This window comes from Ziziphus jujuba, chromosome 2, assembly GCF_031755915.1.
Source record: "Ziziphus jujuba cultivar Dongzao chromosome 2, ASM3175591v1".
Classification (NCBI taxonomy): domain Eukaryota; kingdom Viridiplantae; phylum Streptophyta; class Magnoliopsida; order Rosales; family Rhamnaceae; genus Ziziphus; species Ziziphus jujuba.
The window spans coordinates 4,415,810-4,552,473 of record NC_083380.1 but is presented as its reverse complement, the minus strand read 5'-3'; the positions used below and the strand labels follow the sequence as shown (position 1 = coordinate 4,552,473).

Genomic DNA, 136,664 nt, shown 5'->3' with positions numbered 1-136,664 from the left:
GTTGGTGGTAATCGAGGTGACGATCTTCTCTCAACAACTTCTTCCAAACCCAGGACATCTTTTTGTTCAACAATATATTCTAGTCTATCAAGAATCTCCACAAGTTTGGGTTCCACTACGTTGTTAAATCTAGTGAAGCAACAAGAGAAGAGATTCCGTACCTGACTTTTGCACAGTCCGTTTTTACCTTCCATCTTGCATCGCAAAGCTTCGGTTTTGATTTGATAGATCAGGTCCTCCGCATCATAGGAAGCTTCTCTGAGCTCAGAAAGCCATTGCTTGACAGATGGATTTCTGATTTGCTTCTCCTCAGCATCATTGATCACCTTATTAGCAGTCAACAACTTAATCTTTAACTTTCTGAGCAGCCCGTCATTCAGTTTCCCTCCCTTGATGAAGTCAACGACCTCCTGAGAAGCCAACTTCTCAAACAGCACCTGAAGTGAGGCCGAGAGCAAAGGTCCACCCACCAGATCCGCCATGTGTTGTGAGGAAATTAAATGTAGGAAAGATCTCAATAGCAGATTAACAGGAGTTCTGAGCATGCAATCTGAAACTCAGAGCAATTAGTTTTGGTGCAACATATATTAGTCTGCAACCGGTTTTGTTAATACCATCCGGGAATCTTTCCACTTGTTATCTTGTCGTTTTCTTTTCTTTTAACTGTGAATGTTTTGTCCTTCTCTTTATATTTTCAAACTTCAGACTGCCAACCCGTTGGAAGTTGTTGGCAAATTGGGTTTAGGCCCACACGGTATTAATGGCCGACACGGCATTATTGGTCCAGGAAAGGTAATCAAACACTTGGATGTCAAAAAAAAAAAAAGGTAGGGTGAATTTTGATGATATCATTGTTGTATATGATCATAGAAGTGAAAAGATGAACATGAGAAATCCCTGATACATCTGCCCATAAAAATGAGAGGAAAATAAAAATGGTCAAAAATTAATAGTTAAAAGGTTAACTGGCACCCTGCCAACCATTAAGGTAATGTTGTAAAATTAATATCATAACATACGAATATTTAATTCAAGGCTTCAAGCAAATTAATAAGAAACTAAAAAAATACCAACCTTTTTGTAATATTTCAAAAACAGTATATAAACTTGATTTTAGACACAAAATTTATTTTTATAAATAAACAAAACACTTGCCTTTTATTATATCAACTCTGATGATGAAGAAGAAGTACAAGAACCATCACGAGCATGCCAATGTGACTGATACCAGGTTTGCGCTCTCTATACTCTCTTTTTGCACCAAGTCTGAACGTCGTCATCTCTTTTTCATCCTTCCCACAATGAGTCGATTCTTTTTCTTTTCAACCCGGTTTGAAAGTATGAAAATACTGCTGGGCTACTAGAATAGCCCATGTGACACTAAAATTGAAAATAGGCCCAAGGCCCAAAATGAATTAAAACAGATTTTTTGGAACCTATTCAAGCCCATGCATTTTTTATTTTTATTTTTTATTTTTTCTGCTTCACCTTGGGAGAAAGGTCCTTGCCAAGTTGAAGATTAAAAACACCAGTTTAGAATATATTCTTTGTAATTGGTTTGACCTGTCAGTTAAATTTAAGTTTCCTAAGATTTGCTTCTTATACGGTGACAAAAACGAAGTTGTATTAAGGCATTTAGTTTTAGTTCAGAACAAAATTCTCTCTTTTTCTTCTTTTTGTTTTTTTTTGTTTTTTTTTTGGCTGGAAAGTTCAGAACAAAATTCTCATTCAAAGAATAAAGACATATTGGAATGGTACAATCCCTATACACTGGCTAAACAAAAACAATGTGCATTTTTAACAATTATAAATTTTATGACCAACTGTGAAAAAGAAAAAATGTTAGCCAAACTTCAAATCCCTTACAATTGTTATATAAGATTGTTCTTAACTACCAGAACAAATTAAAGATCAAAATTATTCAACCTAAACTAATCAAAGCATAAGTGTATTAGTGCAAGACAATAGCCACCATCTAAGTTACGGGCCATCTTTAAATTCTACTTGTACAACACCTTTTTCACCTTATTCAACACCAACTCCCAATGTAAGTCATTCTTATCCTCTGACATGTCACATGCTTTTAATAATGCTCAACAAACAGAGGTCATATCACATCCTAGCACCATGCCATCTACTTCATGAGAATCCAACCCATGTGATAGTGCTCCACGTACCAATTCCTGCAACTTCTAGAGAATCCAACCCATTTGATAGTGCTCCACGTACCAATTCCTGCAACTTCTAGCTTGCACTAGAGACATCCTGTGGACACCACAACCAGCATGCGAGAAACTCAACTGCTCCTTGATCCTCCCGTTGCTTTGTCAAAATCCACACATCCAATGGTCACCCGATCCAAACTCGGTATCTCCAAAAAGAAAACATTTACATGTTCCATAGAAAATTTTCTTCGCATTGAACCTGTCACTTTTGCTCAAGCCCTTCAGTCACCTCCATGGAAACGTGCAATGCAAAATGAACCTGATGCTTTAATTCAAGCCCATGTCAGCCATTAATAGTTGAAAGGTTAACTGGCACCATGTCAGCCATTAAGGTAATGTTGTAAAATTAATAATATATTATACAAATATTTAATTCAAGGCTTCAATCAAATTATTAAGAAACTAAAAAAACACCAACTTTGTAATAGTTTTTAAAACAAGATATATACTTGTTTTTAGACATGAAATTTATTGTTATAAATAAACAAAATATTTTTCTTTTATTATATCAACTTTGATGCTACAGAGCATGCTAATGTGATTGATACCAGGTTTGGGCTCTGTATGCTCGTTGCACCAAGCCTAAATGTCTTCTTATATCTTTCATCCCACGATGAGTCGCTTCTTTTTATTTTCAACGGGCTATTGAACTACTGCTGGGCTACTAGAATAGCCCATGATACACTCAAAATGAAAATGGGCCTATGGCCCAAAATGAAATTCAAACACTATGTTTAGAACCCATTCAAGCCCATACATTTTTTATTTTTTTATTTTTTTCCTTTTTCTGCTTCACCTTGCGAGAAAGGTCCTTGCCAAGTTCAAGATTAAAAACACCAAGTTAGAACATATTCTTTGCAATGAGTTTGACCTGTCAGTTAAATTTAAGTTTCCTAAAATTTGCTTATTATACGGTGACAAAAACGAAGTTGTATTAAGACATTTATTTTTAATTCAGAACAAAATTTTCATTCAAAAAAGAATGACATATTGGAACGGTATAACCCTTGTATGCCAAACAAAAACAATGTGCACTCTTAAGTATAGATTTTATAACTAACTGTGAAAAAGAAAAAATATTGGCCAGATTTCAAACCACTTGCAATCGTTACATAAGATTGTTTTCCGAGTACCAAACAAACTAGAGATCATAATTACTCAACCTAAACTAATCAAGGCATGTAATGAAGTTTTGTAAAAAATATGTAGTTAATATATAGCGTACTACTACCTCCAAAAAGTATAAATAAAGAAGTGGAATGATGAATCAGAATACTGAAAAAATCCTCTTACACACATTATAAAATTAAATCTCATAAACAAAATATAGAAAGAACAAAAAAAAAAAAATACAATTCTAAAATAATAACAACAACCTTTAAAAGGTTAAAATTACACCGAACCAATTTATAAATAAATGTATTTTGCAGAAGAATGACCACATTATTTTCATTCCAACCAAAAAATACAAATAAATTAATAAATCCAAATACTTTTCACCATCCAATATAGATTTTGGAAAAAAATTTTAAACACAAAATAACTTAGAAGCTTTTAATTATGCTTGTGCCTTCTGGGCACCCAGGAAGGAAGATTTGTTTGGCATAATTCCCAATTACCAAGTTGGGCACATACTCCAATTGCAACATCAACTAAAATAGTTCCTACATGACAACCAATGGATGTTTAAAATTACAATAAGTTTAAAACATTAAAAATAAAAATAAAAATAGCTGCATAATAAGCTTTTGTGAATGACTATATCACACATTATAGGAAGAAATGGAAAGGTTTGTCTCAGGAAGGAGCCAGAAAACAGTTGTAATTCAATAAGCATGCATAGGTGAAGGACAAACTGAACTGAGAAATGATAAGGATTATATATAGGAAATTATTTCAAGTGTAGAAGAGGTCCTTGTAAAATTGCTTTGATTAAGCTGTCAATAATGTTCATCAAAAGATAATAATTATACCAAGAAAAAGTAAAGGAATATATCTTCAGCCTTTCACAATGCTGATCAATAATTAGCAATCTTAGGTCAATCTTCCTTTGCTTATCTCTTGCATCAATGATCTAGCAATGTAGGCTGTCCTACTTCAGGCAATGCGGTGGATCTCATATCTAAACTAAAATTGTCATCATGCTCTAGAAACTTCAATTTGTATATTATAATTTCAAAAGGAACACAAAATTGTAATAGAGGACAAGAAAATCAGTAGGAAACAAGTAACAAGATCATTGCTAAATGATGCATATGAATCCGGACACTGAGAGAGGGATTTCTAATTTAAGGATTTCCAAATAAAACCCATCATTACGTGAAAATTAAGATCTAGCGACACCCATTTAACGACACTACGAAATAAATGCATCTAAAAAAATAAAATCGTGACTCTAAGGTTAATGCGTTAGTAAAAATTCAATAAATAGACGACGCATACGAAAAATATCGACGTCAAGAAGTCGCTAGAAACAACAATACACGACGCATCAATTAAGAGTCGCTGAATATTCAGCCCAACAGAGTCGCCTTTAATAGAGTGCGTATATTTTATATGAATTGTATTGTTTAAATGTTACACTAAAGAAAAACATTAATCAATCTGATTTTCTTTCAACTTTAAAAACAGGTGAAAATATTTAAAAAAAAATAACAGAGCTGGATTTTAATTTTTTTTCGTTCCCACATTATAATATCCGGCGACGCATAACAAATTCTATGTGTCGCCTGTTAACTTATTAATTTTTTTTTTTTTTAGTTTTTTGTAAATATTAATCAGTTGATTTTCTTTCAACTTTAAATAACAAGTGAAAATATTTAAGTAGTATCACAGAGATTTTTTTTTTTAACAAAAATATATACATCCGGCGACGCATAGGCCTATTGTGCATCGCTTGATGCCCTTATATTTATTTATTTTCCTTTTTCATAAAATATTAATCAATTTGATTTTTTTTCAACTTTAAAAACCAGTGATAATATTTAAGAAAAATAACAATGCTAGATTTTTAATTTTTTGCAACACACATTATTGATATCAAGCAACGCATAATCAACATTATGCATCGCCTATTAATTTATTAATTTTTTTTGGTTTTTTATAAATATTAAGTAGTTGATTTTCTTTCAACTTTAAATAACAAGTGAAAATATTTAAGCAGCATCATAGAGCTTTTTGTTTTGTTTTTTTACAAAAAATATTTGTATCAAGCGACGCATAGGTATATTTTGCGTCGCCTAATGCCCTTATATTTATTTATTTTCCATTTTCATAAAATATTAATCAATCTGATTTTCTTTCAATTTAAAAAACCAGTGAAAATATTTAAGAAAAATAACAAAGCTGAATTGTTATTTTTTTGGTCCGCATATTATTGATATAAGGCGACGCATAAACATCTCTATGCGTTGTCTGTTAACATATATATATATATATATATATATATATATTTTGTAAATATTAATCAATTAATTTTCTTTCAACTTTAAATAAATAAAAAAATTTAAGCAGCTTCACAAAGCTTGTTTTTGTTTTTTTTTTTTCAAAAATATGTTTATCAGGCAACACATATGCATATTGTATATCGCCTGTTCACTAAAAGTATATTTATTTTCCTTTTTCATAAAATATTAACCAATTTGATTTTCTTTCAACTTTAAAAACTAATGAAAATATTTTAAAAAAATAACAAAGTTGGATTGTTATTTTTTTTGTCTGCATATTATTGATATAAGGCGACGCATAAACATCTCTACGCGTCGCCTGTTAACATATATATATATATATATATATATTTTTTTTTTTTGTAAATATTAATCAATTAATTTTCTTTTAACTTTAAATAAAAAGAGAAAAATATTTAAGTAGCTTCACAAAGCTTGTTTTTGTTTTTTTTTTCAAAAATATGTTTATCATGCGACACATATGCATATTGTTCGTCACTTGTTCACTAAAAATTTATTTATTTTCCTTTTTCATAAAATATTAATCAATCTAATTTCCTTTCAACTTTAAATAACAAATGAAAATATTTAAACAGCATCAGAGAGCTTGATTTATTTATTTATTTTTTTGGTACAAAATATTTGTATTAGGCAACGCACAATCATATTGTGCGTCGCCTATTACCCTTTTATATTATTGGAATTTTTTTTTAAATATTAATCAATTTATTTTACTTTCAACTTTAAATAACTAGTAAAAATATTTAAGAAGCATAACTGTGATGGTTTTTTTTTTTTTTTTTGTATAAGGCAACGCACAATATGGTTGTGCGTCGCCTGTTACAATTTTATTTTATTTTATTTTATTTTTTTGGTTTTTAGAAATATTAATTAATTTGTTTCACTTTCAACTTCACATAACCAGTTAAAATATTTAAGAAGCATAATTGTTCTTGTTTTTGTTTTCTTTGCATTATTTGTATCAGGCAACGCATAATCGTATTATGCGTCGCCTGTTACCCTTTTATTTTTATTTTTATTTATTTTTTTTTTCTAAAAATATTAGTCAATTTGTTTTACTTTCAACTTCAAATAACCAGTTAAAATATTTAAGTACATAACTGTGATGGTTTTTTTTTTGTTTTTTATTTATTTATTTGTATCAGGCGACCCTCAAGCATTTTGTGCGTCGCCTGTTCACCTTTTATTGTATTTTATTTATTTTTTGGTTTTGTAAAAATATTAATCAATCTATTTTACTTTCAACATCAAATAACCATTTAAAATATTGAAGCACATAACTGTGATGATTTTTGTTTTTTTTTTTTATTTGTATCAGGCGATGCTAAAGCTTATTGTGCATCAACTGTTCACCTTTTATTTTATTTATTTATTTATTTTTGGTTTTCTAAAAATATAAATCAATCTGTTTTACTTTCAACTTCAAATAACCAGTTAAAATATTTAAGCACATAACTGTGATGATTTTTGTTTTTTTTTGCATTATTTGTATCAGGCGACTCTCAAGCATATTGTGCATCGCCTGTTCACTGTTTATTTTATTTTTATTTTTTATTTTTTATTTTTTGTCTAAAAATATTAATCAATCAGTTTTATTTTCTACTTCAAATAACCATTTAAAATTTTTAAGCAGTGTAACTGTGCTCTTTTTTTTTTTTCAATTTATTTTGCAATATTAGGCAACGCACAAGCATCTTTTCCATTTTTTGTTTCTACTCTTTTAATTATTTTTAATATTGTTTGAATTTTTGTAAAATTGGTATGTTTAAAACCAAAGTTCATGCAAAACAAATATTACCTTATGAGCGATTTTTATAAATTGGTCTACGATATTTTATATGTACAAACGAAAGCTATTAACAAAAGCTAGCTATTTCACTACCATGCATAGATATTCATTGGTTTGAGATACTTGTGATCATCGCTGTTGCCCATTCATCTCTAAATTCGTTGACATTTTCAGCTTGTAACCAAGTGACACCTTCATACTGAACATGAGAAACTTATGTTAATACATATACAAATAATCATAAATATTAATTATTACATAATAGAAGTATGATGAAATCATTAAATTAATAATAATTTACCATTCCTTTTAAGTCCCAGGGAGGAACTTTGCGCCTAATGATATATCGCATTATCATCATAATATAGTAACCGCATTCCGTACTCCCAGGCTGCATCGGTGTCTAAATTTGCAAACAGTAAATTATGTATAATATTAGATATGAATATATACAAGTATTTAAATTAACTAACAACTAATAATGCTAAGTTTATATATAATAATTACCTTAGTATTTTGCCACCAAAGTTTCTTTTCAGATGTCTTTCCTTGGTTCCATGCAAGGAAGGAACTATATAGAAATATAAATATTGTATAAGATTATATTGTAGCTTCAAAAGTACAAATCCAATATAAGAACAATTAATTAAAAAATTAGAGTTATTAACTTACTCGTCGATCAAAGTTTTTAGATCCTTATCAATTATATTCTTATGAGTCTTCAAAGAATCAAAAAACCATGCTACTGCTTTGTATAAATCAACAACATATAGCATCCAATGATTCCTAAAAACACCAATAAATATTTTAGTTAATATGATGTTTTTTGAAATTAATATTTTCACAACATAATTCAATTAAAACTAACACAATATTACCTTGCACAGTAGGGAAAGAACCATAGTTGATTATTTCTTGCATCTTGCCATCTACTTAATATGTTTATCATCCGTTCATGAGGGTTTGGATGACCAACCGAAGCAATAATATCCGGATGAGCAAAGCAATAATTCCCTTCAAAGGAGACCGTCAATCCCTCACATAAATGCCTACATAATCCGATTACAAGTAATTATAGTGTTTATAATTAATTAAATTGAAGAATTAGTTATAAACACATCCAAATTTAGTTTACCTTATGTAGAACAAGATGCATTCGGAACATAATACTTGCATAACAAAAATCGTTTATATCGCTCCTTGCTATGCCCAACTGTTGTTCTTCCCCAAAGATCTCTTTTTTCATATTAAAAAACCATAAATGATCACTATCGACGTCCTTGATCCGACATAACAACTCTCGAATCGTTGGGGTAATGACTAAAGGATCAACATTATCATCTTGATCATTCTCAACATTTGACCTGTTCGAGCTTCCCTACAGATATCAACAAACAACATTTAAAGTAGAACAAAAATGAAATTATTTTAAACTTCATTATTATATACAAAAACAAAATTATTTTAAACTTCATTATTATATATAGCTGCATCAAACAATACCTCCTCAGATGGCAAGATAACAAGATCTCTTGGCCATGCAACAAATGCACCTTCAGCATCACCGACACGTATGATGTCAAATGACGGAATAGGCAAAGGTGCAAATCCATCAATAACGTCATCAACAGTGACCTTATAATTTGCTGCACCTAGCTTCACACCATGGCACATATCCCTTGGCAGTGAAGGTACCAAAGTGCCACATGCTGCTATATGGCCAACATTGTCTTGTGCAAGATTGCATTTTACACCCTGCAAAGTTAAAAAATAAAATAAAATAATTAATATATGTTCACATGACAATATTCCTTCAACTTAAAGACTCGATCCCATGACCTCATGGCGGTAGGTAGGGCTCTTCAACCATGGGAGATATATAGATAATAATAACCCACTTAAACATATATATATATATATATATATATATATAATGAAATAATTACCTCACGATAGATCCGAGAATCATCAACCCTAGATGTAGATTGGGTCTTATGAGCAGCAACATCATCGACTTGGGTCCTAGGAGCATCAACATCATCAGCTGGGGGAGTCCCATGAGCAACAACATCATCAACTTGGGTCACAGGAGCATCAACATCATCGACTGGAGGGGTCCCTTGAGCAGCAACATCATCGACTTAGGTCCCAGGAGCAGCAATAGCATCGGCTGGATGAGTGAGTGACAGAATGTCAATACCACAGGCCGATATGAGCGCATCAACTAAGGCAGCGCTGCTGCTGCTTGAATTTCTAACGATCGCCACCAGACCTTTGAGCAGCATCTCATAGACTGCATTGTTTCCACTTCCCTTCAACTTGGTCTTTTTTTGTGAACTCGACTTAGTAGTATGGAAAAAGTTAGTCACCGTGTATCCTTTGCCTCGACCCCTAAGCCTACCTCCATACTCCTCTTTTCCCAAAGCTTGTGTGAGGATATCCACCGGAGGTGAAGGCCGAATTTCTCCTTCTGTTGCCTTCTTCTTTAAGTCATTCTACAATATATTGTTTAAATGATTAAATATATCAGTTTATACAATAATGAACGAAATAATAATATATGCAAGAAATATTCATAAAAAATACAATACTCACAATTTTTTTCCGCTACATGTTTAGTTTCTTCATTTGCATATTTTCCATCCTTCCCCATACGTGCTAGTATCCATAGGTCATCTCGGTCTACATAATCTTCGGTGCCTCTTTCAAGTTGCTTCAAAAGTTACAAATAAATTAATTTTAATAATTCAAGTGATCAAGTAACAATGACAAAATTAATATGGTTAAATGTAAATAAAAATAAATTGCATACAATGGCTCTTTCTAATCTCGCGTGGCCCATTGCACCCATCCTATGTGGATACTTGTTTAATTGCCGTTTTTCCGAATATTTTTTACTTAATGCCTACAAAAGTTATAAACATACATATTAGAAATGTAACACCCCGTCCCAAATCGCACCGGAATCCGTGCACGTTGACCGAGGTTGACTGTTGACCGTTGACCAAAGGGGTCAAAAGTTGACTTTTTGACTCGGTGGGAATTTCGAGATGACTAGGGTACCGTGGCGAAGTGCACGATGCCACGAGTTCGTAGACTGGTAGCACGTCGAAAACGGAGCTACGGTTTGAAAGTTATGAGCAAAACAAGTTGCGGTCCAAACTGTCCAAGGGGTGCCGGAGTTGACTTTTTGTTTATGGGGAATTGAGCTTTGACTCATGCATGGTTGTGAAGTGCTCGTCGATACGAATTCACAGACTAGCGGCACGCTCAAAACGGACATCCGGTTAAAAAGTTATGGACGTTTGAAGTTTACCGGATACCGTATTATTTTAATGTTTTTTTTGGTCAGTGAACAGTGAAATGCCACGTGTCAGCTTCTGATTGGTCCACGTGGCATGAACAGTGTCACGCAGGGTTTTAATTTTGAAAAACTCTCGGGGAAGAGAGAGAAGAGAGAGAAAGAGAGAGAGGAGAGAGAAAGAGAGAGAGAGAGCCACCGCCGGCCACCGGATTTTGCCACTGTTCCGCCGAGTTACTGTACACACGCCGGACAGAAAGCTTGCCCACCTCATTTCCGGCAAAACCTCCAAATTTCACGGCGAACGGCCGCCGGACGCGCCCGGATCGGACGTCCGAAGTTTGGCGGCGATTTTTCCCCTCCACCGCCGGCCACCGCGAATCGGCACTGTTCCGGCCACACGCGCCTGACAGCCTTGATCCTCTCCTCAAGTCCGGCCTACCCACCAAAAATCACGGCCATCGGACCACCGACGCGCCGGGATCGGAGCGTTTTCCGGCGAGGGGTCGAAAATCTTCAAACGGTGATTTCTCCGCCGTCCGACCTCCGTTTTGCTCACCGTCGGTCCCGTTGGATTGCTCTCCTCACGATCTACAAATCTGCAAAATTTCACAGCAAACGGCCACCGTCGGAAAATACTGTTCCGGTGACGGTTGCCGGTGACGTGGCGGCCCGCCGGAAATTACTGTTCCGGCGAGTACCCGAAAATTCCGGCCAGCTCCAGTCTGCAGTGTTTGACCTCCTGAACCCAAATCCGACTTCCGTTTCCGCCAATTCGCGACGGTTTGGGAGAATTGCGGAGCCGAAACTCGAAAAGCTTTCCGGCGAGATTCCGACCCCGTCGGGTTCGATCACCGGAAAGTAAGACCGAATCCGTGATCCTCATCACACGAGCTTCGATTCGGTATATAACTCGTAACCCTTAGATGTCGCTTGGTGTTCGCTCCCCGGGTATCCATTTGGGAATTACCCGAATAAAATATTAATATTTTTGGTTTGTGCACTGTGGTTGTTTAGGTGCACGCGCGAGTAGTGGAGTGGATCCCGAGGAGGATCTTAGTTGATTTGCGCTCTCCAGGTGAGTGACCCACCTTCAAAAATTATTTTGGGCAATTAATTAAATTTAATTGGTATTTAATTTCGTATTTAAATACGCTCATGTGGTGTGGTTTAATTATGGTTTTAATGCGGTTTAATTTAATTTATTTGTTATGCATGAGCAAGGTATGTTTCGGTATTAATTTTACGTGGTTTCAAATGTGATTTCTCGGGCATAATTGGGTTAAATATTTTGTGAAAATATTTGGTTAAATTTTATAAATTATGCCCGCGGTATTTTTATGGTTGCATTTCGTATTTCGAGAAATTGTGGTTTGTTGGTTATCAATTGATTCGTACCGGGTTATTAAATAAAAATATGTGGGATGGTGTTTGTGAAAAATTTGGTATACTTCCCACGGTGGTTTTTGAAAAAAAACGGTACGGTTGGTTGTTATTGTTTATTTTTAGACGCACTCATACAGTATTGGTGTTCTGGTGTATAGTGTATGGACACGTGGTTTAGCACGCGGTTATTATATGGTTTAGCGTGCGGTTATTACTTCACCCGTGAGTTGCCATTGGACCGTGGGCAGGCAAGGTTATTGTTGCGCACAGCCGCCCCCCTCCTTGGCCGGGTGATGGTTTTTAGCAGTCGGTACTGTCGGGACGCCGAAGTGACCACTGCAGGTTTCTCTCTTTAACCTCCCGCCAGTCGGTGCTCGGGACGCTGGGTATCGGAGGGCATCACCGGTATATGGTGTGGTGCGTCAGGTGTAATTGTCGGTGTAATTGCAAATAATGGTTTAAACCCCAAAGGTGTTCAAAATTTATTTATTATAATTTATTATATTTTTTATTATATATTTGGGGTATGTATTTATTTAATTGTTGTTGTTAAATTATTTAATCCCTTGGTTTTTGGGAGGTATGCACATTGGGTTTTGCGAAAAGGTTTTAAAAAGGGAACATTTCAAACGGAGCGATTGGTGAGAGTTTTGAGGGAAATCATTATTTTCCAAAGGTTATTATTATTTATTATTAATTGTTGGTATTTGTTCCACTCCTTAATTGTTATTATTTTATTATTATTATCAAAAGGTGTTCAGTAGTTCGGGTTACTCACGGAGATGATTAGCATCTCACACTCTTAAATTCCGTTCCCTTAGGTGCAAGTGGTGGTAGACGTTCTTTCGGAGCGAACCAAGTTTTCCGCTGCTGTTGTGTTTCGAGAAGTTTCTTTGTACTCTTTCATTTCAGTGTATTATTTCTTTTCAGCCTTGTTGTATTTCTGTTGTTTAGCACTTCTTAAAGCTCTGTATACTATTGGAATACTTCTGTTTTATTTATGCACTGGACTGTTGTTACTTTGAGAAGTGCTGGAATTTGTGGAATCAGTTTGTAGTTTGTGGGAGGAATAAGGGGATGTTTTTAGAACTGTGTTTTCAGTGCAGGTAATTTGTGGTAAGTAAATCCCTTAGGGGAGGCTCTGTCGGATTTTCCTTTGGAGGGTCCGGTAGGGTTTCCCTGGGATCAGGGCTATCTAGGGTTCTGGGGAAGGAATTCTGGACGGGTCCTGACAAGAAAACCCAAATAATTTAAGTCACCATAACAAATTTTAATTTTTATATAAATAATGACAGTGCAATTTAATACAACATTAACATGCATTAAATAAAATTATACCTGGAATTTATCCGACAACCTTTGTTGTACAAAATCATCCCACACCTCTTGGCTTATGAATTCATACATTGAGGGTCGATGCTTCAACTTTTCGGGTGTGTCAATATATGGTCGAACAAAATATCTATATAAGTAATTCTTGAGTTTTCTCCATTTGTCACAACAATCTTTTAAAGTTACCTTCCTAAAACTATCATCTTTACCCGTATATTGCTGCAAAATTAAAATATATATATATATATATATATATATATATATATATATATATTTAGTAACATTGATTGACAAGTAAATGTGGTAAGTTAGAAATGCAAGTAAAATGCATACAAGCTACAAATGCACTCCATACCTTTATTGATGCCCATAGGTTATCTTTTAACCTATCTGACATATCTCTCCAATTAGGTATATTAATTGGTAATGTGCTCCTAGCCAACGAGCCCTCCAAATTGTTCAGTCGAACGGCCTCAGAGTTAATAGCAACTCCAACCTCATTATATTGAGGTTCTAAGCTTTTGTTTCCCGCCAAATACTTCCTAAGGCCTTTCATTATTGTAGCCCCTCATTTTCTACGCCTTGGGGATGACGTATTCGGTCTTTCCATATCACTAGATGGTGATCCAGCACCATCCCCATCCGAGAGGACATGTTCATTAAAAAGATCCATAATTCTACATACAAAAAACATAAACACAAATTAATATTACTAACAATATGAACATAGGGTGTAGTATAATTAATAAACCATTAATAACAATAATAAATGATAAATTCATGTAAGTTATTTACCAAGTGATGCAGTAATAGTATCTTCTCGTAACATCTATCCCCTTTAACAGTCATTAACATTTTTAAACACAAAAGGCGACTAAATCACTAATGGCTTTTGAGCCGTACAAACATCATCGTTTTAAAACCCGCAACAGAGCACCATCTGTGATACCGTTGACATTTTCCATGCAATTTATAAAGGCTATATCTTGAATTTAAACATATAAACACATAATACAAGTATTAGCATATCATTTTGCTTTACATACAATCGAACCCCACTCAATAAATATAGCTATTTTTCCAAACAAAATTTACCTAACCCATTGTCGACAACAAGACATAATTTTGACAACATAAAACCCCACCAAAATTACAATAACGAACAAATATTTAAAAAAAAACAAAAAAACCAGCAAACAGAATATTTTTTTAAGCAACACATACACCACCGAACCCCAAAACGAATGAAAAATAGAACACCTTTACAAATCCAGCAATCAAAAGGAACTTCAAGCCACCACAGCAGGCGACGACGACGGCATAGCAAGAACCCAGCAACCCAATCCGGGTGATGAGACGGAAAAAATCACAACCACCCAACCCCGCGACAGCGAAGTACATGACCCACCCAACATGGCGACGGCGATGGCCACGGCAAAAGGGTGAAGTGCTTCCAACCCAAGCATCAGTAAGAAGAAGAAGCAGAGGAAGAAGGAACTTTGAAATTTAGGAACGAAACCCACAAAATCCTTCAAACCCTTGAAAGAAACACGAATGCCTAATGAGAGCATGATCCTTCAAACTCTTCTCATACTTCCTAGATTGCTTCCAACTCTCAAGTGTCTGTACTTGGAGTTAATTGTTGAAAAGAAAGCCCATCGAATAATGTGCCATTTTATTTTTAATATTTCCTGAATATTAGGGAATAAAAAATGGTTATTAAAGACATTTTAGGGGCAAATAAAAATATTTAAAGACACAAACAAAAGAAAAAATCGAAATACAAAAGAAAAAAAAAAGAAATTAGAACGGGCGACTCATAAAGAAGAAACTACGTCGCCTATCAAAAATTAAAAAGCATATAAATTTTAAGTGTTTTGAAAGTTTAAATAGAAAATAAAGTTTACTTGAAAGAAAATCAGATTGATTAAAAAAATAAAAACAAAAAACTCATTTATGTTATTTAAATATTTTCACTAGTGATTTGATGCTGAAAGAAAATCAGGTTGATTGAGAAAAAAAACAAAAAAAAAATTTTGCTAACCAGCGACGCGAAAATACGATTATGCGTCTCTTGTTACCATGCTTTTGTGGAAAAAAAAATGTTCAGTAAATAAGTTGCTTAAATATTTTCATATGATATTTGATGTTGTAAAGAAAATCAGATTGATTGAAAAAAAAAAACAAAAAAAAAAATTATTTTCTAATAGGCAACCCGGGAGCGTTATTATACACCGCCTATTACAGATATTTAAAAAAAAAAATACTAGTTTATGTTATTTAAATATTTTCACTGGTGATCTGTTGCTGAAAGAAAATCAGATTGAGTAAACAGAAATATCACACACCAAAAAAAAAAAAATATTTATTTGCTAACAAGCGACGCATAAATATTTTTCTGTGTCGCCTGTTACCATGATTTAAAAAAAAATATTAATTTAATAAGTTGCTTAAATATTTTCATAGGATATTTGATGTTGTAAATAAAATCAGATTGAGTTAAAAAAAAAAAAGAAATTATATTTGCTAACAGGCGACATGGAAACATTTTTATGCGTCGCTTATTACTGATACTTAAAAAAAAAAAACTCTAGTTTATATTGTTTAAATATTTTCACTGATGAGTTGATGCTGAAAGAAAATCAGATTGATTAAAAAAAACATCACACACAAAAAAAAAATTTATTTGCTAAAAGCGACGCATAAAATATTTATGCGTCGCCTGTTACAATGCTTTTAAAAAAATGTTAATTTAATAAGTTGCTTAATTATTTTCACAGGATATTTGATGTTGTAAAGAAAATCAAATTGAGTTAAAAAAAAATTATATTTGCTAACAAGCGATGTGGAAATATTTTTATGCGTCGCCTATTACTGATAATTAAAAAAAAAAAAACCATTTTATGTTGTTTAAATATTTTCACTGGTGATTTGATGCTAGAAGAAAATCAGATTAATTAAACAGAAAGATCACAAAAAAAAAATTTTATTTGCTAACAAGCGACGCATAAATATTTTTATGCGTTGCCTGTTACCATAATTTATTAATAAGTTGCTTAAATATTTTCATAGGATATTTGATGTTGTAAAGAAAATCAGATTGAGTTAAAAAAAAAAAATTGTATTTGCTGACAGGCGAAGCGGAAACATTTTTATGCGTCGCCTATTACTTATAATTAAAAAAAAATACTAGTTTATGTTGTTTAAATATTTTCACTAGTGATTTGATGCTGAAAGAAAATCAGATTGATTAAACAGAAAGATCATAAAAAAAAATATTATTTGGTAACAGGCGACGCATAAAAGTATTTATGTGTCGCCTGTTACCATGATTTAAAAAAAAAAAAAAAAACACTCATTTATGTTGTTTAAATATTTTTACCGGTGATTTGATGCTAAAAAAAAATCAGATTGATTAAACAGAAAGAGCACCCACCAAAACAAAAAAAAGATTTGCTAAGAAGTGATGCACAACTATTGTTATCTGTCGCCTGTTACCATGATTTAAAAAAAAAAATGTTCAATTAATAAATTGCTTAAATATTTTTACTGGATATTTGATGTTGAAAGAAAATCAGATTGATTGAAAATAAAAAAAACAAAAAAAAAATATTTGCTAACAGGCGACACGTAAATATTCTTATACGTCGCCTATTGTCTTTCGAAAGGGTTGCCTTAAATGATATGGCGACCCATGTATCATTTAATGCGTCGCTTGTTATTTCAAATGAAGAAACAAATGTAATCTATTATTTTATTTGACTTCAAATAAACTATCACTGATAGCCAAAAACATGAAAGTTCAACTCGCTGAACATACTTACTTCGAGCAATTGGACTATGGGTCTTTGCTTTAGATCAATTTACAATTGTTAAATCATATCTCAAATTATGTCATGAGATGTGTTTTTGTGTTTGTGCATACACATATATGTGAATAATTGAAAAGAACATTGATAAAACTGTTTTCTATTTTTAGATTAATTGAATTAATGTTCATTGGAATGCTATGTGGAAATATTTTTAGATGTAATTTAAAAAAAAAGTAACTAAAATTAAAAAATAAATTTTAATTACTATTGGATAAGGCGACCCTTTTATATGTAAATGTGTCGCCTATTTATTTCAATGAGTCGCTAGTTCATCTAGTTTTTTTAAACCAAAAATTACAATTTTAGAGTTATTGCCAAAAGTTTAAGAAGGAAATAAACAGTAGTTGGAGAAACTTTTTTGTTTTAAAAGAATTATAAAAAAAGGTGTCTATGAAACTGTTTATCCTTTGGCCTGCTATACATTATTCTTCAAGGTTCCAGATGGTTATTCTTCAAACTTCAGGAATCTTGTTTCAAGGGAGGACTTAAAGATGGTAGGATTGAAATCTCATGAGTGTCATACATTGATGCAACAACTCTTGCCTCTTGCAATTCGTGCAATCCTTCCTAAACATGTGAGACATGCAATTGCAAGACTTTGTTTTTTTTTCAATACAATTTGCAAGAAGTCTATCATTGTTGCTGAATTGGAAAAAATTCAAAATGATCTTGTTATAACTTTGTGCCTTCTAGAGAAATTCTTTCCACCATCGTTTTTTGATGTAATGGTTCATTTAACAGTACATTTGATTAAAGAGGTAAGATTATGTGGACCAATACATTTCAGGTGGATGTACCCGTTTCAGAGGTACATGAAAGTATTGAAAAGTTATGTTCGAAATAAAAATCAGCCAGAAGGTTGTATTGCCGAGGGTTACATATGTGAAGAAGTGATTGAGTTTTTTAGTCAATTTCAGAGAGGGTTAGATGCAATTGGAAACCCAATTGGTAGATATCAAAAGTTAAATGATAAGGATGATGTTGGTGCCCCCATTAAAGGTGGAAAAAATCAATCAATTAATCAATAACTTTGGGAGCAAGTCCATACATGCGTACTTTCGAATACACCAGAAGTGAAACCGTATGTCAGGTGCGTATATACATGTTAATGTATAAATTAGTTGATATTTTTAGTATATATATATATATTTCAACATGTATAATTTAGTTGATATTTTGAATATATTAATATGCATCAATAAGTTGATATGTTGGATATTTTTATTAATTACAACAACTTTTATTTGTTTTAGTATTCATTTTGAAGTCTTGAAGTCAAACAAAAAAAATTGAGAAAAAAAGCAAAATGGTTTCAAGACGAACACAAACATACATTTATGTACTGGTTACGTGATAAGGTATGGGAAAGTTAAATATTCAATATATAATATCATTGTTTCAGCTTTAATTTTTCATATTTTTTTCAATTGACTAGATTGCACAGGAGCGAAGTCAACTTAACCACACAATTTTTGAAACATTAAGATGGTTAGCCCATGGTCCACAATGGGTGGTAACGAAACATGAAGGATATGTCATTAGATGGGTTAGATTCAACACTATAAATATGGATAATAAAAGGGTCACCCAGAATAGTGGTGTCAAAGTTATTGCCAAAAGTGAGAATTTTGCTAGTGCTAAGGATAATAATCCAATTTTAGCTGAGATGGCATACTATGGGATCATAAGAGAGATTTGGGACGTCGATTACACTATATTTCGAATTCCAGTGTTCAAGTGTGATTAGGTTGACAGCAGTGATGTGAAAGTTGATGAGATGGGATTTACATGTATTAACTTTAGTAAAATTGTATATAAATCTGACCCATTCATCATGGCTTCACAAGTTCAATAAATATTTTATGTTGAAGATCAACTTGATTTGAGATGGTCTGTTGTTTTAACTCCACCACGACATTGTACTTTTGTTGAATAAGAATTGGTTGAAGAAGATGTTCTTGGCGACACTACAATGGCTCACAATCCATTTGCCATACAATTGCCAAGTGTTGATGAAATTGATCATGATGTTGAATGTGAGAGTGGCTATGTTCGTAATGACTGTGAAGTGATATGGATAAACAATATCTTCTAAATAAATTGGTACGTATATTTATTAACTTATGTTTTAAGTAATATTTATTTATTCATTAATTATTTTTTACTTATGTGGTTTCCACTTTTAATTAGGAGAAATGTGCCACACCAAATCTTAAGAAGGTAAATATTCATTAAATTTTTATTTACCAAATTACAAATTAATTTATTAATGATTAAGTTTTTATTAATTTATTTTGCATAAGTGTTAATAAATTTTTTTATTTTTCCATATGCAGTATGAGGGTGTAATATCATCAACACGAGAAAGTCAACTTCCATCTCAATGAGTATGCATATGTAAAAATATGTCAATGAGATGATATTTAATTATATTGATAATTGTTTTGTTATGAATAAGAATTTATTTTAAATTTTTATATTCTAATTATTTTGGACGAAGTTAGTTTGGGTTTTTTTGTATTATAATTACTTTTATATTTTAATATATTTTTAAAAATTAAAAAATATAAATATAAAAAAATATAAAAGAAATGGCGACTCATTAAAATACTAAAAAGTCGCTTAAAATATATAACGACATATAATAAGATAAATTTAGCGACTCATAAATTTTGCGACTCTACACAAAATGTCGCTAAAAGAATTTTTTCCCATTTTAGCAAGATAAATATATAGCGACCCTCAACAAAAATGTCGCTAATAACTTTTTAACGACTTTTTCATAAAGTGTCGCTAAATCAATGAGTCGCTTTAAGTTAATTGTTGAATATGTCGCTAAATGAGAAAATGAGTCGCTAAAAACACATAAATATGCGACTCTTATAATTTGTCGCTAAAACACAGATGCATTGCTAATTGGGACACTAAAAGAGAGTCGCTAAAAATATATGGGTCGCCGCTAAAAAGGAGACTCACATAATTCGTCGCTAAAACATCATGCGTCGCTAAATAGGCAACAAAAAAAATGCGTCGCTAACAATACATAAGTCGCTATTCAAAATCAATTTTTAGCGACAATATTTTAAAGAGTCACTATGTTATGCGTCGCTATGAGTTCGTTGTTGTATGCGTCGCTAAAAATTAAATGTGCATCGCTAAAAATGTGAATAGGCGACTGTTATAATACATCGTCCGTAGTCTTACATATTTAGCGACATGATATTTTGCGACTCCCTCGAATGCATCACTGTTTATTTAGTGCGACGCAGTACTTGCGTCGTGTATCAGCTCGATTCTAGTAATGCATGCAAAAAGAAATTAGTGTTCTATCTCAGCAACCAAATCAAATCATTCATCAAAAGCAATGGTGCCATATCTTGTGACAAGAGAGAGAATGTCAGCACGAGAAACCACAAAGAGGACAAACCCTTTCCAAAACACAAGAAAGCGATAGAATTATTACCCCAAAGAAAAAAAAAAAAAAAGAAATTAAGAGAGTGAGAGAATGCCCCTAAATAAATGATAAAGATTCATAACATGAATAAGAGACCGTTTGAAAAATGCAAAAATTAAATGGCTTCTAAAGAGTGAAGAAAAAGTATGAACCTTTCTAAGTCCATTTCTTATGGAGAAAAGATTAAAGTTACAGATTTTATTATGAAAAAAAAATTGATCAAGATGAATCCTAGGATAACTCCAATGAAACCAACCTCTTTTTTTGCAAACGTTATCTACAAATCATCAAGAAATCAATAAATATAATAAGTAGGAAAGGAAAAAGATCTTGATTCTACTTCTTCAGGGAAAAAAAGAAGAATGTATCTGGACTAAATTGGAGATGTTAGAGAGTAGAGATGATACATTTGCAGAATACTCATTATATATGTTCCTCATCATCGAGAATTATACCTGAAATGTAGAGCAATCTTGTGCCAACCTTCCCCTGTCTCTCTCAAGCATAGTTGATTTAGCAATGAACAATCTTCGATCTCCGAAAGAGAGAGAGAGAGAGAGAGAGAGAGGAGGTGGTAGAAATCTGTCAAGAAGTACCTTAAGGAAATCAGGAAAAAACAGAAACGTTCTTGCATAGTGCTCATCATATAGATTTACTAACCATCTAGAGGCACTTGAAGTTTCACTCACGCTCCTTGATGGCTTTGGTGCAGGAGATCCAGCACTGCTTTTGATATAATAATCTCCAAAGTTTCACCACACCTGCTTGAGGAAATCAGGAGCTATAGTTTAGTCCCGTTGTCTTGCTCCATTAAAGATTTTTCAGCTTTTTTTTTTTCCAACGAATTCCCTGCTGATGATCTTCCCCAATGTTGTTGTGCTCCTTCAGATGATGGAAAAACCAAATATAACACATCAAATAAATTCCTTCTCCTTTCAACTCCATACAACAAGGAAGAAGACCAAAAGCAAAGGAATCATACAAATTGCTAAACTGCATTTTTTTTCCACCCCTCTGGTAATTGCATCTCCTCTCTGTTTTGTTCAAGTTGTCTCTGCAGACAAAAAAGGGGAACAAAAGAATGTTTTCATTAATTTAAAAGAATGGAAGCATAGAAATTAAAAATAGAACATGAAATTGGATAGAGGACTGGAAAACCACTAAGGAACAAGAAAGAAGGGTTTTGGAAAATTAAATGATAAAGAGTCCATACATGAATAATTAACCGTTTTACAATGAAAAAAATTACATGACTTCTAAAAAGAGACGAAAATGTAAGCACCTTTCAAACAGAAGGAACGAAATTTCGGTTTTTATGAGAAACCAAACCCTACGAAAACAACATTTGTATGTGCCTTGAAAGTGGTTGCTAGGGGAGTGTGGCTGCTGTGCGATGTAGTTGTGATATAACCAGAGTGGACTTGTTCCTTATCCCTACCAGATCATTTAAAAAAGAAAAAAGAAAATTGTACCCGGATTAAATGGGAGATACTGGTAAACAAAGACTGACACATTTGCAGAATACTCATTATATATATTCTTGATCGTCGAGAACTATACGAGAAATGTGAGCAATCTTGGCCAATCTTCCTTTGTCTCTCTCTGGCACCGTTTATCTAACAATCGACTATTCTCGATCTTCAAAAAAGATAAAGAAGTGGGTAGGCCTTTTTCAATTAAATATACATATTATACTTCTTATTAAATTAATTTTGAATTTCTTGTATTTTGGACTGTACCCATTGTTGAAATGCCATTAACTTAATTTACCTAAAGTTATCATTTGAAAATTGAATACTATTTTGGACTGTAACCATTGTGGTGTTGCTGGACTTTTCAGACATTTAGAATCAACTTCTATATGTGCATTTCTCAGCACCTGAAGAACGAAGAATTCTTTGAAATAATACATAAATACTAAGAAAGACAGTGATCTTTTAATCTTCATTCAACAATGGACAGAATATATTGATTGAGGATTCAAAAGTTGCAAACTCTCCAAGTTATAGTGCATAGAATATGATTATAATTGGGGGCTGAATCATTATAGTTAAGCCGAAACCTCCACAAAAAAACTTGGAGAATAAAGTCAAAATATGATTGTTTTGTCTTTTTGATGGAGGTTTTGTCTTCTAAAGGGCTAAGCTTCTCTTATTTTCTATGTTCTTTTTTCGGGGTCTCGATCTCCCCTTTGAACTCTCAATGCTTGATACCTGCAAAAGGACAATAACCTTGGCACCTCGGGGGGTATTTGGTTATCATCTCTTCAACGATCAAGTTAATTAGAGTGGTTGGTAGATATGGATTTTCAGATGCAATGGAAAAGAAGAGAAGTTCCTCTACACAGTGAATGTTGCCCATATTTATACCTTGTGTCAATGTTCATGGTTTCTAGCATATTTTGGCTTTGCTTTAGCGTAGTCATGCTACTGGGTTTTAGAATCTGAATAAGATTGAGAAATCTACAGGAGGATTTTTGGCAAGATTGTATCCCTGTAATTGAGGGAATGTTCAGCGCCAAGGTAAACTATTGGGTGTCATTTTGGATGTTCTGCATGCGTTTTCATGCATGGTCTTTAACGTGGGTAAGTTTTATGTCTTTGGAGATAAACTTTCAGCTCTTTTATCTTGTGTCCTGATTTTACTGTTTATTTGGGCCACATCATATCTTAGACCGAGATTGTTTTCTTTATGAACAAGCTGTTAAAATAATTTTTATGTATATATAGAGGGGGAAGATTACTATGGAGTTTCATTAATGTATATCAGCTCTCATTATCTCTGGTAGGCATTGAAAACCAAAAGATATGTTGGCCGTCTTCTGAAGCTTGATTCCCTTAAAAAAAGGCTATATATGGAAGAAAATGTATGTGTTAAGCTTCAACACTTGGCTTTGGTGGTACCAGAGAGGACCTAGGCAACCGTATGATCATCTCTATAAACTCGAAAACGCAACATAGTTGATAGAGATAATTGAATATAACATGAAAAATGGCTGTGAACTCCTTTTTTAAATTGCACATAGGATTATGTTCAAGATTGTAACCCACCTCTCAATGACCCGAATCGAATGGCTGCTTTTCAAAAGGGCTCGACAACATGGGCTAAGTGGGTTGATTCAATTGTGAATCCAAGAAAAACTAAAGTCATCTCCAAGGAATTTCTCCTTCTCATTACCAATAAACCACACCTTTCTCAATTTTCTGTCTTTCTGTTCATTTTCAAACCCAACAAAGCAGTAACAGTTTTTTTCTGATACTCCTTTTTTTTTTTGTTTTTTTTCGTCGGGGTGGGTGGGTGGAATGAAACAGGAATGACAAACTAAGGAAAAGAGACACAAACCATAAGTAGATCAGTCTACCCATCAGGATTGCCAAGGGCATTATATGTGGTGAAAGATGTGCTAAGTGGAATAAGAAAACCAGTTCATTTGCTGGACTTAACAGCTCTCTCACAGCTCAGAAAAGGATGCACATCCTGGCAGTTATAATGGTTTCAAGGGCATGAATTTAACAGATTGGTGTGTTTCTGGTCTTTCAGACACTTGGAATCAAGTTCTATATGCATTTCTCACTACTACTTGAATGACAATGTAAATATTTGGAAAATTCACAAGTATAATGAAAAATAGTCAAAAATTCTAGTTAAGCCAAGTTAAGGATTTAATCTTGATTGTTCAATGCATATATTTAGTTAATATCAAGTAATACAAAATTTTGGAAAATTAGAAACATTTTGGGGAAATTTAGACCTTAAACTTTTATTTAACCTCCAATTGAAGCTCTAAATCTCAAAATGATTTTAAAAAAAAAAATGGATTAAAACAAAAATTTTGGGAAAATACAAACATTTTGCAAAATTATAAACATGGGAAAATATAAACATTTTGCTAGATTATAAACAGTTTGGGAGTTATCAAAGATTTTTGAAAAATTATAAGCATTTTGGAAAATTTTAACCATTAACTTTGAGATTACTTTATTTTGATCTTTAATTACAACTCTAAAATGACTTGGTAAAAATGATTAAAAATGCATTTATTTATTATTGTATTTCACCAACTGCATTAACCTCACTCATAGAAATTTAAGACTAGTTTTGACAACATTGAATCTTTGTAAATGTTATAGAGTTTAATTGCTTTTTATTTGCTGAAGAATTTATTTATAAAATTAGGCGTTAACTCAAACATGCTGCGGGTATCCAATCTAAAACAGAGCTCTCTCGTTAGCCCAAACGATTTCATCTCTATATATATGTACAGACGTCGAATTGGATGAAGTGTCTGGCCCAACAGTTCAAATGGGTCATGAATTGGATGGATATCCATAGGTTTATCTAGAAGATCCATAGCATCTTGTGGGTCCCAACCAGGATACAACCGAATCAAAGCCAATTATTTTGCAAAAATATGGTGTCTTAGTCAACCCTTCATAACAAAAAGTCGTTCAACTAAAATAAATCTACATCAGCGAAATTGCACTCATTTTTCCTTGAAAAGCATGCAAACTTTCATAAAAAAAAGTAGTTGAAAAAGCTAATCAATCTTTACTCTCAAAAAACAAAAAACAAATAATAATAATTTCACATCTAAGTAAAGATATTTAGGAAACCACAAGCATCTAAAATTAATTCCCTTTCACTCTAGGATGATATATTTATGTTATAGTCAAAAAAGTGACTACATTTTTTAAGGTTAAATCCAAAGGCCATTCGACCAAACGTTTAGCGGTAAAGTTACTGTTGTTTTTTTTTGTTTTTTTGACATAGGAAGTTTCCACCTCGAATTTAAAAAGAGATTAAAAAAGAAGAATCCAGAAGCCTAATGATAACAATGTTTCCTTGAAGATGCATCAACCCATGTGTGTTTGTCAAAAAGCCATCCCCACCTTTTCTCATTTTCTATTAATCGTACCAAACTTTAACTCTTATGCCCCTCTACCCACTCTATTATATCACCACCAAATTTCCAAATACTAAATCATATTCATACCTTTTGAGACTTTTGTATAGCCAATACTCTTTAACTTATTCTTTTCTCATTTTCTATTAATCATTACCAAACTTCAACTCTTTTGCTCCTCTACCAACTCTATTATATCACCACCAAATTTCCAAATACTAAATCATATTCATACCTTTTGAGTTCTCTTATGGCTATTACTTTTTCTCCGTGCATCCTCTTCAGCCTCTACTTCACCATTTTCTCAATCTTTTTGAGCAAATCCATTGATGGATTTCACACTAAGCGGTTTGTCCAAGAAACAAAAGCGACTGATAACACAAAAACCCTCCATTTCTACTTCCATGACATCCTTAGTGGCAAAAACCCAACTGCTGTGAATATTCTCAAACCCTCAGGTGGTTCAATTTCTAGCTTTGGTAGCACCATGATGATTGATGATGCACTAACTGATGAGCAAGATTCCAATTCAAATATCATTGGAAGAGCTCAAGGATTTTACTCTGTGGCATCACAAAGTGAATTGGCATTTCTTATGGTCATGACTTTTTCTTTCACGGAAGGTGAGTATAGTGGAAGTACCCTCAGCATTGTTGGCCGGAATCCGGTAATGAACGACGTGAGAGAAATGCCGGTGGTCGGAGGCACCGGAAAGTTCCGGTTTGCCCGTGGATATGCCTTGGCTCATACAGTTTGGTTTGATGCTTCTACAGGGGATGCCACTGTTGAGTACAATGTTCACTTGTTGCAAGATGGAGTTTCTTCAGTTTCAGTTTCAAGTCAGGGTTATACTAATACTTATTCATTTTTGTTTTCTCTTTTCCTTTTAATTATTAGTAATTCATGTGCTAGTTTCATTGAGCCTTTCTCATATTAAATTCTCCTTTTTTCTTTTTCTTTCTTTTCTGTTTTTTTTTTTTTTTTTTTGGGTATTCATTGTTCTTCTTCCATGGAAGTATTGTACATGAGCTATTGTTACCTCAATTTTAGATAAAGAGGGATTTCTTCATACATAAAATTTCCATCAAAAAGGCTTCCAAATGCATCAAATATCAGTGCATATGCAAAAACAAAAGAAAACAGAAAGTTCTTTGAATCTTTCTGAGTAACACTATGAATTTAAGGGGAACCAAAAGCAAAAAAGCATAATATCTTAATACAGAGAAGAAAAACAGATTACAAGAAGAAAAGAAAAATTAAAAGACACTCAATCACCATTTGATCAATAATATTTGTTATATATGAGAACAAACTGCAATTTCTTGAGACTTATTGTGCATTGTACACGAAATAAAAATAAGGTACAAATTTGCATTGCAGTGAAAGCTACTATGAGTAATGTGGATGTCAAGGTAACTAACTTGAATAATATAACAAATCAATTATCTAAATTTTGTTCTGATTATGTATCACAGAAAATGAAAGAATCAAAATTGTGTATATACACTAAGAAATGGTACATCCAGTATATTATATCAAGTATATTTACTTTTTACATCACACTTTCTGATAAACTTGCAACCCAACTTAACATCAACTTTTCGTCAGACTGATACAGGAATTGATGCTTTGTGAGTCAGTTTCCACAAAACGACTCAAATTCTCAAAGTAAAACACCTTTAGCCTAAATTAATAATATCCCATGCTCTTCCTTTTCCATAAGGTCTCAATCTAATGTTTCTTACAGCAAAAGCTATGATGAAAGCACAACAATTTTTTCCTTCAAAAGGATGAAAACTTTTATAATAAAAGTTGTTCAAAAGCTAATCACTTTTTCCCAGCAAAAAAAAGTTACTAAAGAACTCCAATAATTACGATTTTAACTGTAATGATAAAAATGTGTTCTTGAAGAAATAGCAGGTCAGCTTTTCAGAAAGTTTCTGCTTTTTCCCACTTTCTTTGATGCTAATTACATCAAACATCATTCTTCTTTGTTCCCCTGCAGAGTCTATTAAATCTCAACCGGTCCACCATAATTCTAATACTAACTAATTATTCCTTTGAGAATTTTCAACTTCCACTTGAAAATCTCATATGGCTTATTTTCTCCCTTACACCCTCTTCACCCTATACTTCACTATCTTCTTAACCATTTTTAACAAGTCCATTGATGGGTTTTCCATTAAGCAGTCTGTGCAACAGAAAAAAGTGACACAGACAGTCAATGCAAAGCACCTCCACTTTTATTTCCATGACATTCTTAGTGGCAAAAACCCAACTGCTGTGAACATAATTACTCCGCCTGATGGTTTAATTTCCAGCTTTGGAAGCACTCTGATGATTGATGATGCACTAACTGAAGGGCAAGATTCCAGCTCAAAAGTCATCGGAAGAGCACAAGGATTTTACTCTGTGGCCTCACAAAGTGACTTGGCATTTCTTATGGTCATGACTTTTTCTTTTGTGGAAGGTGAATATAGAGGAAGTTCCCTCAGCATTCTCGGGAGGAATCCGGTCTTAAACGACGTGAGAGAAATGCCAGTTGTTGGTGGCACCGGCAAGTTCAGGTTTGCACGTGGCTATGCCTTGGCTCATACAGTTTGGTTTGATGCTAGTACAGGGGATGCCACTGTTGAATACAATGTTCATGTATCAGGCTAATTATACTTGTTTGTTATATTTCTTTCCAATTTTTATGTTAGTTGTTTGTTATATTTCTTTCCAATTTTTATGTTAGTTGTTTATTACTAATTTTTATTGAGCTTTGCTCATCTGGTTTTTCCATTTTTGTTCAGCTTTTACATTTCTTCTATGACCTGAGTTTTGAACTAAAGCTATGGTTACCCCAAACTGTTAGGGGATCAGCACCAAGCTATTCAGTAATGGTGAATGATAATGGCCTAGCACCCTCTAGCAACCATGAACTGGTAGACAGAGAGAGGTATACATGGGAAGAGAGAGAAAGAGAAAGAGAGATTTGTTTTTATCCATAAATTTCCATAAAATAGGCTATCCGAAGATATAGAACATCAGTGTATATGTAAAACCAAAAAGAATTCGAAGAACAAAAGAACAAAGAAAGTTCTTCAAATCTTTCTGATAAACACTATGAATTTAAAGGGAAAAAAATGCATAAGATCTTTATACGGAGAAGAAAAAGAAGTTAAAAAATAGAAACGAAAAAATGAAAAAGCACTCGATCACCATATTGTCAATAAGCTTATTCATATCTCCTAAACCTCCAGGCTGAAATGGAAAAGAGGGGTCTGTCTTGCCAGCATATAACCAAACATCCATTCTCATCTTTAATCTTATAGCCATCATAAGCATAGCTATGTAACAACCTAGTTGCCTGCAACCTTCCATGATAGCTCAAAGGTACCCTCCCAAACCCAGCCAACTCAAGCCTTAAGATCCATTTTTCGAGTTTTTCATGCCTCTCCTTCCTCTCAGTTCCCTCACATGCTATGATGTTTTTAATTTCCTCTCCGAAAAGCATCTTCTCAAGTTTTAGCCGTTCCATTGATGCTCTTGATACTGTCGACTCCAAGCAATCAAAGAGTGCTGCATAGAAGTTCAATGCTTCTAGGACCCTCTCCATTAAAGTTAATCCATTGTGGTTTGATTCTTGCTCAGTTACCACCATCAGCTTCGGTGACAGGCCCCAGATACCAGTTAGAAAACTCCCCATCCTTGGCGAAGCACTTACAGAAAGAGGGGACAATGCAGAATCAGGACTCAAGTTGCAGGCATAGCTTGAATCTTTCTCAAGCCACTCTCCTAGAGTTCTCTGGTTAAGATGGAAGACTTTTTGTAAGTTTTTTGATGTTGATGGCGGACTCCTCTGGTTTTCTTCATCAGTTGCCAAAAGACAATGGAGCTGAAGTACAGAACTTACCGCAAGAGCTTCTCCAGTCTTGACACGCAAGCTTTCAATATCAAGATTCTCTAGTTTGCTAACTACAGGATTAAACTGAAAAGGGATGTCCAACTTTTCAGCTTCTTCCGTCAACCTAAGAGCCATTTGTTCTAATACCTCCTTCTGTTCATGAATGCCCGTAATTCTCAAATGAGGCGGGCCCTCAGGTCGTGCACTTAATGTCTGAAGAAGATTAATCCATTGAGCAGGCTCAGATGAGTTCAAATCAATAATGTGAACCATCTTCTCCCCTTCCATGGCTTCTATAATGGCCTGATTTGTGATCAGATATGAAAGCTTTAAGAAGGGACAGAGCTCGAAGAACAACCTCTTAACAAGGATTTCTTCAGAAACTGAAGATATTTTCGTAGAATTGAGGGCTTTGTGCAGACCAGGCCAACCTTTAAGCATTCTGTCAGCAAGTGCCTCTGTGAAGTAAGCAGCTATGCGCTGCATAGTGTCACCATCAGGAGAAGCAAGGTGAGAAATATGCTCCAGGCCAATATTTGCATTCTCAATGCTTCCAAGAGCAACCTGGTTAGCGCAGGCAATAAGAAGATGGATTAAATACAATCCCCTCTCTTCAGATTTCAGCTCCCTGAGCCATGGATATGGTGACCCTCCTACACCAGGAGACACTGGCATCCAAGGAAAGAACTGCAGAGGTGATGAAGTCACAGATGATGATCCCTCCTCTTGAACCATACTTTCAACTATCAATGAAGTACAGCTGGGGGTGCCAAAAATGGGAATCTGAGAATTTTCCAAAAACAGCAAGATTTTTAGATTAGATGGGTAACAAATTTGATATTAGTATCACAATAACAAAACCAACATTTCTTCTCTTCCCTCCCCCAGTCAAGAGGAGAAGAAAAAAGTAACTAAACTAATAATGAAAAGCAAAAAGATGAAAAAAGCTTTTCCAAAAAATAAATAAAAATCTTGACCAAGTCAAATTCTAGTGTAAGAAAAATCTTAGCTTAAGACCAATAATCACTCTTCTCCCCCATATTCTTTTCTTTCCTCAATAACCGAACCAAAAATGATGTTACTACAAAATCAGAGCCCCAAGATCAAGAAACATGACCTCTAGCTCTTAATACTTTTCAACATGGCCACAAAAATCAGACTTAAAAAGAACCATGAATCTAATAAATCTGAAGGAAAATGATTCAAGGATTTCTAAAAAACAGAGCAACAGAAAAAGAGAAGCAGCAAAATTTGATTTTCAAGCATCCTCCTTCAAACTTGTTTCCAGTATTTTAACTCATATATATAAAAGAAGTCTTCCGTTATAACAGAACCAAACGACTATATAAGACCTGTAAAGTAATAGTATGTTCATGGTGACTAAAGGAAGAAAATTTTAAAATTTAATAACTTCTTCCATTTCCGAACGAAATTTTCTTGACAACAAAGGAGAGCCAGAAGGAAAGTGAGGAAAATTTCGCCTCCTAAGGAAACATAAAGCATGATTCGCTGGATTCACAGCAGTTTCAGACAATTCAACAAAGCAATAGAACCAAAGCTATGAGACAGAGACAGGGAATTACCAGAGGAAGTTCGGAAGCCTCACCTTACAAATAACAAACCAAATACACCACCAAATTAAAAATTTCCAAACTGGGTTTTCAAATTGAAAGAAAACCCAGAAAAACCCCTGTGGAAATTTTCTCTCTAGGTTACTCAACCTTACACTACTGAATCAAAGTGGGTTCAGAGCTATGAAGGGTTTGTGGTGGTAAAAGGTTTTTGTCACAAAGTAGGTGACCTAGAGTTAAAGGTCTTGGTTTGAAGGACTTTTCCATGGCTGTGTTGGCGACAATACAAGAACTAGTTTTTGTCGTCATTAATTTTGTTCGTCTTTTAAGGGTTTCAGAAGAATATGGAATTTCCGAAATACGGGGCCTTTTCTTTCCTCCTTCACACTCTCTCTAGATTTTTTTTTCTCTATCTGAATTTGTTTGTTTGTTTGTTTATCTCTCTAAGGGCGTGTTTGTTACGCCGGACTGGGCAGGTCAGGACAGGACCCAGTCCCAGTCCGGTGTTTGGAAAGTGAAAATGGGAGGGGGACAGGTTTGTCCCGTAGATCATTTTATCCCAAATGAGGGGGATAAATCTGACCCATCTGGAGACTGGGTCACTTTTGTCCCACCGAGCTCTCTTCGAAGCATCTCTGGCCGCCCCCTTCGAAGCATTGTCGATCTCGCATCACCATCCCCTTCGAAGCATCTGGCCGGTGAGCATGTCTTCTTCTTCTGTTTCGGCAATCTTCCATCATCATCATCTTGTATTTTTCTTTGTTTTTTACCTTAATTTTTAGCTAAAAAATTATGAAATATTTTTGGGAAATGTCATTTATTGATCTGCGAAATAAGCTTTGATCTATTTATGTTAGGGCTTGATTTGATATTCAGGAGGAAGAAGCTTGATTTTGGAGGCAAACTACCCTTCGAAGCATTTCTGGCCGGTGAGTTTATCTTCTGCTGCATCCTTCCTCTGTTTCATCGATCTGCCATCATCACCTGGTAAATATGGTGTCTCGTTTACAGTCCAAAAACCTCCATAAATCTAGATATGAGAAATAAGTTTTTTGCTTTGTCATAGGCATTTTGTTCAATTTACATCGATATTGCTGGTCTTAGTCTCTTGTTAATCTGCTGCAAAAGTTCAAAAAGAAAACTTAAAAATGATTATAAAAGATTTTAACTTAGTCTTCGAACAAATTTGTATAAAGATTGCAACTTATTCATACTAAAAATACTAAAATGACATATGAACAAATTATGAATTTTCATAATAAAGAAAAGGACAAAAGACTGTAAAAAAGCTGAGAGCATGTGGCAGCTATAATCAAGCTATATGAGGGGACATAACGATAACTATATAATTGTGTAATTTTATATATTATTATTTCTCTACAGGTTATTTAAAGCTTGCATGTGCACTGTACTTTTCATAATTAAATTATACTCCCATTTTGATTAAAAGGAAGCAGCAGTATAGCTCAAAGGATTACGCAGAGGTTGGTGTGTTGACAATTTTAAGCAGCAGTATAGTACCTTATCTGATGCCAGGTAACTGTTCAGCTGCTAACTTCTAAAACTGGTTTCAGGTACAGCATTAAAACATCTAAAGTTTATGGGTTATCTAATTTTAACATGCTCATTTGTAGTTGTAATCCCTTTCAGAGAGTTTGAGCAGCAAAGGGAGCTCAGAGAGAGAGGTCTGCAGACTACATGTGATGAATCTGCTGGTAGAAAATTATTTTCTGACGATACCATCAATGCTCAGATGGACAAGGTCTATAACTATTTTTGTTTAATTTTCCAACTTTATGATATTGCTTATGAATTGATATTGGTTTTTTTATGAACTTTGTTTGCTAACATAAATTCTAACAAAAAAATAATGAACAACCTTTTTTTTTATAATTAATGCATGAACTGTTATTGAATTAATAATTTACAGCTGTATTCTTTTTGATTGAGAATAGATATATCAAAGTCTTTTTTCTAGGCTGCACTTTTTTTTTTGTATTGAAAGATTTATGTGTATTCTGATGCAAACAATGGTTGATCCTTTGTGGTACATATGCGAATTCTGATTGGAAGTATTTGAGTAAGTTCCCCTGAAAAATTTATTGGTTTCCTTTCTCTATAGAAAAATGATGCATCACTTTCTCTTATGCCTGACATGTCTCACATGTGACCTGACTTGTCTGGACCGTATATGAAGTATAAACTATTATATTACTGTTGTTGAGCTTAAATTGGAGGTGAGCTCGTTACAGAATCATGCTGATGAAATAGCATGATTTGGATTCTCTCAACAAGGATCTTGAAAGAAGGGCCGCTACTGCAGAAGCAGCACTGAAAAGGGCACGCTTGAATTACTCCATTGCTGTAGACCAGTTGCAGAAGGACCTCGAATTACTTTCTTCCCAGGTTCTGTCCATGTATGAAACTAATGAGAACCTTATTAAGCAAGCTTTTTCAGAATGTTCCCTGCCAAGCTTTCCGGAGTATGAAGAAATGGCTCAGAATCAGAAACTGGATTCAAAGGAAAGTCATGCTGCGAGACTGTTGCAGTGTCAGAATCAATTTCATGAGGAAAAGAAACAAAATTTAGATGCGGATATATTTTTGGAGGATTTGAAAAGATCTCTCTTCTTGCAGAAGGGACTTTACCAAAAGGTTGAAGAAGAAGTCTATGAAGTGCATTTATTAAATGTATATTTGGATGTTTTCTCAAAAACTCTACAGGAAACTTTGCTTGATGCAAGTGCTGACTTCAGGTTGATGAAAGATAAAATTAATAAGCTTACACAGCAGCTGGAGCTTTCAACTGAGTCCAAGGAATTACTGATGCTGAAGCTGCAGGATGCTACAATGAGGTTCACAATCTCAAGGAATACAAAAATGCCTGTGATACAAAATGCAACAGCCTGGCTCTGCATAATCAAGCTTTAGAAGCAAATTTACAAAATGTCACTCATGAAAATTGTCTTCTGGAAACAGCAGCATTGTCACAGGAAAAGGAAGCTCAAATCATGACCATAAAGGATAAAACTGAGGAATCTGCCAAGCTATCACTGGAGCTTAATGGTTTGAAATCAAGTTTGCAATCATTGCATGATGACTTACAAGCTGAAAGAAGTGTAAGAGATATGGCTCAAGTGTCCTTAAATGCAGCACAATCAGATAATCTTGTAATTAAACAGAAATTTGAAAATGATGTACAAAACATTATGGGTAAAATAGATATGTCTAGTGTCCTCGTGCAAAAGCTTCAGTCAGAAGTTAAGACTATTGCTAACAAACTCAAGATTAGCTTTGAAGCTGAAGAACATTATGCACAGCAGCACAGAGAACTTCTATCTGATTGGACAAAATCCAATATATATATACTGATGTCATATTTGTTAAAAGTGCAACTACATGTGACATTTATTTATATATCTATATATCTATATGTATGAATTGAAGATGGATATTTTTATGCTATTAACAAGTTCTTAATTAAATATTATGTCAATTTTTTTTATTTGTATTTAATTGTTATTCATGATTAGTAATTTTATTTTAATTGGTTTTGAAAACAATATTTTAAGTAGTTTATGGATGTTAAAAAAAAAATTACAAATGTGTCATAAATATCATTAAATTATTTTTATTATTAATTAATTGAACATATAAATATCTATACAAAACATATTAAATATAAGTAATAATAAAACTTTAATTAAATATAATATTTAATTTTTTTGTAAATATAAATATAATTTTAAATATTTTCATATATAACAAAAGAAATACTATAATTATAAAATAATCTAATCCAGTCCGATCCTGCACCAAACATGGGACAACTAGTCCAACATTCAGTCCAGAACTATACCAAACACAGTACTGCACTATTCGATCCCGTCCGATCCTGTCCGATCCGAACCTATCCTGTCCGATCCCGTCCGATCCGGATCTATCCTGCGTACCAAACGCCCCCTAAGTTGGTTTTTGTCAGCATATAGAATGGAAGGGAATAAGAGCTGGCCAAACTTGGTATTATGCTTCAACACAACACCAATCCAAATATGTCCTAACAAAACAAAACAACAACCTTTCTTGTAGCTTTGCGGGTAAGAGTGGGGGATTTGCGAGGAAGAGCTTTCCAAGTGCCTCCAAAACCACTACTTGGAGTCATTTTAAAGCCATAGACCATCCACTCGGTTCTTTCTTCTTACATTAGGACAAAGAGACAAGGAGGTTTCGGGAAAAGCCAAAAGTAGATAGAACATTTAACTTTTCATGTGGTCTTGGGTGTTTTCTTTGACTACTTACAAATTAATAAGTTTTGGGTTTTGGGTTTTTCAATTGTCACTTCCACAACAAGTTTTATTTTTTTATTTTTTTATTTTTTTTTTCCTTCAAACAGGTTTCATTCCCTAATATATACGGAACATTCAAGCTCAAATTATGCCATGTTTGAGGCTTAGTTGTGTCTGGTACTCCTTCACAGTTGTCTTAAAACTCTTTCCATGATTTTACTGTTTGATACCAATCTTTTTACTGTTATAAATTTGATAATGCTCTATCAGCTGTGACGTGTTAGAGAATTTCCATTACAAGTTACTTGGTAGCTGGTAGACTCTCCAAAATCTGAACTTTTTCAGCAGCTAACAGTGACTTTCAAAATTGTACTTTAGTACTAAGAATAATTTAGGAGATCCGTCGCCAGCATGTTAGAAAATTGTACTTAATAGTACTTGAAATAATGAGTAGATCTAGATCCATTCTCTAATAAATAGTTATGTAGATCAATATTTTCTGCCACCAAGTGAACGCTCAATTATTTAAAACCATGGCTTAGGCATAAAAGGGGGCTTGTAAAAATTACAAGACCATTGATAGACAAACTATATGCGCATAACCCTATCATATCATATATACATATGGTAATGTATATGTAACAATTAACAAGTTCTCAATTGTTGGGGGATTTCAAGGGAACCACATAAAAATAAAAATAAATGGAAAAGGGTTAAGGAAAAATGTTTTTACAGGCTGGTTCTGCATTTTAACAGAGCATAATATAGGATCTGCTGTTCTCCACCTTACAACCCTTATCATGAATCCCAAGCAATGTAGGGCTAAAGAGTCAGCTAATACACCATGTGTGTCTGCCAAACATGTATAGACAATTCCAGGCATCTGTCAGTGTTTTTCTCTGCATTTGCTGATCATCATGGTCCTGCTAAACAGTTCATTGCTTTGTAATATTGTATCTGTAGTTTATATGTTTTCATTTATATAGTTATATTTATATATATATATCTATATATATATCTTCAAAATATAAAGCAAGTCAAACTAGTTGTATTTTTTTTTTTTTCTCTCAAGACCCATTATATTTAAAAATTTTGAATTCTCACTGTTTCACTATCTGGGTTTTTCTTTAATATGCTAAAGAAGTGATACTTTGATGCCTCTTTATTAAAAAAAACACAAAATTGGCTATAACCATGGACTTTGGGATTGCAATTTTCAATAGGATATACTTATATACATCCATACATACATACATATTAATAAAATGCTGAGAGAAACTAGATGTTTTTGCTTTCACTTTCAATCCGTTTCTTCTTCAATATAGGATCAGAATCCTAGGGCCCTAATACTCATATAATATCATGACATAATTAAATCTTTCTTATTCTATGAGCAAAGTTTTGGAACTACTAATTACCAAACATGTGCATATATAAAACCTATTCTTTCACTTCCTAGAAAAAGCCAAACTGAATTCTAATTCTCACCAATGGCCAAACTTGGCCTTATTCTCTCATAGTTTAGTTTTCATCCATATAACTTGAGGCAGAGGCTTAGAATCTAACAAACCTCAATAAATAAATAAAAGGCTATACGAACTTGAGTTGGGTGCATATGCTTTGAAAATCTAGATATTATCTCCGAAAGAAAGAGCTTTGATGTTTTTTGGTACAGTAGAATAAGGTATTGTGAATTATTAAGAAAGACAAAATAAAAAAGGGTTTTTGACGGTGAAACTGAAAGATAGACAAAATAAAAAAGTGTTTTTGACGGTGAAACTGAAAGATACCGTCTTGTCTTAAATGGTGCTAATATCGGTCTTAACAATGTATAATGATTATGTTTGCCACGTAAAAGATTGTAGTTTTGTGGCCTGGCATTATTGCTAGGAATTTTTCCCTAAAATCATTGATTGGAATTTATACCATTAATGGTCCTCAAGATTTCAATCTAAGCAATCAGCAAAATATATATATATATATATATATATATATATATATATTTGTGGGTATATAAAGACAAAAACACAAGTATGAAAAACATGTGTGGTTTTTGTGAGACTTATGTGAGTGTGTCTATGTATATGTTTGTGTGTGTGCATATACTATACATGTATTGGTGTGTGTATGTATAAGAAAATAGTGAGAGAATTTGACAAGGGGAAAATGATATGTGGAGGTGACAAGCTGTGGGGAAACTAACGGGTTTACTGTACTTTTGGAGGTTAAGTCATCAATCTTGGAAATGTCAAAAACTTGAAGCTGATTTTGATGTTAATCTCTTTTTAGGGAATTGTCCTCCGCAACTGAAAAAGCTAGATTATTATTATTTTTTTTTTAAAATCGATTTGTTAAATAATATAAATTATCAAATTTTGGATTTAAATATAAGTTGGACTGGGCTTGAAGAAAAGGTTTATGCATGGTTTTTCATATTTTACTTTTAAAAATAAAACTCAGAATTTGAGAAGAAGAGAAAAAGAGGCACAGTGACACTGCAAGACTTTCTTCTTCTTTTTTGGTTGGGGCCATCGAACATTTAATGGTCCAACTTCACAGACTTTTTGGGCTTTTTGATGGGCTTCAAGCTCTGCTAGTTCATTTTATCCAAGTCTGCAAGATCCATATTGGCTGCACATGAACTATGAGCTTTAATCCTCTCGTGGACCTATCTGGGTCCATCAAGCCCAACTTTCTTCTTTTTTATTTTTATTCGTTTTTTTGGGGATTCTCCTTCATTATTATACAAATACATCATGATAATGGAACAGTGGTAGATATTACATAAATAAATAAATAAATCATTTTTTAATTAAATAACAAAATATTTGTTGATTTGTATACGTTTATTATATATATGGCATCCTTAACAATATAATTAATTTCAAAGACTACTTCTACTAATTAATTAATTTCCTCTCTCAAGTAATAGGAAAAAGGTACCCATCACTGATCACTGTTAACCCAAATCGGTTGCCAATTTGAAAACATATGCTTTGCTTTTTTATTTAAAAACATATGCAGTTTATGTCCCCCCCCCCCCCCCCCCCCCCAAAAAAAAAAAAAAAAAAAAAAAAACACATGCATGTTACTTGGGGGGAAATATTTCAAAGCAAAGGCCAACCTAATGTTTTGAGTTTAATTAAATTTCAAAGGCTTACAGCAACACCAGCACCTACACCTTTGCGTAGGGTTGGTACCCATGCCAACCCTGGCTCTATAGTTGCAGCTTCACCCTAATAACAAGTAGCCAATACCTAATTCATGTATTTACTAATTTGTGAATATACCATTCAATTAGTTTTATTTTTTTAACTTTTCTTTGAGACTCTCATGTAGTCCTATATATATCATGGCATTTGTCGGGCTAAGACTTAATTTGGTTCTCTTGGCCAATTTGAAAATCATACTATTACTATTTTTTAATTAAAATTATAAATAATTCATGAATTAAATTTCAATACTATGAAAGTTCTGTCACTATTTACACATATAATTGTATGTCATCCATATTTTGGGTACTTTTTATTAGGACTACATGTGTGCTTAAAAAGATGGGTACTTTTTATTTTCCTTATTATGTTCAGTTCCTTGTATAATTTGGAGAGTTGTTTTCATTTTCCAAATCAACAAAATATTTTTGCCTGCTTTCAAAAGAGATGGATTTGTTTTCAAAAAGATAAAAATCTCATGTTTTAAATTGAAAATTAATGAAAACTAAAATTAGTTATAAAGTTCCATACACAAACACACCCTTAAGAATCCATGATTTTAATGATTTGTAATTAATCATGAGAAGTCAAAACAAGGGCATCAACAGCAAAATCCAGAGAAAAGGTAGGAAAAGGACAGAAAAGTGAGAGTCATTAGCATCCACACCTCCTTAGCATATCCAACACAACTAGCTAGCAGTTATTGTTACGTGAAGGAACCAAAAATTTCAAACATAATTTTTTTTTAAAATTTATTTTTATTTTTATTTTTGTATGGATTTTAAACATTTTTTTGGATGAATCCATCCAAACAATAAATTTAATTTTCCCACATAATCAATTTAATTCCTTTATATATAAGCCTCATAAATTGTCCTACTTTTATTATCTGCCAAATTTCTCATCAAAATCTCCTCCCTTGATCATTTCACCATTCCATATTCCACAACTGCCGACAAAATAAATAAATACAATAAAATCCCCTCCAAAAAAATAATAATAATAAATTCCCATGTATTAAAACCTTGTTTTTCTCTCCCTTTTTAGTTACAATCACAATTTTCATTTGGAGAGATTTCTTATTTGTTGTTTGTAAATTTTCTTACTTTTTCCGTTTTTTTTTTTTTTTTGCTTCCTTTCTCTGAGTATGGGAAATTTTGCTTCGCGGGTTTTTCAGCTTTTCTTTATTCTATGGTTTCTGAGTTGTTCTTCATCTTCTTCTTCTTCATTGCACCCTTTGGTTATGGACTCGAAATCCATACACCAAAACTACACAGCAATATCGGAGTTTCGGGTACTCAATCGGAGAATTCTTGAGCAGTGTCCTGATCCGAATCCTTATCTGAAAGTAAATGTAACCTCCAAGAACTCCAAACTTGGAGATGAAGAATTTGTTACAGTCACTGTAAGCGGTGTCTTGCTTCCTTCTGAACGTCATTGGGTTGGCATGATATCACCTTCTCATTCCGAGTAAGAATTATATCATATATTTAATTTATAGCAAAATTATATTTTTTGTTTTAAAAAAAATTTGATTAATTTGAATTATTTATTTTGATGTAAACTTGCAGTGTGTCAAGTTGTCCTTGGAATGCTCTAATGTATGCACAAACTGGCGACTTTAGTAAACTTCCTCTTCTGTGTCATTATCCTGTTAAGGTAATTAGTATTAATTAATCTCTCGTATTTTATTTATTTACTTATTATTATTATTTGAAACAAATTAATACAGATTAATTTTTGATATATTAAATTTTTTTTTTTTCCATTTTGGGTATTATTTCCTTGTTTGTTTTCGATCTTCCAACCGAAAAATTAGTATTGACAGCATATGTTAAGGGTGTGAATAACCTATAAATAGATAGTTAGGTGGATCTTGCTGGCTATATTTATTGATATGTTTGAAGTATAAGGTTTGACTCTGACTATTTTAAATCCAGTCCAATTAAATTGGACAATTAGATTATGTTATCTTCGTGCAAAATTTTGGTTTTTTCCCTTCTTATTTAATTTATTTTATTTTTGGTCTAACTTTTTAATTATTATTATTTTTAAAATTGTGATTACCAAATTTTTTTTTTTTTCCTTTCCAATGATTAATGTATGATAAATAAGAGAGAATATATATGGCAGGGGTGAATAGCGAAAGAGAGTGGAAGAGATTGGATGATTAATATATGCAACGTAGAAGTCACGTCAATCGAGAAAAGCCATAACGTCTACGTAATAAGCAATGAATATATGATAATTCAATTCTCAAGCATTATTCCATTTACACTATGGTTTATTCCTTCTTGTTAAACTTATAATATATATATATATATATTTTTTTTTTTCATTGTATTTTCTTACTTTCAACCAATATATAACCTTATATATTCCACCATCCTCCTTTTTTTCCATATATATATATATATATATATATTAATTAAAAGAAGAGTTTACAGAATTAAACGTTTCTCTTTATTAGAATAGTTTTCAATTAATTTGATAAAATATCCCTAATGTTATTTATGCTAATTTATTTATATCAGAGGTTCGCCTGTATATATATATATATATATATTTTTTTTTTCATGGTGGCATGGATGATCTTAGAGGGTATAATTGATTCACGAGTACATCTTTAATCAAATATTAATCAAATTTCCATATAGAATAATGCATTGAGCAATATATTCTTGTTTTGTTGCCAAATTTCTCTTCTACCTTTTTTATTTTATCTCTTTAATTTGACTTGCAATTACATAAACTGACAATTTCATTTCATTTTCATTTTTAAAAACCCGATAACTAATACATATACATTATCTTTGGTAATAAACTGATACACATGTACATACAATTTGTTTATCGGTCAAGTCCATTATTTCTAAAGGTTAAATTTTGGGTCTTAATTTGGCGTCATTTAGTATAGAACATGATCGATTTCTTTTTTTTTCTTTTTTTCTTTTTTTATTTAATTGTATGTAATTTATTTAATTCAAATATTAATTAGTGGTAATTATAATTTATTAGAAATCTTAAACAACTATAAATTTAAAAAATCAAATCAAATCAAAATCAAAATTTGAATTTGACCACAAAAACCAATATTTGAAGTTGTGTTCAATTTGATATTTATGTTATTAGTTTTTTCGTTCTTAGTTTTATAGTTAGTTTATGAGCGTAACAACTCTAATTACCATTTATTAACACTTGAAGCAAACAAACAGTACACATTTAAGTAGAAAAAAGTTAAAACAAGTTAAAAATCAACCATGTTACCGATCCACAATTAATCATGCATACCTGACACCAAAACATATTGATACACATGCCTATTCATGGTTAATTTACTTCTCCAAGTCCAACAAATTAAGAATGATTAATGAATTTAGAATTACATACAAATTAATTTAGTGAATTTCTGTGCCAAAAAGACTGAATTCTCATATGATTATTTTATTATATGAATCATAAATAAAACTTGCAGGCAATTTACCTCAGCAAAGATCCAGGCTACCTGAATTGCACGAAGACTGAATGCAAAAAACACAACAAAGATGGCAAATGCGAGGTGAAAACATGCACTGGTTCATTACAATTTCATGTTATAAACATCCGAACCGACATCGAGTTCGTCTTCTTCGGTGGTGGTTTCGAAACTCCTTGCATCTTTTCCAGGACAAAACCTATCAACTTTGACAACCCAAATAAGCCATTGTATGGACATTTATCAAGCATCGATTCCACTGGAACATCTGTAAGCTATACATAGAAGACACTTCTTTTATAGTGTCAGTCTCAAAATTTGTTAAACAAATATTGGGTTTGAATTAGTTTATGTAAATCATGCAGATGAGATTGACATGGGTTAGTGGAGATAAGAAACCTCAGAAAGTGGAATATACAGATGGGAAATCAAAGCTTTCAGAAGTTTCAACATTTTCACAGCATAATATGTGCAGTGAGTTACTTGCTTTCTTATCCCTGCGACATTTTCTTTCTCATTTTCCTTCTCTCCAAACGGGTTGTTCTGTTTTTTAAAGATGAACTTTGTGGGTAATGTTGATCAAATAGGTTCATCTTTACTACCAAGTCCGGCAAAGGATTTTGGTTGGCATGACCCTGGATTCATTCATTCAGCATTGTTAACAGAACTTCGACCTTCAACCAATTTCTCTTACAGATATGGAAGGTCCGGAAATTCCTTCTCATAATTAAGTTCCTTCTTAATTCATTCTAAAGAAATTGAATTTACATGGAGTGATTTGAATGAAAACAATTGCAGTGATTCAGTTGGTTGGAGCAGTGAGATTCAATTCAAGACTCCTCCTGCGGGAGGATCAGAGGAGCTAAAATTCTTGGCATATGGTGATATGGGAAAAGCTCCTCGTGATGAATCTGCAGAGCACTACATTCAGGTAGATTAAATCCAAAAGATATGTATAATAGGAAAAAGAGTTTCAGGGTATACAAAAGTACTGAGTGTTTGAAGCATTTATATAGCCAGGGTCTCTCTCAGTGATAAAAGCTATGGCTGAAGAAGTAAAGTCTGGAAATGTGGATTCTATCTTCCATATTGGTGATATAAGCTATGCCACTGGCTTTTTGGTTGAATGGGACTTTTTTCTTAACCTCATCCACCCTTTGGCTTCTCGAGTTTCTTACATGACGGCTATCGGAAACCATGAAAGGTAGATGATCCCGAATTTGAAGACCATTCTAGTTTTGTTGAAGAATGAACTTAAAATCATGATTGGTTTGCTTGTTTCCAGGGATTATGTACATACTGGATCTGTTTACATTACTCCAGATTCGGGTGGAGAATGTGGAGTTCCTTATGAGACATATTTTCCAATGCCAACCCCGGCAAAGGATAAGCCATGGTATTCCATAGAGCAAGCAAGTGTTCACTTCACTGTGATTTCTACAGAGCATGACTGGTCAAAAGATTCTGAACAGGCAAGATAGATCAGGCACTTGATTACAATATTATTTATAAAACTGTATCTAATGTTTGAGTGTCTTAGTTCATCTAATTTCAGTGTTACTTTATGGGTGCTTTATATATTCTTACAGTATGAATGGATGAAAAAGGACATGGCTTCTGTTGATCGATCTAAAACTCCTTGGTTAATATTTATGGGGTAAGTTTGAAGTAGAAGCATATTAACTATAATATATATATATATATATTATAATTAAGTTTAATTAACCTTAGCAAACTAATTAATTGCATTGCAGGCACAGGCCTATGTACACATCTTCAAGTGGACTCACTAACGTTGATCAAAATTTCGTAGATGAAGTTGAACCATTACTTCTTGACAATAAAGTAAGACGTTTTGTCCTGCATTCTGTTTCTATTGTTTTCACTTACGGAATCTGGTTGTTTCTGGTTTACATGTTGGAATCTATGTTGTTGGGAAACTTGAAACAGGTCGATTTGGCTCTGTTCGGTCATGTTCATAACTATGAGCGAACTTGCTCAATTTATGATGGTGAATGTAAGGGAATGCCTACAAAAGATAAAACTGGGATTGATGTGTATGATCATAGCAACTATACTGCAACAGTGCAGGCAGTTATAGGCATGGCTGGCTTCAAACTGGACAAGTTCAATGTAAACTCTCTACTTCTGTTTATCTCTTTGCATATATAAAAGTATTTCATGTTTTGATACTGAGTAATTTCCAATTTGATTTTGCGTTATATTTCCAGCTTCAAAATAGTTGGAGTTTATCAAGGATTCCAGAGTTTGGATACTTTAGAGGACATGCAACAAAGGAAGAGTTAAAGTTAGAGGTTAGCATATTCAACCTTAATATATAAGTTCTTGGTTAACATATCGATTTGAAAATTTGGAGAGAAATTTGATTTTGGAGTAGGTTTCTTCAGTTCTCACTGGTATTTCCTCTGTTTTTTCAGTTTGTAAATGCAGGAACAAGAAAAGTTGAGGACAGCTTCCTAATCACTAAAAAGAAAAAGCCCTCCAATAGAAAAATAAACATGGGCAAATAGATGGACAACACACTCACAGAGGGAGCCTACAAGAATCTCTTTCACTACAGTTTTCTTCTTTGTAGACTAGATTTACATCTTGTTTTGTGCCAAATACATATATATTTTTTTTTCCATAAATCTCAATGAATTCTAGTTTTACTACCATTTCCTTTCGCTAACCCTTAAATATTCAGAGTTTTCTTCTTAATGCACCAGAATTGCAAAAATAAAGTTCATATTTATATATAATTGAGAGTGGTTACAAAATGGACCTACACTGGTTTCACAAGCGCAAGTGAAAAAGCAGAGTATAATAGGCAGAATGCTGCTTATATTTAAAATCTTTATAACTATGGTCTTCACATCTCATTTACATTCACACCCCAAAGGATTGAAGCATATATCTTTTACATTTTACAGAAATGATACCTAGTGCCAAAAACCCTCCTTTGAGATGAAGGAGCATATGTAGAAATCAATTGCCCCAAACTAACTGGAAAATGTTCCTACTAGCAACTCCATTGATAGCATTTCTACTTTGCTTCCTAAGCATGTCCTCTTGTGCAGCAACATCACCATCCTAGTCAAACAAATAATTTCAATTGTGAGCAAAAATAGGGTGAAAGTTTATCAAAGAAAAAGCTTTCTGATCACTGATTATCTGTCTTGACAGCAAGTACATGGAAGCGGAAACAGTAAACAACAAAAACATAATAGCAATAACTTGCTGAGGTGAAGCTTCAATCGAGGAAATAAGACTCACGAGTCGAGAGTATGCATGGGCAAGAGATAGAAGTGTTGGATATATATCCAGAACAGCTATGGCAATTTCCTCTGTCACCTGAGGTACCTACATTCATAAATTTAAAAGATAAAATAATGGCATTAGTTAAGTCCAGGACACAGTCCTCTTCTCCCCAGAACAGTTAAAAACAGTTTCTACCTGCATGAGCTGAATGGCAAACACATCGCTGACGGTCATTTTATCCAAGTCTTGGCACCTTTTGATAAATTCATCAAAAGGTGGACAGATCCCAGTATCTTTACACCGTTCCTCAGGAATCTGTGATTTGTAGTATTGAGTTATTGCTTGAGTTAGATAACCATATTTCTTCAGTGTGTCGCTCAAGCCACTGGTTCTCTGCACATCAAATCCCTCCAGAACTTCTGTTGTAAAACAGCTGCACATGATACAATAAGAGAAGCTGTAGAAGACAGACTTGGAAAAATGATGATTTACAACATTGAGAAGATTGATTTGTTAACATAAAAGGGAGGGATGGTGAAGACGTAAATTCAACTAGGAAAAAGAAAAATTAACAACAATGATAGACTGATAGTCATTCGGAGCTAAACATATCAAAATATATAGTCTACAAAAATGAAATTCCACTTGAAAAATATTTTTAACAGAGTACTTACGCTGTTTTTATGCTCTCTGCTGCTTCAGAGGAATTTGGGTCACCTTCCACAAGATATATCAGTTTCTTAAGTCCGCACCTCTTATAATATGCAAGTGAATGAGCCAAAATGTTAGGATAATAGAACAAGTTGAAACCCCAACTTAAAAGGTAAAAAATTATGGACCAAAGCCCCCAAAACCCTAAGGGTTCATGGTTCATGGAACATGGACAAAGTTTATGTCATTTGAACAAGTATCAATACCAAAAGCCTTAGTTTCTGATCCTTGTAGCGATTATCTCTGATTGAACAGCGTAAATCATCAATGTTCTTCCTTTCAACAATAAAATCAAGCACATATTCAGTGTAAAGATACTTGTGGCGAGCAATCCAGATTCCATCTCCAACTGGTAGTCGCCTAACCTATAGAAAAGGAAACCAGTGAATCACTCCATTGCATCTGTGAAGAGAAGGCACACATGAATATGCAGACAGGGGGTTACAGCAATTGTAAAAGGCTTAAAGAAATCACCTGTATTTGTATTTTGAATTGAGAACGAATATTCTCAATGATTCTTCTACACCGTGACCTAAAAAGCAGAGCATACAGAATCTTCTTCAGAATTATTACCAGCAATTAACCAAAAAGAGGAAGGGTGTAATAATAAAGCAAAGCATAATAAAAGTGATAAGATATATTTTTCCTTTTTCTTTTGCACGAAATAAATTCTAGAAGCATGAAAGCAATGGATGATTATTTAGTCATTTTACCAAGAAGAAGGTAGCAGTGGAAACTAAAATGACAAGTTACTGACCCCTGAGTGGCAAACTGCTCTCGATCATCCAATATTAAGATTACTTCATAGACATCTTCAAATCTCTCTCCAAAGGCCAGAGGTGGCATAGACAAAACACTCAGCCCTGCTTCCTTGTCATTTGAACTTGATCTTTGCACCTAAAAAATGCAGAGGATTCGAATTCAACAGGATAATGAGGAAGAAAGATTGACTTTTGAGACCCCAAAAATGAAAGCTTTACGAATGAAGGACAAAGGAAAGTCTTGTAGCAAGTATATGGTACAAACGGATGATGAGCAAGCTCTCATGGTAAAAGGCTTTGGCACAGAATCAGCAGAACTGAACTTCGCCGCCTGTGCAGCTTCATGGGATGATCCTGTTACTTGACCTGAATCAATTATAAAGCAATTTAGTAATTACACAGGGTGTTTCAGCCTATTTGGTAATGAGCACATAGGCTTAACATATGAACATATGAACATATGAAATGAGCGTTTACCATTTTTTTGGTAATCCAATGAGCTTTTAGTAGTTGTTTCCAAAGTGGTTGATGTTGTATGGAAATCTTCTCTTGCAGACTGAGACTTTGAATGACAACCATAAACCTCATCTTCACGAAGACGACATAAGACTGACGGCCAGAGTGAAGATATATTCCTCTTGGAAGGATCTGCAATTTCACTGAAAGCTTGAAGAATGCGTTCCCTAGGGTACCCCATGCGCATAAACTGCATGAAAGGAAAACAATAAATGTGAGAAATGTGTTTAAAACAGAAATAAAATTGAAGGAAAAAATAAAATAAAATAAAGGATCAAAATAATAAAGTGTTATGCCAACAAAGGATGATGGCTAAAATAAGAATGATATGTGAACAAATCAGGAAAGATGAAAACCAATATAAAAGCATAAGTTAATATGACAGACAGACAGTAATGGAAGATGAAAGAAGAAATGAGTAATAATAGCAGTAACAACACAATGTAACAATGCCGATTTCTTCTAAGTCTCGATTCTACAAGCAAACTATGGAGAGATGTGAAAGTACAAAGTTAGTTGGAAGTATACCCTCTCGATACATTCAGGAGGAATATCAGTTGGCTTCTGCCTATTCAAATCAACAGATGACGTTGTTGCCTCATCATCTGACTCAAGATTTACAAGCTGCAGATCACTAGATCCTTCAGAATCAGCAGCATTCTCTGAGGTATCAGGCAAACCAGATCTCATTTGACATTCACGTGCTGCTTCTTTACCTTCTTGAGTTAGCATGTATCTGCAGTTTGTTCATGCATATTACATTCTGCTGATTATATCTGCCAACTTCCAATTTTATGTCTACAATCATATTTTTACTCAAAACATGACTTGTAAGCATTTGGATCAGGCCAGTAAAAAATTATTGAAGCCACTAAACATGCTAGCGTACTTCTGCTAACATTATGAACTGGTAAACATATATTAGCTACAATCTTCTCATGTCATCCCGAAAAAATGAGCATGTATCTAATATAAGAACTGGAAACATAAATAGAAAATGAGGAGAAGCAATGTAGAAAAGCAGCCATACTTTGCAGGGCAACTTGATTTGACAACAAGCCCCTTGGTTATCAATGTCTTCATGCATGACCATCCACTATACCATTCTCGAGGAGAACTTCCAAACTGCGAAGGTTTTCCTTTTCCCTTTTCTGGCCTAAGGACATATGAACCCAGCAAAACATTAACCAAATCAAATTCAACAGAAATGAGAACTAACTTAGAAAACTAATAGGATTAATCAACATACGCAATTGGCACTCGGGAAAGTCCACTTGCTTCTGCTGCATCGATAAGCTCCTGTTTACGCATAAATTCATTCCCATTTGTAGTTCCCCTGCATAAAACTTACATTTAAATCTTGTAAATTTTTCCAAATTAAACCATCTGTGATATTATGTTCGCATACTTCAAGTAAGAAGAGATTGATTCCATTATACCTGTAAAGGGTAATTAGCAATGCATATGCTACAGAATTCTTCTGTGGCATATAGCGCCTGGCGCCTTTGGTTTTCTTACCTAAACGATCAAAAACGAAAACTAATCAGGAAGATAATCAATCTACCATGTGCCTGAAAAGCCATTGCATTTCAGAGTACCCTTCTTTTTGGCCAAGTCTTCAGGTTCAGAATTTCCCGAAACAGTCTCAAAGAACCCTTGCATAAGCCTCAGAATCCACTTTCCCACACCCCTACATCAAATTTTCACAAATCATTTTCAAGAATGGGAAAAAAATAATAATAATAATAATAACAACAACCATAACCACTCAACATCAATAATAATATAATCGAAAAAAAGAGCTACAAGTTCTATACTTCAACACATTTTTCAAAAGAACCAGGCGAATAGATAATCCAGACTAATTAGTAATTAAAAAATGGGCGAAAACAAGTGGTTGGGGAAAGGAAAAAAAAAAATGAAGAAGAAGAAGATTTTTAACAATTCCTGTACATAACTCCGATCAAAACAATACTTTTAGAAAACCCAACATTGCAATATAACCAAAAAGATCGAATTTTTCACGGAAAGCAAAAAGGGGAAGAGAAAACCAACTTGATCTGGGAAAATTCTTTGAGAGTTTGGATAGGGGTTTTGGAAGCGCAGAGATTGGAATAAGCCTTAGTGAGAGTCATTTCGACATTCTCGGTGATCCCTTTGGGCCGTTGGTTCGCCATCTCATCCCATTTCTTCAGCATATACGCCGCAAGCTCTTCGTTCTCGGCGCACACCACCACGCGCCTCTGTCTCTCCATTATCGGCGCGTCTCAATTCTACCTTCCAAAGCTGTTTATCCTTCTCCGTCTAAAACGACTGCGTTGGAAATTTAAAAGCGGTGGGGTTTTTGCAGAAGTGAAAGACGATGAGTGAAGTCCCGCCAGACCTTCCTGGGTGCGATGCGATTTTGAAATCGCAGACTCGTCCAATTGGTTGGGCCCGCCCGATTAAACCAAAAGGACGAACTTAGCTTGGGCCTGCAAATTGTTCTGGGACAAGTTCGTAGCCTTGAACCGGGTTTAAATACACTGTCGGTCATAAAAATCTGTATACACCCACGTTTATACGAAAACAAAGTAGAGTGCATGTGGAGATTAAATACAACAAAATTAATATCTAACGGACGATGAGTTGTAGGTTTCAGTTGCAGAATTTCGCATGCAATTGTGGGTTTTATTCCCAAGAAATATATATTAATTAATTAAACTACCCCCCAAAATAAGAAAAGGAAGGCAAAAGAAGCATGCATAGCGAGTGAGTGAGCTTCCACTTGTCTGAATTCTGAAATGTGAAAAAGTGATTCACATGGAAACTGCAAACAAACTGATATACACATTCATACGCCATCCAAAAACCATAACGTACGTTGTTCAACAAATGTACAAAATGCAGAGCCTCAAAATGCTAAAGTGTCACTCAAACCAATGCTTAATCTTTCCCCCCTATATAAAACCCCCATATCCAAAACCTAATCCAAACCCAACATACATTCTCAGTGGTAGATCAAAAATCAGAGAGAAATTAATTAAGTAATCATCCATCAATGGCGAGGTTTGGTTCTGGTTTGTTGGTTTGTTGCATGTTTGGAATCACAGTTGGAATGGTGTTATTTGGAGAAAAAATGATGGTTTCAGGGCAGGTTGGTTGCCAAGGTGACATGCAGGGACTGATAACAAACTGTGCAAGGTACGTGCAGAAGGGGACTCCAATGGTGGATCCGACGGAAGGGTGTTGCAGAGCGGTGAGGACGGTGGATATTCCGTGCGTTTGTCAGCGTCTTAGCAAAGAGGTCGAGCAGATGGTTGACATGGACAAGGTCTTCCATCTTGCTTCCTTCTGTGGCAAACCGCTTGCACATGGCACCAACTGTGGAAGTAAGTAATATTAATTCCTAATTTTTGGAAAATAATGCTTTATTAAAATAAAATAAAAAAAACTTTTTTCATATATTAATCTCTGGTTTCTTCCACAATGGTTTTTGTTGTGGTATATGTTTATACTTGATGCAGGTTCTATTGTCCCATGAAGTTGAGTGAGTTATAGAGAGAAGAGAGCACACTCAGAGCTATGAACCTACCTACCTACAACTAGAAGCTTACTATATCTAATATGCAATGCAATGTGTGCTGCTTCTTTTTATAGAAGAGAAAAAAAAAAAAAAATTAGATATGTCTCTTTAATTTTGCTTCTTTTCATATCATATTTTACGACTAATTTATTAAGAGCGTACAATATGAGTACTATGTTGTAAGATGACTTGAAGCAATTGCAATATATATGCATCTACATATTATATATATGAATTCATATTGTGCAGTGACCATATATCTATAACTATATAATGATGGTAATTTGGAATGTATACTATCACTGGATTTTAAACGAAATAAATTGTATATATATATATATATAAGCAAGAGGAATGTTAAAGATAGTAAATTAGTAATTAGTTGAGCAAAATGACATTTTAATTGGTGAAACATTGTTTACTAACTAGTTTACCAATTAGTCGTCATGTCATGTGACAAACTATTTTATAATTTTAATATTTTCAGGTGCAGTTAGTTAATTTAATTAGATTAATTATAGTTGAGAAAATAGCATAAAGAAACAGTTAGTTAATATATATATATATATATATATTCATTTAACACATATATACGGTGCCCCAAAAAAAAAAAGAAAAAAAGAAAAGAAAATATACATAGGGTGTCGGGGGGGGGGGGGGGGTGTGGGGGTGGTGGTGGAGGTAAATTACTTCAGAATTTTCAAAAGTGCTGTAAATATAAATAATTAATTCTGCCTCATGTGAATTAACTCCATCTCTTGTCCTTCAGTTCACCAAAGAGCTGTTATTTGCTTTCTTTTATTAGATGGATAGCCATATATACATATAGAGAGTTGCCTCTAGCGCATGCTTTGGAGTCAGCGGAAAAAATATCGAATTGAAAATATAATTTTTTAAAAATTATCGATGGAAATATCAATAAAGTTGAAAATTATAAATTTTTAATTTAAAATATAAATTTTAATATATAAAATAATTAATATAATAAAATAATATAAAAATATTATAATTAAAATATTATAATAATAAAATACAATAAAATACTCATCCAATTACATATATATATTAAAATTCTATATATTATATAACAAAAAAATTAACAGTATTATTTAATTTTTTTAAATAAATAAAATCAAATTAAATATTAAAACAAAAAAAATAAAACATATAAAAAATTGTATTGATATGCTATAATATAAAAAGCAAGGCATGTATCATTTCTTATACAATATAATATTATTATTATTATTTTTTTCTTTCTTTTTCCTTTTTCCCCCACGTGGAAGAAAGATTTCTTTCTTATCATTTCTTCATCTTCCTCTCTTCCCTTTGTCTTCTTCCTCCTTCTCTTTCTCTATCTAAACATACAGACATACAAATACACAAATACACAGAACGGATCACATTCACAAACACACAACACACAGACCATTTTCAGATTAGATCTTAAACACACACATGCCAACCGAGATCTCTTCGAAATTTCCACCGACAACCGACGACAAGCAGTCGATTTCTCCACCTTTTTTCCACCATTTCCACCCAAAAAAAGAAACTCCCACTGACACTTGGTGATTTAGGTGATACGCATCAACTCCGGCGACATTCCTCTAGTAACCATGACAGAAACTCCCCCCCCCCCCTCTTTCAGTGTCGACGGTGGACAACAACCGATAATATCGGTGACTTCTCGGCCGTATCGACGACATTTGTTTTCCTGCTTGGAGTGAACCATCAATTGCCGTTTCTTTTCTCTGTTAAGTGCGTTGGCACCTTTTTAAAAAAGGAAAAAAGAAAAAAAAGAAAAGCAAAACATTTACTAAACCTGCACCACCACGTGGCTTCACAAATTAAAAGCAGAACCCATTTTCTCACACAAATTTCTCTCTCTCTCTCTCTCCCGCCCATCATTCTATCATTTCAATTAAACGATGTGTTGTCACCGTTTTCAGAAAAAAAAAAAAAAAAATGTTTTCTCCTTCTTTCCGCCTAGTATTGTTCTTCTCTTTTTTCTTTCCTAAATCCCTAAACCAGAACCAACTCCAGCTCCAGCTTCTCTTCCTTTTTTTCCTTTCACCCACTTTCAGCTTCTCTTTCTCTCACCCACTTGCCGGTCAGCAGTTCATCGCAGTCACATAGCATTTTCCGGTTCTTTCTCTTCCTTTATCATTCTGCATTTTGATCTGCTTAGATTTTTTATTTTTCAATTTGTAATATGTGTTTGTTTCTTTTTTTTTTTTATATGCTTATTTTTTAGTGCGTTTGTTGCTTGCTTATTTTGAGTGCGTTCTTTGCTCTTTTGACATGATATTCTTCATCTATTAATTGGTTGATTTTTAATTGATTAACAATCAAATTTGGTCATGTATGATTCTTAACCATTGTGATCTTAGTTTTGTAGCCAACTCGAACTAAAATGACAGTGGTTAAGAGTCAAACAGGACCAAATTGGATTGTTAGTCAATTAACAGATGGGGAATATCATGTCAAAAAAGCAAAGAAAGCATTCAAAATAAGCAAGCAACAAACGCACTAAAAAAATAAGTATATATAAAAAAAAAAAAACAAACATATATTACAAATTGAAAAATAAAAAATCTAAACAGATCAAAATTCAGAATGAAAGAGGAAGAGATGGAACCTGAAAATGTTATGTGATTGTGGTAAACTGCTGGCTTAAAAGTGGATGAGAGGAAAGAAATGAAGAGAAGAACAATACTGGTCGGAGAGAAGGAGACAACATGTTTTTTTTTTTTTTTTTTTTTTCAAAAACGATGGCAACGCATCACTTAATTGAAATGGTAGAATGATGGATGGGAGAGAGAGAGAAATAGATGTGAGAAATTACCGTGAGAAAATGGATCCAAAGCTACGTGGTGATGCAGGTATAGTAAATGTTTTGCCTTTTTTTTTTTTTTGTTTTTTTTTGTTTTTTTTTGTTTTTTTTTGTTTTTTTCATTTTTGCAAAAAGAGGTGCCAACGCACCTAACAGAGAAAAGAAACGGCAGTTGATGCCGATCCTATCTGCAGCAACTCTCTGTCTCTCTCTCTCTCTCTATATATATTTTTTTTGTTTCAGGGATAATTATGCATTTAAACCAATAATTTTAATATATTTATGTAAATGTCATATCCGTACCTAACCGCCGTTATAGACTTTCAATTTCCAGATCCCATACATTACATTTTATGAAGCATGTGATAGTAATTAACAGTTATATACGATATTAATTTTATTAAGAAAAAATAACATCGTAATTTTTTTGTTCCATTTTCACAATTTCTTTCTTTTTTTTTTTTAATTTTAGTTTTTATTTTCTTAACTTATTTGAATAGAGAAGTAAGTAATTTTTTAAAGCAAAATTCCTATAAAAACAGTCACTTTATGATTCTAAAATAACCCATCCATATCAATCTCCATATTTAAGAATTTTCTCCTGCTGAAGTAAAGAAACTTCTGCAATGTATTTGGTCTTATAACCGTTTTAAGTGGGTTACAACCATAAATCCCAAACCCCTATAGAATCCCTGCACCCATTAGCCTCTTGCTCCATCCCAACGATTTTGGCAGTCTTTGTTGTTGCAGGATTAACTTTGTTTCCTAAAAGCAGCAACATGATTATGGGGCATGATTGCAAGGATTCCATAAATGGTTTAGGAAAATACTGTTATTAGGATGTGTTGCAGGGAATTAACATGGTATATATTCCATGTCTTTGTCAACATATGACTAATCAAATTTAGAAAAGAATTGATATGAACAAGTTGGTCCATGTTGCAGAGATCTGCGGCAGACCTCTTTCCCATGTCTCCAAGTATGAAAGCAAGAAAACTTTTCTGGTTATCTCTCATTTTCATTGTTTTTGCTTTCCAATTTGTTGAGTTTGAAATAATTTCATGGAGTAATTTGGTTTTCTGTTGCAGATTTCATAGCGCCCTGAGTTTGGTTTAAGAACGTGATCAGCCTACAGGGAGAGCTGTTACTTAATGCTCACTTATACCTAGTTTGAAAACAGAATTGGTCTATTCCCATAGATTTCAATCAAATGGTTGGAAAGATGATTATGCATATGGTGCATCCGTCTCCTATGTAGTGGAGGCAATCCTCAATAATTAAATAAATAATTTATTGACTAGTGCAATTTGCCTGTGAGGGAATGAACTTGAAAAGATCAATATATATATATATATATGCTTTTTTCTCTTCATTTAAAGGTATAAAAGAAACAGAATGACAAAATGGATGAACATATCAATTTTCAATTTGTACATAAAAGCTATAACAAATTTCCTAATATTTTCATTACACAAAAGTTACCAACATAATTATGCATTTGAATACTAAAATAAACGAAAAAAAAAAAAAATACAAATTGAGAACTTACCACAGCATAAGGAGTTACAGCCACCTGACAACAGAGTAGTTCTAAAGAGCAGAATGATTAGTAACTTGAAATGGACTAAGCACTTGAGGCCAGATTCGCCTGTGTTAATTCAAAATCTCCTCTGGCCTTCATTCTATGTTGCCACTATAGAAATATTAAAAGAATAAAAAGTATAAGATGAATTCTCAGGTAATTACAAAGTAAATTCTGAATATTAAAGGGAAGAAATGGAAATATTTTGCTTACCCTTATAATTTGTAACTCATTGCGATCTCGGGCGGCTAGTTTTGATTTTGCATCTTCACAATAAAGCAGAGCCACTTGAGTTCCTCGTTGCTTTAAAAAGGCAGACAAGGTATTGCTGTCAGAAGTGATGCCAAATTGGCAAACTAGGCTGATAAGAGGATGGCCAACGTGTCAACTTGGGGCATTGCCCAATTTGAAAGATCCAAACCGATGAGAGGCTGCATATTTCATCTGGCAATGATGCCAAATTGGGACATTCCGACAAATGAATAAGCTCAAGAGATGAGAGGTTGCATATTTCCTGTGGCAAGTGTTCTATATCCTCGATATTTGAAATGACCAAGTACTTCAACTTGGAGAGAGGAGAGGAGGAGGAGGAAGTGGCAGGTGAGGGAGAAACAGACGTAGAGATTGACATTGCGGGTGTTGAAGTTGCTGCTGCTTCTGTAATATCATTCATCATCATCATTGTCCTTAGAAAAGGCTTGGAGCTAGTATTTGTAAGACTCAGGCTTTCAAGATGTGGAAACAGTGGCAAGAAAGTTAGGTCTGGACAACTTTCTATGGTTAGATAAGAAAGACATGGGAAAGAAGTTATATTTTGATACTCAATCATTGATTCAAAATCTTCATCTAAGTCATCAATATCCCTCCACCATCCCCATAGATTAGGGCAATCCCTAATTTCTAGTTTTACTAGGGATGGGAAAAATGGTGTTGCCAAACATGGCGACGAAGGAAATAACTCCCCATGTGTACTTCCAGCCCCATCTCTGTCTGATACATACTGGAGAGAAGTCAATGATAACAGCTTAAGTTCCTTGAGAGAAGGTAACCGATCCAATGGAGGGAGATGTAGGCAATTTTTGCAACCAATTAAATACAACTTAACAAGATTAGCGAGCAAAGAAAGCCAACCTGCAACCCTCTGACCCATGAAGTATTCCACTTTAAGTGATTTTAGATTTGAATGTGGCTGCAGTCCATCTAATGATATTTCATCACCCTCCAAAATACCACTTGTATAACCGCAATCTTCGTTTTTCCATACCAGCCGCAAGCTATGAAGATGTTGTTTCTCCTTTAAGTTTGCATCCTTTGATTTCAACGCCGTGTATTTCCCATGTCCCAAGTTCTTGATGGACAACTCTCCTCTTAAGTTGTTAAGGAGGCTCAGCTCACCAAGCCCACCACTATCCCTTACCACAATAGAATTCTCAACTACAACAAACTGATCTAATGTTTGAAGAGCAGTCAATTCACCAAGTCCACGTGGCATATGAGTCAAACTCCAGCATTCATACATCTCAAGATGCCTCAAGCTTATCAATTTATTCATATCTATAGGCAGACTCAAAAGCTTTTTACAACCAGAGAGAATTAGTGTTTGTAAATTCTGCAATCTAGTTATAGAACTTGGAAGCAGCTCAATTTTGTTATATGAAAGATTAAGATATCTCAAATGTTTGAGTTTCCCCAAACTATTTGGCAATATCTTGATATGCAAACTATTCAAATCCAACATCCGCAAAAATTTAAAGTTGGACCACAGTTCATCAAAATTTGGCACGTTCAATCTTTCTTCATACCGTTGCTTGGGTAAAAGGAATGTCCTTATCTTGCTTTTCTCAATTGAAGATGCTGGAATTCGCAATGGTTTACTTAATTCAAAATCAAACGATACATGACGAGTGCTTTCATAAAAATTCTCCATACTTTCATTTAACCGGCAACTGCTGGTCCCTGCTACCCTAATTGCAAGATCATGCATTAGATCATGCATTTTACAGCTCCTTATAGCACCCCAATCATCCTTTTTCGCTTCTTGAAAGAAGGACCTCCAAAGTAGGTCCATAAAATACCCATAACCAACATCTTCTAAACATTGGTTTTGGTGCATGGACTTAATAAATCCTTGTGCCATCCAAAGTTTTATCAACATTTGAACATCAATATGAAAATCTTTTGGAAACAATGCACAATATCCAAAACAATGTTTCAAATGTGAGGGAAGATGCTTGTAACTCAGCTCGAGTGCCTGCAAGACATCACTTTCTAATTCACTTGTTTTGGCAAGTTCATTATTCTTAAAGGATAACCATTCAGTTTCTGGATTCTTGAGATACAGTGTACTCCCTATTGCCCTTATGGCAAGAGGAACTCCCCCGCACTTTTCCACAATCTCCATTCCCATTTCTATAATACTTGGATTCTGAGGCTCTTGTCCTTGCTCAAATGCCATTCTCTTAAACAAAGACCAAGACTTGTCTTTGTCCAAACCCATCAAATAATATGGTTGAGCATGCGTTATCTTAACAACCTTCTCACTCCTCGTAGTAACCAACACTTTACTACCTCCTGCACCACCCATTAACAAGCTGTTCAAATTAAGCCATTTTACTCGATCTTCATTCCACACATCATCTAGAACAAGTAGGTATCTCTTCCCCTCTAATTCTTCTCTAAGCTGATTTTGCAATTGATCCATCTCAAGATTATCAAGATTATTTGGACAATTATTCATCGCAGATTTAATAATCTTTTCGATGATCAATTTAAAATCAAACACATCAGACACACAAACCCAAATTTTCAGCTCAAAATGCTTTTGAACCATCTCATCATTGAAAACCAGTTGGGCAAGTGTAGTCTTTCCTAGTCCGCCCATTCCAACAATAGATATAATCGAAACATTCTCTTCAAATCCCAAATCCAACAAAAGCTTCAGTATTTCCACCTTATCTTCATCCCTCCCAATAACTTCTTCTTCCCTAGCAAACGAGTGAGTCTCTCTCCCACTATGAGACACAGTTTTCTCCTCCATATTCTCCATTAAGTAAAAGCTCCTATTAGCTCTAATCTCATCTAATATCTCTCCAATCACTTTAATCTTTTTAGCCATCTTTACCCGAAAAGCAAGCTGGTTTGAGCTGGAGAAGAAAACACGTACCTTCTTCGCCATTTGATTATTCCTAGACATCACTTTTCGCCGCAAAGCTTCGGTGTTTAATTCGTCAACCAAGTCATCTGCTTCGTACACGACGTCTTCAAGCTTCTGGAGCCAATCTCTGACTTGATGGTTGCTGAACCTTTTCTCCTCTGCGTCCAAAATTACAGCTTTAATAGCGGACATGGATTTTTGAAGCTTCCGAAGCTCATCTTTCACCCCCCAAATTGACCCCATTTCTTGAATCGCTCCCGAACCCAACTTCCCGAGGATTCTACCGATGATGTTGAAGAGAACCGCTTCCGCCATTGTTATCAAGCTCGAGATTTTCCGAACAAAGATGCCGAATTTCCAAGTCTTTGTTTTTGATTGTTGGTCGTCTCTGAGGACGATAAATGGTGGACTTTTGGTAATGGAGTTAACTCGACTCGAGATGATACACTAGTGCTGCAGCAAAGTAGAGTTGATAAATCACGCGACGTGGAGGAAAGTCATTTGTCTGTTATTTGTTAACCGCTAATATATCCTGTATTCATAGTAGCTCCCTTCACTTTTCTCGTACCTTCTTCTTAAAATATCTGTGAGAATCCAATAATCCAAATTTCACTCGAAAGCAAAAATATCTCCAAAAGGGTAACCCCGTTTGATCGTACGATCAGGATCTACTTCTCTAACTGACCGTTGATAAGTGATATTGCCACGTATACATACACCAAAGCTATCTCCGAGCCTTAGCTGTTAACTCCAAAGCAAAGTGCTTCGGTTATTCTCTCTCTCTCTCTCTCTCTCTCTCATTATCACCCTCATCTATTTTATATTATTGGAAATTTCAGACTTTGAAGCTCAAGGGATCTCTGAAACCTGCCCATTTCTTGCAAGATCGGAGAAGCTGTAGACTGTAAGTGATGCATCAATGCCTTTGTTTCTGTTTTTCTGTGATTTCTGTTTTCGTTTTTTGTTTCTCAATGTTTTGTTCAGACTTTGGATGATGTTGTTTTTTAAGTGTTCATGTTTCTGAAAAGTTTTAAAAGTTGATTTCTTGTGATGTTCATGAAAATCATTTTTAGATATTGAGTTAAAACACACCAAAAAAAAAAAAAAAAAAAAACAATGGGTCTTTTTTAGCATGCTATCTGAGAATGAAAGTTTGCTGCATTTTTGTATTCTCTTTCCTAGAAAGTGGTGATTGATCAGTGAGTCAAGTGGCTCAGAATTTCTGATCTGTATCTGAAAATTCAATTCTTTATATGATCACTTATGTTATATGTTTCTGGTAGAGTAAATCTCACTTGATCTTGAGTTTATGGGACTGAACAAGATTGCTTGCATTATGATCATACCCGTATTGATGGGAATATGGTGGGTTTTTGTGTGCTGAACTTTTGTTGGATACTTGACTGATTGACTCAAATCTTTTTCGGTCAATCGGTCGAGAAATTTCCATAGTAAAGTTTAAGGTTTTGTATGAGTTTTGTTTGTGTGCTAAACATTGATTGGATACTTGACTGAATGACTCAATCTTGTTTGGTTAATCAGTGTAACAATTTCCACAGTAAAGTAAAAGGTTTTCCGTTAGTTTTGTTCTAATAATGTAAATTTGTGCTAGTCATAGGCCGAGTGGATAATCGGTTGAGAAGAGAAATAGATCAGTTGCGGTATTGAAATGGCATTAGTAGCTGGAAGAAGTTCTTCACTGAATCCTAATGCGCCTCTCTTTGTTCCTGCTGCATTCCGTCAAGTGGAAGATTTCTCTTCTGAGTGGTGGGAATTAGTGAAAACCTCAGCTTGGTTTCATGAATACTGGTTGAGCCAACATCCCGAGGATGAGTTTGATGGCAGTGCTGATGCTGTTGATGTTGCTGATATGATTCCGGAGACTTTTGTTCAAGATGATGAAGTAGAGCTCGCTTACTTGGAAGTTGAGCTGGAAGAATTGGCCTTATCATCTGAAGCTAAAGGAAAAACTGATTTGGCAGATTCTGACAAGAAAAATGGAAGGATGCCTACTAATGGTGAGCTCTAAAATCTGTTTGCCATGTTTTATAGCTCTGCTTGATTTTTTATGCTGCTTATGTCACAGTGTTATATAGAAGATCACCAAGAAAAGATTGTAACATTTGCCATAATGAAAATGTGACAATAACAAAAATACTGATAACGAAATTGTGAGATAAATAGGAAAAGAACGTAAATGATACTGATCATAGGAGCTACCGTTAAAATCATTGGAGACATGAGCCCATATTCTGTTGTAGAGGCATGTTACTGCACAATTTGCTATTGTTATAATAGTTGTTAATGCCAAAATCTTCACCACTGTTCCTCCATCTAGAACGTCTGCTGCGCTGCTGATCATCGCACCTGACCTGCAAAGAAGGCCTTAATCAAATCTGCAACTCCGATTGAATTTCATATCTATAACTGTTTCGTTACTATAACAGGTCTTGAAATGGATGCTAGAACCATCTTGAAGGATCTGACAGTAACAAAATCACCAAAAGAAAGAGGTCCCAGGTCCCCACGAGGACCTGCAAAATACCGTGAGAAGGCAGTTCAGTATGTGAGCCCTAAATGCAGCCCCCGAAGGATTCAACAACCTCGTTGAAGGAATTAGTCAGAGATCTTGTATCTCTTGGAACCAGCTGCACTGACATGGATAGTTTAGTGTCTCCTTAAAAGGAGTTAGTGATTGTAAATATCATGGTTGCAACGTTTTCGATGCATAGTCTCTCATTAAGTTAGTGTTTTGTACATGTAAGGTTGCAGCTTTTGCCATCTTGTTAATCTTATCCTTTTCCCACAATGCTTAGTTTGAAGATTTAAGTTTAACCCATGCGGTTTGAACCGAACGGTCAAAACCTGATGAGTATTGTATGTATGTATTTACTTTCTGTGCTTCCATTTTTAAGTGGATGATATTCCTATCTGTCTCTTGGTTCACCTGGTGAGATTAAAACCTCTCCACCACACACCACACCACCCCCCCCCCCCCCCCCAAAAAAAAAAAAAAGGCAATAATAAAAAATGCAAAACATTCTAATGGTCTCATTCTAGACATCTATGAGGGAAGTTATAACTCAATGAGAATTGTGTTAAAAGGCGAAAAATAAGTGGTTCAGAGGCAGAGCACTGCAGATGTGGCTCTCCAAAAAACAAGCCGAGTATTAGTTCATATGGTACGCGGATTAGTTTAATCCTATCTTGAGTAGATCTTGCGTTCCAATTACCATCCATATGATTGGCTATCAATGTCATCAAACGTTTCAAATCTAACATTGCTTTAATATGAAAATATCTGCATAATTGAACAAAAAAGTTAATGCCTTGATCAAAATTATGACTAGATTGATTAGCCCAGTGAATTAAAGAGTTATTTTTTAGCAGCCAGCAGGGTTTATGAGCCACACTTCCATTCTATCCTTGGCTGCTAGTAAAAGTTCATAAACTCTCATCACTGTCATGCATTCTTCTCATCTTTTCTTCTTGTATTTGTTTTGGTCCTTATTTATTTAATGTGCTATGTTAAGTCGTTCTAGCTTAGCCCTTCGTGTCTCAGAAAAAGAACTTGGCAAATGTTGCATGCCTTGTTAAATACCAAACCAACCAAACCAAACGTGCCAACCAGAGCTACCAGCTATTATTACAACAAAATCCCAACAATTTCTTTTCAACCCATTTTCCTATCAACATCTTTAACGTTTATTTCATACCAAAAATAAAATTAAAAATTAAAAATCTTCGACGCTTTTAGTAAACTCACTTTCAATCCGCAAAGAAAAACGTCTAACAAAATATTCTAGCCAACAATCCATATGTTTTACGTACATGAGTTTTACATTGTTTTCAAGCAAAATCTTTGTGATTATGGATGTTATATTATTGGATGAGAAACATTAATTATGTTTACATCTATACTAACAAACTTTTATCCTCATGTCACCGACTTTGCAGCACAATCCGAGGATCCAAGTTAATTTTAATTGTTTTCAAGCAAAATCTTTGTGATTATGGATGTTATATTATTGGATAGGAAACATTAATTATGTTTACATCTATACTAACACACTTTTATCCTCATGTCACCGACTTTGCAGCACAGTCTGAGGATCCAAGTTAATTTTAAGGATATACTGTCTGTCTTTTCTTTCTATCTTTATTATTATAATTATTATTATTTTACTTTAATTTTCTCTGTTTTCTTCTGCCTGCACGTGGTCACGTTCAATTGTCCCTTTACTCTTTTACTTGTAAAATTATACATGTGGTTGAACCACGTTTTAACTTTTGGCTTAGATGGAATTTTTTGGAAGAAAGTCTAGGAACAATCTTCTGGAAGAAAGTCTAGAAACAAACCTGTGGAAGAAAGTCTAAGAACAAGATTTTGGAACAAAGTTTTGGGCCTAGTTCTTCATTAAAATGATAGAGGCCAAGAAGAATAATTTTGTTTGCAAGTAAGAAGGACTTTGACCTAAAAAAGGGAATTTTTAAGTCTAGGAACAAACTTTTGGAAGGAAGCCTAATTACAAGGTTTTGGAACAAAGTTTTGGGTCTAGTTTTTCATTAAAAGTTTAGACCAAAGAAGAATATTTTTGTTTGCTACAAGAATGACTTTCGGCCTAAAAGGGGAATTTAAAGACTAGAAACGATATTTTATTCACAAAATTTTGGGTCTAGTTCTTCAAAAATATTTTTGGTCTAAAAAATTTGGTTTTATGTTTTGAAGCCAAAAATATATTTAAGGCCAAGATGGAGTAGAGAAGTTTAAGACTAAAACATGGAAGAATGTTCTGTTCTGACCAACGAATTTTTGTTTGAAAAATTTCAAACCAAATTGGAGAAGAAGTATCGTTCTATTCACCCTTTGATGGAGGAATATCATTGGCTCAGCATTTTCGAGATGAGAAATGTGGATAGTTCTAAGTCTTATTTGGATTGATGATCATTAGAAGCTATATCAAAGGATAAGAAAATCAAATTTGCTCTCTCTACATAAACAAACACATATTCTTTTGACAGAAATCAACATTCAAGCATTCAAGTTATTTATTTATTTTTTATTTTCAATTTATTCATCATCATTTTATTTGGATTCTTTATAAAGTCCTTGTAATTGTTAAAACAAAAACCAAAAAAAAATTCTCATTGGAAATTAATTCTCTATTTTTAAGTACAATAGTTTATTTAAAAAATGGATTTTCACATTTTTATTTTTATTTTTTGAATTTCTGATAATTTGAAGGTGATATACTCATAGATGTTATGGCTTTTTTTATTTTATTTATTTTTACACTCACAAAAGTATGATTTGATTACCAACTTGATTGCCGTGAGGTACATAAGGAACTTGTCAAGGCACACTCGTAACCATTGTTAAGATTTTGGTGGTCGCAGTAGATTCAGTTCGGTCCTGCTGTTATTGTATAAATCGGAAGCAGATTTCAATGAAGGGAGAGGGTTAGGTCTAGAGTGTTCAATTTTTACAGTGTTCGATTTTTTAAGCCTTCCTCATTGTAGTAAATATGAGGGGGCAATCAATCAATATTTCTACAAAATTTTGTTGTTTATTAGCTCAGCCAAAGTTTTTGTGCGGTTTAATTTTGGACAGGTGCTAATTTAATGGGTATATTAAACTTACATGCTGGCTATGGGTTGAGTTTGAGTTCTTGATGGCAATTGGGAATTTATAGAAGTGAGTGTCCATCAGATATACAGGCATTGGACCCTGGTTTGGATTGAATATGCATTATATTTGGGTAATCAATGTTGTGCTGCGGTTTGCTTTAGGATTTTTGGCCATATGTAAAATTGGCTGAAAGCCATGCGTGAGAAGAATTGTTGGTTTTGTGGAATTGGAATTGGAACAATTGGCAAGGAAAAACTAAATTGGTTGATTCTGCCAAGAAAATTGGGAAGGATGCATATTGATAATAAGCTCAAAAATCTGTTTGCCATGACTTATAACCCTGCTTCGTTTTTCATGCTGCTTGCTCGTGTGTTATATAGAAGATCATCAAGAAAAAATTGTAACATCTACTATAATGAAATTGTTGACATACCAAAAATTATAAGACCAATAACAAAATTGTGGGATGGATAGGAAAAGAACATTGATGATCCTCATCATAGTATGATTATTAATATTTTTGGATACTGAAGCCACTATTCTAGTCTAAAGCCATGTTACTTGAGAAGATGCTATTTTGATATTCTACTTTTAATGTTGTAACACAATGGCTATTTTGCCATTCTAAAAGGAAATGGTTCTCAATTCAAGTCATTTTTGTTACTATAACATGTCTAAAAATGGATGCTGGAACTATCTTCAAGATAATACCAAAGTCACCAAAAGAAAGAGGTCCCAAATCTCCAGCAGGGCCTCATTGGTCTCACTTCTATTCTATCCTTAATTAGCTGCTAGTAAAAGCTCACAAACTCCAATCATTATCATGCCCTCCTTTTGTTTTTTTTGTTTTTTTTTTTTTTTTGGTTGGGTGGGTTCTTTTTACCTAATGAGATATGCCGAAGTCGGCCTAGCTTATCCTAGATGTCTCAGAAAAAAGAACTTGGCATAAACGTAAGACCTTAGTTCAATTGAAGTCTCAAATATTGCATGCCTTGTTAAGTACTAAACCCACCAAACCAAACTCACCAACCACATCTACCAGTTATTATTACAACGAAATCCCAACAATTCTTTTCAACCCATTTTCCTATCAACATGAAAAGAAAATCACTAAATAAATAAAATCTTTAACGCTTATAGTAAACTCACTTTCAATCGGCAAAGAAAAACATCAAACAAAATATTCTAACCAACAATCTATATGTTTACGTTTATGAGTTGTTACATTGCTTTCAAGCAAAATCTTTGTCTTCATGGATGTCTTATTATTGGATAAGAAACATTAATTATATTTACCAACATCTATACTTACAAACTTTAATCCTGATGTCACCGACTTTGCAGCACAATCTGCGAATCCCAAGTTAATTTTAAGGATGTACTGTCACAGTTTTCTTTACTTTTTTTTTTTAATTTTTTTTTTCTTTTTCCCTTTAATTTACTCTGTTTTCTTCTGCCTGCATGTGGTCAAGTTCAATGGCCCTTCTACTCTTGTAAAATTATACACGATACCTTTCTAATGACTTGCTGAACAATTTATGACTGATTGAAACCTTAAAATAATATTGCATTTTCAATAGGATTCCACCTTTTCTTTATTTGAAAACGTAATAATTAAGAACATGCACTTTTTCTTTTTCTTTTTTTAACTCTCCTATTTATTTATTTTTATTTTGTATCTTTTCATGGTAGCTTCTCTCCACCTTCCCCAATTTCTTGGGGAACACACTGTTTCATGCGGGGAAGTTTAGGCAGGTTATAATGAAAAAGCTCTCAAATGGGTTTGTGTTGCTTTCATGGGTCATTGTCTCACTAATTAAAAAAAATTAAAGAAAGAAATGCTTGTAGCCGACCATTATCAATAAAATTGGTTTAAAATTAGGAGCCAAATGAACAAAAAGATTAGTATAATATTGGCTTTCAAAAACTGGGGTTAATTATAGGAGCTGGTGGTACTTTATATTAAACCAAACCAAAAGCTATATAAATTATAATATTAATCATAAGCATCACTAGATTAATATATTTCTCAAGCTTTCTCTCATGGTTTTCAATTGGTCAGAAAAAATAGATAACTTTAAGGAGATTGAGGTCGCAATTGGTGTGTGAATGTGATTCATGTGAAGTTAATGATAATTGGTTAATTTATAACTATTTTGTAGCACGCCCTTTTGATTGCTTTTCTTCCTCCATTACCAACTATTTCGACTGGGATTTACTTGTCGCTAAGGCATTAGGCATAAAGTGACTCTTTATAACTAAAATATTAGAGCAAAATTCAATAAAATATCTAGTAGCATGAAGTGGAAACAAAGATTTGATTTTCCCTTGTTTTAAGGACAGAATGTTTTTAGATTTCAATGTTTTATGGTCATCCTGGTAGCACAAATCGTTTCCCGAATGTCAACTTCTGTGGATTTAGAAAAAGCTCCTCAAATTTTCAATTGACGTCCATTCCAAATTTGGCATTGCCATTCAAATGAAAAATTACCCAAAGTTAGTGACTAAAACAAACAAAATGAAGTGCTTAAAAAGTTACCAATTAAAACTATATTGGTCATTCAAAGAAACAACCTTAGTCTTTGTTGTTAGAGGAAGAGCCACTTTGGATCTTTCCCTTAGGTTCTTCAAGAATTTTGAAGACAAAATAGATAATCATAATCTGGCCTAGAAAAAGAAAAGAAAAAAAAAGGCTTTTAATGGAAATATCCCATATAGTTATGAATTTATGGAAATGTTTTTGCTTGAAAAGAAAATACCATTCCCATGAGCATACATGAGAAATAGGTGTCACAGCAATGTTTTGGCATGCTATGATTGGTCAAAAGACAAACCCTTCAATTAAGTTTAAGGAAAAAAGCTAAGCATCTCACAATTCTTCCATATATATAAAATCTAAAATAATAATAAAAAAAAAGTAATTGTGGACCATCTTACAACCTACTTTTATGAGTAAATACTATTTGTCAAAATAGCCGTTGTACCTCCCGCACTCTCTCTCTCTCTCTCTCTTCTACCATTTAAATATATCACACTAATTTACCAAAGCCTTCTTTCCAACAAGAAATCCGTGCCTTAGCCTCTTTTCTCTTTACAACTCTACGCTCCTCTTTTCTCTTCCTATATATCTCTCTCTCTTCTCTTTCACTCACTCTGCTTATTCAAATCCATTTTTACCAAAAAACAGAATCACAAAAATGAATCCAACTGTTATAGAAATCAAACCCTCTACCCCATTATTGGCTGCAGCATCAATAGCAAGTCCTAGTACTAGCAGTGTTAGCAGCACGAGCAGTGAAACCGATGAAACCCCACCAACATCTGGACGTTTTGAGCTCCAAGATGTTAAATATAATTTTCCTTGTATACCCATTTCCATGTCAAGCTCGTATAGATCATTGGCTGTTCTTTCAGGTCATATTGGCTCTGTTTCTTCTTTAGCTCTGTGCGGTGAATTCATTCTCAGTGCATCACAGGGGAAAGATATCATAGTTTGGCAACAGCCTGATTTGAAGCTTTTCACCAAGTTCGGACAAGGTGATGGATCGGTGAAAGCGCTTGTTTCTGTCGGGAACAAGGTTTTCACAGCCCACCAAGACAGCAGGATAAGAGTTTGGAAGGTTTCGAGGAGATCGGAGAATGTTTTCAGGCTTGTTGATACGCTTCCGACAACTAAGGACTATTTGGGGAAGTTCATGAAGCAGAGCAATTATGTCCAAACTCGAAGACACCACAAGCGTTTGTGGATTGAACATGCTGATAGCATATCTTGCTTGACAGTCTCTAATGGGTTGATTTATTCTGGGTCTTGGGATAAGACTCTGAAGGTATGGAGGATATCGGATTTGAAGTGTTTAGAATCGATTAAAGCTCATGATGATGCCATTAATGGTTTGGTGGCATGTAAAGGGATTGTGTATTCTGCTTCTGCTGATGGAAAGATTAAAGCTTGGGGTAAAGATGGTAAAATTTCACACTCTCTGAAGGGTATTTTGGAAGGTCACAAAGATGTTTCTTTTAATTCTGTGATAGTTTCTGAGGATAGTAAATGGGTTTATGGTGGTGGATCAGATGGGTTTGTGATGGGTTGGGAAGGGATTGGTGAATTTGTTAGTTGGAAGCTGGTTTGTGAGACAAAAGCACATCAAATGGCTGTTTTGTGTATGTGCTTGGTTGGGGAGTTTCTCTGCAGTGGATCTGCAGATAAAAGTATAAGGATATGGAAGAGAGAGCCTTTTGGTAAACTTCAGAAAGTTGGGGTTGTTTTTGGTCATGAAGGGCCAGTAAAATGTTTGCAAGCTTCATCATACAATGTTGGTGGTGGATTTTTGCTGTATAGTGGAGGCCTTGATAAGAGCTTGAGAGTTTGGTGGGTTCCAAAGGACTACTCCAAAGAAGAAGAGGATGTTTCTACAATAGCAACTTCAGATCCAAAGTCTATCATTTAGTATTAGGAAAAGTTTTCTACCTTGTGAGGAATGAAGCACTGCTTGTCTTTTTTTTTCCAAGTGATTGCAGTGCTTTTCCATTGTTGATCTTGCAGTTTTATCCTTTTTTTTTTTCCTCCACAGTTTTATTAGGATCTGAAAAAGTTTATGGGATTGGTATACAAGGGAGGCAGAGATGGGATAAAGTTGAAGCCTTTCTATGCCTTGGTTTTTTTGTTTTTCTTCTTTGTAAAATATTCAACTTACTTTTGGGTGTAAATTTTAAGACAGGTTAGAGGGAAGATTTTTTTGTTGTTGTTATTATTATTATTTTTTTCCCTTCTGGTGTGTTTTCATTTTTTTTATTTTTTTTTTTCAAATGTAGTCTTTGTATGTCAATTGTAATCAGGGCTTTAAGAGATTCAATCAATGGAATTAATAATGTTATTTGGTTCTTATCTTATTTATTTTGCAGTTTTTAATAACAATTTCTTTATGTTATCCTTCATTTGCTAAGGACAACTTCCAAAGCTAATCAAATGAACCTTGAGAAAGCCTTAGAACATGGTATTGTCTCCTTGAACATGACAATACTACCCCACTAAACATTAAGAAGAGAATACTAAGATGCTTTTTAAATCACAATAACCCAATGGAATGAAAAAGATTAAGAATATAAATAACAATTGGTTTTAGCTCTTAAACTATGGAATTGGAATCTTTTCTTTAATTATATTGGAGTTTCTCAAATGTCAATGTTTATACATTTTTAACAATAGGTTTTAGCGATAAACCATGGAATTGGAATCTTTTCTTTGATTAAGTATATATTTTTTTCCTCTATGTCTATGTTTTTAGTAAGTGGGGGCAGACCATATAATAGAGTTCATAACAAATAATTTCGTAGTTCTTCAATTAATTTGCCAGAAAAGATCAGCCATTTCAAGCAAAAAAAAAAAGAAACCAAAATGTACCAATAATTCACAAAGATGCTTAGGACAGAACTTTTGTCAAGCGTATGTCATTTTGGAAGGGTATAATTCCGATTGACAATGTTAGAGGTATATCAATCACCATCAATGTATTAGTCTCAGTTGATGCTCTTTTGATGAGCGATTATTCTGAAAAGCAAACAACAATTATTCTCCAAAACAAAGTAAGAAGATTTGTTTGGTTTGACAGAATTCAGACTAGGAATGTAAAGGAAAAAGTGATCTTCTTTGCTTTCTGTAGCACAAATTGATTTATAGATTTGACGGTGGCCATATATATATATATATATATATATGGGGTATTAGCTTCGTCTTTGATGGACATGAAAAGAACTGATTAAAAATTATAATTTCCTTGTGATTGGACCACAAAAAAGCCTCAAAAAGTTAGAGAACAATTCTTGAACTCTTCTTAAAGCATCCATATATGCTGCTTGTTTAAACCGCAAGCAGTGAGACACCAAATTTCTAGGTTCAACAACCAAAGTCTGGGCTTTTTATTTTTTGTTTCCTCTTTTGCTGCCACTGCTACAGTAATGGACCACAAAACAGGGTGTATAAAGAAGTAGGAGTTTGGGCAAGAGGTTGTTTGGTTAGTGGGAAAAGAAGCAACCGTTAAAAATGACTATGTTTTGCTTCTTGGCCGAACAATCTTTTAAGAAACTGTGTGTGGGTAACTAGTCTTAGAAACGCATTCTTTCCTATTGATCCACAGAAATTTATTAGAATTAATATATATAAAAAAACCTTTATATTTTTACAAGTTTATTAAGTGTTTTCATTATTGTTAACTTTGATAAAATTAGAATAAATTAGGTTAACAATAGAACTAATAAATAAATTTTATCAAACAAAGTAATACAGGAATTTCGGTCGAAGACACGTGGAACAATTTAAAGAAACCCTTTTTTTTTTCTTTTTTTCTTTTTTTCTTATTTAAAGAGAATTTTGATCAATGAAAATATTATAAACTTTTTTCCATCTTAACACATTTGTGTATTGAACAATTTTTTGCACAGAACTTACGTTTCTGAATAATGTTCATCTGCCAAGCATAAGTAACGATTTCAATGTGAACAAAAATATAATCTATATTCTTTTGTGTTCCAGTGTTTTTTAAATTAAATAAATAAAAGTTTCAGTATCCACAACTAATTGGAATTCATATTTCTCAACGACTTTTCTTATATACAATGAAGTCAGTTTGATCATCTCTAGGGAACAAGTTAAAAAATAAAATTAAAAAAAAAAAAAAGATTTATAAAAATCATAACTGCTGTAATCAAACTGGTGTTACCAAAACGACATCATATTCCAAAGAACAATCGAAAATAAACATGAAAATCTCAACCAAAAATGATATTATAAACAGTTTTACAAGGAAAACTAATATAACACCTTACATGGTATGTAGGAATACAGCAACCCAGACCAGATTTGGTCGTATAGACATGAAGCATTAGCTAAACTTGATTATACATCAATAACTTATATTACAAGGTTACAAAAATGGTGCATCAAATATTGAAGACAATGAATTGCTGAAGCCATTGCCACCATCAGATGGAATTAACAACGTTCAGAAAAAGGCTAGGGACCAGTGGTTGGCTTGACTAATAGTGTTAAACAGTTATGAGACAGCTCGTGGACAAGACTCCGTAGCTGACCTCCTATAATTGTTTATAGAAGAGGACATATGCTTGGTCATGTAACACCTTACTAGCGCTAATTGCAGTGACAGATGCATCATCAAACCGTAACCACTGGCCATTCTTATAGCGTGCATCAGCAGTATAATGCCCTTTTGAAGGCTCTCTCCCATGGTGAGTTATTGTAGCAACAAGTTCATATCTACGACCCTGTAGAAGCAAAATATGAAAAAGACCAATAAGCAAAGGTTCAAACTCAACTAAACTAAGGACGATCTATAGATTTTGAAATTACACAATTCGTTGACCATAATTTTTCTAACTCACACTATCATAACATTTTTAAACTACCTATGAACTCAGAAAGGGTTTCCTAGACCACTATAAAACCCAGCTTCGATACAGTAGAAAATGTCAAGTGGTAAAGAATATACTAAGAAATTGGTGGTGGTATCTGAAGGGCAGAATTTGAAATAATTCAGATTCTTACAGGTAGATTCAATTGAAGAGAAGACAAGTGAGAAGTATGTGGCAGAGATAACATTAATAGTACAATAAGTTTTAAGGATATAGCACAGAATTTACCTCAGCAGATGGAGAAACAAGCAACTCACGGCCCAGTACAAATTCAAGAGGAAAATGGACAGGCTTATGCAGCTTAGTGCTTCCTTGGCTTCCATAACTAAAACGCATCAAGTGCAGTATCATGATCTTCGAAAGGGACTGGATTTTGATTGATTTACTAGCTGCTACAATACCAGCCTGAAAACCATATATCAAAAAACACAATCAACGATAAACATGCATGTCCACTTACATGATGTTACATACAGATATCCAACACTTTGGGGTGCAGGGGAGTGAGAAGAGAGGATATGATACCTTCCCAGTTGCTGATGTCCGATACCCTTCAAGAGTCTCTGGTGCAGAAAACAACTTAAGTGCATCCTCTATGGTGCATACAGCTTGAGGGTAAATATCAAGATGGAGCAATAAAAATGGTTGAACAGTAGCAGAAGCCTTAGTTCCTACAGAGTGCACACAAAACAGAAACAGATTAAGTCAGACATACCACACAGCATAATTACCATGATAAGAGGGCATTTAAAGAAGACATCAGCACAGGATGGAGCTAATTCTGCTCAAAAAGTTATTAAGGAGTACACATTTCTACATATCGAATTCAGTAATCATATGCCTATGTCATGCAATCAAGAAATACACTACTGACATAACTGCAGAAATTTTTTTCTCAAATATCATAATTGACAAAAGACCATACTTGAAAAGTTGTTAAATAATCAATAACATAAAATCGTGTGGTTAATCAAGCAGGTTAATAATGAGGAACCAAGAGAGAAATTTAAGAACAAAGCAGGAACCACTAGCAAAGTTATTTTTCTTTCTTTTCATAATCCAAACTCCAAAGTAGAATGCCACCATTTCATGGATCCAAATGTAAATGTATTATGCAAGAAACTTAAGCTCACAAGTACATACATGCAATAAACCAAAAATTATAAGAACAAAATAGCAATACTAACAACACAAATGCCATACCTCTTGCCTTCACCAAACTTCTCAGTTGTCCTCCAAATATAGCACTTAGTTCTGAGGGAACAAAACTTTGTGTCCTTGTCACTGCAGATCTGTTCCTTCGACCAACTGTCTCCCATTCATCATCTTCTGCTGAAGAAACTAGAGATGATTTACTGCCACGAATGCTTGAGGATTGTCCTTCATGCTTAAGTAACTCATCATGCATTTGATCCATAATGAAGCTTAAAAACTCTTGAGCATCTTCCTGTCTGTATATGTTCAAAATGTCAGAGGGCAATTTCAAATCAGGATTATCGTAACCAAATACAATGTCACATAAGAAAGTTCTGCACTGTCTTCACAAACCTTGGCCTGCCTGAGATACTACTTGGAACGTCTGGAGTAAACTTTTTTAGAACTGCTTCAAACATGGCAGGGCGAAAAGGCATACCAACATCAAGAATATTGGTCTCTGTCTTCTTTGAGTTTCCACCAAGTGGCATTTCAAATTCAGAGACAAACTCCACAAATGCAGTCAAAGTCGGATAGCCAACCTGATAAATAAAGTTGTAACGAGCAACAGATAAAGGGAGGTAAGCTGATCATGTTCTAAAAGTATCAATGAGAAATGCACACAAGTTATCTATCAAGATTAATAGTAACACTAAACAAACAAACATCAATGCAATGGGATTAATATTAACACTAAACAAACAAACATAAATGCAATGGGATCTATATCCAAAAAAAACCTTGGGGATGTTCTGAGTTTGTATCTCCTGCAGAAGCTGCACAAAAGGAGAACAGGATAGCAGAGCCTGCAGAGTTGCATTGAGAAAGCACAAATTCCCCGAGTTTACTAATCCACGTGGTAGTAAGTTTTTACAAACTTTGACCGGCCCATTTGATGCCTTCCTCAGTTCTTCATCAGACAAAGATACCGATAAATTATCAACACTACCGTTTTGCTCTTCATGGTGTAATTCCAGATGAGAAAATTTATTCAACAATCCATCATTCTTCTGGAATTCTAAGGATGATGTTAGATCCACAGTATCTGTTACAGCCTCTTTCACACCATTACAACCAGGGGAGACATGGGTTGAGTCACTGACATATCCATTCTCTTTTGGAGATGCAAATGCACCAGATGAATTATCATCTGCTGTTTTCACACATTTCACTTCATTGTTCTTCGTCAGAAAATCTGAAGATTGAAATTGAGTCTTTCCTTCCAAATTATTCTGCTTTGTGCTTGATTGACCTTCAAAACTATCCAAAGATTTTTCAGCAACGAAATTTAAAGAGCCAAATTGCAATACTTTCTTCTCCGCAGGCTTCTTAGAATCCCTGGATGCATGCTTGACCAGCAATGACTTGGTCTCATCTTCAGTAAATGACCCAAATACAAACAACTGCAAGAGCAAGCAAATAATGAAAAATCCTAACAGGGATAAAAAAAAAGAAAAGGGAAATTTAAAAAAAAAAAAAAAAAAAAAAAAAAAAAAAAAAACAACAACAATTAAAAATATTAATGGGAAAAGTGTGCATCACCGCTAGAATTGAGGTGGGGAGGGAGGAGAAAGAATTCAATCTAAAAGAACTTTTATTATTTTCAGTAGCTGAGAAGGCCTCAAACTATTCTCTCTCAAATGTGGAAATTTTAGGTGTTGATTTTTGTATTGCATTGGTATGGTAGTATATGCTGTTTTTAAGAATGGAATATAAGTTTAGACCGGGCTATGCTGAAGTTGACATATAAGTCTTGTAATTTTCCATGTGAGCAACTCAACAATCCATTCACATATGAACCAATCCACAAAAAAAAGTTTGCAAATTTTCTCATCCAAAACTCCAAACCAGCCAAACAAATAAACGATAAGATACATTAACATTCAATCAAAATCAAATAACATAGAAATCCACCTAACTTACTAAAAACTCAGATACCCATCAACAAAAACCAGACAAAAAGAGCAACCTTTAGTTTAAAAAACACAAACCCACATCATTTCCCATAACTGAAAAGGCAAAAAATACAAAACCCACCTTAGAATCACTCATGTTGTGCGCAGAAACTAGCTTGAGAAAAGAAAGCAAAGCCGAAGCGAGAGTTATGAGTTGAAGAAAAGTGAGAAGGAAAAGGGCGTATGAGTAAGGAAAAAGAATGGAAAGCTAGGGTTTTTGGATACCCTGAAGGAGTAGAAGGAAAAAGAAATACAAAGAAAGAAGACATGAAAAAGAGAGAGAGAAATAGCGAATCGATATTTGGGGTGAAGATAGAGCGAAACAACGAAGAAACACTTTCCTAGTTCGTCTCCTAACTAGGTTTTTCTTCTATTACTTGGATTTGGATTTGCAATATATTTTTTTTTAATTTTCAAAAATAAATAAATAAATAAAATAAACTCGTTGATCTTTTTGTCCTTTTTATTGGGTTTGGATTTTGTTTTCCTTTTTGTTGGATGCAAATATTTCTCGGCTCAAACGTTTTGAAAATAACACGTTAAATTATTTTTTTTTCCAATAATAATTATTTTTCTTCATTCACAAGAAACATATTTTTTTATTTTCTATAAAAATAATTATAATTAAAACTCTTAATCTTAATTCTTAAAAATAAAAATATAATCTTTCATTTTTTAGAATTGAAAAATAGATAGATGAGGGAGAGAAGTGTGGGAAATAAATGATTCAATAATTTTGATAAATATTTAATTTGTTTAGTCAATTTAATGAATAATTAACTTGTAGATAAAAAAGAAATAAAAATAGAAAATTTGAAACAATTCCAACTTTGAAGTTAAAAAAAAAAAAAACAATTCCAATTTTCCGGCAATAACAGAAAATCATAAATAAAATCAGAAAAAAAGATATTTTCTTTTTTCTTTTGGGGAAAAAACACAATAACAAAAATAATAATAATAATAATAATGAGAACAAGGAAATAAAAAAGACAGCGAAACGGCTCTGATTGGGTGGCTTCGTCTCTCAGTTCGTATAGTTTTTTCACTTCAAAACTAAACTCAAAAACCAGTAGGACGAAACTTTCTTCTCTCTCTCTCTCTCTCTCTCTCTACACAACAAAACGAACATGCCGAACCACCACCTCCACGCGCCTCTCCGGCCATCCCAAACGCCGTCGTCTTCTTCTCAATCGTTCACAGCGAAGCTCCTTCTCCTCCTAACAATCCTTCCTCTCAGTCTCGCTGCCTTGGCCTTCGTCCTCCAATGGCGTGGCGGTGTCACCGATCCCACCACCCGGTGGGCCCCGCCTGGTTCCAACCAGTTGTTCCCCGGAATGGAGACCTCTCCCGTCTCCGCCGTCTCCCATTCTTCCTCCTCTGACTGCATCAATCTCGGCCGTAGCTCATCGCCTTCATTTCCGTACTACCATGATTGGAAGTTCGATTACGGGTCCAATCTCAGACCAAAGGTTTGTTTCTTTGTTTGTTGGAATTTATGGTTTCTGGGTTTGATTTAGTGGTTTCTATGATTGGTTTTGTAGGGGTTTTTTACAGATTATAAGTTCTGTGTGGGTGGTCAAATCTGGGATAGCTTTGTTTTTCCGAGTGTAATCGTTGAATATCGGATGGATCTGTTAGAGGATCACGCTTTTTGTTAATTGAATTTCACGGGGTCTGGACAAATTTCGTGTTTTGAAGTTTCAAAATGTAAACCTTGTTCTGATAGTGAAAAATTGAAGACGAATTGCAAAAATATATATAATTTATTTGGTATTTTATTAGTTAACGAGAAACTAATCTTAACCAAAACGCTGTGATTGGTTCGTGGATCTTTTTCGGTTTTGATGGTATGCTCTTGCTTGAAAGTTGGATTACACGAGGCAAGCTGAGGTTTTCTTGGTTCATATTTTTGGATAAACTTTCTCATTGTGATGTTGAAAAATTGGTTATTTGAGGCATTGAAAACTAAGGTTTGATCTTCAATTGAACTGTGGATCTCTGGGTGGGTTAGATATTGGGTTTTTCCATTTGGTGGCCGATAGAATCTGTTAGTATAGCTTGATTTGGTGATTTGGATCTTCTAGAAATGAGTTTTTCACTATAAGTTTGTTTACTAAGGAAATTGTGCATGATTGGGTTTATAATATCCTGTTTACTGTTATCATGATATCTTTTAAACTGGAGATCGAGGTCTAGCAGAAAATTATATATAAATTGAAAATCAATTGGTTTTAAAGACCTTGTGGAGTATCATTTCAAATATGATGGGAGGATGGTATGCTGCATTATATGAATTTTGTGTTCTACTGCTCACTAAAAATGTAGTGCAGCGCTTTAGTTTTCAATAAGGACATTTAAGCTTTACTAATAGAATATATAGGGCTTTTCTCGCTTGTTTGTAAATACATTGTTATTGTTTTTGTCACAATGAATTTTTGTTATTATAATTCAATCTTTAAAAGTGATCTTATATGGTTTTGAATCTGTACTTGCAGATATGTATTACAACAAGTACGTCAGCTGGCTTGGAGCAGATCCTACCTTGGATGTTTTATCATAAGGTTATTGGTGTGTCAACCTTTTTTCTTTTCGTTGAAGGGAAGGCTGCGTCTCCTAATGTAACTAAAGTTCTGGAGTCTATACCTGTGAGTTAAATTACACTCTGCTATTACTGCTTGATTTATAAACTTTCAAATGGAGCTTTAAATTCTATTTTCTATTGCTTTGAGCATTTATTCTAGCATTGCTTTTAGGGTGTAAAAGTGATATACAGAACAAAAGAGCTGGAGGAACAGCAGGCGAAAAGGTCAGTTAGCGTTGCCATTTGCTAATCCATGTCATTTTGATTTGAAGGCAGACTGAATGTACTGTTTTGTATCTAGTTCTTTCTTTTTCCTTATAATCATTTGACATTTAGATACTAGAAGCCTAAGGAGATGCTGTAGACAAGGCCACAAGGGATATGTAAAGATGCATTCTCCCTCGTCATGCTTATTGTAGGATCTTCTGTGTTTTGTTAGCCTTCAACCAGTTTTGTCATTAGCATTGTTGCTGTAACCGACTAAATGAATGTTCTCAACTCTTTTAAGCGTATCTGCTGCATCTATCTCAATAACTTTATCATATATAGTTTATTTACTCAGTTATTTATCTATTCTGTATATTGGTTTTGGTATTTTCAGCCGGATTTGGAACGAGACATGGCTGTCAAGTTTCTTTTACAAACCTTGCAATTATGAGCTATTTGTGAAGCAATCTCTCAACATGGAGATGGCTATTGTCATGGCAAGGGTATGAAAGCTAGTTTCTTATATTTGAATCACTATGCTTCTAATTATTTTTGAAGAAGTTGGTCTTGATGTCATTTTGCACCTTAAAATATTAGGATGCTGGCATGGACTGGATAATTCATCTTGACACTGATGAGTTAATACACCCAGCTGGTGCTCGGGAGTATTCTTTGAGGCAGTTGCTGCTTGATGTGCCTGGGAATGTAGACATGGTTATTTTTCCAAACTATGTAAGTGAAATTATTTACGTTTTTCAATATGTTTGAGAGGTGATAATAATAGTTGTCAGTCTTGTTGTTCTTTCCATGCTTTATGTTGCACCTATTTCTGCCATGAATGATCCAAATAAGATTTCTACTTTTGTAATGTTCTTAGGAAAGCAGTGTTGAACGGGATGATATTAAGGAACCTTTTACTGAGGTAAATCTCTTCTATTCTCAACCTCCCTTGATTACACTTGCCTATTTAAAGAAACTTGTCACATTTCATTTTGTTTTCATGTAAATGTGGATGTACACAATCCTTGACATTTATCTTGTACTTGTATCTGCTCAAACAGGTTTCAATGTTCAAGAGAAATTATGATCATCTCCCAAAGGATACATACTTTGGCATGTACAAAGAATCAACTCGTGGTAACCCTAATTACTTTTTGACTTATGGAAATGGGAAATCAGCTGCTCGAATTCAAGATCATCTACGTCCTAATGGTGCCCATAGATGGCACAATTATATGAAAAGCCCAAAGTATATTAGTTTTTACTATTTATAGTGAGCATTGAAGTGTTCTTTTGTTTGGCTTCTTGATTGCTTTAATAACTTTCGTGCAATTCCTTTTTAGTGAGATCAAATTAGAAGAGGCTGCTGTTCTGCACTACACATACGCCAAATTCTCAGACTTGACATCTAGACGTGATCGTTGTGGCTGCAAGCCTACGAGGGAAGATGTCAAAAGATGCTTTATGCTGGAATTTGATAGATCTGTATGTTTAATGCTTGCCACAGTTTTTTATTTTTTTATATTTTATCTTTTCCCCTTATCTTTTTCACTCTTGTTTAATGGTCAAAATGGGCCTGCATCCTTATATATGGTAGAACCGCTAACTCCATATTGGAGAGAATGACATCCTGATACAGTTTAAATGGAATGAATTGTTTTTGGAACTGTAAACTAGAATCACCTACCATCCTTTGTTTATTCCAAACCCACAGGCAGCCTAGTTTTGTACTTCTCTTTTTCTCTTATATCACTTCTTCTACAGTCACTGAAGGTTGTGGGTTATATATTGTGAAAAGCATCATGGATTCCAGCAATGAAGCTTGTTTTACATTGCATATCTTTCTGACAAGAATTTTGTCATACTAAGTGAACATATACCTTGCAGGCATTCATAATTGCATCAACTGCAACTGAGGAGGAGATGATGAATTGGTAAAACTTTTTCAGAACTTTCTTTTTTATAATTTCTCACGAATCCTCAGTGTAATGCAGATTTCTGAGGAATATGCTTCTTTTTCTACACAATTTCTGATAAAATGAAATATTTCTCATTTTGATCTAGGTACCGAGAGCATATTGTATGGGGTGACAAAGAACTGAAAATGAAATTGTTAAGAAAAGGCATTTTGACTCGCATATACGCTCCCATGGTAAGTGCACTTTTGTGAGGCATTTAATTATTTGGTTCCCTGCCACTTTTTTCTGTTATTTTTGCTTTGATCCTAAAGTTCCTTCTAATAAAGTTGCAAACTCCTATGTTCTTAGGCCATAATACAAGGTCTAAGGGAGTCTGATGTTTTCAGCTCGGTTATAGCATCTGCTCCATCAGCTCTTTCAAAGGAGAAATTTTTCTTATCCATTGATAGTAGTAACTCATCAAGAGCTGTTGCCTCTGAATCCCTCCCCTCAAGGAAATTAGGCAGAAACAGGAATCAGGCTACCGGCAGGAAGGTCTTAGATGCTGAAATCGATTCATTTCAAGAAGCAGCCATTCCACCATTGTCACCTCCGGGAAGGGATGATGACCACTCCATTGGAGAAGCACAATGAAAACTCAGCATGGTTGCTGCTTCTTCTTATTCTCCTTCCTGCATAAATGGTTTACTCGATGTTATCCAATGAATTTTTTGAAGGGAAGAATCTGCAGAGAAAAGAAAGAGCAAGCAGGCTTGTCGTGGGATTTCATTTTCGTTTGGTTCTTCCCGATCATTATCCAAGCGGTAGTGTAAAATTTAGTCACACAGAGCGAGAGAGAGATAGAGATACTGATCAAGCCCCTCCATATGGGGTTTGTTTAGAAATCTCGGTGTCTGTTTATTGTGTATAGAAACCACAGTATCAAGTGGAAGAGAGCTATTTTACCCTGTAAAAATATTGATTTATATTTTCGTTATCATTACTATATAAAATTTGATAAGCCAGAGAAAATATGTGATTGAACTCTTCATTGACAAGAATTCGTGTTCTTTTTTGGCCTTCCCCTCATTTGTACAAGTTGTTTCTTCACCATTACATTGCTAATAAGGAGAAATCTACAATTGCTTCTTTTTCTTTTTTTAAAGGAATTTATTTGTGGTTTTTGCATTTACAAACGCCAAGAAATAATTCCAAATATCATAGGGAATGATGCCAAAGAAGAATATTTCTCCAACAAAAGAAAAAATATTCAGGGGTAATCTGAAAATGAGAAGCAAAACTTTTGAGTCCTTTTGTTACTTTGCTCTTCAAATTGAGAAAGAAAATAATCTAATTGGGTTAGGATTAACCCATTTACATCTACGTCTGGTAACTTGAAGTTATGAGTTTAGGTATTATTGTAAATGCCCCAAAAAAGACAAAAAAAATGAGAAAGAAAATAAATAAATATTCAACCAAACAGATTTGTTTATAATATAAAACTAATTATTAGTTTCCCAAAAATGTCGGGTAAAAATTTTCATAAATATTGTAAAAATTATGTATAACACGTGGAGATAATAATATCCACTCTGTCGTGGCGACTGAAAACAGCCATGGCGGGGCTCCTCATCTCCAACCCATCCTCATTCACTCTCCCTCTACCCTCCCCACCACCAACACAACAGCCTTCAATCAAACCTCCACACTCGGTCTTCTTCCCGGTGGTTCGATTTTCCGGCGACCCAATATGCCGGAAAACCAGAGGAAGAGGACTAACAGTGGTGACACGTGCAGGTCCCGGCACCTCCAGCTACATATTCGCATTTGTTTTGCCTTTATCTCTCTTAGCTATCACTGTGTTTACCTCCATTAGAATCGCTGACAAGCTCGACGAAGATTTTCTCGAGGAGGTAAATTGAACTTGTCCCGGCTGGGGTTTCTGTGTGCTTTGTGTTTTAAGTGCTTATAAATAACTATTTTTCATGTGGGTTTTCTACTTAATATTTTATGTTATAGATGTTTTCTTTTCTGTGTCAATGGAAAAACAAAAGTTCTGTTTTTGACCTTTTTTTTAAAAAAAAAAAAAAAAAAAAAAAAAAACCCAAGTTGGTATACACCATAGATAATCTATTAAAGCCTTAATAAGTTTAACCAACCATTCATGGTAAAAGACATACTTTTCCTCTTAAGTCATTGATTGTATTTCGGGTTTTAAGAGGAATGGATTATATGTTATCATCTTACTACATCAAGAAGCGAGCAATATGTTTTATGGTGCCATTAGAAGCAAGAATTGTATTTATGTTTTATATGCAATTTCATGAAAAAAAGTATAAGCTTTACTCGTATATTGCTGTTAGATTTGAAATAGGATTCTTCTTATCCTAGTTATGTATTTAATGCATCATAGTGGTTGATTAGCAGAGCAAGTGGAGATTGATACTTGTATTAATGCCATATTACTATTGGTTACGAGGAAGGTTATAATTTTCTTAGATTCAGTCATGAGAGTTGATTAGCAGGTTAAAGGATACTTGGAAGATTGATTTTGACACCCGGATTTTTCTTTGCTTTTGAACCAGGTTGCAATTAACCAAGCAATCATGGAAGAAGATGAGGAGGCAAACGATATTGACCTGCCTTTAGAAGAACAACCGACCCGTTCTCGTGCTCGAAACCGGCCCAAAAGGGAAATTTAGACTCTCTTATTTTGTTTTTGCATATGTTAGATTTAGATTAAGGAGCACAATGGAGGAAAAATGAAAAAGAAAAAAAAAATTATATAGAAGAAGGAAGAAGAAAAGTATTCGAAGGTCACCTGTAGTTCCCGGTTGGCTTTCTATTTTGTAATGACAAATTTGGTAATAATTTGAAATGCATATCTATTGAGCTTCTTTTAAATACTTTTACATAATCCTTGAAATTGTTTGTGATTGGAAAGATAAGCATTTGTAGTCCCCTTCAGTTGAGTAAACTCTCAAATTCATTTATGTCATCTCAGCATTATTAAAAACTCTTTATGTTTTGGCAACTGAAAAAGTAATTTCTCCATTATACATGTATTTATGTTGTAATATATATAGCAGAAGTAATCAATAAACAATAATCAGCTCCTGCTTTATATTTTCAATTTGACAACAATGTACAACCCTTTGCTTTCAGCTTTGATTCTAGATTAAAAAACTTCAATCCTGACAGCACCAAATCTGCTGTCTTCTTCTTCATGTGTTCAATTAGTAATTCATCATAAACTATCACCTTGGCTTCTGATAAAAGTTTCCGCTCCCTCAAGTTCGAAAAAACCTTTCTCGCCTCCTCTATTGTGCCATGCATACACATTCCATGGATAACAGCAGAGCATATAACGTCATCTGGGGGACAACCTTGTTGCATCATTTCATTAAGCACTTCAATTACCTTATCTGCATTACTAGATTTGCAGGCATGGAGAATGCTAAGACTATATTTGAACTCCATTGGCCCGCTACTTACGCTCGCCAAGCAGTCACGAACTAGCATCATAGCTGCATCGAACTCTGCAGTTTTGCATAGTCCTCCAGCAAGATAACGATAAGCAGCAACTGAAGGAACACAAGACATCTCAATTATCGTATTATAACAATCACAAGCTTCTTTAATATCCCCCACTTCAGTATAACATGTAATTGCAACACTATAAGTAGTGGAGTCTGGTTGAAGATTCAGATCCTTCATTTCATGGAAGAGCGATAAGGCCTTTTTTACCATCCCAGCTTTATGGAGAGCCTCCATAAAGATATTGTAGATTGCAACACTATAATAAGCTTTAGATTTCAAGTCTTCAAACACTTCAAGAGCCATATTTGCTCCCTGCTTTTCTATGAGAAAAGTCAAGAATTCGGGAAGATCATCAATAACAGAAAAACCCAGTTTCTTCATCTGCCCGAGTAGCTCGTAAAAATCATCCATTTTTCTCATATTTGCATAAGTCACCAAAATGGGCTTCACAGTTTCAAAGTCTGGCCCCAAACCCTCTTGAACTGTCACTTTGAAAAGCTTGTAAGCCTTATCAACCCGCTTTACATCACACAAACCTTGAATTAGAGAACCATATATCTCCAGGTCTGCTCTATACCCTGAATCAACCAAATCCTTCAACAAATCACAGGCCAGCTTAACCTTCCCACCTGCCACAAACGCCTGTATCAATGATCCATAAATTGCTCTATCGATCATATATCCCTTCTCCTTCATCTCCTTAAACAACTCATATCCTTTCTCAACCCTCCCTCCTTTACACATTGCAGTGATCATGGAAGCATACGCCATCACGTCTGGCTGCACTTCGTCTCTACTCATTTCCTCCCAAACCTGTAAACACCCATCTAAGCTATCATTTGAAACCAGCACCCGGATCATCGCAGTATAAGCAAAGACATCAGGCTTGCACAGATTCACTCTCATTCTATCCAAAACCTCCAACATTTCATCAATTCTGTTGGATTTGCACAGACCCTTAATCAAGATCATGAAAGTGACACTCTCCTCAACCAACCCATCATCCCTGAAATCCTCATAAACAGACAATGCCAAATCTAAATGACCCGTTTTGACTAAAGCATCCATTATCTTGTTATACAGAAAAACTCTGGGTTTAACACCAAATTTCTTCATTTTCTCATAAACATAGAAAACTCTAAGACCCCTATTGGCATCAGCATGCATTCTGATAAGAATCTCAAACTGTTTCTCACTTGGTGGTTTTCCCTGCGAGTCCATCAACTCAGGGACCTGATCCGCCGACCGGAATCGATTAGTCCTGTTCAGGCAATAAGCGAAAGCATTGTAGGAAGCGAAGTTATGCTTATAACCCTTTTGCTTACCAGCCCAATGGAAGAACTTGGAGGCTAAGCCAGGGTCAGTCTGGACCTTGAGGACCTCAGACACAAGATTGGGTGTGACCCTTCTGAGCTTTTGTAGCTCGGAGACGACTGGTGGACCCCATTGACAGCGGTTCTTCCGGAAGGCGTCCACGATGAAACGAGCGATGGGAGAGAGGAAGGACAGTGTTGGAGTTGTGGGTTTGGACGGTGGTGATGTGGGGTGGTCAGGGTCCCATCTGGAGAGATCAAAGGGCTCAGATTGATGGGTTTGAGGTTTTTGAGAGCTCGGAAGGGAAAGGCGGTTGGAGAAGAGACCGCCACGGACGGTGGGCCGGTTCTGGGATGGCTTGCGGTGGCCATAGAAGAAGTAGAATTTCTGGGGTTTTGTTGGAGGGGACTGCGGAGGCATTTTGAGTTTCGTTGCTGCCCCTCTCTATCAGCAACTGTATTGCTCTGCTTCTTCTTCTTCGTTGCCTTTTTTTTTTTTTTTCCTGTTTTTTTTTTTTTTTTTTTTTTTTTTTTTTTTTGGCTTGGTGAGGTCTGGCGTGACCTGTGAGTGGGAAAACTTGCCTCTAAGAGTTGTCGTTTGAGGCACTACCATGTACTTATTTTTTATTTTTTATTTTTATTTATTGCTGTGAAAAATTAAGAACGGCATGACGATGATAAGTTGACTTTTCAATTAGAGTGCTAGATCAAGTGCGACCTCATTGAGGTTGCTATCGTATGATCCAATTCTATGAAGCAATGAAAGGTATCAGCTTTTCATTTTACCCATTTAAGGTTAAGGAAGCACATATACCACTGTCAAATAACTAATAAGAATAGAAAAGAACTTCATATAGTCCAAAATTTATGTGTTCATATATTCTCAAAATATCTCCTGAGTTGTACAACGTTTTGGGGGAATTGGGTTTGTGTCAAAAATCTCTTGAAAATGTATAAAAAATTCAAAAAGTTGGTTCATAGTAGAAGTTATGAATTATAGTGTCAGTAACAATGCAAAAGTTGCATTGGACTTGTAGTATCTGCCACCGAGCTTCTATGAACTCCTTTCTTAAACAGCTTCAAAAATCAAACCCATAATGTAATATTATCTTAACGAAGACACTGGATGTTCTCAATCACCGGCTACTCAGAGGGAAAACTGGCCTCTTTTTGTTGTTTCCCATCTGCCAATGATTACCCGTTTGATAATCATCTCCCTGAAACCTTGAGTTTCTGTAGCCCGACATACTGTGTTGAGATTCTTCCCTCTTCTGATTATTTTCATTCCAGGCTCCCCAACCACCTCTACATCTTTGAAATGCGTCGTTCTTTTTCTGGTTATTATGATGGTCCCACTGCTTCCAACGATATCCATTTCCACCATAATCTCTCCATCCTCCATCTTTTGGGGCTCTACTATCTTGACTGACATTGGGTTTCCAAGGATTGTTGTCCCTTTCGGTATTCTTAGATTCTTGCTGGTTCATTCCCCAAGACTTATCCAAAGAATTACCCCATCCACTGTTTCTACCTGAGGCAAAGCCCTGACAGTCACGGTCCCAACGATTATTATCATCACCCCAATCCCTTGGCCGGCTGACATGGTTTTGCGTCCAGTTGCATTCCCATGACATATTCCCACAATCACCCCAAGCGTTCTCCTTAGTGTTCCCACTGCTCTGAGCAGCATTACACTCCCATGGATTGTCATTATTATCTGAATTCTTCGAGCCGTTTATATCATTATTCCACTGGCTCCAGCCCATTAGCTTACCTTCCACATTTCCAAGAACTGGCGTATTGTTACATTCCCAAGGATTTATACCATCATCTACAATCTTGTTACTCTCAAATGAAGGAACATACGCAGAATTTCTTATCTTCTTATTTTTCCTCCATACCTTACCATTCTCTTCATCAACAGGAGCAAAATACTCTCGATCCAATTCCTTGATCAGCTCAGGATCGATGGTTGGGTTCCAATCTATTTTATCAATGTAAATATCTGGATCAGGTAGAGATATGTCACAATGGAAGCCATTGATCTCTGCCCAAAACCTCTTTTTTGCATTCTGAAATGCCTCTTCACTAGCAGCATCATCCCAGCTTAGAACATTACCATGGCAGTACAAAAACTTCTTTGCATCAACTACCTTTCTCCATGGTATTGATCCAACCATACTGCAGAATTTCTTTTCCCACAAAGGTACATTATCCTGTCCAAACCCTAAAATGATGAAACGAAAAAATCACTATAAGCATCCAAGGAGACCTGTTATCAGTTATCATTCTTGACAATGACACTAGTCTCTTCAACATAACAATGGATATAAATATCATATAAATAAGAAAGAAATTGAACTTAAAAGGACTAGAATATTTTCCTTCAACAATCAAGAATTGAATTTAAGTTGGGAAAAAAAAAAAAAAAGGCCATTCATTTCTGATATTTTATATTCCACATGCAAATAAAAGCGTTAGAAGCCTCATAACCAACTAGACGAGAGAAACCAGGAAAATCTAACAGCCAATTAAAGCAGCATCCATCCAATGCTGTGACTGAATTTGGGTTAGAGCAAAGGTGTTTGTCCAGCATTTACCATATCAAAAAAGAAAAAGAAAAATATCTCAATAAAATTAAATTTTTGATTTCCATTCTAAATTTAACAACACATGCAATTCCACAATGTCAAGCCAAGTTACTCTAGTTAACCAGTTTAAGCTTTTCACATACTGTCACAGGAGGCCTGCAGTTATAAAAACCATTACCAGCAACAATATTTTCAGTCAAATCAAATATTGTTCAAAAAGCACGTAATGAAAGGATCGCTAAAGGAAATTATAGCCATGACTTTCAGTTGCATAAGTGTATGGCTATGGAATTTCCAGATATAAATGTACTACTAATCTGGTCAGGTTTTGCATAGGGTACAGGTACCCATTTCCAAAAATTACCAAATGCTAGGATTGCTGCCAATGGCTCAAAAAACATAGCAATCACACAGTATTAGTAAACTTAGATGCCTATTGGCCATTAGCACTATACCAAATCAGATACAAAGCTATAATGACAGAAATCAACACAATGTAATTCATCTAAAAATCACTTTCATATATTCATCTGTCTTTTTCTTGTACCAGAAACTCTTTTTTTTTTTTTTTTTTTTTTTGTGTGTTTCTAACTTTAATTCTATTAGTGCCTTAATTAACAGCAAAAAGAAAAAGAAAAAGAAAAAACCCCCCACTGTAATTAGATATAAAGATTCAACTTCATTATTTTTCCCAACATTTCTCAGAACCAAACATTAGATAAATATAAATTCCAAAGAAAGATAATTTAAAGAAAACAAAATAGCCAATGAACCAAATAAATAAATCAGGAAAAAAAAAAATCCGGGAAGGAAATAGCATATAATAGCTATTCTACGGGGGAAAAAAAAAAAAAAAAAAAAAAAAAACCAACTTCTGTAAAGAAAGATAAAGAATTACCGGAATTGGGAAGAGGAGGATCTGGGTCGGACTGCAAAGGAAGGGACCTGGGAGGCCATTGTTGACGGTGAAGTCTACGAGGGGGGCGATGTCTCCAATTACCCATTTATCCCAACAATACCAGGAAGACCCAAGAAAAGAGAAATTTCAGAATCAAAGTTAAACTGATAAAACAGAGAGTTTCATGGAAAAAAAAAAAAAAAAAAAAAAAAAGCTTCCACTTTTTCACTATCTCTGAGTAACCGTACGGAGAAAAAGCGAACTGAAATCTGCAGGAGCTAGATAGATTATACAAAGAGTGATATGATAGTCTTTCAGCAAAAAAACGAAAAGAGAGAGAGATATGATAGTCGAAGAAAGAAGAGGATGTGGACGCAGATTCTCAGAACCAGCGGACTAGAACTTGGAATAGTTTGCCTGCCAAACGCGTCGTTTTGCAGTGTCTAACGTTTTTTTTTTAAACTCTTTTTCCTTCTTTTTTTTTTCCTTTTTTTTTAAACTCTTTTTAGATTTTTTTTCCCCATATAATTGTTGTTTAAAGAGTTTGAAAATTTGTAAATTTTTAACATTTTGTTATTTAAAAAAAAAAAACTATTTATCATCATCATTCACAAAAGTAAGTTGGCAATTTATTACTTTAGATTTTTAATATAAAAAATCAATATATAATTAAAACAATTAATATTTATCATCAATATTAGTCATAAATAGCAAAATCTTTTATAAAGTTTTTTGAAGTAAATGTTTCGTGTGTTTTTGTTGAATTTTATTTTAGTAACTCCTTACCATTTCAAAGATTAAAAAAATATTACAATTTTTTCTATAAAAAAAAAGGCTAAATATTACAATTTTTTCAAAAGAAGCATGATTTCAGATTTTATTATATCTTATTTTAAGCCAAAATTATGGTAATGGTGTTAAAATTTGAATAAGGCTAATAGACAATATACGTTAATAATAATATTATGGGAAATTTCCTAATATTATACATCTAGATTCAGTAATTTTTTTTTTTTAGAAAAAATAAATATTTTGGACTGAATTCAAATGAAGCCCCCCCAAACAAATTTGTGGGCTTGCTTGGTTTTCAATTAAGTGGAAAAATTGGTAATCTCTCAAAAGCAAAGGGGATGAGGAAAAAAAAATCACTAACATATCTTTTTTGTTATTAAAACAGATGAAGAAATACATATAAAATAGTTTACTATATTGTGATACTTTAAAATTATATAAATTTTATTAAAATAAATTTGTAAAGAAGAAGTAGATTCATAGGTAGTATATATAATAAAATTTGATAAAATCCATTGCAAAGTTTGCATCAACATCTAACCTTCGGCCATAAGAAATTGTTGTGGTAGGTAGTTGCTTTTGTGTATTTTCATTTTGTTTTAGGGTATTTGTATTTTCATTTTTTAGTCAATATGTTTTGTTATAAGAAAATCACTTGGAAACATAAACTTAATTAACAGAAATTTGAATTGTGCAAGGGACATTATAACCATTTATTGTAGCATTTAACTTTTACAACAATGTCAAATAAATCAAAATGAATAAGATTAATAGTTAACTAAACAATATTTATTATCCATAGGTCAGTATAAATATACTAAAATATTGAATTCCAAAAAAAAAAAAAAATTGCTGTTTTCTTTGTAGGTAGAACTTGGAAAAGCCAAAGGAACACCCCTCTTCCTAGTTCCTAACAAAAGGAAAAAATAAAATAAAAGATAAAAATATCGTGGTAGGCCCATGATATAAACTAATATATATTCCTAAGAATTATGATGCATAATTAAATTAATAAGTTTCTACATTCTTTATGCTTTTCATATTTTGGCCTCTTTCTATATCCTCTTGTGCATCACATGGAGTATCCACCCTTTTTTTTTTTTTTTGGTAATGCATGGACTATCCACCTAGTATACATGATGTTGGATTATTGCATTCCTTTAGATTCCAATATATAACAATAAAAAACAAAATATAAAGGAGGGGAAAAAAAAAAACCATTCATATATCACTTACCTGATAATTTAGTGAATAACCAATTACAAACTTAAAAATTCAGAGAAAGGATAGGAAAGAATTAGAGCTATGTGATCAAAAAGAAGGAAAGTGTGAGATATTTGGGTTCCTGGTTTCTGGCAGAGAAAGAAGGGTTTGAAATTATTCTTTTTCCAAAAGATGAGAATGTAATATGACAACTCCTACCTTTGGCCCCTCTCACAGCTGTCTTCCTATTTACAATCCAAAGAAGACCAAGACTGCTTTTCCTTTTATTTTTTAATTTTATTTATTTTTTGGGGTTTTCTTCTATTTTTTTCTTTATCTCTTGCACATTGAGAAACCTTCCCCCCACTAACCTCAATAATAGTTCTCTGTCTCTCTCAAGAGTATATGTGCAGAACAGCATTTCCCTGTACTTGTATAATAGTGGAACAGTCTACTTCTTTAGATAGATATAGTAATTGACTTTAAACCCTATAGGCAAATAATATCAAGGTACTTGTATCAAGGAAATAGCAAAATCAAAGGTCTCCATTTTAACAATTGGTTTCTTCTATGTCTTTACCCAAAAACAAACATCTACTAAATATGAAGTTGAATACCAAATAAGAACAATCTTCACCATCCATTCTATTCAACCAAGTTTTGATCAACCTAAATTTGTGGGTTTGATGGGAAATCAGGTTTTGGCAAGTCCAATCAGAGGGCAGAGAATCCAAGTATCCAACACATAAGATGGATTTGTGCTGCATGGTAGTAAAGCTGCGTGACGGGCAATTCAGTAATTTCATTCCCAACAGACATTTGAACATGTCTGCTGCAATGCAGAAAAAATTGAGAGTTGGCTATAAGATGGGAGGCCCCATGAAAGCTCAAAAGAATTTTATTTATGTATTTATTTATTTTTTTTCTCATAATTCATCAAAGAGCTTCCCTCCATGAATACAAGTAGCTCTGCTTTTTCCCATACATTTGCTCGCTTACAAGGCCCACAATTTTAACAGGGGAAAAACCCCATTATGAAGAAGATGGAAAAAAATGTGAAATAATTGCATTGACAACCTAAGGTACCACCTTAGATTATTCAAGAAAATTTTTATCAAAGCTTTTGGGTGTTTGTGATTCAAGTTTTTCCAAAGGAAAGAAAAAGGAAAAAAAAAAAATTCAACTATTGTTGCTCTTCCTGTATTCTTGGTAGCTTATCTTTTTATTTTTTTCCAAAAGCCTTTTTTGGGTTGTTGATATTATTATATACAATGAGTGAATTCAAAGCTATCTTCCTAAGTTTCATTAAATTCAACACCCACCTTCCTGATTCTCACAAAAGTAGTATTTCCAAGTTCCCAAGACCTCCACTTTTGGATGCGGTGATTGTTGTCTGATTCGAAAAGATCACAGTTTTTGGGAGATGGGTAAGATGGTGTCTAGATATCATACAATATCTGCATAGAATTTTGAGTTCTTCTTTTCTTTTTCTTTTTTTTTCTTTTTTTTTTAAAATCTGTTTTCAAGCTAATGTGTAGAATTGGCCTAATTCCACAATTTAAATCTTCTCTGCATCTGCTTTTCATGTTTTTCAGACTAAAAGTGTTTGAATCAGCTCTTTGTGCACTTTGTCAAGGACTTTGAATTTAGTTCATTTATTTCATCTCTCAACTAATGCAGTTAATACATTTACCAGGAACCAATCTTTCCAGCATAGTTTCAGTGTAATCAGAGTCTTCTCTCTGGTTTTTGAGATTCTCCTAACATGATATGAATTTGTTGGTTCTTCAATGGCTAAGAAGAAGAGCTGGTTCAATTTGATAAAGAGGTTCTTCATTTCAGATGCACAATCAAGACAAGAAAAGGTGAGCATTCCACTTGTTGTTTTATTTTCCTCACTATCATCTTTAGGTTCCATTGTTCATAAACTGAAGCTATATTTTTTACAATTATTTTTTTGTTTTATGAATTATACAACTGGTTTCTCAGAAGGAGAAGAGAAGGAAATGGGTATTTGGCAGGATTAAGATAAAAAGATTAGCCTCTCTGACTGCACCACCATCACCATTGAAAGAGAAGACAGCAAGTGAAGCAGGGGAAGAACAGAGCAACCATGCTTTGAATGTCGCCATTGCCACTGCTGCTGCTGCTGAGGCTGCTGTGGCAGCAGCACATGCTGCTGCTGCTGAGGTTGTCCGACTCACAGCCACCCCTTACTCCACCCATAACGCTAAGCAACACACAAAACAAGAACTGGACACCGAAACAACTCCGACAAAGGCTGCTCCTTTAGCATGCCAATATGATAAGCAAATCCAAGAATCTGCTGCTGTCAAAATCCAAACTGCCTTCAGGGGTTACCTAGTGAGTTTGTTCAAGCTGCTCCTCTTTATTTATTTATTTTATTAATATTATTTGCTTTTTTCAGCAATTAATGATGAACTTTTTTCAACTGGGATTGCATGAATGATTTTGGAAAAATCTAAAGAGTCAATCTTGTTTGGCATAATGCAATGAGTGTTAGCATGACCATGCTTTATTAACACAATATCATGATGCTTACAAATAAGAAGTAAAGAATTATAGGTTAATAAGTTAATTATTAATCACAGACAGATTATCATCTCTCTCATTTTTACTTCAAAATTCCTTATTCAATACAAGCTTTTGATAAAATATATATATATATATATATATATATATGTATATATCTCTATAATGTGAATGTGTACTGCAGGCTAAAAAGGCTTTGAGGGCATTGAAGGGAATAGTGAGGCTTCAAGCTATTATTCGTGGCCGAGCCGTGAGACGACAAGCAATGACTACCCTCAAATGCCTGCAGTCCATAATAAATATTCAGTCCCAGGTCTGTGCAAAGAGATTCCAAACCAGTGATGGTACTTTTCACTGTGACGAAAACAGTCACTTACAAAATTTGAGAGACCAGACATTAAGGGTAGGTTGGCCAATACAACACCTGGTCCCTTGTTAGTGTAAACAATTGTTTTATTAGAGACATAGACACATTAATTGAAGTTGCCAAATTTGATCAAAATTTTCTAGGTGGACACGAACAGTCAAAGAAGATGGGATGACAGCCTTCTATCGAAGGAAGACGCAGATGCTTCATTTCTAAGCAAGAAAGAGGCTTTGATCAAGAGAGAAAGGATCAAAGAATACTGGTATAGCCACCGGGTAAGTTCGAGTTCTTCTATAGCCTTTACATAATTTCCTCTATTAAAATAGCTTCAGCTACCTATGAAATTTTCTTTTTTCCAGAAATCAGCAGAAACAGAAAGAAACAAAGTAAATGGAAGATGGAGGTATTGGTTGGAGCAATGGGTAGATACCCAACTCAATAAAAGCAAAGAACTTGAAGATTTGGATACAACTTTTCCATCAACTGCAAGAAAAAACGATGAATTTGGAGGAAAACAGCTTAGGCTAAGAAAGATTCATAGCCACTATCAAAACCATGATCACAGAATGGATTCTCCAATATTTGTTCTAAGAAAATCAGCTCACCACAAAAAGCAATGTTCATTGGGAGATGAGAATTCATTTTCAGGCTCTCCTGTTGTTCCAACTTACATGGCTTCAACTGAATCTGCTAAAGCAAAAGCAAGATCTATTAGCTCCCCAAAACTAAGGCCAGGAGGGGGTTTTGACACTTGCTCTGAGAGCTATTCACCATGCAAGAACAGGCTCTCACTGATATCTTCAATAACCAGTGACATGCCTAGCAGTGGAAGGATTGGAAAGACTGGTGTTCATTGCCAGCAAAGATCTCCAAGCATGAAGGGCATTCAAGGTCCCATAAAATCGAACCGGATGGCAAAAGATCTAAGCTTTGACTCAGAATGCTCGCTATCATACTGGGATCGACGAAGTACCTTCAGATGATTTTTATAGTTGTACAAAATGATTTGCTAATCTGGTTAATTTCTTGTCTTGGATTTCAGAAGTTAATCAATAGTTCCAAGTAAAATTGAATTTGGTTAATAACAATGGATGTATATTTTGTTTCTCTCAAGAAAACAGGCCATTTTTTTTCAAAAATTAAAGCTTGCTTTGAATATTTCAATAACAACTTACATCTCAAGCATGTTGGGGTCAGAAAAGCCAGAATATTCCACTGATTGTTGTACTGGATATTTTCTAGAATTCAAATCATGGCTATAAACACGAATAACCACCAATGTGTGACTGATTACCCATAAATTGTCAATCTGATGGTTACAGTACAATTAAGGCATGCCCCACCAAAAGAGAAGGAAAAAAAAAAAAAAAAAAAAAAAAACTGTCACATTTAAGGAACACAAAAATCTTCTGCTACAGTACCTGAAGTAGATAAAGTAAACAGGGCTAATAAGTCATAAAATAGATAGAGAGGCTAATAAGTCATAAAAATAGATAGAAATATAAACACAATACTTTTATTACCAACTTTTTAGTCACAATCTACTTTAATATTATAGATAGGACTTTTTGGTAGAGAATGGTACATATACCCGAATTCCAAATTTAATTATTGATCATTAAAAACAGTCAGCCAATAAGAGAGGACACCACGAACCAAATATGGACGCCTGATATTAGTCTTCATCTCCATAATTAAAAACCAGACCATGCATGAATGGCGATAACCCCACCTCATATGACTATTTTGCATTTTATCAAACACCTCATATGACAATCACGTTTAACTAAAACTTATCCTATTTCCTTTGAAAATCACGTTTTACTAAACCTTTTGTACATTTCACCAACTTCTCTATTTAAGTTGTTTCCCTGTATTAAATGCATTTAATGATGGACCGTTTGCTTAAATATTTCCTATTTCCATTACCAACCCATTACGTTTTTACATATTTCTTCATGGTTAATTTTCACACAAGCACAATGATTTCTAGCATTTTTTTTCTTTTTTTTCCCTTTCTATTGTGTTTGTAGTTTTGATTGTAATAATTAAAGGGCTGGCCGATGAACACAATGATGGGACATTATCACTTTTAGCCCCCATTGAAGCTAGAAGCAGCTATATGTAGTGCCAATAAGTTGAAGGACTTTAAGCCTGTGGGGTTTGTTTGTACTAATTTAGAATGGGAATAATAAGTATTTGAAACAATCAAGAAAGATGATAGAGAAAGTGGATGGTTCACTTAGAGTGGTATATCTCTGAAGAAAAAAAAAAAGGTCCTTTAATTTGTTCAACTTGAAAATGTGCTTGGTCATATATCAGATTGATCTGCTAATATTGCTTTCAAAAACAGCAGCTTAACAATTTATCAGGATCCCAATTAATTACATGTTTAATGTTAGTTAATATGAAGTATAACATATATCTACTTTATAAGGCGCTTATAAAGACCCGATTGGTGCATCTCATAATGCAGGTGTATCTAATTGTGGGCTTTCTTGTAGAGACACAAAGTCCACCACATCTAACCAAATGTCCATTTATAATATGGGTTTTTATAATATATTCTTCAACAACATGATAAAGCCCAACATACTCTATAATGACAATCACTCATGGTGGACCTCAATGTCGTCCAATTTTTTCGGTTCCTAGCAAGATTCTAACATTACATACGAATTCAAAAAGTTTAGTCCATTAGGTACGTTTTTTACACTAAAAGTGCATTAATTGGATTTTTCTTAGTAGGAATTTTCGTGAAGCATTATTCCACAGTTTAAGAAATATGATCCTTTCCTCAATGTGAAACGAATGTATGACTCTGATACTTCCATTGTAAAGGTGTTTTATCCTTAATTCAAATATAGTCAATGTATATTGATTAATGTTATATGTATATTGGCCATTCAAAGATTTGCCATGGCCATTGAAGATTGAGTATGGATCTTGATAATTGACATATCAGAATGTAAAAAATTTACCATCTTCAATTGACTACCAATCATTATTCTTTTTGTGAGCACCTTCAATGATTTATCAGATAAGAGGGGAAAAAATGAAAAATACAACCAAGAAAATTCCAAAAGAGAAAAAACAGAAAGAGAAAGATAGTTTGGTGCGTGCAAACAAAGCCTATGAATATTACTGTATGTTTTCCAAAGTGCAAATCCACACCAGTAAGTCTACTGTAGTACATTAGAATTTGGAAAAGTTGGACAGGAAAAATAAATAAATAAACTGACAAGGCCTAGAATATGCTCATTTTCTTAGACCTTATTCAGAATCCTTGGTTACCAATTCAAACAATGTTATGCATGTGATATAATAGATTTGAAAATATTGAATATCTAACAGATTTGGAGAATAATATAATTAAGAAAAGTCAATTAATTTTTATTCATAAAAAAAAGGAGATGAAAAATTATTGGTTGCATTGATAACGTGTAGAATGAAGAAAACAGTGCCGTAAAGTTATTTGATTCACAAAAGCAATAAAATAAAGCTTTGGCAACCAAACTAGTTTGGCCAATTTCGATATCAAGGCTGTTGGTAAACTTTGTTCTTTTCAAATCTGATTCGATATTAAATAATAGCTAGATTTTTCAGTACTTATAGAGTCCCAAAAAAAGTCCATCATTAATTGGACATAGCAAATTTAAGACGCAAAAGTTTTGAATCGAATGTGGCATTTCAAATGATTTTTCTCATTTTTATGGTCACATTTAGATGATTAGTAGAGAGAATATAGTCAAGGGAACATATAATGTAAATTCCAAAACTAATTGATACCCTTTTTCGAGCAATAGAGTGTATATATGATAATTGAAACAAAGACTACTTTGAAAAGCAAATAATTGAATTCAAAATTGGGAGAGCACAATTTCCATGCTTGAAAGCGAAAATGTTTCTAGCAGCATATATGCCACCATAGGTGTAACTTTCAAGTACGTATAAGGGCACTCCAACTTCCAAATATTGGCCATTGGAATTAGACCTAACCAATCTTTGCACAGCACATGGGATTCTCAGTAACTATCACATAAATATATAAATATATATATATATATATATATATATATATATATATAGATATACATATTATATGCTGCCGACAAATAAAACACCAAAATATGCAAATTGACTAGCTATGGACACAAAGAGAAAGCGAGATATGCAGAGGAATAAGATATATTGCTTTAGGAATTAAATCAGTCAGTCAAAAAAAAATCATAGGAATCATTCTCAAAGAACATTCTGACTATGAATATGGTTTAGAGGGTTAGGACAATTTTCATTTTCTTGAAGTTGAGACTTGTGGGTTTCCTTCTTTTATTATATATATAAATATATAAAATGACATTTTCAAACCTTTGAAAAACAACGTTAATTATACATACATTTTTGTTGTTATATGGAGAATTGGGTCCACGGTTTTTATTAGTTTTGTTTCTTCTATTGTCCCATTCCCGCGTGCTAATTAAGTCAAGGAAAAATCAACTCGGTTTCCTTTACTTCTACTTTGGCTTGGGTTGTTAGGTGTGAAAGTAAAAGACAATTAGCATTTGGATCCGCACCCACTTCAGATAGCTATAGTCGATTAGGAAGAAGTAGAAGAACAATGCAATGAGAGAGGACTTTATATATATATATATATATATATAGAAATTATATGGTGAGAACGGTCTGCACGAGGATTTCAGTATTAGTGACGGTTTTTCATAGTATTAATAACGATTTTTTAGAAAATCATTACTAATACTATGAAAAATCGCTACCAATATTGTGGTCCGCATAAATACCGTCCGCACCATAGACGGACTGTATATATATATATCATATATTTGTTCTATACCACATACATATATAGTCTTCTTACCATACTCATCGATGCATATACATATGATGCGGGTCAATGTAAAATTACATGTAATTCATGTATTTTACTCCCAAAGTATATGTAATTTAGCATGAATCCACATCCACATACATAATGTATGTGTTGACATCTGTTATTAGCCAAATTTTATACATTTACATATTTGTGTAATTTATTTTGTCTCTCATTTTATACATATACATATTTGTGTAATTTATTTTGTCTCTCTCTCCTTGGTATTGCTATCAATTCCAAGCAAATCATGAGGCAAAATTGAATTCAGAATTCAGAGGACAAAAAGAGATAGCTAGGTTGGGCTAGCTTCTATGCATGAAATAGACTGAACATCGACCTGCATTAATAGTATGTAGAAACAGAATATTAATCAGAAAATTAGAGGGGGTGGGGGGGAAATTAGAGGTTCCAAAATCACAACATTCTTGACAAAGTTCAAGCAAAATAGTGACTTATATGGATATATGAGCACATGGAATAAAATTAAATTGCCTTTTTTTTTTTTTTTTTTTTTGGGTGGGGGGTTCAATTGAAGATTACATTTTTTGTTTTGTTTTGTTTTTTCATGGAGTGGGGTTCATATATAGATTGTCAAATGCACTCTCTTAATTTTCTTTTCTCCAAATATTTTTGCCACTTGATGTTTCCCCAATATAGACACATATGTAGGAATATCAATATACAGTCTTCTATAATTAATCGTTCAAAACTCTTTGCCTTAAAGCAATAAGGAACTTGGCCTAATTACCACTTTCAGAGTTTTTTTTTTTTTTTTTTTTTCCTTCAAAGACGATTACCATTGTTCTTGCAAAAATCTTTTCATATATTTTTTTTGTGGGTAAGTCTTTATTACATGGTGAAAGTAGTATTAATTCCTCTTATATATGGGCAGATTGAATGGAAAAGTACTGATCTAGTCCTATAGATGGGGCAGATTCATATAATTAGAACAAATGGATTAAATTCTCTGATATAAAGTAAATGCTTTTTTTAATTTTAAAACTCACAAACTGACTATTTTCGTAGCCAACTCACCAGGATATTTTTTCTGTAAATAAAACTATTTTGTCAATGGTTCAAAAATCATCGCTAGTGGCTATCATTTTTCTTAATTAGTGCCTCTCGATTTCAAATGTAAAAGCAACAAATTCATTAAACCTTATAAGATATGATCTAAATATTGCAGTAATTTTTTTATAAGTTACTTATGAGATAAATTTATCTTAATCATGAACCCTAAAGAAATTTTCGTTTTTATTACCTTGTATCAATGCCACACATCAATCTATATCTCCTTTCATTTCTTTCATTTCAAATCAAAATAAGCTATAGTATTCTTCTTCTTTTTTTTCCCCCCTTTTGTTGTACTTTTTTTTTTTTGTTTCTTTCCTCCCTTTAAACATATATATAAAAAACATGTGCATACCAGATGCCAGAAAATGATTAATTTTGGATATCATGGAAAAAAAGCTTGAGATAAAAAATAAAAAGATGCATGGTGAGGACAAAATGAGTAAGTAAAAGATTCTAGTTCTTGTATAATGTTTATCTTAAAGACCCAAAAAAATCCAAAAGTTAAGGGATTTTTATTTTATTTTAAATTTTATTATTATTATTATTATTATTTTTTTTTTCTCTCATGGAATTTAAGAAGAGGAAGGGACAAGAAAACATTGATTAAAGTGGAATAAAAGTGGGATAGGGAACATGATAAGAATAATTATATATAATCTCATAGGTTATTGAGCATCCTAAATCAATTTTGTATCCTACCAACCCCTCTTACCACATTTTTTTTTTTTTTTCTCTTTTTATCTTTCAAATAGCATGATAATGAGGATGTTTTGTGACCCTAGCTAACGTGGCAACCCCACACTAGATATCCTGCTTCCTAGTGGACAATGCACCCACTTGCCGCATTATGATTCGACGATCCTTGATTTCCGACTGACCAATGGAACACTCGAGAGGTGATGATGTGGCATTCGTCGTGTCAATATGCTAATAAATTCTACGTGTATTTCATGACCATGATATTGACCATGACCGTGGAAAATGCAAATGGAAATCCATCTCCTCCATTTTTGCTTTTTAGTTTCCCTTTTTTTTTTTTTTTTTTTTTAGCCGGCCCTTGGATCCCTAAAATGACACATATAATATTAGAGGGACGGCTTAAGGTTCAACATTTTTCACTGCTAAAAAGTGAATTTTGCACTGCATAATTGAGGCATGAGATGGACATAAGAGGTCCCATAGGTATTATGTGGTGCTTCCCACAATATCATTGCTGGACTAATGCAACTCAACTTTGTTTGATTTCTTTATTAGTGGTCGGTCTCCTTCTAGAAAACATGTTATAATCAGAGAAAAAAAAAAAAAAAAGAAAAAGAAAGATTAGGTAGTTTTTCACAACAAAAGGAGTGGACTAAATATGCTAATTAGCTAGAGTTCACACTTAATTGGGAGTCTTTGACTATATGTATATATATTATATTTATACTCTCTGCTATGTTCTGGAATAATAAAGAGTATAATTGATGTGAGCTAAATCTAATACAAAAAAATAAATATTATATTAATTCCCCTAAAAGAAATGACTTAGAATAAAACCAGACTAGTCACCCATGTCATCCAAAATGTGGTTTTTATCATGTTGCTGGCCCTTCATATTATAATTAGTAGTATGTCATTTTCATTCCAGTGGATCCTTTATCAGATTCTTTGCTTCTTTTTTTCTTTGGCTACCTCAAAACCCCTCTAGCTTCTCTCTCTCTCTCTTTCTCTCTCTCTCTCTCTCTCTCTATCTCACACACACCAACACACACATTTAAGTATTGCTTCATGGTTGACAAAAGAGAGGAATTAAAATTCTCAAATTGTCAAAAAAAAAAAGGGTATTTCATTGTAGGACTTGAACTGGATGAACAGTGATTAAGTGAACTTTTACTACCCTATAGATGTAGAGCAACAATCTTCTACTGTAGTACGAAGAATCAATACTAATGAGACTACAAATACCAGCCATCCATATATTCTCACTGTTTATCACCTTTCATATGCATAAGCAACACCCTTCCCACTTGATAAATATGAAAATATTTTCCCAGAATTATTATTATTATTTTTTTTTTTGGGGTGAAGAAAATTAGTATAGAAGATTATATCCGTGAATAAGGGGCATGTAGGCAACCATTATTATGAACTATTATTGTCTGATTACCACATAAACTATGCTGCCAGCTCATAGAGATTATCTTATTTCTCATTTCACACGGAGCAAATTTTGCTCAATATTGTATGAGACAAGCTATGACTACTGCCTCCATACAAATTAGAGACAGTGCCAAAAGCAAAATTATTTTATGAGGACCACAAAAGAAACTATTACATTACTTACTTTCAAGAAAAAGGATAATGGAGATCAGTAATATCAATCTATAGGAAGAGACATAATATCATTATAAATATATAAATATATATATATTATATAAAATGTATTTTGCTCACAAAAATAGCAAAAGGAGTGAAGATGCTTCTCCATGAATCTGCAGATTTTTCATTGGTTCTCATTCACAAGTTGCAATACAAAAGGAAAAAAAATGAAAAAGCCAATAATTGCAGCAAAGCGACTTAAATGTTTGCCTTTTTTTTTTTTTTTTTTTTCATAGGAAAAAAAAAGCATATAAACATGAGAATCATTCAAAACTTGTCTGATTGCTGGGAACTTAGGCTTCAAAGGCAGATAGATAGATAGAATAGATATCAGAAGATAAAGAGGCTAAGAGAGACTAGTTCTTTCAGTGCTTCATCTCCATGCTGTCGAACCCATGTTCACTCTTTAATCTCTTTGCTTTTCTCTTAGCTCATCAAAGGTAGGGGGGTATGGCACAAGGAGGGTCCCAGCAAAAACCAAAAACATGACCAATCATAGCACAAAGCCAGTTGAATATCACGTGCCACGTGGACCCATGCAGGACCCCACAAAGTGAATCAAAAGGACATGCAAGGCCGCCAGTCTTTCTCATCCGATCTGAAAGTAGATACGCAATGTCAGCATTCCGACAACAAATGGATTCAAATCAAAACAAACACAAAACGCAAACTCACACATATACACACTCACACTCACCCCTTTATGATTCATGTGAGTGAGACACGGGTTACGAAGAATTTCCTGTCATGGGATACGCATAGATACAAATATATATGATATGCATTTTGGCTAAGGCATTGGGAATTTATTTCTAAAAATGGACAAGAATTTCTAAACAGGGTTAATGAGAAAAAGAAAAGAAAATAAATATATATATAAGTTAGGAATTCGTTTGTCTTTGATGGAAAAGGTTTGTGGCTGCAACTGTTGGGAAAAGTGCAAAGATTTGTGAAATCTTCCTTTTTCCTGTGACTTTTTTCTTTAATTATTATTATTATTATTTTAATCCTTCTCAATCAACTTGGCATATATGTGTTTTGATGTCTTCCTATAAACAAAAGAGCCCAAAAAGAAGTAACTAAAAAGAAAATTCTAAAACTCTTCCACCAAAGTAGGCAGTCTTCATACGGATTCTCACGACTCAAGTTTGGTTGACTCAAGCCACCCAAAACGTTCTTCTCCCACCTTTAAATTCCATCCTCAAACTTTCATTTCCTTCGCTCTCTCTTCAATACCTCTCTTTCCTGCCTTTTCCTTACAAACAAACAACTAAAAAAATAAAAGAAGTAAGCTCCTTTCTCATCTTCATCCCCCAACCTTTTCTTTCTAACAGAAAAACAAAAAAATATGGGATACCCACCAGTTAACTTCTCTAAACAGAAGAACATTCTTTTCATCAGAAGCTTTATGATATTATTCCTCAGCTGCCTCACCATTAGAAATAACCATTGTTTCTCTAACATCCTTTCATTAAACACACTCCAGCTTGATGGACATTTCAATTATGATGATGTTCATCATGCAGCCAAGGATTTTGGGAATAGGTACCAATCCTTACCTATAGCAGTGCTACATCCAAAATCTGTTTCTGACATAGCCACTACTGTAAAGCATATTTGGGATATGGGTCCTACTTCAGAGCTCACGGTTGCAGCCAGAGGCCATGGTCACTCGCTCCAAGGACAGGCACAAGCCCACAGAGGAGTTGTCATCAACATGGAATCTCTCAAGGGCCATGAAATGAAGATTTACACAGGGAAATTCCCATATGTGGATGTCTCTGGTGGTGAGTTGTGGATAAATATCCTGCATGAGAGCTTGAAATATGGGTTAACGCCAAAATCGTGGACAGACTATCTACATCTAACCGTTGGAGGTACACTATCTAATGCTGGGATCAGCGGACAAGCATTTCGGCATGGCCCCCAAATAAGCAATGTCCATCAGCTGGAGGTTGTTACAGGTTTGTTAAAGAAGTATAGTTAAAAAGAAATCCTAAGTTACAAATATTGCATCATACAAGACGAGATCAGGGTCAAGGGTCAAACATGAAAAGACAAGGGAGATGTTATATTAACAATAACTTCTACTTTGTATTTTCTATTAATTTTCTTATTCAAATCGAACTGTGAGTAACACAGTTTTTTTCAATATGTGACGCAACTTGACCTTGGTCTTTTCGTAAGAAAGCTTGTTTATTGCATGCTTGCTTCAATGCTTACTAAAGAAAACTTGAAACTTGAGTGCAGGGAAAGGCAAGGTGGTTAACTGTTCAAGGGAACAGAATGAAGACCTATTTCACAGTGTTCTTGGAGGACTTGGTCAGTTTGGCATCATAACCCGCGCAAGAATATCGTTGGAAGCAGCACCTGCAATGGTAAAGCATATACTATTCGGTGTAACAAATTCAATATAAACTCTTAGGTATTTGAAAAAAACCACTTCTCATAACATGGTGTCTCCATTTTGAACAGGTAAAATGGATTAGAGTGCTGTACACAGATTTCGCAACATTTACCCGAGACCAGGAGCATTTAATATCTGCACAAAACAAATTTGATTATATCGAAGGGTTTGTGATAATAAACAGGACTGGCCTGCTAAATAACTGGAGGACATACTTCAATCCACAAGACCCAGCTCGGGCCAGCCAATTCAAGTCAGATGGAAAGACTCTCTTCTGCCTAGAGTTGGCCAAATACTACAACCTTGACAAGGCTGAAATGGTAAATGAGGTGAGAAACATGAACCATAAAATGGTCCAGGACCAGGGTACTTTTTCAAGATAATTAAAAAGTATCAATGGAGATACAGATACATACATGCAAATAACACAATAATTCATATATTTTTTCTCTGTCGTGCAGGAAGTCCAGAAGTTGTTGAGTGGATTAAGCTATATCCCTTCAACACTTTTCTTATCAGAAGTTACATATGTAGAGTTCCTTGACAGGGTTCATGTGTCTGAAGTCAAATTACGATCAAAAGGCTTGTGGGAAGTTCCACATCCATGGCTCAATCTTTTCATACCTAAGAGCAAAATACACACTTTTGCCGAAGGAGTCTTTGGCAATATCCTTACACAGACAAGCAATGGCCCCATCCTTATATATCCAGTTAACAAATCAAAGTAATAGTTTCATTCATATACGCGTTTGTAATTTTCTAGCATTCCCACAGGTTGAGCTAACTGATTGACTAATGATTTTTATTTCAGGTGGGACAATAGAACTTCTGTAGTTATCCCAGAGGAAGATATTTTCTACTTAGTTGCATTCCTGACCTCTGCAGTTCCTTCTTCAACAGGAACTGATGGCTTAGAACACATCTTAACTCAGAACAGAAGAATCCTAGAGTTCTGTGAAATAGCCACTCTCGGGGTGAAGCAATATCTACCCCATTACACCACTCAGGAAGAATGGAAAGCCCACTTTGGGCCACGCTGGGAAGTATTTGCACAGAGAAAATCTATTTATGACCCTTTGGCAATATTTGCTCCTGGCCAACGAATATTTCAAAAGGCAATACCCTTCTCGTGACAGTGATCACATGCTACTTTAGAAAAGAAGGGGCCCTTGAGGGCTCTGGCATGCAGGAGAAATTCCATAGCCGCAAATGCAGTAAACTAATAATGATTATTCACGTGCCTTCTCCTAAATCCTTATTGCCACAATGAAGCTGCAGCGGCTGGTTGAGATTCTTTTAAGGGGGTCAAATATTTCGGTTATGAATGATTAACTATTGGAAAAGGGACTGAAAACAGTAACCTCGAGAGAATGTATATATCATTTTTGTATACATCAGACCAAATACTTATCTGATGAATCTACTGTCAAAGAGATGTAATATCACTGTTGTGCTAAAATAAATGGTGAAAAATCAAATGCAGGGTTTTAAGAAACCAACAAGGATTCAGACCAAAGAACTAAAAGGACTTTTAACCTTGATAAAGTGAAATGCAAATTTAGTATGACCATGCCTCAGATCCAACAAGAAATTTTCAACTAACTGCCAGCAATATCCAAATGGCACCAACGTTTCTCCAATATATAATCATGCAAATATATATAATAGAATCAGTTTTTTTTCTAATCTAATGCACCATCAAATCGTACCATACTGTGGAAACAAGACACTGGAAAGAGCTGGCCACCGCAATGAATGTGAAACACTGCACAGGCTTGAATTTACAGCAGCATGAGTCCAGCTTGAAGTAGGAACCAGAACATGAGAATGTTGAGAAATAAACAGAAGATTAAGAATCCATACAATATGATTGCTAAGGACATAGAAAAAGCATAATATCAGAAAGCAAGGATTTGAGAACTTTACTGGAACTGGCAGCCTGGAACATTGATAATCAGTTCCTTTTTTTTTTCTTTTTCCTTTTTTTTTTTTTTGGTTCTAAATGTGGAATTTATGGCGTTGCTACATATTAATACCAACATAAATAAAATCAAGTCTTATTGAAGAATCTGAACAGACATACTTTGTAGAATTCATCAAGCTAAAAAGAAAGGGAAGCAGCCTAGTTTTTCTACCATTTTTGTTCTTCTTGTAAGACTTGAATAAGTGGTGTAATGGATAACCTAACTTTAAGTCCACACTAAATTTGATTTATTTTTGTATTACTTTTGCAGGAATTGTGTGAATTGGCGCTTCAACAGTGCTGCTAAACATTGTCCTGATTTAATTATCCCTGCCTTCTCAACAAGTTGTTAGTAGCCAAATGAGTCTTTCCCATTTTCATCCTACTTTATATACATCCAACGTCAGCATAAAGAAAATATCAATCAAGAAAGTGAACTCAAAAGGTGTAAATTTTTTCTCCATACAAGATATTCTGGCATCTCTGTTAGAACTGTTGGAGATAGGTATTCAGTTGTCAAACAGTTAATGTATTTTTTTCATCACTTTGCTATCTATCAAATATAAAGTTGCCTGACACAAGTGGCCACCTTAATGATTCCAAAATGCATTGGGGGGTAACATTGCCTCTGATTTTGAAACCACTTAAACTTCTACTGCCTCTTTGAGTACTATACTTGCCACTACATAAAGTAAAGCTCCAATTTTTCTTTGAACAATACGGACCTTTGCTTGAGAATATTCTCAAGAAAAGGGACCTACCTCAATTTGGGTATGCAATTAACAGGATTTAGAATGGTCCAAGCAAATTAGGTATATATTTACCAAAAAAGGAAAATTCCATATATGCTGCAACTTGCAATACCATTTAAACATAGCTAAATAACCAAGAAAGTTGACACAAAAATCATTTTTTCAGTGCTCATCTAATAACTTACAACGTCTTTCTGATAAGAGAAAAACATTTGGCAAAAATCCACTAAAAACATTCGATGATTTTATGCAAATGACCAGAGCCTCAAGCAAAAGCATGTCAAGTAATAACACTTACCGTAAGTAACATACAGCCATCCGACTTCAAATGTTGCTTTGGTGTTGCTCTTCTGGTGACAATAACAAAAGCTGTTGGAAAATCAGGCATCAACAAAAGTATCCATTTACTGACAAAAGCACCTCAAGTCAAACTTTCCACTGCTGCAAGATTGACTTGATGGTATTCACAACCATGGGAATCTAAGAAATATACACAGAACTTTTTAACTTCCCTCAGAACCCTAGCATTGAGGTCAAGGAGTAAAAATTGTCCATACAGGAAATTTCACATACACTGGTCGGTGGAATATGAGCAGCAAGTCTGCTGAGCATAGCAACTTGATTACACAGACTTATGATTGGATGACAACTTAACTGCTTCTTTTAGTTCAAAATCAATATGTTTGAGTAATTTGTCAAATGAATATAAACTTCAGACAAGAGAATTCATAAAAATTTAATCAAATAATTTTTAAACATCTTATCCATTAAATCATGCATCTAGTGAAATAAAATTACAAACCACCGAAACAATAATGTTGTTACATCAACTTTCTTTGAAGGAGGTCAACGGTGAAATCCAAGCAGTAGCATTAAAAGAGAACATGATTTACCATTTACTAGCATAGTTCAGAGATACAATAAGCCTCTAAATCCTTAACTAGTTGCTTTTGAAAATATCAATGCTTCTCAGAGATTCTCCCAACAGGAGTATAAGTTCAAATAACCAAGGAATCAATATTTCAAAAAGTTTTGAAAGTTTTGCTAACAGGCACTTCTACATCCGTTGCAATGGCCTTTGTTAGAGTAATTGTGACCGATGCAGCAATACTGTATCCTTTTCTTCTTCTTTACTGGCAGGAGAAACAAACACAACTTGTTTTAAACTGTTTCCTGAATGCATCTCTGGTTTTCAAAGCACAAAAGCAAAAGACAAAAAACCATACTAAGTAAACAGGGATAGGATAAGAGAGACAAACAGAAAAAACAGATAGTCAAAGAACATTTCTAGAAACATCTGTCCATGATGATTTTTATGTGTGCTTAACTTCTGGAGAATTGCAGACCATGATGGTTACATACTAAGCAAGCAATATTAAAGAATCTAAATTAGAAAGGGATGAGTAAAGAAATGGTATTGACGCAAAGTCCGTTGAACTGGGAATGGAAACTCCTTCGTAATAAAAAAAACATAATCAATAGGCAACACAACTTCCTGGTAATAAGGAATCCAAAAACAGAGCAGCAGCAAATAGTTGGTCCAACATGGAGAATAGAACAGGTGCAGTGGGACTCCACTATCAGCAAAAGATAACAATCATGAAAAAGAGCAGTTAGCACAGGATAGTAATCCAGAATATTGATACGTCAAGTTTAAATATTTTAAACAAGTTATATCACTTGATTTCTTCAGTTTTAATTCTCCGTATGCAGAGCCACCAAGTAGGATTAAACTATGCATGACAAAAGAAGATGCATAAACCTTAATTACAGAAAATATCAGAAGCAGAAACAAAGTTCTCTAAGCTTAGTCCTTATAAACTGGAATACATACAGATTAAACCATGCATGACAAAGGAAGATGCATAAAACTTAACTATAGAAAAAACCGAAACCAGAAACAAAGTTCTCTAAGCTAAGTCCTTACAAGTTTGAATACTTGTACAGCTTAAAGAAAAACAAAGGTATTTGTCCTAGAATCGACTAAGACTAAATGACCTTGTTGTGACAACCACTAATGCAACTCAAAGTGAAACAAACTCCCAAAGCTGGAGTTGCAGATCATGATAGTGCCAAAACCCAAGTCCAGATCAAGCAGATCATCATCAACGGATCCCTATTCCATGTTCTACATGCAGCATTACGGTGCATGTGAAACTAAAATCCGCCTCCATAAGGGACTCGAATATAAAAAATTTTAAATTCTTTTTTTCCACATTGTCCTCCCTAAAATAAAATTTTACAGTTTCCCTTTAGCCTTTACTTTTTCAACATTTGGGTAATTTTTTGCACTCTACAGGTCAATAACTCTAAAAGCACCCTCAATTTTCAGACATTAACAAGGTGTATAAATAAATTATCCAAAACCCATTGAAATAAAGAAGCAGAAAGTTGAGAAACTGACAGAGATAATGCTCCAGCAGCCTAGTTTCGCCATACCAATTACCACAAGAGGAAAAATGCATGCCATCCCATGTGCTTCACAGTATTTTAACCAAAGAGACAAAAAGCAAAAGAATATAAGTACCAGTAGAATGAACAGTTTATCGCGGATGCCAAACCACGTCCATAACCTTCAAATAGATGTATTAAAAAGCTCTGAAATTTTAAAAAAAGAAAAAATTGCAAATTTGTAGTTTTAGAAGAAGACCCACAATGACAAAAGCTGATAAAAAAACACATGGCATCGCTTTATACCAGAATTCAGGTACCAAATTGATTCCCACCCAAGAATCCAAATCCCATAGCACAAAAGAAAAAGCAAAACTTTAGGCGGTGGAACTTTTACTTGATTTGATTGAATTAAACTATTAAAGTACTCTTTAGTCTTTGTAAATCTCACTCCTCGTAACAAGTTTTTTATACAGTATATATTTGATTTGTACACGCTTTGGTAACTTTTTGTATTATTATTTACATTCTCAACCTTAATCTCAATTATTAATTGGCTTTTTTTCAATAAAAAATTTTTAAAAAGTACGAAACTTGGACACAAAATTGTGACTGCAAAGAGTTAGCTTTTCTCGTTTAGGAACAGGGGGGAAGATATTTTACAGGGTGGGGAAATATATTCTATAAATGAAGGAGTACGGTTGGGATTTTGAGCTTAATTAATTCCACTCTTGAATTAATTTGTGAAGTAAAACTTGCTTTAGCAAAAATAACACGAAAACAATTATATTTTTGCTAATATTCAACTTGATTCTAGTTTCCACCGACATAAAAAAGTTAAAAATCAAAGCAAAGCAAAGCAATTTTTTTTTTTTTTTTTTTTAAAAAATGAGGTAGAATTTTGATGGAAAAGCATAGTTCTTTCATTATCAGGGATAAAATAATATTAGAAATGGAACAGATGTTCCACTTCCTACATTACAAAAGGATGTCTCTTGTTTGGTTTAGTTTTTTTATAAAATTTTGGTTTCTTTTCCAAACAAAAATGGAACGGATGTATAAATAAATTATCTTTTCTTGTCACATATAAATAAATATCTTTAATATTATTTTTTTAGAATACTAGACTTTTGTTGATGTGGATAAACCATGATGATCCATTTGAAAGAACATTCATTTTCCAATTTATTAATGATCATGAAAGTAGTAAAATTGAGTTTTATAATAATAATTCATATTTTAATAATTTTCTCTTTTTTCAATTTCAATTTTGTTTTTGTATTATTATTCGAAGTATATTAAAAAATATATATCCATATAAAAAAGTGTATTAAATTTGGTTACCTTATTATATAGGCTCTCTAGTATTTACATTCAAAATTTTTAATAATTGATCTTTGAGGAACTTGGGTTTTTTTTTTTTTTTTTCTCCCTCCATTAGAACAAATTAACAAAATAATCGAATTTTTATATGACTGGTTTCTTGTATGAAAGTATTTTACGCCAACAAAATAATAATAATAATAATAATAATTCTTATATTTTTAACTTGGAATTCATTGTTGAAGTAAGAAATGTTAATAATAAATACTTTTCCAAAAAAAACTTTTTTAAAAAATGGATTGCCCACAAAACTATTTAAAAAAAAAAAAAAAAACAAAAAGTAAATTTTTTTACATCAGAACAGCTTCGAAGTTCTTAACAATGTTATACAGAGACGGAGACGCTGCCGCGTACACAAACACATACGAGTTTTACCAGTTTCTCACGACTTAAGAGGAGTGACGAACCTTCTTGTGACTTTCCAAATAAGGAAATTCAATTCCTCGTTAACTCCAATTTGTTTTGGGTTTTTTTTTTTTTTTTTTTTTTCTGTTCATTTCAACAATGTTTTGCTCAATATCAATGTGCGAAACCTCGAAGCTTTTGGTGTATATTTTGGAGAATATAAGCCTTTAAGCAGAAGAAAACAAAGGCCAAAATCCAAGTCATCGTCACCGCTTTGAGGAACTCGCCGACAAGTAGAGTTTGTTTTCGCTTTCTCTATTACTTTTTTTTTTTTTTTTTTTTTGCCCTTTAAATAAGCGCTTTCTTTATCGACTTGCTTTGGTGGGGTGGATAACCCAAGTTGTAGACTGAGCTTTCAACGCTTTTACATTGCATGTTTGATTAAATATCTGATGTGGGTTATTGGAAGGTGATTGATTAAGAACCGACTTTGGATCTTATATGATACTTCTAGAATTTGAAGATTGATTTTGGTGTCTGAGGTGGCTGGAAATTCAGTTAGAGAATTTGATTTTGATTTGGGTGGAAAAGCCCACCTAGAAATTCAAGCTCTCTTGAGCTTTTTGGGGTAATTCACTGATTTACGAGTCTGGTTCCTAGGCGTCGATCCCATATAAAAAACAGAAGTGGGGTTGTTGCAAATTATGTGGGAAATTTCTCACAGCCAGAGCTTTGAAGCCTAGAACTTTGTTTTTTTGGCTGTTTAGAGTAGATCTGCTTGGAAAGGTTTGTTTTTTTTTGCTGTCTAGAGTAGATCTGCTTGGAAAGGCTTGTGCTTTTGGTGAACTTTTATTGTCGGTACTGAATATTGTTTGCTGAAGAAAGGGAAGAAGATGGTTGGAACTACTGGTGGAGTAACCCAGAATGTTCACTCAAATGGATTGATGCAGAATTCAAATGGTTCAGTTGAGGAGAAGCTTGATGAAATCCGTCGACTTATGGGTAAAGGTGAAGGTGATCCACTCAAGATAGTTGGAGTAGGTGCAGGTGCTTGGGGCAGTGTTTTCACTGCCATGCTACAAGATAGTTATGGTCACTTGAGAGAAAAGGTTTTGATAAGAATATGGAGAAGACCTGGAAGATCTATTGATAAAGCCACCGCTGAACATTTATTTGAAGTGATTAATTCGAGGGAAGATGTGTTGAGGAGATTGATTAGGCGGTGTGCCTATCTGAAGTATGTTGAGGCAAGGCTAGGTGATCGAACACTCAATGCAGATGAGATATTGAAAGATGGATTCTGTTCGAATATGATTGACACCCCTCTTTGTCCTTTGAAGGTTGTGACCAACTTACAGGAGGCTGTGTGGGATGCTGATATTTTGATAAATGGATTGCCCTCAACAGAAACTCGTGTGGTGTTTGAGGAAATTAACAGGTATTGGAAAGAGAGAATAACAATGCCAGTCATAATTTCTCTGTCAAAAGGTGTAGAGGCTGAATTGGCGCCTGAACCACGGATAATTACTCCAACTCAATTGATCAATCGAGCAAGTAAGACTATTTTTTCATTTGTATCAAATTTTTGGTAACTGAAGTTTTAGGGTCTCTGCCTGTGTAATCTAAGGTTCTCATTGGTGATTTCTATTTTCTCATTGAAAAACTCCAGGTGTTGGCCTTCTCTTGTTTCTCTAGAGATCTGCAATGCTCTTTGGTGTTAGTTACTTTCCTCGTTATATAGATATGACGTTACTTTGATTTCTTTCCCCTGCTTATTTATTTTTGTTATTTTTTTTATGAAGTCTCTAGGTTGTTAAATGGGACCCTTGGTCTAGTCATCTTAATTAAGAAACTAATCATATGTTTTTGTATGTATCCTCTATAAAGTTCTTATCATACTGTGATTTGCAGCTGGAGTTCCAATGGAGAACATTCTGTACCTTGGAGGACCCAATATAGCTTCAGAGATTTACAACATGGAATATGCTAATGCTCGAATATGTGGAGCTGAAAAGTGGAGGAAACCATTGGCTAGGTTTTTGAGGCAGCCCCACTTTATAGTGTGGGACAATGGTGACCTAGTTACTCATGAAGTAATGGGTGGCTTGAAGAATGTCTATGCCATCGGTGCTGGTAAGCTACCATTTCAGTTGCCTGTTGCTTAAAACATTTTGGTAACAGCTGCAATAGTTTATTTAAGTTTGCAAGCTCTGTGAATTTCCTGCTTCTAATGTTATTATATAAAGCATATATCTTTTTAAGAAAATGAAGTAACAGCTGCAATAGTTTATTTAAGTTTGCAAGCTCCGTGAATTTCCTGCTTCTAATGTTATTATATAAACCATATATCTTTTCAAAAACTTCCATTTTCTTATGATTGGCTTCAAGCTTGATTAGATTTTGAGGTTTAGTTTAGGTCGATATATATCAACCGTTTTGCCTTGCTTAGCTTTGTCCTGCTTCTGCTCTCTTGATTTACTCTTTTATATGCTAGTTCACTGCTGTTATCCTGTGTGGAGAAAGTGATAGTTGATCAATCTAATATCAAATTCTATTGATATGTGGTATTCTTTTTATTCAGCTTTGTGAATTTTGTTTGCATAGGAATGGTAGCAGCGTTAACCAATGAGAGTGCCACCAGCAAATCAGTGTACTTTGCTCACTGTACATCAGAGATGATATTTATCACACATCTTTTGGCAGAAGAACCAGAAAAGCTTGCAGGACCATTGCTTGCTGACACATATGTTACCCTATTGAAAGGTCGTAATGCATGGTATGGGCAAAAGTTGGCCAAAGGAGAGTTGAGCCTTGAAATGGGTGACAGCATCAAGGGCAAGGGTATGATTCAGGTACAGAATCTTGATCACTTCAAGAGGGATGAAGCAAGGGGGGGCTCGAGTCCATTGATTATAAATATACTGAAAGTGTTTCAGTTCTAAATTAGAGTTTTTGGTTCTATGTTGTAACTTGTCTTGTGTACATTTTCCTCCATTTATGTTGTTAACCGAACCTTATATTTCCCAGGGGGTGTCTGCTGTGAAAGCATTTTTTGAGCTGCTAAGTCAATCATCATTGAGTGTTCTACATCCTGAAGAAAACAAGCCCGTTGCTCCAGTTGAGCTCTGTCCTATATTGAAGATGCTATATAGAATACTTATAACTAGGTAATTCATGAATTTCTGGTTTTTCTCATTTTCCCTATTGACATTAGCAGGTGAGTTAATTGCTTAGACCTCTCTCTTATGCCTTCCAATTATTTTGAATGTTTAGGGAGTTTTCATCACAAGCCATTCTTCAAGCATTGCGTGATGAAACGATGAATGACCCCCGAGATCGTATCGCGATTGCACAAACCCATGTTTTTTACAGGCCATCACTTCTTGGTCAGCAATCTTGATGCCATTGCCATTTGCCATTTTCCATTTGCCATCATCATCATCTCTCCCTGTTGCTTGTAATTATTTGTTCTTTTGACATTTTTACTTCAAATAGCTAGTTAGTGTAGCAGGTTCTTCAGTTAGTGCTAGCGGTTGTCTGGACACCTGATGGAGTTGATTCATGGAATAATGTTTTTTTTTTTTTTTTTTTTTAAAGATCCTTAAATTTTGTAAATGTGTTGTTTGTGAAAATGAAGTGTTGAAATTTTGCCTTTTTTTCTTTTCTTTTTTTGTTTTTTTTTTTTTTTTTTTTTTTTGTTTCCCTTTTTCTTTTGGACGCCAAGGTTGAACCCCTGTAATAAGGGAGATGATTCCTCTGCAACATTCTGGCAGTACAACTGAATTCAAGGCTCAAATATCAAAGAAAACACTGAATTAAAAGACATTGCACTTATTCTAAAACTCTTTATACTCAGTTTCTTTTTAGCCATTATATTTCTAAATAAAAATGATAATTTTAACATTATTAAAATTCAAATAATCTAGTTTTTAATCCACAAAATCACACGTACGAAACACACAACAAAAACATGTTACTTAAAAAATTTTGACAATGTCTCTCGAAGATAAACTTGGTAAATAAGCTTGGCTGAATGGAAAGAGAATTTAATTGTTATCGATCTGTTTTGCAAGTAGTATTCACTAAACTCATTTTAAAAATATAAATAAATAAACTCAAATCACATTTTTAGTGAAGTTTCTATGCTCTAGTTTCCAAAAAACAAAAACAAAAAAAAAAAAAAATTGTTTTATGCTCCATTATAAATTTTTTTTGCTTCGAGACCAGAAATTACTTTTAAAATACGAACTAAATAAGATAAAATAAGATTTTCCAAAAGGTTTTGATGCAATACATAGAAATCATCATTGATAAAAATAAATAAATAAATAAAATGCAAGCAAGGCCGGTCTGGGGTCGAACCGGAACAATCTTCTACTCTAATTTTCGCACCCAAAAAAACACTAGAATAAAAGGGAAACACAACCATAACTAAAACGGTGTAGGATTACAAGTAAAACGGCATAGAAATATTGCAGTTGTCCAAGGACGAGGGAGGAAGAAGGTAGAAGAAGAGAGAAAGAGAGTTTGTGGAGGAAAAGCTAAAATCCAGGGATGTCTTTGGTAGACTACACATCCTCGGACGAAGACGACGACGTTCCGGAGGATCTCCCAGAGAAACAAGAAAACGTCTCCGACCAACCTCCCACTCCTTCTCCTCCTCCTCCGCTTCCCAATCCTCTTCACAAGCAGTAATTTTTCTCTTTCAGCACAGATAAAAATCCGATCTTTATATATTGTTGTTTCAAATTCCATGTTTGGCTTGCGAGAAAATCAAAAAGAGGGTTCTTGAAATTATGATGGGTTATTGTTCTTTGCGTTCGATTTGATTGTTTTGTGCGATAAAGATTTATCCTTTGTGGGGTTTTTCGATGTTTCTCAGAATATTTTGTTCCTATTTTTTTTTTTTTTTTTTTTCTTTGTGTAGGAAACCCAGTTCTGAATCATATCAAAAGCCTGAAAGTTCCCATTCAAAAGAACCTCCAATTGAGAAACTCCCTGATGCTTCACTGCTGTTGAATTCTCCTGATTTCTCATCAAACATGGTGAGTGCGACCGACCACTCTTCCCTAGTTGCAGCTGCCATGGCGGAAAATGCTTCGCGGAAGAGAGATTCAAAGGGGTTGGCTTCCTCTCTTCCTCGAAGTAAAGTTCCAAAAGGGTCATTGCCCCATTCCAAGAATGTTCCTGATACTGTTGGTGGTATGCTAGTTCCACCCCAGCTTAGTGGAAGGTCAGTTATGCTTTGTTAGATATTGAAGGCTTTTCCAGCTTCAAGATACTATCTTTTGCCTTCTCATCCATTTCTCTATCAGTTTTAATTTGCGGGTTTTGAAGCTCTTTGAAATGCTGAATTCCATCTGATTCTAAAGTCTTGTTTTTCTTTCTATAATAACTAAAGGGCAGCTTTAGCAATCTCTACCTGAACATGTTTTTTGTGTTCTGATTCAAATTCTTGCTCTTATTTATATATTTCTACCAGTTTTAGTTGCTGTTTTTGACGGCCTAATGAAATATGGAGTAGAGGGATGACAGTGAATTTGATATTATGATGAATGGGCAAGCTTCAAAGAAAACCTAGTAAAAGTAGGCATTAAGAGCATAGAACAGGTTGATATATTGCAGAAATTGTAAAGAGGTCATATTTGAATGGAATGCCTGTTTCTGTAATGTAAATTGTATGATATGTAAAATAAGTCCAAATGTGCATCATAAGGTTTGGGAATATAAAATGCTGTCTGTTTGGTTACCACTGGGTCAATTAACTTCTTGGGTTTACGTTTAGACTCCAAAAATGATGAAAGATGAAATGGAATTGTCTGGTGATGGCTTAACGTTCATTTTTATTAGCAAAGTGGGCCATATTGGTACCAAATCCTTTCAGGAATTTTATTTTTTCTATTTAATCAATCGGATTTTATTCTTTCATCTTAATTTTGAAAACGCCTGTTTATCTAATTTACATGGAAGAAATACCATTGCTGATCTTATTTTGGGTATTATTTTGGCAGGAGCAATGTTGTGACTGAAGATATAAGCAAGCTGTTTGTCAATAAGCAAGCTGACCCCTCACAACAGTAACGGATCTCCAAATGTTTTGTACTTTGGATAATGACATTTTCTTGGGAAATTTACAAATGTAGAATTGAAAATTTACATTTGTAGAGTGTAGGGAATGTTAGCTTACTGTTAAGTTGTGTTTTAAGCCAGTTGGTTGGGAGCTAGGACTAATTTTGAGCCGCTAAAAGACATACTAAATGTATGCCTTGCAACTTCAAACAAGGTGTCTCTGAGTTGTAACATACCCAAGATGAGCTGCCACTGCCCTTTCTATCTAATTTGAGGACCTACTTTTTTTTTTCTTCATGACCACGAAACCTTACATAAAGAGAGGATTGGGATTCCTTAAACATCATAAAAAAAAAAGCAGAAGAACAACAGTAAGACGAATAGAGTAACTTGGTTTGCTTTAACATTTACTGGCGTTGGAGTTGTAATATTTTTCAGTAGCGAGAGATGAATGGAAGGTTAGATCAGAAAAAAAGCCCTATGTCAAGCTGAAAGTGGAAACAAGGAAAAGCAGAGAATCTCAGATTTTTTTTTTGTCTTTTTCTTTTTAGTTTGTGCATTCAATGGGTGAGAGAATCTGTGGACAACTGGACATGAGAATGTGGAATAAGAAGTCTGAATTAGGAAATTGTAATCCCATTGTTCTTGACAGGTAGGAATTTTGTAGTAGTTTGAGTTCATTCTAGGATCTACTTGGAACTCAATTTTCTTTTCTCATTTTCCATTTGTTTTCTTGTTCTCGACAAGGAACACTTTTTTCCTTCTATTTCTAGATTGAAATCTGAATTTTTTGCACGGAAGCCAGCACATCAGCCTCTTACCTTGTTCTATATGGTTGATTTGGAATATGCCATAAGATGCCATAAGAATAATAGACCATTGCTCTTAAGAAAATTTTGTTACTAATAAATTTCTTATCCATATAGCAATATACCATCCCCAGCATGAACCGTGCTAGGACAACCCAACAAATGAAAATCACCTGAAGGTAAACAGAGTTACTAGCCTTGACAAAAATTTCATTATAAAAAAAATAATAATAATAATAAAAAAAGGAAAAAAAATTGAATGTACAAAGAAAACAACAAAATTAGAAAGTTGGTTTGAGGAACCCAAAACAACCAAAAGAGCAAAAACTATTAAATCCCAAAATTCAAAAAGCCCCAGCTGTAAATCAAAGATCCTCCATGAGATACTGCAGGAGGTCCTCCATGAATATTCCATATTTATTCTTTCATACCACCTCTGGCCCACTTGGGAGTCTTTCATACCCGTCATGATGTCTCTTACTCTGCTCTGTCTTTGCAACTGGGATGCACTTCAATATAACAGCAATAACCAAACTTACGGCTCCAATCAACACGCTGACTAACCACAACTCCTTATTTAATGGCACAGTCTCAGCAAAAGTGCCCAAAAGCTCAACTATTATGATTTGGAAACCTACTGTGGACATCATAACCATCATGAAAGGCCAACTACTAAAAAGACCACTTAGAACATTAATCTTCTCCATGTCCCGGCTGTTAATCTCGTTGAATACCTATAAACGAAAAGTTCAACGAAAACGAAAGATGTTACATATTGTTTTGGGTTTTAAAATTCAGTTCTAAGATGTTTAGATAAGAAAGTAGTACCTGGCAAAACACAAAAGAGTTGAAAATGACTGTGTTGAGAGTCATAGTGGCATCTGAACCCTCGAGGTTCAGGAGCCTTTTGCCATTAAACTTGAGGACTAGAAGGACCAGAATCTGATAGATACTCTGACCAATGATATTTCTCCACATTGTCCCTGTGATGAAATTGACATTCCTACCAATTGGTGGCCTTTTCATTAACCCATCATTTGGTGGTTCTGTAGCAAGAGCCAGAGCACCAAGAGTGTCCATGATCAAATTGACCCAAAGCATCTGAACAGCAGTAAGTGGAGCAGCACCTGTTTAAGTCACTTTCACAAGGTCAAATGTAGACCCAATTTTTACACCCTAAAATAGCAATAGGAAGATAAAGTGTTATTGTCCAAGAATGAGCCAAACCTGTGAGGCATGCAGAGGTAAAGTTGAGCATAAGAGCAACAACATTGACTGTTAACTGAAACTGTACAAACTTTTGAATGTTGAGATAGACGGCTCGTCCCCATCTAGCAACATTCACTATGGTTGTGAAGTTATCATCCATTATGATAACATCTGCATTTTCTTTGGCAACCTGTTGGTAATATGAGGAAAAGAGGATGTTAGCTAATAATGAATATAAAAACTACCAAATGAATAGAAAGTTAAAAGTAATTTAAAGAAAGATGCATGTTTGTCTGTTCTACAACCTCTGTTCCTGCTATACCCATAGCAAGTCCAATGTCTGCCTCATGCAAAGCTGGAGCATCATTTGTCCCATCACCAGTCACTGCCACAACTTCTTTAAACACATTCCTTAATTGAGAAACCAAGGTGTGTTTGTCCAAAGGCAATGAACGAGCCATTACCTACACAGATTTGGTTCAATTAAAGCAAGTAAAAACAAAATTTTCCAATAAGAACTTCAAATCTCAGTAATGGGAATTGGTGAAAAACCTGTAGTTTTGGTATTATTTCCTCCATTTCCTGTGGAGTTTTGTTTCTGAAATCTGGCCCTTCTATTGCCAAACCACCTTCTGTCAAAATACCACATTCTTTGGCTATGGCTTTAGCAGTATTAATGTTATCACCAGTGACCATCCTCACTGTAATCCCAGCAGCCAAACAAGTCTCTACAGCTTCCCTAACTCCCGGACGAACAGGATCTTTAATTCCAACAACAGCTATTAGTATGTAACCGTCTTCAGGAATTGTATCTACATTAGAAGAATCTTCTATATCCTTGAAAGCAGTGCATAGAGTTCTCAAAGCTTCACAAGCAAACCCATTTATCACATCTGATATGCTTTTCCTATGTTCTTCAGATAGAGGCACAGCTTCCCCATCAGAATTGAGAACCTTGTCACACATGTTTAAGATTATTTCCGATGCTCCTTTGCAGAATGCTCGAACCCCACCATCACCGGGAATAGCCACAAGCACAGACATCTTTTTTCTCACTGAGTTGAAAGGTTCAACCTTCAGAATTTTATACTCCTTACTATAAGTTTTGAAATCACCTCCCATAAGCAAGCCAAACTCTGTTAAAGCAGTTTCTGTTGGAGTGCCGATGATTTTATTCCTTCCATCTTTTCCTTTGACTACTTCTGAGCCAGTATTCTGAAATATAGATTGCAGAAAAAGGTTTAGTACACTTTCAGAAACCAAGGACTTCAATAAGTTTTCATCGTCGTATCTTTTTAGTGTTTTAGTTTGTTCGCAGATCCATATTTTGTTCACCACCATATGATTTGTTGTCAAGGTTCCGGTTTTATCAGTGCAAATACAAGTAGCAGAACCCATTGTCTCACAGGCAGAGAGCTGCCTCACAAGTGCCTTATCAGCCATTAATTTCTTCATTGCAAAGGCAAGGCTTAGTGTCACCGCCAAAGGTAATCCCTCCGGGACTGCCACAACTATTATGATCACTGCAGTGGCAAAGTAATTTAGAAGCTCCGATGCATCCTGTGAAGACCAGTGAGTGATTTTATGGTGCACCGTCTTGTTTACCAAAAACCTTGCTGTCAAAACCAAAAATGTCAGCACGGCGAAAGCCAAACCAATCTTCCCAATAATGGTTGCAACCCCATTAAGCTTCACCTGTAAAGGAGTCTCATCGTTTCCACCTTCACTTAGAGTGACCATCAGTCTTCCCCATTCAGTCCTCATACCAACAGAAGTAACTAGCATTTTTCCAGACCCATCTTGAACTTTTGTCCCTGATAGAAGAAAAGGCTTATTTTTGTCAACATCAACCGGCTCACTCTCACCTGACAAACTAGATTCATCGATTGATAAGCTGTAGCCTGATATGAAAATTCCATCAGCAGGAACTTGATCTCCAATAGAGAGATGAACAACATCTCCAACCACTAAATCATAGATAGAAACTTTCTGTCTGCATCCATCTCTAGTAACTTGGACAATAATATTGTTCTTCTCTTTATCCAAATCTTTAAATTGCAAAGACTGCTTGTAGTCACTGATTGCAGTTATCATAACTACTAATAAAACACTGAGTATAATTCCTAAGCCATCATACATTCCTTGTGGCCAACCTTCTGTTGCAATTCCAACACCCATAGAAGCAGCAGCAGAAATCATGAGGATGATCAGTGTTAAATCTTGCAAAGCTTCCCAGACAAACATCCAAAAACCTTTAGGAGGTTTCTCAGCATAACGATTGAAACCATATATATTTTGCCTAAGAGGTATTTCGCTTGAGATAACACCATGATTCAAAGAAACGCAGATATCTCTTGCTAATCCTTCCACTCCTCCATGTTGTTCAACACCCTTTGCATCATGTGCTCGGATAATGGATGCAAGTTCATCAGGTTCAATGCTAAAACCAGCATCACTAACTTGTTTGGTTAGCTTATAGTGTCCGACTCGATTGCCAGCTTTATATACAAAATTCACCAAAAAAGAAACCATTAAAAAAAAAAAAAAAACACCCATGAGGAAAATAGAACTCTATAAGAAGTGAGATGCAAGGGTAATACTCCTGAAGATGTTATACCAGCTATGAATTGCAGTGCTGCTTTTTGCACGTATAGGGCTATTCGTATCTTTTCCTGGCAAAATCAATGAGAGCATAATGTAAACAGCTTTAAAAATAGTTGCAGAGAACAGATAATTTCTATGTTCAAGGTTAATTAGATATCTACTGCCTTACATCCAAGCAAAGAACTTTTTGATTCAGAGTTTAGAATCATCTATGAGAAGGTGTCAGATTGCTGCAGAGCACAGTTTTTTTTTTTTTTTTTTTTAATTTTTTCCCCCAAATTTGTGCAACTTGAGCCAAACTAATATATTATAGTTTTTTTTTTTGGGTGAATCTAATATAATTAAAATTAGTATGCTATGTCTAAGTAATTTCCAGATCAAGGAAACCTTAGTTTCTTCCTGTTGAAGCATGGAGTTGTGTTCAAAACATCACTAACAATGTCTTCTAAGAACTTAGTAATTATAAGTTAAAGTACCTTTTCTAAATAAAAAGCATGTAAAAGCTCAAGGAATTCATTCTCAACTATAACATTCATCTCTTCTGAACGTAGAATGGACTTGAAAGCTCAGGGATATCACCAACCAAGAAACTATGAAATATGCTTCACTATGATATGTCTCTTCCTATATGACCACAAAGAGTTAATGTGAATAAGTTCTAGACATGGGAAAAAACCAAGAAATTTACATTTTCTCTAGATATACAATTTACATAAATGGTCAGTACTCTGCCTATGATTTCCTTCCAGTAGCACTTTGGAAAAAACTCTAAAGAAAGGTCAAACAAGCTAATTGGATAAAGTGTTTGTATAAATTCCATTAGTCGGCCCCAGTGAAGAAATTCATCATCAAAAGGTAATAGAATGTGATCGGATAGGTCCATAAAGGATGACTTTTTTTCTGCAAAAGCAAATGAGAAAGCATCTTTAATGTCGCTTTGCTTGATGATTGAAAAGTAAACGTGGGGTTGCCGCTAAACTACGACAAGAGCAATGACATTTCAAAAAATGAATGAGTCACAATGAATAAACATACATAATGACAGAGACCATTTCTTTATTTTCGAGTCTCATTTGCAATATCCATGAAATTTACTCTATGTTCAAAATGCAAAATTCAAGATTTCTTAATCTCAAGCAAATCAATCTATACCAATCCATTTCTAAACTTTGATCAGGACCATTTCAAAATTCAAATAGGTGGGTTTTAAAATGATGAGTATGGAATTAAATGATATGAAATAATGGGGAAATCACAGCAAAGAGAAATAATAAAGTTTGAGAATGATTGGAAAGAATTGTTGGTAATATAGACTCAAGAAGTCTATCCTCCTTCATCTCCAAGTTATCTAAAGGTTGACCCAAAGTTATATTTACGTATAATAAACTCTATATTTATCTATACTAAACTCTCTTCATTGTTGATGGTCAGTTTTCTAATCTGGAGAAAGCTATAGATCCTAATAGCTTTAACATTTTAACTGTACTACCATTGCTGATAGTCTATAACTCATAACTTTTTAACTATTAACTTATAGACTCAAGAAGTCTACTCCTTCTTTTCCAAGTTATCTAAAAGTTGACCAAAATACTATCACTGTTGATAGTTGTTAATCTAGAGAGGGAAAATAACTCTTTTTTTTTTTTTTATAGATCCTCAATAGTTCTTAGCTTTGATTAATTCAGCTTATACTAATATTATCTCCCTCTGATTGTCAACTAACTATAGCAAATTATTAAACTCCGTACATAATAATTTATGTACTTAAAAATACATGTCAAGTAATAAAAGAAATATATATTAAACATTAATTTTTATCCAAAAAAATGAACTAATTCTCCTATCCAAACAAAGGAAGAGTGTTTAGGCAGAATTCATATACAAACTGATAGAGACGGGTAATCGATATCTATAAAATATTTCATATTTTACTGATCATGACACTACTAATAGTATACCCCTTGTTCCCTAGGAAATGTGAAAGAAAAAACGGCAAATATGAAACCGGGGAAAAAAAAAAAGGTTAAAGGAATGTCTACAATATGGGGCAAAAGAATCTTCTGTCTTCCAAATAACCGTGTTGAGAAAGCTGTCTTGGTTGAATTTTTTTTTTTTTTTCCACATTATCATTAGACTTAATCCTTTACAACCACACTTCTTCTTCTTCCTGCATGTGCGAGCTAATAGTGGTGATTAATGTCAGATTACATGTAATTCCGACAATATAATCCACATGAATATTTGTTGGACAACCTCACCATCCAACAGATTATTTATGTATGAACATGAAACACGTTAATAATAGCAATTGCTGCCCGGCTCATATATAACATCCAAAACAAATAAAAGTCAGAAATTTGACCGGCCGCCGCGGCAATCCTTGAATTTTTTTTTTTTTTCTAGTTTAGATTCAATACCATAACAAAATTTAACAGTTTGGTTAACTTTGATTGCATTTGTTGTTCTCAGTGATATTACTGGAAACACAATTAGAAGATATTGCAAATTGCTATGAACAAAAACAAATCTGATCCGTTTAGTTTTCACCAAAACTGGAATATTGACATTTTTAGTACAAGTAATTAAACTTTAAAAGAAAAATATTTTTTTTAAAAAATACGATGATTTACTTGGCAAAACTTGAATTTAAGATGTACCCAGAATCAGTTTTCACTCCCTCAACCACCACCAATCCATGTGCATGTTGGTGAAAGCATTAAAAAAATGGTGTTTTCATATATAATAATGGAATGCAAATATAAATGTAAAACCTGAAGTTTCAGGCGCTTTCTTTCGGCTTCGGCTCTTTTGGCAAGGTCTGCAACCATTCGGAATCTTCGGCGAGGATTCTTGACGACCGAGACCGCAGATCTCCATCTCATCAAAGCTTCTTCAGAGGGTCTTTTGGCATCTACCTCGAAGTTCCTTCTCAAGTATTCCTCCATTGATATAATCTCTCTGTTTTCTCTCTGTTTCTTCTCTGTGTGTTTTGGATCTGTTAGCTTTGCTATACTACGTGGGTGCAATATTTGGTTTAAGAGACTGATACAATCGTGGTGTCATTAAGATTTCATGGATTTGAAAGCTTCAAAACGATACCGCATATGGCGGGAATTTTATTATAAATGCAAACGGAGAAAGAAGCAATATATATATATATATATATATATATATCTGTGCATAAGCTATATGCATACAGGGCTACAATGAGTCTTCTTATGGTGCTGCCATGTTGCTCTTCTTGTAAAACTATCTTTTTTTTTTTTTTGGGGGGGGGGTAAAAGCAATCCTAGCATTTTAGATATTTGCTATTTATTCTCTTCTTATAAAATAAAATATTAATACAAACGGGTATATACAATAAATAAAGTAAAATAGACACACATAAAAAATTACTTGATTCTTGGACTATCTACCTCTATATGGTCCTTTTATTAAACTTTGACAGGTGACAAAAATGGTTGTTGTGGATTTTAAAATAGCCAAATCAAATTTTTCCAATTTAATATTTTGATTTTTTTTTCTATTTTTGCCATTTTAAAAATTCTTTTAACTTAAAAAATTTCCCCAGTTAAATGTTTGAATTTTTTTTCCTATTTTGTCGTGTCAAAATTCCATTTTTGTTTTCCTACTTTCTCATGTAAAATTTCCTCCCCGTTTAAATTTCTTTCCCCAATTTATTCTTGTAATTTTTTTTTTATTTTAACCATCTAAGAAATAAAAAATTTTCCCCGATTTAATATATTCTTTCCCCATACAATGACTTTTCTTGTTCTTTTTCTTTTTCTTTTTTTTTTGGGTTTTAATGATTTTTTTTATTTTAATTTAATTATTTTGCAAACCACATCAACCATTTTTGCCATTTATTAAAGTTTTCAATAAAAAACTCTCTGTACAAAGGTAGAAAATCTTTAATAAAACGGTCCTATGGGACCTCATAAGATTGTCCCACTAGAAATTTTTCCCTACAAGCGATGTGGGTACTACCTCAACAAACAAAAACTAATTTAAAAGGGAAAACAATATATATATATATATATATAGTGATTTTATGATTGAAACCATCCGGATAGAATTAAATGTGGATTAAGAGTAAAACCGACGCAAAATCAATGATATAAGAACATATTTTCTTTATCCATCCAGATACCGTGTAAAATTGGCACATGAGATGGTCAAGCCAGTGGACTAAGATGATTAATCGTATATTTCGGGCTTGATGTTGCTAATTTGATCTTTGATAAGCCTCATGAACTCCTCGTGTGCACACCAATATGCCAAAATCATTGTAATAGAAGAAGTTACGAATACTGAATATTGTTGATTTATACGTCCATGAAGATTTGTCAAAAAATAAACTGATGGTATGTTAATCCATATAGCTACTAGATGGATGATATTCAACAAATGGCCATTTTCCATTCACCCAATAAAAAAATAATAATAATTAAAAAAAAATAAAAAGATCTTGTATAGAACTGTATATAATCAATAAGAAAATTTAAGAGTATTATTTATATATGAGGTACTTTTTACATTTTATATCATTTCTTTATTGACAGTTGACATTAAAAAAAAAAAAAAAAAAAAAAAAAGATGACAATTGACTTTGGTTGGTATGGAACTCAATAGAAGACGGGTCCAATAACTATTAATCAGCATCGATGAATAAATTCTTATTAACAAGCCAAAAAAAAAAAAAAAAAACAAAATCTTCGAGGCCCATTGTAATGAAGATTCACAAGTTCCAAAAGCCCACGGTTTTGCTTCTCAGGATAAGCCCAGTTGAAGGCTCTGTTGGATCTAAGCCTAATTGCTCTTTTCTTTTGGACATTAGTGGACCCACAAGACTGATTCTCGACCCTTGATCACTTCGCCCACAAGCATATGCCACTCAGAGCAACATATAAAAAATAAAAAAATAAAAAATAAAAAATAAAAAAATAAAAAGAAGCAAATGACAGCAAAGTTTTGGGAACAATATTCTAATGTTCATATGGCCAAGACAGATCAGAAATATTAAAGTTTGGTTTGGTCCACACATAACTACTTTTGTCAATGATGTTCCCAGACCTTGCACATGATAGATCATATGATCAGATTTTGGTGTATAGTTAGAAATATCTGGATAATTTATCAAAAATTTTTTCTTTTTCTTTTTTTTTTTTTTTTTTGGGATGGATTTTTAGTAGGTGTTTAATTAAAGATAATAAGATCTAGCTTTTCTTTTTTCTTAAATAACAACCCATTTATTAATTTTTTTAATTAAATATAAAGATTCAAACTCATGATTATTAATTACAAAAAGAAAAAAAAAATAAAACTACCTTTTCACAACTTAATAAAACATACACCATTCTTATCCCAATAAAACTTGTAAGACCATGAACAAAATGGGAAACAAATAATGTACTAAAAAAACCAATCATATGATATATTTAAAAAATCCAAAGGTCACATGCAACTGAAGGTCCCAAAAAAAAAATTTTTATGTGGTTGGGAAAATATGATGAGATTTTCTTTTTCATTCTTTTTTGTTTTTTTGTTTTTTTTTTTTTTTTAAATAGAGATCCAGCTTTTAATTAGTTGCAGTCTGCTGCAGGCCTTTACTCCTGTTGGGCCTATGCAAGAGCAACAGCAAACAACCTTACACAAAAGGACATTTTTACACAATTTGCTGGTACAAATATTTCTGTGCCCTTTTACAAAACAGCAACAACTAATAACTTTGTCATCAAATTGACAATTGCATGTATATTTACTGGAAAAACAATCTCTCAAAAAAAAAAAAAATTGGTTTATTATTTTTACCCAGCCTTAACAATCATAGAAAACAATTAAAAATTATGTGAATGTAGGAGGGATCCAAACAATTTCTTATAATTAGTCAAAAAGGATATTAAGGAATCTTGGTGGTTCATAAGATTAGGCATCCCTTTTATATGCATGGTGGGGTTTAGCATTAGATGTTTGACACCTGTCCAAAACTAAAAGATATCCTCCAATGTTTTAAAGGCTTAGGATACTCTTCTAGTCCAATCATTCATTTGTAGGCCACCACCCTATAGGATCCTAGGATCACCGCCCATCTCATTTTTTCCTCAATATTTTTTATGGGTATGCACAATTTTTTTTTTTCAAATAAAAAAAATATCTCTCGTAATATTATAGATATCAAATTGTAATTTTATGTCATATGATATGATACCATTATATGGTATAATACCATTTGAAACAATAATAAAGTTTGTCATTCGAACTTCAACTCCCAAACCCCAAACCACAGTTATGATCGTTTTACTTTTATGTCTCTTTTCATTTCCAATAGCTCAAATGTTCAATAAAGAACAGTTCAGCAACAAAGTTATCATTTTTTCTACTGACTGATAATCTGAATTCAAATTTGAATTTACTATAGTACCCATGATTTCCTAGCAATTTTGATAAGCTATGATTAAAGTGAGACCCTTTTTGGAACTGTTAGATAGAAAATCAATGTGTCAAAAACCATCATTATCATAATCTATAATTGATTACCCAATCTAACATATATTCATTTCAAAAGCCCTACCCATAAGGTGTATTTTTAGCTTTTCTCCTGCCTCATCATATTCATAGAACCGTAAACCATTTTAATTCTTAAGATAAAAAAAACCTGTGGGGTCCAAAACGTCTTAATCAAATTAGACCACGAACGTCCCTAGTGTGGAAAATTGTTAGCCCATGATTGCCCAAAAACCCTAATCATATAAGTTTCCAGGAAGCCAAACCAAACAATACCCTTCTCTTCCCTCGCTTAATAATCAAAAGCAGTCTCTACTGTTGAGGAAACAGCAAATTTTGGCCCCTCTCACACCGATTGAAACCCAACGTGTCTAATAACAACAAAGTGACGGCTTGTAGTTATCCACAATTTTCAGTCACATTTTGACTACTACCCTTTTTTTTCTAACCTTTTGTTACAGACTCCAATGCCGCAGTAAAAAATAGCAAAATAGTAACAAAAAGTTCTTAAACAGTCAATTCTTTTTTTTTTTTTTTCCTTTCTTGTATTGGCCACGGAACCCCAAAGATTCCCTGCATCCGTGCACTTTTGTCATACGTGTGGGCATCAACATCTACTTTTAGATCTGTGCACGTCCTCTCCTATCAATGGAAGAAAGTAAAAGCAGAAACATATATGCATATATTATAGTGATCATATATATAATATTGCATATATGTTATATAGTGGCACCACTCACATGGGTGGGTTTTGGCATGTAGGGCCTACAAATAAAGCTGGCAATAGATAAATGAGTAGGACCCATTGAGCAGTGTCAGCAAACCCCATGTGACATTGTGCTCTTGTGGTCCATCAGAGCCTTTGCCTCCATGAATGGCAAAATTTAAAGACAGACCCCACCAATAATAAAGAGACAAAGTTTTCTCAAAATAAAGGCCAAAACCATAAACAGAGAGAGAGAGAGAGAGAGAGAGTGACAGAGATTAGAATAAAAACTTTTCTTTCTTCATATATTTTTTTTTTTGGTTGCTGATTTCCTTCCTAAATCTCTCTTCTGTTTGATAATCTAAATAAAGGGGTTCCATATTTCATACTGTGGTATAAATAACAACTACAAATAGCAGCAAACACATAATTGGTAAGAAAACTCCCCATATATGGTACTTTTAGCTAAAGCTTAATGTTTTTTTTTTTTTTTTTCCCTTTCTTTTCTTTTTTTCCTTTCAAAGCCAGGCTCTTCTTCAAATATAACCCATTATGGGTTATGAATCTGCCTTGGTAGTTATATCCTGCTTTTGCCTCTTTTTTAACTCTTTAGCTTTGCTTCTCTGCTTATACTGTACAAAGATTTGATTACACCCTAAAGAAAAATACCACAGAAAAACTAACAAACTAAAAACTAAATTTTGGCCATTTTGTTTCATTTAAGGGAACAATTGGGGAACGAGCTTGAAAATTACAGTGCCAGGAAGTTACAACTAAAAACATATTTAACCGTGTGATTCTTCTTTTTCTGTGTTCCTTTTTTTTTTTCTTTTCCTTTTCTTTCCTCTTTTTTTTTTTTTTTTAAACCTGTGGTTCAACTTCTTCAAACTACAGAAAATAAGAGAGAATTAAGATGATGATCGAAAATAGTACAACAAACAAAGAAAAGGAATTGGCTGACCCACTTCCTTTACTGCCTTTCACGTATGCATTTTGTATGGTAGTAAGTAGTATGGTATTGATGACCATGATGGCTGATGGATGGTGCTGGTAAGTAGCTGGTAAGTAGCTAGCGGTGGTGGTGATTCTCTACAAAGATTTTGTTTTGATTTGGAGGGGCTTTTTCTTCTTTTTTCTTTTTTCTTTTTCTTTTTTTTTTTTTTTGTTTCGATATACTTGCTGATCATCTTCCTGTGAAAAAAAAAAACAACGAAGAACAAAAGCAGCCAAATCAGAACTGAAAAACGAAAACCAACTTCATTAAAGAAATTAGAAAAACCATAAATCATTTAATTTATTCAGGTTGAAAAGAACAAAAATCAAGATCTCAAAATCTTGTAAAGAAAACTTACCTAAATGCTTAGGAAGCTAAATTCCAACCGGGCATTTTGGACCCCCGGTGCCGGCATACATCCCTATGGCTCCACCAGTGGAAAACCTGGAAAATTTTGATAACACCCACATATTACATAACCATATACCATAACACCTACATAAAAGTTGGATGGTTGGAATTTAATGTATAGGAAGTGAGATTGGGAGTTAACCTTGGCATTTGACAATTATAAGATTTGAAGGACCCCATGTCCAATGTTGAAGCATTAGGAAGCAGTGAAGAACCTAAACCAATGTTGGAAGAAGTAGCTAAGCCATCTGAATCATTAACCTCACTTGCCACATTGGAGAAGGCAGACATATAGTCACTTGCTCCTTTAGTGGGAGATGCAAATGGACTATCAGGAAGATTGTGCTCCAAACTGCAATCAAATTTTTCATCACCATCAACTTTTTAACAATAACCAAGAAATTGAAAAAAATAAATAAAAAACTTTAAAAAAAAAAAACCAAAATTGGAGAAACTTCAATTCCATACAAATTCAATGCAAAAAAGATCTCACCTTTCTAGCAAATCGCCAACTTCGTCACGCGGGCTTTCCTTGCCGTTACCATTTTCGCCGGCTGCGGTAGACTCTCTAGCAGTAGCCGCCACCGACTGTAGTTGGTCGGTAGACCCAGTCATAGAAGTAGGCGCCGGAGAAGAACAGTTCTCTGCAACTACAGAAATTATGTACATCAGCTTCAAAACCAGTCCTTGTGCAGAACTGAAGCCTTTTTTGATACATATTCAGTAAAAAAGTAATTACCTTGTTGAGCTTCTGAGCTACTGTGGATTGAAGAAAGGACAAGGTTTTGATTGAACATGTTGGGACTCTGAGTTGGTGACTGAATTGGACTTCCTGTAGAAATCGATCGGTTATGGTGCTTCTTGACGTCAAGAAGCTGCAGACCCATTAACCTTCTATTCTGAAGCTCAAGAGCTTGCTGCAACTCAGCTTGCTCTTCCAACTTCCTTCTCCACAACACGTCCTGAGAATTGTAAAACATCCTTGCTCCTATAACCATGAATATAGAAAACCACAAGTTCAAAAAAAAAAAAAAAAAAAAAAAAAAACACTTTCGAATGCTGTAAACAGAAAGAGGATTCAATTCTTTTTCTGGGTTTTTGCTTACCAAGTTGAAGATCATATGGGTCTCTAGAATCCAAACCAGTTGGGGTACCACAGGGTGAAAAATCTCCTCTTTCAACTTGTTGCTGTTGCTGTTTCCTGGAAAAATCAGCCGAGAAAAAACCCCAAAAAAAAAAAAAGAAAAAAAGAAATTAGCTTTTGCAACAAAAAAGTTTACTATTTTTGCTGACAACATAAAAGAGAAAAACAGATCAAAAGCTTTCAGAATCTGCCTGTACTTGTCCTGGACTTTGCCTTTCTCTTTGTAAGGCTTAACGAGAACTCTAGCATCACAAACGAAATGAGGGTTTCCTTTAGCCAGGATAAGCTTCACGGTTTCTGGGTAGACAAAAGTCACAAATCCAAACATTCTCTTTTGCTGGTATGGGATTCTCACATCTTGAACTGGTCCATAAATGCTTCAATCGAAAAAAAAAAAAAATTTCAGCATATTGAATAATAATCCATTGAAGCAAAAAAGAAAAAAGAACCCACAAATCCATTTCAAGATCATCGAACCTGAAATAATTTGAAACATCTTCTTCTCTGAAAGTGCTATCAGCTGGGAAAGTCAAATAAATTTGCCTAGAAGCTGGATTCACCATTCCAGCACCACCATTCATCGAAAAATCATTCCTTTCAAGGCGAGATCTCCCGAACTTGTGCAAATCGTCAGCACCCATCATCAAAGCTGCCGCAGCTCTACACATATAAACCAAAAAAAAATCAACAAAGTCCAGCAAAACTTTAAGCTTTGAATGCTAAGTAAAAAGAGTTTCCTTTTACCTTTGAGTTTCACTTTGTTGCTGTTGAAGAAGGAAATTCATGCACTTTGGTGAATAGGGAAAGGAATTAGCAGAAGCAGCCATGAGCTGTGAAGCTGCAGCTAATCTCTGTTGCTGAGCAGATTTAGATCTGAAAAGCTCATGGCACTGGTCCATCATGTCAAGCTTACTCGGCGAACCAACAACAGCTGAACAACCATCTGAACCAACCATGGCAGCTGTGGAAGAGTCTCCGAGACCTCCACCATGTAAGAACCTACAGCTAGTTCCATTCTTACAGTAACCTCTAGCATAGTAAAGGCAAGGTTTCCAACCAAGCCCAGAATTAGGATCCTCAGAGCCTAAACACACATCACTAACAGAGCAACTCCGGCGGTGAAGAGAGCCTCCCCAGTTAGCATAAGAAGAAAAACCCATGGAGTCTAGACCACCATTAGTAGGACTTGAAGATAAGTCCTGTTGAGGGTAGAATAAATCTGGGTTTTTCGGTCCAAGAGTTGGAGAACCATCGTTGAGAAACGAGAGCTGGTCTTGGAGCTGAAAATCATCCATAACATCATTGACTCCATTTCCATAGTAAGGTAAAGAGGCAGAGTTCATGGATGACGACGAAGAAGGACCAAGCGGCAAGTTGTTGGGGCTGATCAGGTCGGTTTGGTTTTGAAGCTCGGATAAAGCAGCCCAAGAAGCTGAACTTGAAGACGAAGATGGGTTTGGAATAGTGAGAGATGGGGGCAGATTAATATTAGCACCACCGTTGTTTGAAAGCCGTGAAGAAGAGGAAGAAGAATTCTGTCTTGAAATAGCGATTGGATTGCTGGAAAGGAAAGGAGAAGGAGATGATGGTGTTGAAGGTGTTGACGGAGAGTTTGAAGGCAAGCCCAAATCTTTTCTGGCTTTGAGAATCACTGAATGAACCAAAGCTTCAGGACCAAATGCTAGCCTAATCATTTCTTTCTCACCATGGTCTTGTATTAGAAGAAGACCCATGATTTTGGAAGCATTTTCAGGGTCTAAACTTTGGATCCTTGAGAAAACAATCCTTGTAGCTTCATAAGAATCCATGGCTATGAAGGGTTTTTTTCTTCTTTTTATCTTTTCTTGGGTTGGTGCTGAAAAAGTCACGCCCACCAACCCCTCCCAAAATCTTTATGTTACTAGTTGTTTGTTTCTTGGAAGAGAAAGAAGGAGAGAGAAAGAGAAAGAGAGCAAAGTGTTTGCTCTACTCTATCGAACACAAGTAAAATTTCTTTCTCAACCACACACAAGAACTTTTACCTACCAACTTGTGATGAGTGGAGACACAGTGTCTTTCTCTTTCTCTTATTCCTGCAAAACCCAAGAAAAAGAAAGGGTTAAAAAGAAAAAGAAAAAAAAAAGTTGGGAGTGTTAAAAGTAGTATTCTCGTGTGGTTGAGCAAAAGGAAGACCTGTATGTGGAGAGAAGAAGAAGATGATATACATGCTTGAATGAGATCTTTGCCTTTGTTAAAAGAAAATTAAAAAAAAAATTATATAAGTGGTTGAATTTCTTCATAAAGGAAGCATGAGAAGCAAAAGCAAAAGTTTGTTTGAAAAATAGTCATAACCAAAAAAAACAAACACATACAAAATACACCATCACTCTTTTTCATTTTTTTTTTTTTTGGATGATGATCTCCTTTTCTTTGCCAAATTAAAACTTGAAACCCAGAACTGAACTAAAAAGTACGACTTACCCATGAAAGATAAAAGATCTTAAATATCAGTCTCCTACTTCTTTTTCTCTAAATCCCCTCTTCTTATCTGTTTTCTCAAAACTAGCTATTATTATTATTATGGTCAAAAACTTGACTACAAAAGCCAAACCACCGCCTTCTTTTCTAGTCTGTTATCAGCAGCAGTAGTATAGCAGAAGAAGAACCATCAATTGCTACACTGCTGCTTTTCTGCTGCTAGTGCTGGGTTTTTTTTTTTTTTTTTTCTTTTGGGGTTCTGAGCAAAATAGACAGTGCAACCAGCCGAAGAGCTCACAGAGGCAAAAAATTAATAATAGTAAACATATAACTCTCTCTCTCTCTCTCTCTCTCTCTCAGACACACACACACAACTAGATATTTCTCTTTCTCTCTCCTTTGAAGTTTATAAAAATAAAACAAAGACTGGCTTAGCAGAGTTACTGCATAAGAGAGAGAATAGAGATAGACGGAGTGCGTTTGTGTTTGTGTTTGTGTAATTTTTGTTGTGGTAATTTGTGAGTGATTTTGAGTGGATCCAGATCTACGCTTTGAAAATACTGCACGTTCTCTTGCCCCGAACCTCTCTGACACACTCTCATTAACTCTCTTTTCTTTCATATTTCTCTTTCTATTTCCCGAGCCTATATTTTGGGCCTAAATTGAAAGACTGTTTGACCTCACGCTTTTGGTCTTCATGTTTGTATCATACGCGCCTGTTTGAAATCCTGATGGGATCCTGTGGGACCCCATTGGCAGTACACTGTCTGATTGGGATAGACTGTATTTTGCACGCTCCTTGGTTTTTGTTTGGTTTGATTGATTGAGTTACTCCAACGTGTGTGTTTTTGTGTGGCTTAGTCAATGCTTCCCCACATGACCATACAAGGGAAAATCACAAATAAAAATTAAAATAAGTCATTTTCAATGTGTATTTATATATTTGTACTAATGTATATGTTACTAATTTCAAAACATGATCATTTTACATACTTCACTACATGTTTTGCTTTATGATTGGATATATGATGAAATTGTTTGTTCAACTTGTGGATTATTGCGACTAGTATGATTAATGTATAATTAATTGTTTGTTAAACATTATCCTCCTATTGTGCCCCCTTTCTTTTTTCTTGTTCTTTTAGAACAAGAGGAACAATTTAATTGTCTGATGATTACTAATAATACTATAAACCCTCAAATTTTGGATTCAAGATTTGGTATTGATATCTTCATTCCAAGTTATGTAAAAAATTTAAAAAAAAAAAAAAAACAATGTATCATGTGTTTGTGTGTGTGTATATATAGCTGTCTAATTATTCATAAACAATATTATTTATCAGCGCTAAATAACATATGCAAATTTAATTGGTTAGCACAACCGAAAAAATAAATGGAACTAAGTAATTACTATTATAATTGTTACATTATAAATGGATTCTCTATTGAACATGGAAACAATTAGTTACTATAATTATTATTTCATTATTAATGGATTCACTATTCATCAATATCACTGGTAATGAATGGCAATAAAATTTTAGTTAAAAATTTTACTGGGAGCTGAAATAATATGAAAAATACCCTACCCTTCTAAAAGGGTTCTTTCTCACTCACTCACTCACTCACATTCCTCCATGCTAAATTTTTTCCCCTTTTCTTTTTCTTTTTTTTCATTTTGCTTTTTTTTCTTTTTGTCTTTTTTTTTTTCCTCCTCGTCTTCCAAACACATCATTAGGGGTCATTGGTGGGCATGTCCCACCTGGTTATGTTCCCCTCTCTTGGCTTTCCATGAGGCTTTTATTCATTCCCTTTAAAATAATTGTCATTATGATGATGGTTATGATACTATAATGCCTAAATATGTAAGAGAGAGAATGGGTTTGATTCTTTTGATGGTAGAAAATTACAAAAGGTATTTGGGGATTTGTATAAGGATAGAAGAGCATGGTTCTTGCAGCATTTTCTATTTCAATTTTTAATCTTTCTCATTTTTTATAAAAGATGCCCCCACAACAAATAAATGATGACTGAATCTTTCCCTTTTTTTCCCCATTTTTTTAATCTCTCTTTTTCATTTTCTTTCTGTCCAAACACCAAACTCAAAACCCCATTATATATCACTAGCACAGACCCCGATCACTTTTCTTTGAAACCTTTTTATGTTTATTACTCTAATATATGTACAAGATAGTGAAAAAAAAAAAAAAAAAAAAGGGATTTACCAAAAAAAAAAAAAAATAGTGAAAAAAGGAGAATGAATAGTTTTCTCTTGTTTGGTGAGTGAGAAAAAGTAGTTGGGGATTTAAAAAAAGAGAAAGTCTGGCTTTCATTGCAGAGAGGGATTTTTAGAGCTTCCCACATGGGGTGGTATGGCCAACCCTAATAATTCTGCTTTCAACCCAATCACCTATAAATATAGATAATAAATCTACATGAAGATGGTATAGCTATATGTAAATATACATGTAGTCTATCACATCAACTTTGTCTTTAAATCCAAGACAAATACTAAAGACTTAATGCCATTAAATTCCTAAGCATCCTAACATGCCTGTTTTTCTATATATCATGGTTTTGTATATATATATATATATATATGTATCTCTTAGCTTCATAATCTTTCCACATTCATTCAAACATGAACTAATAACTCATTGAACCGCCAACACCAACTTTGATTATAAATTGCATGTTTCAGCTGTCTAATTTGGAAACATTCTTAATTTGGTATCTTGCTCATTGAGCGCGTGTGATCACTCTCTGTTTTGAAGGGCGTGAGAGTTGGATAGACCTTTTTTATTTTTTTGCCTTTCTTTTTTTTTTTTTTTTTTTTTTAATTTTCCTGCATATGGTATTGGCCAATATATCCTTTATCCTTTATAGGGTGGTCGGATCACATATCAATTATCAAATTGTTCTTCTCTCTCTATCATAACCAGTTGTATAGCAGATAAAACTCAGGTGGTTAATCAAAGCCTGTTTGAAACTTTTTAATATATACATATATATATATATATATACTGTATGCTTTTGAATATTGAATTTTATATCATTACCCAAAAAAAACAAGAATATTGAATTTTATAGTGTCAACTTGGAAAAACCCTTTTGTTTTTGTTTACTTCTTCTTTTTTCCACACAAAAAACATCCTTAAATTTGGATATATATTGAACAGTGACATAAGCTTTTGGAGGTGAATTAGGTCAAATAAATCAGCTTTAAAATGAAAAGATAGTCTTTTAATTTCTTGTTATATACATTTTTTTTGTGGGATTTTTGTTAATATACGTGTATATATATATATATATATGTGTGTGTGTGGTAATAATATATATGTATATGAATATTTATGTGAAAGAGCACTTAAAGTGTGGATTCTTGATGGCTAAAGGAAGAAACCATCCACAAAGTTAAAGTACTTTATATCAATTCATGTCATAGTTGCTTCCTATCCCTCTCTCTATATATATGGTTTTGGATGATATTTATTAATTA

General features: G+C 34.1%; 22 protein-coding genes and 2 long non-coding RNA genes across 43 annotated transcripts in view; 13 read left to right on the top strand and 11 right to left on the bottom strand.

The window, feature by feature from the left end:
* The window catches only part of LOC107417772 (putative disease resistance RPP13-like protein 1), a 5,178-nt gene extending 4,301 nt beyond the window's left edge, over positions 1–877 (bottom strand). For both annotated transcript variants that reach the window (XM_060814467.1, XM_060814468.1), the window contains exon 1: positions 1–877. This exon is cut by the window's left edge and continues 2,964 nt beyond it. In XM_060814467.1, coding sequence (XP_060670450.1) covers positions 1–545 — 545 coding nt within the window. In that variant the 5' untranslated portion in view covers positions 546–877.
* A 24,864-nt stretch (positions 878–25,741) lies between these two features.
* LOC107417773 (dirigent protein 22-like) lies at positions 25,742–26,686 on the top strand. Its single transcript, XM_060814293.1, has one exon. It carries the CDS (start codon positions 25,980–25,982, stop codon positions 26,664–26,666), a length of 687 nt encoding a protein of 228 aa, XP_060670276.1. The 5' UTR covers positions 25,742–25,979; the 3' UTR covers positions 26,667–26,686.
* Positions 26,687–26,833: 147 nt separating this feature from the next.
* On the top strand, positions 26,834–28,513 carry LOC107417806 (dirigent protein 22-like). Its single transcript, XM_016026457.4, has one exon. The coding sequence runs from the start codon at positions 27,824–27,826 to the stop codon at positions 28,388–28,390; it is 567 nt and encodes a 188-aa protein (XP_015881943.1). The 5' UTR covers positions 26,834–27,823; the 3' UTR covers positions 28,391–28,513.
* Positions 28,514–28,689: 176 nt separating this feature from the next.
* LOC107417805 (scarecrow-like protein 3) lies at positions 28,690–31,365 on the bottom strand. 2 transcript variants are annotated; one of them, XM_016026456.4, is made up of 2 exons: positions 31,225–31,365; positions 28,690–30,401 (listed from the first exon to the last, which is right to left on the bottom strand). In XM_016026456.4, the coding sequence occupies exon 2, from the start codon at positions 30,351–30,353 to the stop codon at positions 28,950–28,952; it is 1,404 nt and encodes a 467-aa protein (XP_015881942.1). In that variant the 5' UTR covers positions 30,354–30,401; positions 31,225–31,365; the 3' UTR covers positions 28,690–28,949. The 2 variants fall into 2 exon arrangements, with proteins under 2 accessions (XP_015881942.1, XP_015881941.1); XM_016026455.4 differs by having other exon boundaries at positions 31,202–31,342.
* Positions 31,366–31,709: 344 nt separating this feature from the next.
* On the top strand, positions 31,710–34,654 carry LOC107426503 (uncharacterized). Of its 4 annotated transcripts, XM_060814292.1 has the most exons (6): positions 31,710–31,938; positions 32,047–32,176; positions 32,640–32,725; positions 32,824–32,951; positions 33,485–33,844; positions 33,946–34,099. In XM_060814292.1, exons 1-6 carry the CDS (start codon positions 31,710–31,712, stop codon positions 33,958–33,960), a joined length of 948 nt encoding a protein of 315 aa, XP_060670275.1. In that variant the 3' UTR covers positions 33,961–34,099. The 4 variants fall into 4 exon arrangements, with proteins under 4 accessions (XP_060670275.1, XP_060670274.1, XP_060670273.1 ...); XM_060814291.1 differs by having other exon boundaries at positions 31,710–31,887; positions 32,066–32,118; positions 32,647–32,725; positions 33,485–34,654; XM_060814290.1 differs by having other exon boundaries at positions 31,710–31,887; positions 33,485–34,654.
* Positions 34,655–39,493: 4,839 nt separating this feature from the next.
* LOC107417775 (probable inactive purple acid phosphatase 27) lies at positions 39,494–44,840 on the top strand. Its single transcript, XM_048474125.2, has 13 exons — positions 39,494–40,157; positions 40,259–40,346; positions 42,163–42,432; positions 42,528–42,636; positions 42,750–42,867; positions 42,961–43,093; positions 43,179–43,366; positions 43,448–43,634; positions 43,752–43,819; positions 43,917–44,007; positions 44,113–44,295; positions 44,394–44,477; positions 44,601–44,840. Exons 1-13 carry the CDS (start codon positions 39,835–39,837, stop codon positions 44,691–44,693), a joined length of 1,935 nt encoding a protein of 644 aa, XP_048330082.2. The 5' UTR covers positions 39,494–39,834; the 3' UTR covers positions 44,694–44,840.
* A 131-nt stretch (positions 44,841–44,971) lies between these two features.
* LOC107417792 (crossover junction endonuclease MUS81) lies at positions 44,972–49,892 on the bottom strand. Of its 6 annotated transcripts, none has more exons than XM_048474119.2 (15): positions 49,467–49,892; positions 49,010–49,101; positions 48,851–48,950; positions 48,661–48,747; positions 48,442–48,567; positions 47,940–48,147; positions 47,373–47,601; positions 47,161–47,261; positions 46,892–47,031; positions 46,609–46,666; positions 46,341–46,499; positions 46,098–46,177; positions 45,619–45,856; positions 45,439–45,525; positions 44,972–45,255 (listed from the first exon to the last, which is right to left on the bottom strand). In XM_048474119.2, exons 1-15 carry the CDS (start codon positions 49,664–49,666, stop codon positions 45,151–45,153), a joined length of 2,010 nt encoding a protein of 669 aa, XP_048330076.2. In that variant the 5' UTR covers positions 49,667–49,892; the 3' UTR covers positions 44,972–45,150. The 6 variants fall into 6 exon arrangements, with proteins under 6 accessions (XP_048330076.2, XP_048330077.2, XP_048330081.2 ...); XM_048474120.2 differs by having other exon boundaries at positions 48,851–48,929; positions 49,467–49,890; XM_048474124.2 differs by lacking the exon at positions 49,467–49,892 and having other exon boundaries at positions 48,661–48,757; positions 48,851–48,929; positions 49,010–49,071.
* Positions 49,893–50,355: 463 nt separating this feature from the next.
* Positions 50,356–51,211, top strand: LOC107417776 (uncharacterized). The gene is made up of 2 exons (XM_016026419.4): positions 50,356–50,782; positions 50,918–51,211. The coding sequence occupies exons 1-2, from the start codon at positions 50,452–50,454 to the stop codon at positions 50,932–50,934; spliced, it is 348 nt and encodes a 115-aa protein (XP_015881905.2). The 5' UTR covers positions 50,356–50,451; the 3' UTR covers positions 50,935–51,211.
* A 3,928-nt stretch (positions 51,212–55,139) lies between these two features.
* LOC107417751 (putative disease resistance protein RGA3) lies at positions 55,140–59,142 on the bottom strand. Of its 2 annotated transcripts, none has more exons than XM_016026388.4 (2): positions 55,608–59,142; positions 55,140–55,505 (listed from the first exon to the last, which is right to left on the bottom strand). In XM_016026388.4, the coding sequence occupies exon 1, from the start codon at positions 58,861–58,863 to the stop codon at positions 55,726–55,728; it is 3,138 nt and encodes a 1,045-aa protein (XP_015881874.3). In that variant the 5' UTR covers positions 58,864–59,142; the 3' UTR covers positions 55,140–55,505; positions 55,608–55,725. The 2 variants fall into 2 exon arrangements, with proteins under 2 accessions (XP_015881874.3, XP_024929301.3); XM_025073533.3 differs by having other exon boundaries at positions 55,140–55,494.
* A 164-nt stretch (positions 59,143–59,306) lies between these two features.
* On the top strand, positions 59,307–61,480 carry LOC107417785 (protein EARLY RESPONSIVE TO DEHYDRATION 15). Of its 2 annotated transcripts, none has more exons than XM_016026429.4 (3): positions 59,307–59,452; positions 60,161–60,566; positions 60,996–61,480. In XM_016026429.4, the coding sequence occupies exons 2-3, from the start codon at positions 60,218–60,220 to the stop codon at positions 61,157–61,159; spliced, it is 513 nt and encodes a 170-aa protein (XP_015881915.2). In that variant the 5' UTR covers positions 59,307–59,452; positions 60,161–60,217; the 3' UTR covers positions 61,160–61,480. The 2 variants fall into 2 exon arrangements, with proteins under 2 accessions (XP_015881915.2, XP_060670348.1); XM_060814365.1 differs by having other exon boundaries at positions 59,312–59,452; positions 60,167–60,566.
* Positions 61,481–67,222: 5,742 nt separating this feature from the next.
* Positions 67,223–69,048, top strand: LOC107417795 (protein JINGUBANG). The gene has a single exon (XM_016026441.4). The coding sequence runs from the start codon at positions 67,375–67,377 to the stop codon at positions 68,623–68,625; it is 1,251 nt and encodes a 416-aa protein (XP_015881927.3). The 5' UTR covers positions 67,223–67,374; the 3' UTR covers positions 68,626–69,048.
* A 1,880-nt stretch (positions 69,049–70,928) lies between these two features.
* Positions 70,929–75,245, bottom strand: LOC107417781 (ubiquitin carboxyl-terminal hydrolase 24). The gene is made up of 7 exons (XM_016026425.4): positions 74,834–75,245; positions 73,537–74,199; positions 73,151–73,338; positions 72,806–73,053; positions 72,128–72,273; positions 71,831–72,007; positions 70,929–71,455 (listed from the first exon to the last, which is right to left on the bottom strand). The coding sequence occupies exons 1-7, from the start codon at positions 74,846–74,848 to the stop codon at positions 71,267–71,269; spliced, it is 1,626 nt and encodes a 541-aa protein (XP_015881911.3). The 5' UTR covers positions 74,849–75,245; the 3' UTR covers positions 70,929–71,266.
* Positions 75,246–75,749: 504 nt separating this feature from the next.
* LOC107417801 (glycosyltransferase-like KOBITO 1) lies at positions 75,750–80,498 on the top strand. The gene is made up of 11 exons (XM_016026448.4): positions 75,750–76,220; positions 77,247–77,396; positions 77,505–77,557; positions 77,934–78,042; positions 78,137–78,271; positions 78,417–78,461; positions 78,601–78,788; positions 78,883–79,024; positions 79,427–79,473; positions 79,604–79,691; positions 79,807–80,498. The coding sequence occupies exons 1-11, from the start codon at positions 75,879–75,881 to the stop codon at positions 80,089–80,091; spliced, it is 1,584 nt and encodes a 527-aa protein (XP_015881934.3). The 5' UTR covers positions 75,750–75,878; the 3' UTR covers positions 80,092–80,498.
* Positions 80,499–81,000: 502 nt separating this feature from the next.
* Positions 81,001–82,341, top strand: LOC125422338 (uncharacterized). The gene is made up of 2 exons (XM_048473656.2): positions 81,001–81,350; positions 82,023–82,341. The coding sequence occupies exons 1-2, from the start codon at positions 81,054–81,056 to the stop codon at positions 82,137–82,139; spliced, it is 414 nt and encodes a 137-aa protein (XP_048329613.1). The 5' UTR covers positions 81,001–81,053; the 3' UTR covers positions 82,140–82,341.
* Positions 82,342–82,529: 188 nt separating this feature from the next.
* On the bottom strand, positions 82,530–84,856 carry LOC107417802 (pentatricopeptide repeat-containing protein At4g20740). Its single transcript, XM_016026449.4, has one exon. It carries the CDS (start codon positions 84,709–84,711, stop codon positions 82,567–82,569), a length of 2,145 nt encoding a protein of 714 aa, XP_015881935.1. The 5' UTR covers positions 84,712–84,856; the 3' UTR covers positions 82,530–82,566.
* A 258-nt stretch (positions 84,857–85,114) lies between these two features.
* LOC107417786 (uncharacterized) lies at positions 85,115–88,201 on the bottom strand. The gene is made up of 2 exons (XM_048473655.2): positions 87,780–88,201; positions 85,115–86,517 (listed from the first exon to the last, which is right to left on the bottom strand). The coding sequence occupies exons 1-2, from the start codon at positions 87,883–87,885 to the stop codon at positions 85,427–85,429; spliced, it is 1,197 nt and encodes a 398-aa protein (XP_048329612.1). The 5' UTR covers positions 87,886–88,201; the 3' UTR covers positions 85,115–85,426.
* Positions 88,202–90,657: 2,456 nt separating this feature from the next.
* On the top strand, positions 90,658–93,812 carry LOC107417789 (protein IQ-DOMAIN 11). 3 transcript variants are annotated; one of them, XM_016026435.4, is made up of 6 exons: positions 90,658–90,856; positions 91,471–91,639; positions 91,764–92,138; positions 92,512–92,730; positions 92,838–92,969; positions 93,054–93,812. In XM_016026435.4, exons 2-6 carry the CDS (start codon positions 91,565–91,567, stop codon positions 93,675–93,677), a joined length of 1,425 nt encoding a protein of 474 aa, XP_015881921.2. In that variant the 5' UTR covers positions 90,658–90,856; positions 91,471–91,564; the 3' UTR covers positions 93,678–93,812. The 3 variants fall into 3 exon arrangements, with proteins under 3 accessions (XP_015881921.2, XP_015881920.2, XP_060670012.1); XM_016026434.4 differs by having other exon boundaries at positions 90,658–91,201; XM_060814029.1 differs by lacking the exon at positions 90,658–90,856 and having other exon boundaries at positions 91,455–91,639.
* Positions 93,813–101,040: 7,228 nt separating this feature from the next.
* Positions 101,041–106,431, bottom strand: LOC125422393 (uncharacterized). Of its 2 annotated transcripts, none has more exons than XR_007240996.2 (2): positions 105,134–106,431; positions 101,041–101,615 (listed from the first exon to the last, which is right to left on the bottom strand). It is a non-coding gene; the product is annotated as an uncharacterized LOC125422393 (long non-coding RNA). The 2 variants fall into 2 exon arrangements; XR_007240995.2 differs by lacking the exon at positions 105,134–106,431 and adding an exon at positions 101,715–102,031.
* Positions 102,231–104,902, top strand: LOC107417809 (cytokinin dehydrogenase 6). The gene is made up of 5 exons (XM_016026461.4): positions 102,231–102,981; positions 103,268–103,395; positions 103,493–103,753; positions 103,886–104,148; positions 104,236–104,902. The coding sequence occupies exons 1-5, from the start codon at positions 102,366–102,368 to the stop codon at positions 104,555–104,557; spliced, it is 1,590 nt and encodes a 529-aa protein (XP_015881947.1). The 5' UTR covers positions 102,231–102,365; the 3' UTR covers positions 104,558–104,902.
* A 443-nt stretch (positions 106,432–106,874) lies between the features above and the next one.
* On the bottom strand, positions 106,875–110,108 carry LOC112491697 (uncharacterized). Its single transcript, XR_003056073.3, has 2 exons — positions 108,837–110,108; positions 106,875–108,737 (listed from the first exon to the last, which is right to left on the bottom strand). It is a non-coding gene; the product is annotated as an uncharacterized LOC112491697 (long non-coding RNA).
* Positions 110,109–110,630: 522 nt separating this feature from the next.
* LOC107417808 (probable glycerol-3-phosphate dehydrogenase [NAD(+)] 1, cytosolic) lies at positions 110,631–113,913 on the top strand. The gene is made up of 5 exons (XM_016026460.4): positions 110,631–111,812; positions 112,170–112,391; positions 112,863–113,110; positions 113,286–113,425; positions 113,532–113,913. The coding sequence occupies exons 1-5, from the start codon at positions 111,152–111,154 to the stop codon at positions 113,656–113,658; spliced, it is 1,398 nt and encodes a 465-aa protein (XP_015881946.1). The 5' UTR covers positions 110,631–111,151; the 3' UTR covers positions 113,659–113,913.
* A 736-nt stretch (positions 113,914–114,649) lies between these two features.
* Positions 114,650–116,624, top strand: LOC107417804 (uncharacterized). The gene is made up of 3 exons (XM_016026454.4): positions 114,650–114,949; positions 115,186–115,491; positions 116,270–116,624. The coding sequence occupies exons 1-3, from the start codon at positions 114,813–114,815 to the stop codon at positions 116,337–116,339; spliced, it is 513 nt and encodes a 170-aa protein (XP_015881940.1). The 5' UTR covers positions 114,650–114,812; the 3' UTR covers positions 116,340–116,624.
* A 686-nt stretch (positions 116,625–117,310) lies between these two features.
* On the bottom strand, positions 117,311–124,232 carry LOC107417803 (putative calcium-transporting ATPase 11, plasma membrane-type). 2 transcript variants are annotated; one of them, XM_016026452.4, is made up of 7 exons: positions 123,721–124,232; positions 120,963–121,017; positions 118,898–120,843; positions 118,651–118,809; positions 118,364–118,535; positions 117,965–118,263; positions 117,311–117,870 (listed from the first exon to the last, which is right to left on the bottom strand). In XM_016026452.4, exons 1-7 carry the CDS (start codon positions 123,892–123,894, stop codon positions 117,562–117,564), a joined length of 3,114 nt encoding a protein of 1,037 aa, XP_015881938.2. In that variant the 5' UTR covers positions 123,895–124,232; the 3' UTR covers positions 117,311–117,561. The 2 variants fall into 2 exon arrangements, with proteins under 2 accessions (XP_015881938.2, XP_015881939.2); XM_016026453.4 differs by lacking the exon at positions 123,721–124,232 and adding an exon at positions 121,426–122,491.
* A 4,615-nt stretch (positions 124,233–128,847) lies between these two features.
* Positions 128,848–133,741, bottom strand: LOC107417777 (zinc finger CCCH domain-containing protein 53). Of its 4 annotated transcripts, XM_048473381.2 has the most exons (11): positions 133,169–133,737; positions 132,881–132,933; positions 131,453–132,780; positions 131,186–131,368; positions 130,900–131,085; positions 130,671–130,765; positions 130,304–130,552; positions 130,058–130,214; positions 129,707–129,916; positions 129,512–129,597; positions 128,848–129,350 (listed from the first exon to the last, which is right to left on the bottom strand). In XM_048473381.2, the coding sequence occupies exons 3-10, from the start codon at positions 132,514–132,516 to the stop codon at positions 129,528–129,530; spliced, it is 2,214 nt and encodes a 737-aa protein (XP_048329338.1). In that variant the 5' UTR covers positions 132,517–132,780; positions 132,881–132,933; positions 133,169–133,737; the 3' UTR covers positions 128,848–129,350; positions 129,512–129,527. The 4 variants fall into 4 exon arrangements, with proteins under 4 accessions (XP_048329338.1, XP_048329340.1, XP_048329337.1 ...); XM_048473383.2 differs by lacking the exon at positions 132,881–132,933 and having other exon boundaries at positions 130,058–130,208; positions 133,169–133,741; XM_048473380.2 differs by lacking the exon at positions 132,881–132,933.
* Positions 133,742–136,664: the final 2,923 nt, after the last annotated feature.

Excerpts from the sequence above, each read along its gene's own strand:
- LOC107417773 (XM_060814293.1), top strand. The coding sequence starts at position 25,980 with ATGGCTATTACTTTTTCTCCGTGCATCCTCTTCAGCCTCTACTTCACC.
- LOC107417806 (XM_016026457.4), top strand. The coding sequence starts at position 27,824 with ATGGCTTATTTTCTCCCTTACACCCTCTTCACCCTATACTTCACTATC.
- LOC107417805 (XM_016026456.4), bottom strand. The coding sequence starts at position 30,353 with ATGGTTCAAGAGGAGGGATCATCATCTGTGACTTCATCACCTCTGCAG.
- LOC107426503 (XM_060814289.1), top strand. The coding sequence starts at position 31,710 with ATGGGAGGGGGACAGGTTTGTCCCGTAGATCATTTTATCCCAAATGAG. Across the intron at positions 32,177-32,639 it reads CGATCTGCCATCATCACCTG|GAAGCAGCAGTATAGCTCAA; the intron begins GTAAATATGGTG and ends TTTGATTAAAAG. Across the intron at positions 32,726-32,823 it reads AGTACCTTATCTGATGCCAG|TTGTAATCCCTTTCAGAGAG; the intron begins GTAACTGTTCAG and ends GCTCATTTGTAG.
- LOC107417775 (XM_048474125.2), top strand. The coding sequence starts at position 39,835 with ATGGGAAATTTTGCTTCGCGGGTTTTTCAGCTTTTCTTTATTCTATGG. Across the intron at positions 43,635-43,751 it reads GGTCAAAAGATTCTGAACAG|TATGAATGGATGAAAAAGGA; the intron begins GCAAGATAGATC and ends ATATTCTTACAG. Across the intron at positions 44,478-44,600 it reads AGGAAGAGTTAAAGTTAGAG|TTTGTAAATGCAGGAACAAG; the intron begins GTTAGCATATTC and ends CTGTTTTTTCAG.
- LOC107417792 (XM_048474119.2), bottom strand. The coding sequence starts at position 49,666 with ATGGAGAGACAGAGGCGCGTGGTGGTGTGCGCCGAGAACGAAGAGCTT. Across the intron at positions 48,148-48,441 it reads AAATCAAGTTGCCCTGCAAA|ATACATGCTAACTCAAGAAG; the intron begins GTATGGCTGCTT and ends AACAAACTGCAG. Across the intron at positions 47,262-47,372 it reads ATTGGATTACCAAAAAAATG|GTCAAGTAACAGGATCATCC; the intron begins GTAAACGCTCAT and ends TAATTGATTCAG.
- LOC107417776 (XM_016026419.4), top strand. The coding sequence starts at position 50,452 with ATGGCGAGGTTTGGTTCTGGTTTGTTGGTTTGTTGCATGTTTGGAATC.
- LOC107417751 (XM_016026388.4), bottom strand. The coding sequence starts at position 58,863 with ATGGCGGAAGCGGTTCTCTTCAACATCATCGGTAGAATCCTCGGGAAG.
- LOC107417785 (XM_016026429.4), top strand. The coding sequence starts at position 60,218 with ATGGCATTAGTAGCTGGAAGAAGTTCTTCACTGAATCCTAATGCGCCT. Across the intron at positions 60,567-60,995 it reads TGGAAGGATGCCTACTAATG|GTCTTGAAATGGATGCTAGA; the intron begins GTGAGCTCTAAA and ends TTACTATAACAG.
- LOC107417795 (XM_016026441.4), top strand. The coding sequence starts at position 67,375 with ATGAATCCAACTGTTATAGAAATCAAACCCTCTACCCCATTATTGGCT.
- LOC107417781 (XM_016026425.4), bottom strand. Across the intron at positions 73,054-73,150 it reads AGTATCTCAGGCAGGCCAAG|ACAGGAAGATGCTCAAGAGT; the intron begins GTTTGTGAAGAC and ends GAACATATACAG. Across the intron at positions 72,008-72,127 it reads GGACATCAGCAACTGGGAAG|GCTGGTATTGTAGCAGCTAG; the intron begins GTATCATATCCT and ends TATGGTTTTCAG.
- LOC107417801 (XM_016026448.4), top strand. The coding sequence starts at position 75,879 with ATGCCGAACCACCACCTCCACGCGCCTCTCCGGCCATCCCAAACGCCG. Across the intron at positions 76,221-77,246 it reads GGTCCAATCTCAGACCAAAG|ATATGTATTACAACAAGTAC; the intron begins GTTTGTTTCTTT and ends CTGTACTTGCAG. Across the intron at positions 78,462-78,600 it reads TTAAGGAACCTTTTACTGAG|GTTTCAATGTTCAAGAGAAA; the intron begins GTAAATCTCTTC and ends CTGCTCAAACAG.
- LOC125422338 (XM_048473656.2), top strand. The coding sequence starts at position 81,054 with ATGGCGGGGCTCCTCATCTCCAACCCATCCTCATTCACTCTCCCTCTA. Across the intron at positions 81,351-82,022 it reads ACGAAGATTTTCTCGAGGAG|GTTGCAATTAACCAAGCAAT; the intron begins GTAAATTGAACT and ends CTTTTGAACCAG.
- LOC107417802 (XM_016026449.4), bottom strand. The coding sequence starts at position 84,711 with ATGCCTCCGCAGTCCCCTCCAACAAAACCCCAGAAATTCTACTTCTTC.
- LOC107417786 (XM_048473655.2), bottom strand. The coding sequence starts at position 87,885 with ATGGGTAATTGGAGACATCGCCCCCCTCGTAGACTTCACCGTCAACAA. Across the intron at positions 86,518-87,779 it reads TCCTCCTCTTCCCAATTCCG|GGTTTGGACAGGATAATGTA; the intron begins GTAATTCTTTAT and ends TCATCATTTTAG.
- LOC107417789 (XM_016026435.4), top strand. The coding sequence starts at position 91,565 with ATGGCTAAGAAGAAGAGCTGGTTCAATTTGATAAAGAGGTTCTTCATT. Across the intron at positions 91,640-91,763 it reads CACAATCAAGACAAGAAAAG|AAGGAGAAGAGAAGGAAATG; the intron begins GTGAGCATTCCA and ends CTGGTTTCTCAG. Across the intron at positions 92,139-92,511 it reads CTGCCTTCAGGGGTTACCTA|GCTAAAAAGGCTTTGAGGGC; the intron begins GTGAGTTTGTTC and ends TGTGTACTGCAG.
- LOC107417809 (XM_016026461.4), top strand. The coding sequence starts at position 102,366 with ATGGGATACCCACCAGTTAACTTCTCTAAACAGAAGAACATTCTTTTC. Across the intron at positions 103,754-103,885 it reads AGGCTGAAATGGTAAATGAG|GAAGTCCAGAAGTTGTTGAG; the intron begins GTGAGAAACATG and ends TCTGTCGTGCAG. Across the intron at positions 104,149-104,235 it reads TATCCAGTTAACAAATCAAA|GTGGGACAATAGAACTTCTG; the intron begins GTAATAGTTTCA and ends TTTTTATTTCAG.
- LOC107417808 (XM_016026460.4), top strand. The coding sequence starts at position 111,152 with ATGGTTGGAACTACTGGTGGAGTAACCCAGAATGTTCACTCAAATGGA. Across the intron at positions 111,813-112,169 it reads TCAATTGATCAATCGAGCAA|CTGGAGTTCCAATGGAGAAC; the intron begins GTAAGACTATTT and ends TGTGATTTGCAG. Across the intron at positions 113,426-113,531 it reads TATAGAATACTTATAACTAG|GGAGTTTTCATCACAAGCCA; the intron begins GTAATTCATGAA and ends TTGAATGTTTAG.
- LOC107417804 (XM_016026454.4), top strand. The coding sequence starts at position 114,813 with ATGTCTTTGGTAGACTACACATCCTCGGACGAAGACGACGACGTTCCG. Across the intron at positions 114,950-115,185 it reads CCCAATCCTCTTCACAAGCA|GAAACCCAGTTCTGAATCAT; the intron begins GTAATTTTTCTC and ends TTCTTTGTGTAG. Across the intron at positions 115,492-116,269 it reads CCACCCCAGCTTAGTGGAAG|GAGCAATGTTGTGACTGAAG; the intron begins GTCAGTTATGCT and ends TTATTTTGGCAG.
- LOC107417803 (XM_016026452.4), bottom strand. The coding sequence starts at position 123,894 with ATGGAGGAATACTTGAGAAGGAACTTCGAGGTAGATGCCAAAAGACCC. Across the intron at positions 121,018-123,720 it reads GAAAGCGCCTGAAACTTCAG|GAAAAGATACGAATAGCCCT; the intron begins GTTTTACATTTA and ends TGATTTTGCCAG. Across the intron at positions 120,844-120,962 it reads AGCACTGCAATTCATAGCTG|CTGGCAATCGAGTCGGACAC; the intron begins GTATAACATCTT and ends TTGTATATAAAG.
- LOC107417777 (XM_048473381.2), bottom strand. The coding sequence starts at position 132,516 with ATGGATTCTTATGAAGCTACAAGGATTGTTTTCTCAAGGATCCAAAGT. Across the intron at positions 131,369-131,452 it reads CAACAAAGTGAAACTCAAAG|AGCTGCGGCAGCTTTGATGA; the intron begins GTAAAAGGAAAC and ends TTATATGTGTAG. Across the intron at positions 130,553-130,670 it reads CCCATATGATCTTCAACTTG|GAGCAAGGATGTTTTACAAT; the intron begins GTAAGCAAAAAC and ends TCATGGTTATAG.